The sequence below is a fragment of the Apodemus sylvaticus genome, chromosome 15 (assembly GCF_947179515.1).
Source record: "Apodemus sylvaticus chromosome 15, mApoSyl1.1, whole genome shotgun sequence".
In the NCBI taxonomy this organism is placed as follows: Eukaryota; Metazoa; Chordata; class Mammalia; order Rodentia; family Muridae; genus Apodemus; species Apodemus sylvaticus.
The window spans coordinates 80,339,908-80,470,694 of record NC_067486.1 but is presented as its reverse complement, the minus strand read 5'-3'; the positions used below and the strand labels follow the sequence as shown (position 1 = coordinate 80,470,694).

The 130,787-nt window shown below is 44.7% G+C and overlaps 1 protein-coding gene across 8 annotated transcripts; it reads right to left on the bottom strand.

The window, feature by feature from the left end:
* Positions 1–12,695: 12,695 nt before the first annotated feature.
* On the bottom strand, positions 12,696–114,176 carry Abcc5 (ATP binding cassette subfamily C member 5). 8 transcript variants are annotated; one of them, XM_052159263.1, is made up of 30 exons: positions 114,028–114,176; positions 110,654–110,840; positions 88,064–88,221; positions 87,722–87,877; positions 86,694–86,841; positions 81,966–82,199; positions 81,630–81,803; positions 80,937–81,084; positions 79,244–79,392; positions 78,301–78,408; positions 74,638–74,994; positions 71,878–71,949; positions 61,023–61,147; positions 60,797–60,869; positions 59,042–59,245; positions 57,266–57,409; positions 54,868–54,967; positions 51,593–51,777; positions 50,978–51,124; positions 50,612–50,741; positions 46,037–46,190; positions 45,829–45,957; positions 44,237–44,423; positions 42,571–42,660; positions 38,548–38,737; positions 27,674–27,833; positions 23,807–23,885; positions 18,403–18,516; positions 17,193–17,357; positions 12,696–13,163 (listed from the first exon to the last, which is right to left on the bottom strand). In XM_052159263.1, the coding sequence occupies exons 2-30, from the start codon at positions 110,780–110,782 to the stop codon at positions 13,062–13,064; spliced, it is 4,311 nt and encodes a 1,436-aa protein (XP_052015223.1). In that variant the 5' UTR covers positions 110,783–110,840; positions 114,028–114,176; the 3' UTR covers positions 12,696–13,061. The 8 variants fall into 8 exon arrangements, with proteins under 8 accessions (XP_052015223.1, XP_052015224.1, XP_052015230.1 ...); XM_052159264.1 differs by lacking the exon at positions 114,028–114,176 and adding an exon at positions 113,627–113,765; XM_052159270.1 differs by lacking the exons at positions 12,696–13,163; positions 17,193–17,357; positions 18,403–18,516; ... (19 more) ...; positions 80,937–81,084; positions 81,630–81,803 and adding an exon at positions 84,405–84,479 and having other exon boundaries at positions 82,106–82,199; positions 114,028–114,173.
* Between the last annotated feature and the right edge of the window lie 16,611 nt (positions 114,177–130,787).

The window sequence follows — 130,787 nt, the reverse complement described above, 5'->3', positions numbered from 1 at the left end:
TGCCCAACCCTCCCAAGTGTGCAGGCCTTTGACACGATTCCTCCCTCCCTTGCCCAAGGGTTACAGCTTCTGACTGCTGGGAAACAGTCTGCCCAACCCTCCCAAGTGTGCCGGCCTTTGACACGATTCCTCCCTCCCTGGCCCAAGGGTTACAGCATCTGACTGCTTAGAGCAGGACTCAGTTTCTAAAATAGAGACACACCCAGCATACCGGGCCATCATATTTCAAAGATGGCAGGTGACAGGAACATGGAAGCCTCCAGAAACAAAAGCCTCTATTTCTCAGCCTCAGTGGCTGAGCAGTGGTCACCGAGTTCTTTTTAGGGGACTTCCGGTGCAGCATATGGTTGGCCTTGGCAGAGCTCCCAACAACTCGTTCTGGGCCCTTGGTGGACTCCTTAGAGTCAGCCACACTGCAACCTAGGCCATGTGGATATTTTCTTTTTGGAATTCTGAAGCAAGAATGGACAAAACACAGACTGACTCTTACGCCATCATTACTCTAAAAACTGTGGTAAACCAATATGCCCTTTCTGAGGCACACACACATATTTCTCAGATTTCTTTTTCTTTTTCTTTTTTTTTGTTTTTTGTTTTTTGTTTTTTGTTTTTTGTTTTGGCTTTTTTCAAGACAGGGTTTCTCTGTGTAGCCCTGGCTGTCCTGGAACTCACTCTGTAGACCAGGCTGGCCTTGAACTCAGAAATCTGCCTGCCTCTGCCTCCCAAGTGCTGGGATTACAGGTGTGGGCCACCACGCCCGGCTATGTTTCACTTCTATTTACACTTGGTGAGGTGAAGTCACTTGCAATAGATGGGAAGGCTGTAATTTAGTGTCTGTATCCAATTCAGTGTTCTTTTCATGGTTGCCTCCAGATGGGGCAGGGGATGCTCTGAACCAACACTGGCAAAGGAAGCACCTAAAGGTGAAGCAGAGACATAGAGGACCCCAGAGCTTGCCATGCTTGTGGGGTTCTAGTGCAGGCACAGAAGAGCAGACAGCTGCCTGTCTCCTCTGAGTAGCTACATCCATAACTCTCCTAGTGCCAGGAAGGCAAAGGGTCCCTGGGATGGCCACTCCCTCCCCTCCACCTACAGAGTCAACCAAGAGCCCTTCCCAGGCCTCTAGATAACAGTAGATATGGAGGATTACACAACAGCCAAGGGGAAAGGGAGAGAGAGAGAGAGGGCGCACGTGCTCCTGAGCTCTAGAATTATTCATAAAACCAGAATATCTGTACTGTAGGCAGGTTTTCAAATATTAAATATACTCAAGATAACCAAAAGGAAAGATTCAAAATCTTGCCAAGGATAAGGAAAACAAGCTGAGATAAACACACGACAAGTAGCAGGTGACGTGTTGCAGAGTTCCTGAACGCAGCTTGAGAAGCCAAGACTTTACCTGGAATCAGGCTCTGAAAATGGACTGGACCACCACATCATCAACAGAGCCTATAACAGGTGCAGGGGCAAAGCACTGATGACTTCCTGTAAAGGCAACTTGGTTCCGGAGGGGTGTTCTCAGGGACGCGTGTGATCTTGTAGGAATGGGGTGTGGCATACACCGTCCCAAGGTGTCTTTTAGCAAACATTGCTTTGCCTCGATAAGTATGAAGGGTGTACCAGCAGACATGGCTGCCCCAGCCCTGAACTTGCCACGTGTTTACAGAGGGATGGGCACAGAGGTATTTTTATCTGGCACTTATTATGTATTATTATATTATATTATATTATATTATATTATATTATATTATATTATATTATATTATATTGTTATATTTCGGGAGTGGAGAGGAGAACATACTAAAGTCCAGGTACCAAGAAGCTGTGAGAGAAGAGCGTAGTGGTAAGGGAAGTCAGGCAGCTGAGGGTCCCCGAAGGCTGAGGAAACAGTGACATTGCATCAGGATAGGCCCAGAGCACATTGCTTCTCAGCGCCATCAGGATGGCTCCAGGGTGTGCCTGCTAGAACCTGTCAAGGCCATAAAAATGGCCAGAGCTATGTCCCCAAACCTTGAAACCAATTGTTCTAGACAAAATCAGTATATTCACCCCACATAGTACATGTCCATAGGTCTACATAGATGATACTAGGCCAGTCTCTATGAGTTCAAGGTCAAGACCAGGTCTGCTAGTCTACCTAGCAGACTCCTGGCCAGCTAAGGCTACACAGAGGGACCCTGCCTCAAAACAAGAAATTAAGAAAATAAATAAATCAAATGTAAAAACAAGAAGAAGGAGGAGGAGTAGGTGAAGAAGAAGAAGAAGAAGAAGAAGAAGAAGAAGAAGAAGAAGAAGAAGAAGAAGAAGAAGAAGAAGAAGGAGGAGGAGGAGGAGGAGGAGGAGGAGGAGGAGGAGGAGGAGGAGAAGAGAAGAGGAAGAAGAAGAAGAAGAAGAAAAGAAGAAGATGTAGAAGAAAAAGAAGAAAAGAAAAAGAAGAAAGAAAGAGAAAGAAAGAAGGAAGGAAGGAAAGAAAGAAAGAAAAGAAAGAAAGAGAAAGAAGGAAAGAAGGAAGGAAAGAAAGGAAGGAAAGAAGGAAGGAAGGAAGGAAGGAAGGAAGAAGGAAAGAAAGAAAGAAAGAAAGAAAGAAAGAAAGAAAGAAAGAAAGAAAGAAAGAGCTGAAATCACTTCATTAACTAACAAAACTCGACTGGGCATACAAAGACTGGCCAGTATCTATTTTCTCACTTTTTCCCCCCAGTTTATCTAATGGACACTGAGACTGTAACTGTAATGAAAAAGGAAAGGAGGAGCCTTCCTTTTCCGGGCGGGGCAAGGCGAGGGAAGGAGTGGAAGGGACTGAATCTGGAGAAGGGTGCTGTGGGTTAGCTCAGTGATGCAACTGGAACACGAGTTGGTCACACACACACACACACACACACACACACCCCACACCCTGCCTTCTGAACAAGGGACTGGAGAGTTGGAGGTGAGCTAGGGCAGCCAGCCGTGGAGGTGAGGGCAGTGGCACTATAACACAAAGAGAACTGCTGAGGTGCCTGGTGTGGGGGACATGCCTGAGGGTCCCCTGAGTGGCTCGTGAGGAGCAGTGCTAAGAGAGGCCACACAGACATCTAAGGGCACTTGTCCAGCTCCCGGAGAGGAAAGGAAACAAATACAGAAGCCAGGAGAATACTTCCTCTTGTGGCACAAACCGAGACAGGCAACATAAGAGCGGAGCTAAGGGACGAGAGAACAAATCAGAAGAGAGTTGGTGTGAGCTGTAGCAGCAAGGGGAGCAGGGAGAACGGTGATGCGTCCCTCATAGGAAGATGGACACAGTGCATACCGACGGTGGTTCTGGTCTGCCAGTGCTGCCCAGCAGCCCTTCTGTAATAATAGAAACGTGCCACACCTGTGCTGTGTAACACATAGCGAAACCCATCTCAACAGAACAAAAAACCAAAACCTGAGGGGGGAGGGGGAGGGGAGGGGAGGGGAGGAGGAGAGGGAGGGGAAGGGGAGGGGGGAGGGGGAGGGGAGGGGGAGGGGGAGGGGAGGGGGAGGGGAAGAGGGAGAGGGAGAGGAGAGGACGGTTTTGGTCTTCACCCCTTGAAATAGGCTCTGTGTGGCCCAATCTGCATGGAGCTTGAGATGCTCTTGCCCCAGCCTCCCAAGTGCTGGTTCTAGAGGGCGGTACCTGCTGTTAGGATTCTGTCTAAGCTCCACCCCACAATTACCTGGCAACAGCTAGGTATGCCCCGCCCCATAGACCTGGCCCACTATAAAAGGGGCTGCTTGCCCCTCCTCTCTCATTGCTCTTGCCTCTTGGCACTCTCACCTCTCTCTGCCCCTCTTGGGCTCTCCTCCCCTCCCCCCTCTCTCCACGTGGTCATGGCCGACCTCCAGTCCTCCACTTCTCTCTCTCTCTCTCTCTCTCTCTCTCTCTCTCTCTCTCTGCCTCCACTACACCATTAACTCCCACCCTCTGCCCTGAATAAACTCTATTCTATACCATGTCTGTGTATGTGTGGTCCCTCAGGGGGAAAAGATGCCTGGGCATGGGCCCGCGTAGGCAACCCCTTCCCCCACACCGCCGTATACCATTCTCTAAACCCTTTTCTCTCTTTTTATGAACCCATCACCTGCGACTTACTGAAGCACTGAATTTTTAAATTTAAACCATAGAGGCAAGCCCTCAAATTTTCAAGACAGTAGTAAAGATATAGATATAGATATAGATATAGATATAGATATAGATATAGATATAGATATATACACATATGAACTTTTATACTTTTAATTTTTATTTAAAAACATGTTTTCTCATAGTGTATTCTGATCATGGAGTCCTCTCCCTCAGCCCCTCCAAGATCCTACCCATCTCTGCAGCCACCCAACTCCACATCCTTTCTTCCTCATTTGAAAACAAAGAGGCAACAACAAATAAAAACCACAAACCTAGAACAGGACAAAATAGACAAATGGGGGGAAATAGCCAAAGAAAATTAGCAAGAAACACATATAGAGATACACACACCCATACACACAAAAATCCCATAAAAACACAAAATCAGAAAATATATAAGCAAAAGCTCTCTAAGGCTAAAAAAGGGAGGAGGGAAGAGGAAGGAAGGAAGGTAGGCAGGTCCAGATAAAGTGTGGCTTACCCTTGTTCTCTGGTACTATCCAGACAAAAACTCTCCAAAAATACCACTGACTTTGCTTTGTTTTGGTCGTCATCGGCTGGGCCTGGTGCTGGCCTTTAGGTGTGGTTTGTATACCCAGTGATACACTGTTGGAGAAGACTAATTATGCCTTTGTGAACAGGTGACAATTGGCAACAGCCTCTGGGTTAGTGATGGGGTTTGTTCCTCTGCTGACCGCAGGCCTCGAGGACCATGCTCGTGGGCCGCGTAGCCAGGGGTCCTTGTGGCTCGCTCTCTGGAGTCAGAGGCAATCAGACCCAGGCTGCACTGAAGGCTGAACAGATGAGAAGGCAAAGCAGAGCGCAGAGGTTCTCAGTGCACACGGAGTTCTTCTCTGAGCAGCAGCAGAGCCAACAGATAGGAGGCAAAGCCCAGAGAGTGGACAGGGATACAAGTAAACCTCAAACGCTGAGCGACCCTCCTGGGACGTGTTAGGAAAGAGTCGAAGGAAAGTCACCCCTGCACCCACCATAACCACCAAACCTGTTAGAACTGGACCAATCAAACCTCAGGCCCTCAAAACCAAAGAAACAGAATCATAAAGGCTGTGATTTATTGGGGTGGGTGGGTATGGAAAGTGAAGTCAAATAATGCCAGCAGCCACAGGGGTAAAGTGATCTGTGACATTATCCTGTGAGACACACAAGGGGCATAGAGCATTTTACACTGACAGAGCTGCTATGCCAATCACAATGAGGCTCCACAGGCTCGCACCTCCTGTGTGTGTAACATTTGCATCTTTGGTTGGTTTATATACACGTGTGTAAACAGTCTGTAAGTGTATACAGTAAGGAGCAAGAAACACCACAAGTAGGAGGAGAGTGAGACCACAGAGCAGCTCAGTTGGACACTAGGTGGTTCCATTTATCCATCCGCTGTGGTTCTTTTGCTCCCTCCTGTTCTTTGGATGGTCTATGACATTTCTAGGCTTGAAAGTCAAATGATGCTAACTGTGGCTGCACAGAGGAGCCTTACTTTTTATTGGGGCAGCTTGCTATTTTTGTAACATGGTGGTTTGGTTGAACCCAATAAAGTACAGTAGTAACTGATCTCCCCTTACTGGATGAGTAAGCAGATGATTAAATATTGGTGTCTGCATCCTTAAGAATATTCAGATGAGCAACATGTAGCTTCTCTTTAAAATGATGCTGTGTTTGATTGTGGTCCGAAGCTTTGAAGCACTATTTGGCATCTCCTTCCTTGGATGTCTCACCATTTAAACAACAGATTTGATTACGTGTTGGTAAGATGAGGTCTGGCTTGTCTCCTCCACTAGGTCATCTTCATATGAACCAGTGGTTATATGGTTTTGTTTTAGGGATATTTCATTTTTTTATAATGGTTTTTAGCTGACATTCATGGAGAGAATGAATCCTTAGAACTGCTGCTAGTAAAAGGAAATCCAATCTAAGAGTGTGTTTCTTTACAGAGCAGTGTAAGAGCAGTGTACAGAGCAGGGGTTACGCACTGTATTGAATATGTAAGGTCTTATCTACGTGGGTTATTACAAAATCTAATAAAGTATTCCTAAATAAAAAAATGATGGGGGTTTGTGCCCACGTCCCCTCTCAGGACTGGGACTCCATCTGAGTTTCAGGGTAGGCCTTTGCATGCTGCTAGTCTCTGTAAGTCCGTCTGTCCTGTTATATCCAGAAGACACTGCTTCTTCGGGGTCTTTTATCCCCACTGGCTCTTACAATCTTTCTGCCTCCTCTTCCATAGTGTTCCCTGAGCCCTGAAATGAAAATTGTCCTTTCAATTTCTGTAAAGAATTGTGTTGGAATGTTGATGAGAATTGCACTGAATTGCTTTTGGTAGGATGCCATTTTTCCCCATCTGATCCATGAGCATGGGAGATCTTTCCATCTTCTGGTATCTTCTTCAATGTCTTAAAGATTTTATAATGCAAGTCATTCATTTGTGTTGGGGTGACCTTCCCTAACATTGTTCTTGTTTGGCTAGAGTTATCTCGACAGACAGACACACACCAGACAGACAGACAGACAGACACACACACACTTTGAAGTTATTGTGAATGGTGGTATTTACCTGATTTGTCATTTATATATAGAAAAACTACTGATTTGTGTGTTAATTTTGTATCCTGCTACTTTGCTGAAAGTGTTTATGAGCAGTAGAAGTTTATTGGTAGAGATTTTAGTGTCCTTTATGTATAATATCATATCATCTACAAAGATACATTGATTTCTTCCTTTCCTGTGTGCATCCCTTTGATCTCCTTCAGTTGTCTTACTACTCTAGCTAAGACTTTAAGTATTATATTGACCAGGGATGGAGAGAGTGGTCATCCTTGTGTTGTTCCTGGTTTTAGTGTACTTGCTTTGAGTTTCTCTTTGCTGGGGTTAATGTTGCCTGTGGGCTTGCTGTAAATTCCTTTATCGTACTGAGGTGTGTCCCTTGTCCCAGTGTGTCTCTAGGCCTTCTTATCTAATGAGATGCTCATGAGGTTCATGTGGTTTTTGTCTTTCACCTATTTATGTGGTGGATTACATTTTTCAATTTATGTATGTAGAACCATTCTCTAGAATAAAGCCTATTTGATCATGGTGGATGATTTTTTTCATGTGTTCTTGTATTCAGTTTTCAAGTATTTTATTGAGAAAGTTTGCATCTATGTTCACAAAGGAATTTGGTCTGTATTTTTTTCTTTGTTATGTCTTTGTGCAGTATCAGGATAACCATGGCCTCATAAAATAAATTAGTCAATGCTCCTTCTGCTTCTATTTTGTAGAATATTTTGAAGAATGTTGGTATTAATTATTCTTTAAATGTCTGGTAGAATTCTGTGTTGGGTCTATCTGCACCTGGGTAGTTTTTGGTTGGGAGACTTTTAATTACTGCTTCTATTTCACTAGGAATTACTGGTTTGTTCAAATTGCTTATGTGATAGTCATCTAACATTGGAATAACATTGGTAGGTGGTTATGTGATAGTGATCTAACATTGGTATAATTTTGGTAGGTAGTATGCATCAAACAATTTATCCATTTTTTCAAGTTTTCCAATTTGATAGGATACATTTTTTTCTTTTTTGTTTTTTTTGTTTTTTGTTTTTTGTTTTTGTTTTTGTTTTTTTTGAGACAGGGTTTCTCTATCTAGCCCAGGCTGTCCTGGAACTCACTCTGTAGACAAGGCTGGCCTTGAACTCAGAATTCACCTTGCCTCTGCCTCCCAAGTGCTGGGATTAAAGGCGTGTGCCACCACTGCCTGGTGGAATACATATTTTTAAAGTACATCTTTATGATTATCTGGATTCCCTCATTGTCTGTTGTTATGCCCGTTTTTATCTCTAATTTTATTAATTTGGATCTTCTCTCTCCATCTTTTAGTAAATTTGGATAAAGGTTTATCAATCTTATTTTCTCAAGGGACCAATTCTTCCTTTCTTTGAATTATTTTTGTTTCTACTTTATAAATTTCAGCCAGGCTTGATTATTTCCTTTGGGGTGTTATTTTTGTTCTAAAACGTTCAGCTGTGCTATAAGAGCTCTCTCTCCCTCCCTCTCTCTCTATCTGTCTGTGTGTGTGTGTGTGTGGGAACTTAGAGCTTTCATTGTGTCCTATAGGTTTGGGTATGCTGTGTTTTCATTTTCATTCAATTCTAAAACGTTTTAATTTCTTAATTTCTGTGTAGACCAACTTTTTACTCAGTAGAGCACTGATCAGTCCCATGCATGTGTGCTTTCTGATGCTGCCACTCAGCTCTAACTGTGCTGTTCATTAAATAATTAAATGATTAAATGCATGATATCATCTGATTTCCTTGTATCCACTGAGACTTGCTTTGAGTCCGAGTATGTGGTCAGTTTTGGAGGTTCCATGAGCTGCTGAGACGGCATGCTCTTTTGTTTGGGTGAAATGTTCTGTAAATATTTGCTAGGTCCATTTGATTATGTCAGCATTTCACTACAGCATTTCTCTGTTGTTTTTCTCTGGATAACCTGCCTATTGTAGAGTGGGGTTTTGAAATTGCCCACTGTCCCTATGTAATGGTCAATATCTACTTTAGCTGTAGTTATAGTGTTTCTTTACTTGAGTGCTCTTGTGTTTCTTGAATAGATGTTAAAAATTGTAATATCCTAGTGGTCATTTTTTTTCCTTTGATGAGCTAAGTTAGTAATGTCCTTCCCTATCTTTTATTTTTGGCTTGAAGCCTATTTGGTCAGATACTAAGGTAGCTACACTCGCTGCTTCTTAGGTGCATTTACTTGGAATATCTTTTTTCATTGTTTTTCCCTGAGGTGATGTCTATCTTTAGTGGGAAGAAATGTTTCTCGTATGCAGTAGAAGAACAAATCCTGTTTTCTTTTTCTTTTTGTCAGCTGACAGCAAGAGAATTTATTGTACATGAGTTACACTTGACCAAAAGAGAGAACAGAACTAGTACAGAATGCCAAAGGTCCAGGGTGGAGGGCCAGCAGGACTGTTGTGGTTGTAAGATAGGCAGTCTTTTCCCCAGGTGATCTTGGTGAGGTGACGTTCCAGGCCTGCTGAGACTTATTCCCGACAGCAGCAGACAGTCAAACAACTTATTCTGGTGTCCCGGCCTTCAGAATCCCTTACTTCGATCTCATGGCTCAGGAGTTTCAGGGAAGTTGGCACTAAGACCAAGAGCTGGATCCTGTTTTCTAATCCAAACAGTTAGTCTGTGTCTTTTTATTGGGGAATTGATACCAGTGAGGTTGAGCAGTCTATTGATTCTTGCTATTTTGTTGTGGTAGTGTGCCCCACCCCTTTTATTTGCTGGTCTGGAATTATTTACTGCTTATGTTTTCTTGGATGTAGTAAACCTCTTCAGGTTTATTTTTTCTTTCCAAAAGGTTGAATTTTTCCTTCTACCACCTTATGTAGAGCTGAATTGGTATATATATATATATATATATATATATATATATAGAGAGAGAGAGAGAGAGAGAGAGAGAGAGAGAGAGAGAGATACTGCTTAAATTTGGAACTATCATATCTTTTTTTAATCCATCTATTATGATTGAAAGCTTTGCTGGGTAGAGTAATCTGGGCTGGCATCTACAGTCTCTTATTAGAGTTTGTAGAACATCTGTCCGGGTCCTTCTGGCTTTTAGTCGCTGTTATTCTAAAGGGTCTGGTTTCTTGTGTTATCTGTCCATCCCCCGTCCTGGTAGCTTGTAATAGTCATTCTTTGTTCTGTATGTTTAGCGTTTGTATTATCCTGTGTTGTGGGAAACTTGTCTGGTTCTGTCTGCCTCTTCTGTCTGTTTTTTGTTCTTTTATAGCTACCTCCTTCTTTAGGTTAGGGAAATTTTCATCTGTGTTTTGTTGGAAATATTTTCTGTGCCTCTGAATTTTCTTCTATTACTATTATTCCTAAATTTGGCAATTCAGTGTCCCTGATTTCCTGGATATTTTAGGTTCAATGTTTTCTTTGACATATTAATTTCTTCTACCATGTCCCTCATACCCGAGATTCTGCTCGAGTTGCTATTGTCTTGGGTGTTAACAATCACGTTTTTCGGCTGGTGTCTAGGCATCTGGGTGTGAGACGACTGTGATTCCAAGCATTAATATCTGGTCTTTGCTGTGTGGGTGTTCCGTTCCTTAATTTTTGTTGCCCTCTCTGGATCTTGGGAAAGTATGGTGGCTATGGGTTGCTTCTGAGTCCCTGCCAGTTATGGCCACCTGGGGTCCAGGTTAGATTTTGCTTCTAGGTACTGGGGATTGACACAAAAGAGGGGATGGAGTAAATGTGGGGACTGAGAGGATCCCCAGGAAGAGCTGGGTTCACCACAAGGTTTGGTGGAGTCCTCAGGGAGTGAAGGCAGAGATGGAGGATAGGAAAGAGAGTTAAAGATCACCTACCCTTGCCGGGCGGTGGTGGCGCACACCTGTAATCCCAGCACTCTGGGAGGCAGAGGCAGATGAATTTCTGAGTTCGAGGCCAGCCTGGTCTACAGAATGAGTTCCAGGACAGCCAGGGCTATACAGAGAAACCCTGTCTTGAAAAAAACTAAATACAAAATACAAAATACAAAAAAAAAAAAAAAAAAAAAAAAAAAAAAAAAGATCACCTACCCAGTCCCAGCGTCTAGCCTGATGTGGCCACTGGGTTCCCAGGTGTTCTAACTTTGACAGCTGCCTCAAAGGAGCCAGACTGGGTGAGAAGGGGATGGTGATAGGGCCCACAGGAAGAAGGAAAGCTGGGTTCACTGTGAGATGCAGCAGAGTTCCCAGGGAAGGAAGACAGGGAGGGGTAAGTCCCAGCAAGTGGTCTGCTAAAGGCCTGGCATTGAGATGGGAATTTGCAATGGAGGACAGAAAGGTCTACTTGATCCCCAGGCTGGAGGTCAGTGGGGCTCCCAGGTGAAGCACACCTCCAGGCAGTGGCACCCTGGCACCAGGGAATGGATATGTGCTATGTGGGGCGTGGTAATGAGGGGGCCATGGCAAGGAGCAGAGTTGTCTGTCGGGCTGGGAGGTGCAACAGAGCCCCCAGGGAATGTCTTAGGTTTTAAAGATGAGTATCTTTACATATGAGCCTTGACTGGCCTTGACTCACTTTGTACATGAGGCTGGCCTCAAACTCACAGAGCTCTATCTGCCTCTGCCTCCCAAGTGCTGGGATCAACGGTGTATGCCACTACCCCCTGACAATGGTAATTTATTTTAAAAAGCAATACAGCTAGGTCTAAAAGATAATTTCTATTGGTGGCATAATCATTATTAAACTAACAATTCAAACACATTTTTGACTGAATTCAATACAATACAAGCGCTTTAGGATGGGTCGGTGCCTCCTGAGAACGCACTAACACTCACTGGGCTAACCTGGAGGAAGCAGATGAAAGCAGTGACGCCCTCTCGGACAGGAGTGTGGTTTAAGCAGACCCAGCACTTTCCACCTTGGCTCGCTGCCCCCCCCCCCCCATTCTCTGACCTCTTACAGCAGCGTGGGCCCCTCATCTGGTGACTCCGTGGAGGAGTGCAGGCTGCAGAGACGAAGGCCCATCACAGAACGAGGCATCTGGGCCCCTCAGCCCTGCAGACAACCCTTTTGCAGATGAGAATTCATCATCAGATATTAGGGTACAAGGCTCCAGTACTACAAGGACATTCAAAAGCACCTCACACCCTCCCCAGACAACTATTTTATACAACAAGAGTTTTACAAATCCAAAATAATTTTATTCACTTTTTTATATTTTTGCTTTCATAAGGTGTTTAGCAAACATGCTAAGGCGACAGAATGTCTAGTTGGTCACGACATGCGACGCTGACCACTCGACTGGTGACAGTGGCAACCACACCCACCCAAGCTACGAGCCCCAGAGCACAAGGGGGTCTGCTGGAGCGCACCAAACCACACAGCAATCAGCAACCTGAGGTAGGTCTCTTTACAGTACAAAAACTTCTACACCAGTGTGAGACACTGCTCAGCAGGAACTGCTGAGGGTGCAGACTTTGCAGAGGAGACTGGAGTGGGGAGGAACTGACCACAATCCTGAGCCCTGTTGCTGAACTCTGGAGCTGTGGGGTCCGGCCAATGAGAATGCCACCTACAACAGCAGCAGTGGACCTCAGGGCTGGGAACCAACTGGCCAGGGAGCTCAGGAGCTCCGTGGCAACCAGCCTTAGGAACCTGAAGCATGGAACACTGGGAGAGAGCAGACTGGATCTTGCTTGGAAATGACAGCAGAAGAAGGAAGGCAGAAAGAAGCTCTCCCCTCTGAGGAATACTGGGGTTCTCATTCCTGAGAGGGAAGGGGGTGGGGCTTTGCCCACTGCTCTAACATAAACAGCAACTGACACCAAGACAGGAAAGCAGGAGCCCTGAGAATTCACAGTGCTCTGCAAGGCCTCCTGCAGCCCACTGTACTGGGGAGCCCAAGGAGCAGGCCATGGAGGGCCCACTGCTGCCGCGCAAGCGTGTCTCCCCCTGGACACCTAGAGAGCCCAGCACCGTGAAACAACCAGCTAGAGAAGGAGACTGCCATTCCTACAGCTAAGAGCAAAATGAGATCTGTAGTGCAGTCAGCTGTACAAAAACGATAGAAATGAACTGCACTGCTGTTAGCACAGTGCTCACTTTAATAGAAAATAAACTGCTTACATTTTACTGTAAATATAGTCTATGTACACAATTATATATAGACATAGCTACACATATAAAGCTTCGTTATAGGCCACTGATACATTTATAGTAATGGTTCCCTGAACCTCTTAAGAGTGCAATTAAGAACAAAAACTAAATTTCATTTAAGTGAATAGGGAATAAATACAATAATCAAAATATGACTTTCCTTAAAAGTGAAACACACAGCTAATCCTGAATTGTGTGTGAGATAAAACTGGGAAAGGCGAAGTTTCAGCAGGACAGGAAGAGAACGGCAATGCTCGAGAAAGAGACTTCGACGGGAGGGGTCAGCCCTTGACAGCCACCTTGTTCTCTGCAGCCGCAAACATGGCGTAGAATCTTGAACTGTCATTAGACAGAAGGACCGATGGGGTGTCAAACTCCACCACCTGCAAAGGAGGAGAGGCGACAGGGTGTGACTTGAGGATGGTCTCACGGACTCGGTCCACTGCTGAGCAACAGAGGCCTGGAGACAGAGCAAGGACTGAGCTGACCCACAGGATCCAGGGAACGAATGGCTGGAGAGAACAGATGTATGCTTCCTTCACAAACATTCTAGTTCTCCCATCTTTGGAATAAAGAACTCCATCAGTATGGCTCTATAGTCTAAACTACAGAAGAAACTGCCGCTCAGGGTGAGGACAGGTGGACCTGACTCCAGTCAGAAGAGGAAGAAAGCAGAACGCCTAATTGGCAGAGGGAAAAAGGAAGTGCCGGATCACCATAGCAAGCATCCGGTGTGATGCTGGACTTCAAGACGCAGAATTCTGCTGCATGTGAAGGAAAGTGTCAGCAGCAGAGCTGCCTCCTGTTACAGCAGCTGCAAACCTGCCTTCTCCTGTATTCTTTGCCTGTGTCAATGGTTCTCAGCCGTCCTAATGCTGTGGCCCTTTACTACAGTTCCTCATGTTGTAGTGACCCTAACCATAAAACTATTTTGTTGCTACTTCATAACTAATTTTGTTACTGTTATGAACTGAAATATAGATATGTGATATGCAGGATATCTGATATGTGACCCTCAAAGGGGTCACAATACACAGGTGGAGAATTGCTGGCCTAGAGTGAAGGCATAGCCAGAGAGATGGTAGGGGATCCCCCTCAGTGCACCTAGCAAAGGGCAGCCTGCTAGGAGAGGAGCATGTGGAGAAACAGTCTGTCCTTTAGCATGGTGCTCAGGTGTGACGGTGGGTGCCAGAGATGGTATCCGATATCTAGAGAGGAAGGGCAAGCACTGACTGCTAGCAATTCAGAGCCAGGGCTGGCAAGCTGCAGGCAGACCATGCGCTCCCTGCCCTTGAGGCTGACGGTCCTCCTTTCCTGGGTTTGTCTATGTCTAGGGCAACAGCATCTCACCTGTGGGAGTGTGTGCATACGATGTGAGAACTGCTGGGGTGATTGTGTTACAGGCGGGCCTCATGTCAGGGTGCTGCTGGTCCTGGTGGGGATGGTATGTGAATGACCTGTAATTTTAGTTTTGCCTTTATACTTGTGTAGCCCTGGCTGTCCTGGAACTCACTCTGTAGACCAGGCTGGCCTTGAACTCAGAAATCTGCCTCCCTCTGCCTCTAGAGTGCTGAGATTAAAGGCATGCGCTACCACTGCCTGGCTTGTATACTCCTAAAATTAGTAATTTGGCAGAAGTAAGAAGCTACATATATTAATAACAACAGCTCACAGCACCTACTTTTTATTATGCTAACAATGGCACACAGTACCCACTTTTGCTGACTGTCTGTGCTGGGTGCTGTGTTTGGTGATCCACAGTGCACCACTGAGCTAGGGTTCAATCCTTGAGAGTAAGAGGGACGAAGACTGCTGACTGCTTTCAAGCAAGGCGATCGAGGCTCAGGAACTGACCTCCACACAGCCACAGGAAGTGGGTTTTTAATTAAGAAGGAAGAAACAATCAAGGGAAGGGAAGAAGAGAGTTTCTTTTAATTTTTTGAGACAGAGTCTCATGTAGTCCAGGCTGGACAGACAGTATGACGCAATGTACAGATAGATGGGTCTAGACTGCACCTCTAAAGCAGCGGGGTTACAGTCTGCCAGCTGCCCACTCTGTGCAACAAGCCAGGGGCTTGTGCAAGCTAAGTCGGCAAGTACCCTACAAATCACCCTGCCTCCCCGGCCTAGAATTCCTCTTCAAGAACCTTCTTCACTCTAGGGCTGGAGAGATGGCTCAATGGTTAAGAGCACTGACTGCTCTTCCAGAGGTCCTGAGTTCAAGTCCCAGCAACCACATGGTGGCTTACAACTATCTGTAATGGGATTTGATGCCCTCTTCTGGTGTGTCTGGAGAAAGCAATGATGTACTCATATACATGAAATAAATAGACAGATAAATAAATAAATAAATAAATAAATAAATAAATAAATAAATAAATAAAGTTTATCTTAAAAAAAAAAAAAAAAGAAGAACCTTCACTCTAGGTCCTGGCATGGTGCGCCACTCACCTTAATCCCAGCACTCTTGAGGCAGAGGCAGGAGAATCTCTATGAGTTTAAAACTAGCCTGGCCTATATGGTGTGTTCTAGGCTAGCTGAGGCCACATAGTAAAATCCTACCTTTAAAAGAAAAACAAAAAAAGAAGCAGACAATGAAAAGAACAACTCAGCTTCTCCTGGTCTGGATCTAAGTCTAAAAAAACATTTCCTGGGTTTTCTTGGTTCCTTCAACCTTTTAAAAAAGCTGCATTCTGTTTAATATCTACATATACAGTAATAGTTCTGCATTTCAAATGTATGACAGAATCTCAGTTCTGTAATTTTGCAAAGACAGTGTCCTGGCTAGTGTTGTGTCAGCTTGACACAAGCTGAAGTCATCTGAGAGGAGAGAGCATCGACTGAGAACTGCCTTCATGAGACGGTTCTGAAGACAAGCTGTGAGAGAAACATTCCTCATGCTTCTCTTGTGTCCCACAAACCAAGAGTCTTAGTCCTGTGCCAACTCTACTGTCTGTGGCACTGAGGAAGGTCCGAGTCCTGAGCCTTGGACTCCTCCCCTATAACACACAGTCGGAATACTCTCTGCTCCTTCTCAGTTGTAAGGAATTACTGACTACTGAAGATGAGATATAGCTCACTGAACACACCACAGACTAAACATGCGATAGAACCAGATACCATGGTGCCATTAGTAATGTATTTTATAACATGTCTATATAATAATATAGGATAATATTATGATTATAAGAACCCAAGCAGGCTGGAGAGATGGCTTAGCAGTTAAGAGCACTGACTGCTCTTCCCAAGGTCCTGAGTTCAAATCCCAGCAACCACATGGTGGCTCACAACCATCTGTAATGAGATCTGATGCCCTCTTCTGGTGTGTCTGAAGACAGCTACAGTGTAGTTACATTTAATAAATAAATAAATCTTTGGACCAGGGCTGAAGCAAGAAAAAAAAAAAAGTGTCTGAAGACAGCTACAGTATACTTACATATGATAAATAAATCTTTAAAAAAAAAAAAAAAAGAACCCGAGCTACCTACCACGAGGTTTACTTCACTCGTAACTGTACTTAACTAGCTATTATGCACAGAGCTGTATAGTGAGCACTGGTGGGGACCTCAGGCTGAGTGACACTGAGTCCCTTTCTAGGGAGTTTATGCAGGGCTCTCCAGGGAAGAGGAGCACCATACAGATTCTCCTTTTACAGAGGCAAAAGGTCAAAAAAACAAAAACAAAACAAAACAAAATGCCAGGCGGTGGTGGCGCACGCCTGTAATCCCAGCACTCTGGGAGTTCGAGGCCAGCCTGGTCTACAGAGTGAGTTCCAGGACAGCCAGGGCTACACAGAGAAACCCTGTCTTGAAAAAACCAAATCCAAAAAAAAACCAAAAACAAAACAAAAAAACCAAAAACAAAACAAAAAGGTCTACAATGGATGGATGGCTAAGGCCCCAGGCAGTTTTGTGGAAGCTTTGGTGTTGAAGTCATGTTCTTCAGGGACAGGCAGTTTTCAGCTGGCCGATGGAATGCTCTGTGTAAAGATGAGGTGAGAAAGCACGGAGGCTGTCTATGGGCAGTGGTGGCTCAGCGTGATGTACAGACGGTGAGTTAGGACCAGACCACGCCAAAGGTGGAGAGCCTGGATGCGCTGTGGCACCCCTCCACGGAGGCAGGGAGTAAACCCAGGGCGGCTGCTGCTTGGGCTGTGTGTGAGCAAGTCACTGAAGTACGTGCACTTGCTTCTGTGCCTCAGCAGAGTAAGAGCTTACCTGGGCCATCGGGACCTGTCTGGTCAACGCAAACCAGAACTAAGTTGCTATGGCTGCTTGGGGAACATGAAGATGACAGGCAGGAACATGAAGATGACAGGCAGGAACATGAAGATGACAGGCAGCCCCTCCCCAGCCTCTCTTCTTCCCACACAGAGCCCCAAGCCAAGCGAGAGCTCCTGAGGAGCTTAATACCTGTCCCTGGGCCAGCACCATGATCCTATCGGAGCCCAGAACTGTGTGCAAGCGATGGGCAATGGTCAGCATGGTGCAGTCCGCAAACGCTTCCCGGATGGTCTCTTGGATCAGTAAGTCTGTCTCCGTGTCCATAGCGGCTGTAGCTTCATCTAAAATCAGAATCTGCCAGGGAGCAGAGGGCAGACAGATCCGGTCACTTCCCCAAGCAGTCTTGTCCACCTCGGTTTACTATGAAGCACTTCAGTATTTAAATCCTGTACTATGTACTGTTTCTTCTTAGTAGGTTCACACATGGATGTGAAAATGCCCTTGGCTTAGAATTCATAGAACCTGTATAGCAGTGATCTGCTCAAACACGCCCACTTTCTCCATGACCTTCATGTATAGATTAGCTTTTCTGGACTTCTTTCCTATTTGCAAGAGGGTTCCATCTGAAGACGTCTCCAGCAGTCCTTAATCTGCTGAGTCTGGAGTTTTATCTTTAGCCAGAAACAAACCTGTCCTTGAATTCCAAAGGCTTGGGGGAAGTTAAGAAACAAAACAAACCCCAGTCATGGAGGCACACACTTCTAGCCCCAGCGCTTGGGAGGCAGAGGCAGGCAGATGTCTGTGAGTTCCAGGCCAGCCTGGTATCCAGAGTGAGTTCCAGGGCAGCCAGGGCTACACAGAGAAACTCTGTTTCTAAAAACCAAAAAACCAAAAACCAAAAACCAAACCAAACGAAACCAAACCAAAACAAAACAAAAAAAACCACAACTAAACAAAAAATTACAGGGGGCATGATGAGAAATGTGTTCAAAATATAATTCATACATATGTAAAGGCTACAAGAAGAAAAAGTTGAAGCAAAGATCCCTCAAAACAAGTGGTGCTAAGACTGACTGAGGAACTGCTAGTTAGAAAGTGTCCCTGAGGGCTGGAGAGATGGCTCAGTGGTTAAGAGCACCGACTGCTCTTCCAGAGGTCCTGAGTTCAATTCCCAGCAACCACAAGGTGGCTCACAATCATCTGTAATGGGATCTGATGCCCTCTTCTGGTGTGTCTGAAGACAGCTACAGTGTACTCCTATAAATAAAATTAATAATGTAAAAAAAAGAAAAAAAGAAAAGAAAGTGTCACTGGGCTCAGAGTCCGGTGCCTGTGGCAGAGCTGCAGCCCAGGGCTCCAGCTCCTCACCACTGACGTCATCACCCACGATGCAGCTCACCTTACAGTGACGCAGCAGGGCCCTTGCTATGCACAACAGCTGCCGTTCCCCAACAGAGAAGTTGTCCCCGTTCTCCATTACTTCAGACTCAAGTTTCAGAGGTAGCTGGGCAATCTAGAAAGAAACCAGAGGTTAGAAGTGTAAAGATACAAACCAAACCTTTCAGAATCCACAGTAAAAAGAAATCATTCTAGCTAGGTGTAGGGACCCACACAATAATCTAATACTTAGGAGGCTAAGGCAGGAACTGGAAGTTCAAGTCAGTGTAGGCTATACAATGAGACACTATCTTAAAACACACACACACACACACACCTCCACCTCCCAGTCACCCACCCCTGACCCATGTACAAAAAGAAATAAATTATTCTGAAACAGATGAAAAATTACTCTGGATCACATGTATACACATGTATATACATGTATAAGGACCTAGGGCAGTGTACTGGCTGGTTTTGTGTGTCAACTTGACACAGGTTGGAGTTATCACAGAGAAAGGAGTTTCAGTTGGGGAAGTGCCCCCATGTGATCCATCTATGGGGCATTTTCTCAATTAGTGATCAAGGAGGGAGGACCCCTTGTGGGTGGTACCATCTCTGGGCTGTATTCTTGGGTTCTATAAGAGAGCCAGCTGAGCAAGCCAGGGAAAGCAAGCCAGTAAGGAACATCTTTCCATGGCCTCTGCATCAGCTCCTGCTTGAGTTCCAGTCCTGACTTCCTTTTGTGATGAACAGCAATGCAGAAGTGTAAGTTGAATAAACCCTTTCCTCCCCAACTTGCTTCTTGGTCATGATGTTTGTGCAGGAAATAGAAACCCCGACTAAGACAAATTGGTACCAGTGTAGTGGGGTATTCCTGTGACAACCTGACCATGTTTTGGGGAGGACTGTAAAAGGACTTTGGAACTTTGAGCTAGAAGAGCCATTAGGATGTTAAGAGCTCTGTGGAAAGTTCTGTAGGAGCTTGGAAGATAATGTTGAGAACAGTGCAGAATATGGAGGCCTGACTTGTGAAATTTCAGAGGGAAGATTAAAGACTCTTATCAGGGCCATGTTTTGATTGTGAAGATTCTGTGGTTTTGTTTAGCTGGGGCTGAAGAATCAGCTGTGAGTAACAAGATACCAGAACCACTAAATCGAACCTTTGTGTTACTGGGACTATTGATGCTGGTTAGCTGGAGCTAAGAAATTAGCGGTGATTAAGAAGAAACCAGCATCACTGAGGTGAAATCTTCTTGGAAGTGTTTTCTGAGAGCACAGAGGCTATGTTTCAGAGATAGCCACAGTTGTATTTTGTGCTGTGGCTGTACTTGGTACTGTGTAAGAGTCACTCAGATGGTTCTGGTTTTGAAGGCATGAAGGGGTTATGAAGAGCAGCTGAGGCTCTTGGCACAGTGAGAGGCCTCGGAAGGCCATTGGTGAAGGTGCAGCCTCAGTTGCAATTGATGGCCCAGGACTTGAAGGAGTCATGCATAGGAGCAGAGGCTTGTCACCATGAAGAGAGCCTATGAGAGGCTATTGGTGAAGCCTAATTACAGTGGAAGATAGCAGTGTTTTGGAGATGCCAGTACCATGTGATGACCACCAAGAACAGCAGCAGCAGTGGAGTCCAGGCAGCTGGAGCCTAGAAGACAAGCTCTGTGCTACAAAGGGCAGAGCTGGAGAAGTGACCCAAGCCCTTGGAGGAGCCCGGAAGATCGTGAGTTGGATCCCAGACATTGAACCATTGGAATTTGAGTTTTGCTTTTGATTGTGATTGTGCCTTGATATTTTTCCCTCTTGATGGAAGAAAGTATTTTACTGGAGCCCACAATTGAGAGAACTTTGGATTTTTAAAAGACTTTGAATTTTAAAAGATATTGGACGTTTTAAAGGGATTGAACTTTTAATATTTAAAGACTGTGGGACTTTTAAAGTAATTTAGATCTTGGGGATGAATAAGAAAGTAAGGGTTGAGGCTTAATAGTGACGTGTTTATGTGTTAAGTTGACAAGGGGTCAATTGTACTGGCTGGTTTTGTGTGTCAACTTGACACAGGTTGGAGTTATCACAGAGAAAGGAGTTTCAGTTGGGGAAGTGCCCGCATGTAATCCATCTGTGGGGCATTTTCTCAATTAGTGATCAAGGGGGGAGGACCCCTTGTGGGTGGTACCATCTCTGGGCTATATTCTTGGGTTCTATAAGAGAGCCAGCTGAGCAAGCCAGGGGAAGCAAGCCAGTAAGGAACATCTCTCCATGGCCTCTGCATCAGCTCCTGCTTGAGTTCCAGTCCTGACTTCCTTTTGTGATGAACAGCAATGCAGAAGTGTAAGCTGAATAAACCCTTTCCTCCCCAACTTGCTTCTTGGTCAAGATGTTTGTGCAGGAATAGAAACCCCTACCAAGACAGGCAGTTCATGTTTGCAATATGCAATTCTGTTAGTTTCCATCCCATGAAAATATCTCAGAAAGGTAAGATCCTATTGGATGGCGGGTCCTTAGGTTTGGTTCTAAAAATATAATTTTACAAGAGATGGAGGTTGTATTGGCTGGTTTTGTGTGTCAACCTGACACAAGCTGGAGTTATCACAGAGAAAGAAGTCTCCCTTGAGGAAATGCCTCCATGAGATTCAGCTGTAAGGCATTTTCTCAATTAGTGATCTCAAGGTGGGAGGGCCAAGCCCACTGGTGGTGCCGTCCCTGAGCTGGTAGTCTTGGGTTCTATAAGCAAGCAAACTGAGCAAGCCAGTAAGCAGCATCCCTCCATGGCATCTATATCCACTCCTGCCTCTGTGTGAATTCTTGTCCTGACTTCCTTTGATGATGAACAGCAATGTGGAAGTGTAAGCTGAATAAACCCTTTCCTCCCCAATTTGCTTCTTGGTCATGATGTTTTCTGCAGGAATAGAAACCCTGACCAAGACAAATTGGTACCAGCATAGTGGAGTATTCCTGTGACAACCTGACCATGTTTTGGGGAGGATTGTGGAAGGACTTTGGAACTTTGGGCTAGAAGAGCCACTGAGTGTTAAGAGCTCTGTGGAATGTTCTGTAGGAGCTTGGAAGATAATGTTGAGAACAGTGCAAATGATGGAGGCCTGGCTTGAGAAATTTCAGAGGGAAGATTAAAGACTCTTATCAGGGCCATTGCTGTATTGATTGTGAAGATTCTGTGGTTTTGATTAGTTGGGGCTGAAAAATCAGCTGTGATTTACAAGATACCAGTACTACTAAAGCGAAACCTTCACAGTTGGGACTATTGATGCAGGCTAGCTGGAGCTAAGAAACTGCAATGATTAAGAAGAGACCAGCATCATTGAGGTGAAATCTTCTAGGAAGTGTTTTCTGAGAACACAAAGAAGTGTTCCAGAGATAGCCAAGGTTGTACCTCATGCTGTAGCTGGACTTGGTAATGTGTAAGTCACCCAGATGGTAACTGGTTTTGAAGGCATGAAGGGGTCATGAAGAGCAGCTGAGGCTTGGCACTGTTAGAGGCCTCAGAAGGCCATTGGTGAAGGTGCAGCCTCAGTTACAGTTGATGGCCCAGGACTAAGGGGGTCATGCAAAGGAGCTGAAACTTGGCACTACGAAGAAAGCCTATTAGAGGCTATAGTTGAAGCCTAGTTGCAGCGAAAGATAGTGTTTTGGAGATGTCAGTACCATGAGATGACCACCAAGAACAGCAGCAGCAGTGGAGTGTATGCAGCTGGAACCTAGAAAACAAGGTGTGTGCTACAAAGGGCAGGGCTGGAGAAGGACCAGCTGGAGAACCAGCATTAACAGTCCCAGTACTGCAAAAGTTTCACTTTAGTAGTTCTGGTATCTTGTTAATCACAGCTAATTCTTCAGCCCCAGCTAACCAAAAACCACAGAATCTACACAAAACAGCAATGGCCGTAATAAGAGTCTTTAATCTTCCCTCTGAAATCTCATAAGCCAGGCCTCCCTCCAGGCCCTTGGAGGAGCCCAGAAGATCGTGAGTGCATCTCAGACATTCGACAGTTTGATTTTGATTTTGGTTGTGACTGTGACCTGATAATTTTCCCTCTTGAAGGAAGAAAGTATTTTAGTGGAGCCCACAGTTTAGAGACTTTGAACTATAAAAAAAGACTTTGAATTTCAAGAGACTGGATATTTTAAAGGGATTGAAAATTTAATATGTAAGAATTTGTAAAGACTGTGGGATTTTAAAAGTTATTTAGATATTTTTTAAAGGTTTATTTATTATATGTAAGTACACTGTAGCTGTCTTCAGACACACCAGAAGAGGGCGTCAGATTTTGTTATAGATGGTTGTAAGCCATCATGTGGCTGCTAGGCTTTGAACTCAGGACCTTCAGAAGAGCAGTCAGTGCTCTTAACCACTGAGCTATTTCTCCAGCCCCAAGTTATTTAGATCTTAGGGATGAATAAGAAAGTAAGGGTTGAGGCTTAATAGTGATGTGTTTTGTGTGTCACGTTGACAAGGGGTCAATTGTATTGGCTGTCAACTTGACATAAGCTGGAGTTATCACAGAGAAAGGAGCCTCCCTTGAGGAAATGCCGCTCTGAGATCCAGCTGAAAGGCATTTTCTCAATTAGTGATCAAGGAGGGACGGCCTAGCTCATTGCAGGCCTAGCTCATCCCTAGGCTGGTAGTCTTGGGTTCTATAAGAAAGCAAGCTGAGCAAATCAGGGGAAGCAAGCCAGTCAGCAGCATCAGCTCTTGCCTCCAAGTTCCTGCCCTGTGTGAGTTCCAGTCCTGCCTCCCTTTGCTGTAATAAATAGCAATGTGGAGGTATAAGCTGAATAAACCCTTTTCCTCCCCAACTTGCTTCTTGATCGTGATGTTTTGTGCAGGAATAGAAACCCTGACTAAGACAGAGCCCCACTCCCCAAATCCAAAGCCTGGCCCACACTGTAGATCTTTAATGTACATAAGATTTATTAAGTTCTGACTGGCTATTATTAATATATTCTCAGTCAATGGAAAGTATGGGGCCAATATGGCCATGAGCGGGAGGGCTGAGAAACCAACTTTAAATTTTTGTTTATTACATTTATTTGTGTGTATGTATGTTTGTGTGTATGCCTGTACGTGTGTTATGTGTATAATTATGTATACTTGTGTGTATGCATGTGTGTACAGTGTATGTGTGTGTGAGTGTGTATATGTGTGTGATATGTAAGTATAGCAGTCAGAGACAACTGTGGGAGTTTGTTTTCTCCCTTGTCCATGTGATAGTGGAACTTGAACTCAGGTGGTTAGAGACTTGGGGGCAAGCCCCTTTACCTGTATGAGACACTGACTTTGGGATGCAGGTGAACTCCTGCTTAGACATATTCTTCCACAGACATCTGGAGTGGGAGGGAGCCAGGACAGAATGCAGCAGGCCCACATTCCCAGCCTTGTGATGCCAGCACAGCCCTCCCTCAGTTCCACTTACACATTCCTTCATATGCGTTCTCTCTAGGGCATCCCAGATCTGGTCTTCCGTGTACTGGTTGAAAGGGTCCAGGTTCGATCTAGGGAGAAGTATATAGAAACTGCTCAGAGGCCAATGTTTAACAAACTACTTTTTTTTTCTTTTCTTGATACAGGGTTTCTCTATGTATTCCTGCTGTCGTGGAACTCACTCTGCTGGCCTGACCAGGTTGACCTCAAACTCAGAGATCCACCTGCCTGTGCCTGCCAAGCTCTGAGATTAAACGTTTGTACCACAGCCTCCTGGCAACAAACCACATTTCAATGGCTGTCTGTGGTTCAACAGCACACACAGAAAACTGGATATCAACTCTGAAGGTCACAGACCCCCACAGAGTCACAGGACAACACCTGAGAGTGGGCCTCCCTATTTTCTAAAACATAATTTAAAGTTTATTATTATTATTATGATTATTATTATTATTTGGTTTTTTAAGACAGGGTTTCTCTGTGTAGCCCTGGCTGTCCTGGAACTCACTCTGTAGACTAGACTGGCCTCGAACTCAGAAACCCACCTGCCTCTGCCTCCCGAGTGCTGGGATTACAGGCGTGCGCCACCACTGCCTGGCAAGTTTATTATTTTTATTACTCAACATAAGTTAGCGTTAAAAAAGTACAAATATGAATGTGAAAACACAAAGGAAACACCAGAGTGTGTCAATCACCTCTGACACCTGGAGACATGAGTTCCTTCAGCTACAGCCCTCCTATGAACAGCATGGAAAATGCCTGCTTGGTTCCTGGCTTGAGGACTGCATGTAAGTATTGTAATCATATTCATGCTGCTTACCCTAGCTCCTCCAAGATTCAAGCCCCTTCATGACCCAGTCAACTCTGTATTTAAAAAAACACACACATCAAGTACAATTTGTGTTGCTCATATATCCTCAGATGCACAGCTTCCCCTGGAGAATGGTCTCCCAGCAGTGCCCACCTCCCCTTTCCACACTGGAACTTTGTCTGGCTTGAGCTTAGCCAGGTCTTGGGCATGCTGTTTCACCTGCTGTGAATTAATGTGTGACGACCCTGCTATGCCCAGAAACCACTGTTTCCCGCAGTCATCCTGTGGCTCTCAGTCTTTCTTCCCCTTCTGAGTCTGCAATGACCCTGAGCTGTGGGAAGAGGGGCTGTGCTGGAGAGGCTTCCCGCTCAGGGCTGGGCACTCCATAGTCTTTTAGTCTCTGCACTTTGACCATTTGTGAGTCTCTGCATTGATCACCATCTTATCTGATGAGGGATAAGATATGGATTAATCTCCAGGTCTAATGATGACTCATTAGAAGTTTGTTTAATATTATGTTCATTTAGGACAGTAATAGTAGTAGATGCTCTTCTACAACCTGTGACATGTCTGGCCACAGGTTCTTGGAACCAATAAAGATGTCATGTATAGATCTCATCTCGCGGAGCAGCCCTTAAACAATCAGAAACTGGCTGGTTACTCCAGGCTATGAGGGTCGCTACTGCACCACGGGCATGTCTTACCAGACAAGTATGTATTCTCTTGTAAGTGGACGGTAGCTAATTAACCTTCAATAGGAATACTATTATCTGTAGAACCACAGAGGTTAGGTAGAAAGTAAGGGACAAGCAGGTAGGCATGGCTCTCTGAAGGAAGGGAAACAGAATATATAGTTAGAAAGCATGGAGACTGGCAGCTGAGTATTAAACACAGATGAGGAGGGAAGAGTGTGGTAAGGGAAGGGACACAGGGATGGAGAGCTAACACTAAGGACCATCTGAGGGCACATACAGAAACCTACCATAGGAGAAGTGTCTTCAAATATATAATGTATATTATAAAATTTAAATTTCAGAAAAAACATAATTTGAGACTAAATATCAAAAATGGAAAAAACCTGAAACCTATCAAACTATGTGTTTGCCAAAGGAAGAATCAGAAACAGCAGCACTGCTTGCTGTGGAGTGGCAGCCTTGCAGAACCCTGTTTGAAGGAGACCGAGGTAGACAAGGCCGACTCTCCCATAGGGTTCACTGGGCTACTCACTTGGACTGCATCGTGCCCATTGCCAGGCATGACTGCTGACTGACCTGGACAAACAGCAGAAACAAAGGGGCCACTGCCGGGCACAGCCACGTCCACCAGAAAGCCAAGTCACGAAGCCAGCGCCGCTGTGACCGACCTGGCACATGCACTGAATGCTGCCACCTCGTGGTCCCTCTCTCACTTTGGGGTTTTGGTCCCCGAGTGTTGCATTCTCGGGGACTTTCTGCATTATGAATCACTTTATGTCTCTTCCCAAGAAAGTCATTTTAGGAAAGTCCTAAACTTAACATTATCTGGTCACACTGGAAATCTTATGCTCTGGAGATTGTTAAGCACAGATAAGCACATAGCTAGAAATTCTTTTTGGGGCATCTGCCCCTAAGCAAACTCAAACAGTATAATTGGTAACAGAGACAACTGACAAACTCTGGTAAACAGAGGCTTGAGGTTACAGGTTCAAGCCTCTCTTTATTATATGCTTACAGCACTCAGAAAATGTAGTTTAAAGACGGGATCATATAGGGTATAGCCCAGGGGGACTAGGACTCAGTAAATAAGATGGATCGACTAAAATAAATTCTACTTTATAGCGTAAATGATGAAACAGTACAGTAAAGGAGTTAGGTGTTAGTGTTTGTTATTCATAAAAAGACAGTTCAGATATTTTCTGTTTGTCTGGAGTGCTTTCAAACTGCAAACATTGGCAGCCTAAAAACAGGCTGTCATATAATGTGTTTGCTTTGAAGGACACATTCTTTATAGTCTTTAAATTAGAGTTTTAGGGCTGATAATAAAAATAAGATCTGTCCTATTTGTACTTTCTGTGACTGACCTTGTAACACTAGACATGTAATATAAAAAAAATCAAACACATAATCTGTACTTCTTGGATAGTCATTATGCTTTGTTCTGTAAAATCTGTATAAACAAAGCCATCTGATTGCTACTCAGCCAGATCTACAAGCTTCCTCACCACCTTGCCTGACCCCTCCCTCCCCTCACCAACTCCTCATCTCCTCTGTAGGCCAAAGGCTGGGGAAGGCCCCTGGCCCCTGCCCTTAGCAACCTGACCACAAAAGCTTTTATCTGTCACCTGTACACCTTTGAAAACCAAAAGGCCCCAGGCTAACTGCCAGTCCTCCTTCGAGCCTGCTAGGCTGCTGGCCCACCTCGAGGTTACAGACTCAGGGCCAAAGTCCTTTAGGAGCTGACCTGGCTCTGGTCTACCAGTCATCTCCTCTCTCACTCTCAATGGTGTCAGAGTGCTCATTCTAGAGATTCCCAAAACAGCTTCAGTTCCCCAGCACCAGAGAAAAGGAGGAGAGCGGAGGAACAGAGCTAGAGGAACTTGAGGACGTAGGTCTGGGTGACGGTGGAAGCAATGGGGAAGGCACCCAGAGAACGGTAACTCCAGCCGCTGGCACAGCAGAGTGACGGAGTGCAGAGGGTGGTGGGAGCAGCCACCGTTTGTGCTCCTATTGTTGGCCAGGCTTGGAACTCACATAAACAGTATGCTTATGAATTTATTCAATTTATATCACAACAGCACTTATAAGTATCTGCACTTTAGGAGTGAGAAAACAGGCTCAAGAGTTAAGCCTGCTAAGAGGTCACAGGGCAGAATCTGAGCCACAATCTCTGATCTCTGGACTCCTGTGTCAGAGCCTTGCTGAGACACTTGGATAATTAAGCAGCACATACAGCAGAAGCTGCCTCATCACCGCAGTCGGAATCACAGACTGATGGGAACACTAGGCCGTGGGATTCCCACCCGACACGTGGCAGGCAGCTCTGCCGTCATGCAGCCCTGGCCAGGCTCACCTGACAGTGCCACTGAACAGCACTGGCTCCTGAGGAATGATGGCCAGCTTGCTCCGGAGGTCAGCCAGGCCGATGTCACTGATTCTTATTCCATCAATCTTGATGCAGCCTCCAGACAACTCCACCAGACGGAAGAGGGCCATTCCCAGAGAGGACTTCCCTGGGGAGTAAGAAGAGGCAGAAGAGTAGCTCTGTGAGTAACTTCTGGAGAGAGAAAAATGGCTTATTGTGATGGCTAACACCAAAGTGACTACATATGAATCAACTAAGCAGTTAAGCACCTAGGTGAGAGGTTTTCCTGATTGGATCCTTTGGGGTGCAAAGACCCACCTAAATCTGGGCCACACCTCTTGGTGGCAGCTCATATACAAGGACATGGAAGAAGGAAGCTTTTGCTTTTTGCCTGCTTGCCTTCTTTCTCCCTGGCAAGTTCACCTATCCTGCTATTAAGGTATTCCTTTCCTGTGTTAGAACCTACTTCCTAGAGAAGTCCATGTAGACTGACGGCCATTTGAGACATACAGCCTTATTTCTGGCCTTTCTGTCATTTCGGCCATTGATGGATTAGCTCGACCACAGCTTATGCCACTTTTCTTCTCTACACAGAGATATCCACTCAATACTCACTGTTCCATTAGAGAACCTTGGCTAATGCAGATCTGGTACCAGGAATGGTTCTAGACAAATAGAATTACAAGGATAAACATTTTAAAGTGTCTGCCAGAACAGGCTTCACAATCTGCCAACACTTAAAGTCACTGACCTCTCAGAGACACGCAGCATGCTAGAGATCCATGGTGGGAACTACTTAAATAATCTATTGACTTTGTGCCACCTCCACCTCCCCACTCCATACCCAGATGTCCTATAGCCTTTTCCAGGGTCTCGCCCAGTGAGATCCCCTTACCATTTCAGTGATGTCTTCTCTGTAACCCAGCAGATCTAGCCTGGGTCCCACAACCAGGGCAGTGGCCTAGTCTGGGGTCAGGATGCTACTTACCTGTTCCCCAAATCACAGGGTTCTCCCACACCATATTCAGCTTTTCTTCACAGACCTATTCACCCCACACTCCTGGCTGGGAAGAGGAAACTCAACCTTTGAACCAGGCCAGTCTCCTCTGCCCACCCCATTTCATTCTATCCAAGCAATTTCCAACCTCTAGACAGAACCCACCCCAGTATCTTATCTTCTCCCGGAGCCTGCCCATCCATAACAAATTCAGTACAAAATAACAAAGGAAGTCTACATGGCCAGATCTCATCTCAACACGAGTACTAACAATAGGAACAATCGAGGCAGTATCTTCCCCACAAAACCTACCAGCCCTGTAGCAATGCTTGCCAGTGAGAATTACCCAGATGAATGGCAGGACACAAACTTAAAAAGAGCAATCAAAAATCTTGTCAATGAATGAAATCGAGGAGAGCAAACGCCTGAGTGAAGCCAGAAAACACCACAGCCAGAAGGCTGATGGAGGTGAGGAAGACAATCCAGACCTTGATAATGGAATCCAATCTGGAGACAGAAATGGTGAAGAGGACGCAGGATGAAATAAAGATGGAACTGAAAAACCCAAAGCCCAACTAGGAACAGAAAGCCTTACAAGTAGAAGAGAGAGAATCAGTTCTTGAGATAAAGCTACATCTAGATCAATGGATCTGTTCTCCCACAGAAGCAAAATCAATCTATATGCAGCCTACAAGAAACACAACTTAGCTTTAAACATCACTGCCTCAGGGTAAAAAGATAACAGAAGAACAAGCAAACAGGACCAAGGAGCAACAAGACATCACAATCTTAAATCTGACAAAATAGACTTCAAACTAAAACTAACCAGAAGAGGAGGGGAAAGAACACTTTGTCCTAATCAAGGGAACAGTTAACCAAGATGATATCACTATCCTAAACACATACACCAAACACCTGAACACCTGATTTCATTAAAAAAAAATCTACTACTGGAGCTAAAGACATAGATAAACATTAATTCCTTATTAGTAGGTGATTTCAGTACTTAAAAAGAAGTCGTGGGGGGGGGGGGGACGGGGGGAAATAAACTTCCTGAAATTAAATGAAAATTAAAATACAACATAACAAAACCTCTACATAGTTTTAAATGAATAGTCCTACAAGGGCAATTTTTACTTTAAAATGCCTACATTTAAAACATTAGAAAGTCCCTGCTGCAAGATATTTCCTATCCATTCACACTGAGGCAGTGAGAGGCCAGTGACTGGAGGGGAGAGAGGAGGTGGAGCTAAGAGAAGGAGGAGAGACAGACAGGCTAGGTGGACCAGACAAGCAGAGCAGAGAAGGAGATGTGGATATCTACATGGCTTCAGACATATTTTTGGTATGCTGAGAGGTTAGAAATATTGGGATAATACTTTATCATTGTAAATTGGTATTATGTAATTGGGAATTTTATATACATAAATATATTTGGCTAACTATTCAAGTTTAAGAGTTGTGCTTTACTGGATATTTGGAAGGAGTATCATTCAGAGGCCTGGTGGAGAGGTACTCTTCATTAATAACTGCTACAGGTCCCAAATGGTTTAATGATACAACTCAAAAATTTGGAAAAACAAGAACAAACAAAACCCAAATTTAGGTTCCTCACTAATTTAGGCCTAACACACTCCAAGGATGAATACTGTTAGCACGTGGCCAGTTCAGTAAGCTTTCTCAAGGTTCCTTGGATCAGTCCTCCATTGAGGCACACTAACTGAGGCTCTTCTACACTGACCCTTCTGCCGACCACGGATAGTTAAGAACCCTTAACAGCAGTTTGGTGGCTTCTGAAAGGGGGCTGATGGACCATCCAACTCATCCTTCTTCTTGTTACTCTGGACATTTTTCTGGGACTGTGATGGGTAATCTTGGTTGTCAAGTTGATTACAACTGGAGCTAAAACCACAAAATGGAGGGCTCACCTATGAGGGATTTTTGCTTAAAAGAGGAAGATCCACTTCTAATCCAAATCTTTGAGGTAGATCTTTAATTCAGATCTTAAAGTGGGAAAACACACCTTCAAAACAGATCTAATCTAGGCCATCCCTTGTGCCATCCCATGTTCTGGAAGAACATGGAGGACGGAAGTGCTCTCTTGCCTACTTGTCACTGCCGTGTTCGCAAGTCCACTCCATCACTAGCATTAGACCTGCCTTCTTCAGGATTCAAGCGTACACTGAAGACCAGCTGAGACATCCAGCCTCATGGACAGAACAACTGCTGAATTTTGGATGGGATCCATGCCCTCATCCAGAGAAAATGATGCTTCACAGAACATTCTACCCTGTCTTTTAAACTTTTTAGATAAGTTCCTTCTGGATCAAATGACTAGCGTTATCAGTTAGGACAATGGCTACTCTGGCTAGGTCCCCTGCAGGGCACCCCAAGGTTGGGACTTATCTTACTCTTTTAGCCCTTTGTCTAATTGACTGTTTTCAAACGTTTCTCCAGGAAGACATAAGGACAACCACATAATCCACCACAGCCAACAAGCTGAAACTCTCTTCCTGCTACATGATGTCAGCACAACCTTCCCCCACCCCCTTATCCTGAACATAGACTCCAACAGCACTTCTTTGTCTCTGCCCAGCAGGAAACAGCCAAATGAACATGGTATTCCTCTTCCTTTTGATGCCCCACAGGCCTGGCTAATAACCCAGAAACCTCAGAGCAGAGATACCATCTACAGGCAGTTCAGGATACAGGATTTAAAACACTGAGCCTGCAGGGAAACAAATATGCAGATGGTATCTCCCACCCCTAAACTCCCCTTTATGGCCTGGAACGCCAAGTCCTCGGCATCTATGCATATGATCTCCACTCCAGCCAAGACCCAAGAGGCCACCACCCTTCATTGTTCTGACCAAACAGCAAATGCTTCTGTAAAGGTCAGTCTTTCTCTTTTATTGCCCGGTCTCCTCAATCAATCCTACTCTAAGCACCTGCATATCTGAAGGCCTTCCTCATTCTCCTTTCCTAGGTGCAGACCTTAGGGTTGGAATGGGGCTGCTGAACTGGGTGAATTAAGTTGCATGGGTTAATTGAGCCCCTGAGTAGCAGCGGCCAGACTGTAAGAGACAAGGTAAGAGTGTAGTTATCACAAAAGGCAGCATGAGCAAAGCCATGTCCACAATGGCCTGACCAGTGAGCCAGCCGGTCAGGCCAAGTGATTGTCATTGTGGCATGAGCTCTATGAGTCTTTGGTACTAGCTAATTATCATGGTATTCCTATGATATATAAGAAACCTGCTGCATTTTCTCCTTTGGTCTGTATAAGCAGAAAATTTCTTAAACAAATGGAAGAAAGACTAACCTGGATCATAGGAATAAGGAGCCATGGCCTGTGAACCACTATCTAGATTTGAGCCACTTTGCAGACCCAGAACCCCTTGGACGAGAGCTGGACAGGTCCCCCGAGGAAAGACCTTGAAGTTTACTATCATCTTTCCCCATCCTTTCCCAGAGGGACCTATGGCCTTTTACAAGGATAATGCACACTGTGGGAAAATAAACTATCAAACTTTCTAGAGTGTATTGGATACTGGTTCAAAATTCTAGACGACACCAAGAAACATTTTGTCCCTCTAGTTAAAGTAGGAGTTTATGGTGGTGTACTGGCTGGCTTTATGTGTCAACGTGACATAAGCTGGAGTTATCATAGAGAAAGGAACCTCCCTTGAGGAACTGCCTTCACGAGATCCAGCTGTAAGGCATTTTCTCAATTATGGATAAAAGGTGGGAGGGCCCCTTGTGGGTGGTGCCATCCCTGGGCTAGTAGTCTTGGGTTCTATAAGAAAGCAAGCTGAGCAAGCCAGGGGAAGCAAGCCAGTAAGAAACATCCCTCCATGGCCTCTGCATCAGCTCCTGCTTTCTGACCTGCTTGATTTCCAGTCTTGGCTTCCTTTGATAATGAACAGCAGCATGGAAGTGTAAGCTGAATAAAACCTTTCCTCCCCAGCTTGCTTCTTGGTCATGATGTTTGTGCAGGAATAGAAACCCTGACTAAGACAGGCAGTGAAGTGATTAGCAGAATTTTGGCTCAGGACTGACTTGTAGTACTAGGTCCAGCAAGTCTATAAATTTATTTCCCAGTCTCAGAAAGTCTAAGTAAAATAAATATACTTAGAAGTTTGGAGAAGTTCAGAGAAGCCCCACATTGATTCCACGGCCTATTAATTGAGGACTATTATGCTTAGATAGGCCAAATGGAAGCCACTGGAGTTACCTTTATTAGGGAAACAGTACACCAAAGCCAATATCCACTCGCTGGAAGAATGAGAACAAATAGTTTGATGGGTCCAGCAGTGGTGGCCACCAGATATCTCCTTCTAGTGATCCGATCCAGCTTGTGCAGAAGACAGATAGATCCCCGAGGAAGAACACTGACAATTTTAATCAAGCAGTGATCACAACTGCAGATGCTGTACCAGATGCTGTGTCCCAACTTGACTACACTATCATCTCCTGCTACTTGGTATGCAACTATTGATCTAGCAAATGCCCTTTTCTCTGTACCTGTCCATAAGGACTACCAGAATCAATTGATTTTAGTTGGCAAAGCCAACAATATACCTTCACAGTTTTACCTTAAGGATATATTAAACTTAGAATATATTCAAAACTTAGTTTGAAGGGATATTGATTATCTGATTATATGTCTTCTACAAATATCATATGGTCCACTATATACTGATGACATTATGATGATCGTACCAAGTGAGCAGGAGGGAGCAAACACACTGAATTTGTTGGTAACACAAATGCAGAGATATTCTTTCCTAGATGAAGGGTAAGTTATTGCACCTGGCTCCTCCTACCACCAACAAAGAAGCACAATCCTTAGTGGGTGTGGTGTTCTGAATGAGAATGCCTCCCACCCCAGGTTCACATGTTTGAACACTTGGGCCCCAGTCAGTGGAACTATCTGGGAAGAATTAGAAAGTGTGACTTGTTGGAGATGCTTGTCACTGGAGGCAGGCTTTGGGCTTTCAAAATCCCACAACATCCCCAGTTAGCTCTTTGTTGAGGTTTGTTCTGTTGCTACCTATTGTAATGCTAAATTCTAGATCTGAAGGTCTAAGCTTATGAGTGACTTCTCAGGTTGGCAAGCTGTTGTTATGCAAACCTTGTTCCTTGATTTAAAACTATTGGTTAAATAAAATTGGCTACAGCCAACTACTGGAGGGATTAGAGGTAGCAGCTGGGCTTGGAGTGACATGGTTAGGGGAGAGAGATGAGAGGAAAAGAAGGAGGAGGAGAGAGAGGAAGCCTCCAAGAGGGGAGATGGACAAGGAGCACATGGCTAGAAGAAAGAGCACATATCTGGGGTACACTGCTTGCTGGGGAGGTAGCCAGGCCAGCAGTTAGAAGTTAGAAGGGTGACCCCCAGTAATTGTCAAAGCCAAATAAAATAACCGTAGTCTGAGTCTCATTTATTTGTAAGCTAGCTGGGGACAAGCTTACTCCAGCTCTCTGCCTTGTGTCTGTGAATCAGGACATAGAGCTCTCAGCTACTACCAGGCCTGCCCACCTGAGAGGAGCTCCTGCCATGGTAGTCATGGCAGTCATGACAGCCTCTGAAACTGTAGGCCAGGAAACGGTTTCCTCCATAAGCTCCCTTGGTCATGGTGTCTCTTCACAGCAATGGGAAAGCAACCAGGACAGTGGGCCTATTTGGATTCTGGACATGGCACATTCCTCACTTGGGTGTGTTACTTAGATCCATATGCCAAGTGACTCAGGAAGGGGCTAGCTGAGTGGGGCCCTCTTCAACAGGCTGCCATGCAGGCTGCTCTACCACTGGGACCATATGATCCAGCAGACCTGATAGTACTTGAGGTGTCAGTGGCAGACAGAGATGCTCTGCCCTTGTACATGACTCACAAAAGAGCCTCTTGGTATTTTGGAGCAAGGCTCTACCATCATCTATAGGCAACTGTTCTCTCTTGGAAACAATCGTTGGCCTGCTCTGGGGCCTTAGTAGAAAATTAACTGTGGAGAACCATCTAAGATAGACCAAGGCTGGAAGCAGCCTTCCTAAAAGGTGGCCCATTGTTTTTTGCATGTCTGTGATAGGTCAGCTTGATGGCAAGGTCCCAATGGGACTTCAGCTCAGGATGGCTGTTCACAGCTGATATGCCTTTCCTGTCATTATTAATCTAATAATCCCTGGGCATTAGCCCACCCTATTGATCAGATTTTCTACAAACCAACTTAAAGATACACTTTCACGAATTAATGCTATTTAGATGAATTAATGACTCTTTAGAATTCCTGATTTGATTCAAATAATTTTAGGAAGAAAGTTTTAAGAGATGGCCTTAGTTGCTTTGCTAGAAAGATGTAATAAAGTTAGAATCAAGAATAGAATGTGCCCACTCTTCACATAGTAAATAAAGGCTGCATAGGACGGGATACAATGAGCTTTCACAATTACACTAAAAAGAGAAATAGACTGAGGACAAATTTCGGTTCAAGGAAAAACATTCAGGTCCAAGGATAAAGCCACAGGTGCACTATGATAAGGCAAGGCCATGTAAAAACTGTTACTCTGAACTTATAAGAACTATATAATTCTTATATTAGAATGAAACTCTGTTTGAACTTAATATTAACATCCTTCTATAACTCCCATTTTATGTAACACTTTATCTCTGAGGTAATTTTCTAAGAATCTTTTTGTCTAAGAAGGTATAAAAAAAACAGAGAAAAGAAATAAAGTTTTTGGTTAGATGGTTTGGCTTGGGGGCACTGTCCCATCCATCCATCCATCCATCCATCCAAATGTATGTCTGTTTGTCTTCATACACCTGTGTAGGTTTAAGTGTGCATATGTAAGCATGCATGAATATTTGAGTTGACTGAGACTAACAGTGGGGCTGGGTCAGAGTGTGGGTGTATGAATGCATATGTGTCTGCACATATTTGCCTGTATAGAGCATCTTAATTATTTTCCTTTCCTTCCTCTCTGGTTCACAAAGAGTTAACCAGGTTAGCCAGAGAGGCTTCTGGCTTCCCAGATGGACAGGGAAGGGAGCGATAGCAATAAATTTTTTACTTAATTCCTTGTTGCTGTACAACAAGTGTTAATTGCACGAGTCAGTGGTTTTTAATCATAGAGTAAACAAGAAAGTTTTTAGGATTTTTTATAAACAATCAGCTTCAGCATATAGCATACACGGAGAGTTTAAAGGGCAGAGATTATCAGTCTTCTGTCTACATACAACTCTGTGTCCTACTTCAGCCCATTCTAGGCTGGGCAGGCTCCCAGCAATGAACATTTGACAATGGGCCACCACATCACCATTCAACTGAGCTGCCGATCCTGAGCTGGGTATTATCTGACGCAATAAGTTATGAGGTAGGACATGCACGGCAGCAATCTTTTATCAAATGGAAATGTTATATATGTGGTTGAACCTGAGCAGGTCACCTTTAATCCCAGAACTTGAGAAGTAGAGGCAGGTAGATCTCTGGGAGTTTGAGGCCATCCTGGTCTACAAAACAAGTCCCAGGACAGCCAGGGCTGTTACACAGAGACACCCAGTCTCAAAAAGAGTTGCCACAAAGCCCGTGGCTTCCATTCCCATTACAATGACTTCTGATCTTAATCAGACACTATAACCTCATAGAGTGTACCATGATGGCCTGGTTTACTGATGGTTCTGCACATCATGCCAGAAGTAATTGGCCACAACATTATAACCATTTCTAGGACAATGCTGAGACAATATGGTGATTTGAATTAGACTGGCCCTCAGCTATTGCTCCAGATTCTTGTCTGCCTGATTCCCACCCTGGTCCCTGCCATGATGATCATGTACTAATCCTCTGAAACTGTCAGCAACCTCCCAGTTAAATGTTTTGTGAGTTGCTTTGGTCATGTATCTTATCATGGCAATATAAGGGTCACTAAGATTGACACCAATGAAGGGAAATTTTTACAGTGAGCAGAACTTTGGTTAGTATACATGGTCATGGATTTTTCTTGGAAGGAGAAATGAAGGGAGTGTGGTTATTTACTGATTCATAGGCTGAGGCCAATGGATTGGCTGAATGATCAGGGACCTGCAAAGAACATGATTGGAAAAATTGATGAGAAAGACATCTGGAGATCTCTCCAAATGGGCAAAAGATATGAAGATACTTATGCCCCATGTAGATGCTCATCAAAAGGTGACATCAGCAGAGGCGTTCAATAATCAAGCAAATAGGATGACCACTCTGTAGACAGTGGGCTTCTCTCTCTGGCCATCCTTGTCTTTTCCCAATGGGCCCATGAATAAGGCGGCCATGGTGGCAGAGATGGAGATTATGCATGGGTTGGACACATGGACTTTCGCCTGCTAAGGCTGACCTGGCTGCAGCTGTTGCTGAGTGACAGATTGGCCAGCAGTGAGACCAACACTGAGCCACTACACAACACCATTCCCCAGGGGATTTATGAGTCAGTCACTTAGTGGCAAGTTGACCACTTGACTACACTGGACCACTTTCTTCTGGAAAGGGCAATTATCTAGTCTTACTAAAACAGATACTGTTTCTGCTCATTGGTTTTCTTTCCCTGCACATAATGGTTTGCCAAAACCACCATCCATGAACTACAGAATGCCTCATCCACTGGTACAATATTTCACATAGCATTGCTTCTGACCAAGGAACTCACTTTACAACCAGAGAAGTGTTACACTGTGCCCACCATGATCATGAAATCCATCTTACCATGTTCCCTTCCACTAATAAAAAGCTAGCTTGAAAGAACAGTAGAATGACCTTTCTAAAAAAAAATAATAATTTTATGTATTTATGTTTATGAATGTTTTACCAGAATACATATGTACCACGTCTGTGCCTGGTGCCCACTGAGGTCAGAAAAAGGCACCAGATCCCCCGGAACTGGAATTATAGACAGTTGTGAGCTGTGAGTGATGAGAATTGAACCCTGGTATTCTGAAAATGCAACTAGTATTCTTAACTGCTGACCCATCTGTCCAGACCTGGGAATGGCCTTTTGTAGATACAGTATCATCAGGTAGCAGTTTCCTGGAGGAGAGGGGACAGAGTTCTCTAGAAGGCGATATATGCTTTGATTCAGCATCATAAACATATATATATATATATATACAGACATGTATATACACACACACACACATATATATCTGTAGTCATAAAAACCAGCTAAGGACACATGACCAGATGCTAAAACAGACTGTACCTGACATGAGTGTTTCTAATCTATTTTGTTAAGGCTGTTTGTGCATATACACACATACTTTATGCAGATCTTTGTATTTACATACAATGTAACATAATAGACTGAGATAATATTAGTGGCTTTTGTTATATTTAAGTTAAAAAACATTGAAAGATAAAGCATTAGAGAGAAATTGCCACCTATTCTAAACTATATAACTAGTTTGCAGTTGTATGTAGGATAGTTAAGTTATGCAATATTATGATATGGTGACTGTTTTCTTTAGAAATGAGACATGATACAGGAGAAGTGATTGTCTCGAGTGGACGGGGTGACCATGATGAGTAATCCTGGTTAACTTGACCATATCTGGAATCAACTAACAGTGCAGCACTAGGCAGGCCTGTGGGAGATTCTGTATATCTGTGGTACTGTGTCCTGGGTGCTTCCCTCTCCTGTACTTTGCCACATGCTCCAAGAATTCTATTCTAAGACTGTGACTGAAAGCATTGTCTGTCCCAAGAGCAAGGCTAAAGGCAAGCTTAGAGAGCTGGCTTCCAAGGGGCCTAAGACAATGATGACTTGTGTATTAGAGATGAAATTGCTGACCAAAGATTAAATCTGAATCACTTTCAACATTTCTCCAGAGTCCAGAGCAGTCCTTACCTGACCCTGTTCGTCCCACAATGCCTATCTTTTCCTTGGGCTTGATGGTGAAGGACACTTTCTTAAGGACCAGAGGGAGATTTTCCCGGTATCTCATTTCTGCATTCTCAAAGGTTATTTCTCCCTCCTGGGGCCAGTCATGGGGAGGAGCCTTGTTCTTGATTCTGGCAGGTGCTTCCAAAGAGAGAGTCTGAGGAGAGAGTGAGTGCTTCAGATTCTTGTGGTGGAGCCAAGCTTACCAGAGAGGGCAAGCACGGCAGCCAAGGCAGTTGCCACCACTGAACCCTGCTAGAAAAGAATATTTTAACAGTAATTGTTCACACCCAACCAACTCAGACGGAGACACAGCACATGGGTACTACCACAGTTTGCAATTGTCTGCCTGCACTACACTGCCAGAAGACCTTCAGGTGGGACGTGAGGCCTTCCCATCCCTCAACAGGTTTCATTGGAATTCTTTGAAAATATTCTACTTGAAACAGAATTACACCACTGGCCTGAATTAAAACTGGAATAATTTATTTAACATTTACTGAACATCTAAATATGTTGGCCAATCCAAGAACTATAGACTGCAATTCCAGCTTTGCCACCATGGTAGTGTGAGACCCACACAAGTCACCCACAGCATCGTGACCTGCACTTGCTAACCAGGACAGTGTGACCTACACAAGCCATTTCGCCTCTCTGCTCTTTAGTTCCTCATTTTCAAACTGTGCAGACTTGATCTGGCCCTGGAAACACATGCCTACCTTAAAAGGCTGCTAGAACGTCTTGTGTAATTTTGTCATGGCGGTCATCCCTCAGTGTTTTAAAACTTCGCTGGCATGTAGTCACTGACTTCATACCATTAAGATGAAGCACACAGGGCGTAAGCATGTGAGTGTGTATGTTTGTATGTGAATGGGTACATGTATGTGTGAGTGTATATGTTTGAGTGTGTGTTTTGTGTGTCAATGGGTATGTAAGTGTATGTGTGTGTCCTAAGTGTATATGTTTGAGTGTGTATGTGTGTGTGGTGAGTGTGTGTGTATAGAGGAATGAAGTCTGACATTCCAAGATGGGATAAGAATCTGGGTTGCAGACTGGCATCAAGAAAGCAATCTTCAAAAGAATCACTAGTTTGAGCAGCGTCCACTGTCTATTCTGCTCTCTTCCAGCAAATGACTCATCAAGAGCAATTATGGACTCAGTGCTACATTATAAACATGCTCACTACAGACCGCAGACCGCAACACCGCAAAGCAGCACCAGCTAAACATGCAGAACAGCTGTTATCAGGTATACCACAAAGCTACCTCAACTTTTTATGTGAATAGTCATTTGTTAAGTTTAAGAAATATCTGATAAAGCCAGGTGGTGGTGGTGGTGGTGGTGGTGGTGGTGGTGGTGGTGGTGGTAGTAGTAGTAGTAGTAGTAGTGCACACACCTTTAATCCCAGCACTCTGAGGCAGAGGCAGGCAGATCTCTGAGTTCAAGGACAGCCTGGACTAGAGTAAGTTCTAGAGTTTTAGGACAGCCAGGGCCACACAAGGAAAAACCTTATCTCAAAAAACAGAGAAAAAGAGAAAATACCTGACGGGGCTAGCAAGATGATCCAGCAGGTAAAGGTGCTTGCTGCCACGCTCTGCTCTGAATTGGATCCCTGGACCCCATGAGTACAAAGAGGGAACCAGTCCCCACAGGTTATCTTCTGACCTCTACATGTGTACATGTGTACCACACACACATATAAACACTAACTAACCAAATAAACAAACAAATAAACCGTGCATTTAAAAAAGTCATCTACATAAGCCACATATGGTGGTAAAGCTTGTAAAGCCCATACTTGGGAGGCTGAGGGAAGGAGTTCATGACTTCGAGGCTAGCCTGAGCTACACAGAAAGACCAAGTAAATAATATCTTCTATAATCCATGATGTTTATTTTCAAATTAGTGAAGATACATCTGCTAGAACATATAGTTCTCAATGAGAAGAGTTCTTCAAAACTGCTTGACCCTCAGCTTTTAAGAAAGTGAGGCGTTTCCTTGTGAGTAATGGTGCAATGCAGTGATTCTCAGGGCAGTTTACAGAATAGGTGAGCTTGAGAACCATGCAGCCCTGAAAGTCCCCACTAGTCCTGCAATGCTTCTTTCTACATAAAATTGCTTGTGGAGCTGCAGGGAGGACATGAGCAAGACAAACCTCAAGACAACCCTGAGAGGCTGCCGGGGACGGCGGGAACAAGCAGAACCAGCAGTAACAGCGAGCCTGTTTGCCTCTGTGGATCAACCACACAGCTTGAACAGAGCCTGGCTCCTGCCTCAGAGCACAGCAGTCTGCCGAGGACAGACCCACACGAATCTGTTGGTCTTGTGTTCTGTGTACTCAGATGCAGATTTCTGTGTCTAGTTACAGTCTACATGTGGGCACTGTAATGAACATTTGAAGAATCTCCTGTTCAATGTGATAGAAAGAAGACTCCCCAGTTATCTCTGATTGGTTAATAAAAGGCTGAACAGCCAATAACTAGGCAGAGGGGAGAGAAAGGCTGGACTTCTGATCCCAGTCCGGGTCCCAGAGAAGAACTGGAGAGAAGCATGTGAGGATCCAGGAGAAGAAGGGCGGGGCGAGGTGGGGGGAGGAGGGAAGAAGAATGTCACTAGCGGTCAGTTGTGAGGAAGCGTCAACAGGAAATCTGTCGTGAGAACACAAACTGAGCAGGGCAAGCCAGGGCTCTCACACTGATGTAACTGGTATGTGGCTGGGGAAGGAGCTAGACAGCATGGAGGCTAGAAATATCTGCTCAGTCACTGTGTGCAAAGTTGTTGAATAAACATGATAGGTCTCGGTATGGATTATTTAGGAGCTCTCCAGGTTAGGAGAAATTGCCCTGTTTACATTTCATCCTATAGTAACTCTGCCAAAGGTTCAGCAAGGATCCTGGTGGCTATCCTTGGTCACGGACAACTAGTCCACACTAAAAATTAAAATAACATATTTTATTTTATTCTTTAATTTACTTCAGAAACAGGGCCCAGAGCCCCCTAAGTTGAAATTGACCTGAATGCCCCTCCCTGAGCATACAGCCATAAAATACTCTCTTCCAGACCTAGTTGAGAACACAGAGGGGCAGGAAGACAGCAGGAGCCAGAGGACCAGAACCTTTGCTGTGAGCCTGTGTCTCCTAGTCATAGCAGAAGCTACACCATAAGGTCTCACCAACATAGCTCCCCAAATATGAGCTGGACAAAGATGACACCGGTGCACATGCCAAACTCCACAGGAAAAGCACAGGAGCCCTCAGCCCTGCACAAAGAACCCCAGGCAACTGAGAAAGCTGGGAATGGGGGAGGGGCCCTCCTGAGGGAAAAGCACACCAACTGGTGCTCTCCAGTACCGCCAACCAGTCAGTCCTGAAAATATACATAGATAATACTATATGAATTCAACTAGATCAGATTAAGAATTAAAATGCTGTATGGCTTATACTTCAGAAACAGGGCCCAGAGAGACCCCTGAACTGGAACTTACCTGAATGCCTCCTCACTAACGATACAGCTACATACATAACTCAAAGTTGTATTTTGGGGACGGAAAAAAAAATATATATGCATGCAATTACAATTGATGAAGAAAGGGACCATGAATTTGAGAGAGTGGGGAGGGGCATATAGGGAGTAGGGGGTGCATGGAGGAAAGGGAAGACAGAAATATTGTAATTAAAACACAATCTCAAAAATAAACAAGTAAAAAAAAATTAAGTATAGAAAATGGTCTATGGTTCTAATCAGTATAAGGAAAATGTTACAGTAGCTTAATTGAAAAACAAGGTTTCTGAATGTGTCACTGTTAACTCTAGAAAGCAGCCAGTGCCTTCTAGAACTTATCAGTCTGTTCAGGAACTCTTATGGTTGAAATGGCTGCTCCTCAGAAGTGGGGGTGAGACAGATAGAGAAAGTCAGGCTCCCCACCCACATTCAGGACAGAAAGAACAAAAGAACTCCAAAAGGAGCCAGAAAGGCCTGCAGTATCCTGACCTTTATGTAGTGGTTGATCCTCTCCACTGAAGTGAACCGTGCTTCTGTCTCGGATGCCAGTCTAACGGTGAACTGGAAGAGTCCCGTTAGCTGAAAATGAGAAACAAAAGCTGAGAGAGAGCCGGTATCAGTACACGGCAAGCAGTCTCAAGGGAGCTTCCAAAACCCACAGATGCACAACCCAGAACCAGTCAGCGCTCACACACATAGCGATGTTTCCAGGACTTCCTGCACTTAGCACTTAGCGGGATGCCGTCAAGGAGCACAGTGCTGGGTCCCACAGGGCACCGTGCTCTTGGTTCCCAATAACACATGACTCAAGCTGTGTAACTGTCGAACCACCCGCCAGAACAAACGGAGAGTCCAATTTGTAAGCAAGTACTGAAAATACTCCCAGAGAAGTGTCTATGATACGACACAGCCCTGTGCACCTCAGACTGCTGAGTGACAATATGCAGGAGGTCTACAACGACGTCTGGGCATCCACAAAGATACAGCTCTTTGGATTCATTTGCTTTATTTTTATCTTTGCAATATGTTTTTTTTTTTTAAAGCCAAAATCACACAACAGTACAGTAGTATAATAAACTCCTGGGAAGCAGAACGATCCAGTAATACATAATCCATTTATAGTCAATACTGCTTCGTGTACACGTCGACTTTTCCATTCTGTGGAAGCAGAGCCCCAGCACTACCACGATATCGTTAAGTGTTTCAGCTCAGGTCTCTCTAAAAAAATTGGCTCTAAAAAATTACAACTCCAAGCCGGGCGGTGGTAGAGCATGCCTGTAATCCCAGCACTCTAGGAGGCAGAGGCAGGCGGATTTCTGAGTTCGAGGCCAGCCTGGTCTACAGAGTGAGTTCCATGACAGCTAGGACTACACAGAAACCCTGTCTCAAAAAAACAAAAACAAAAACAAAACAACAACAACAACAAAAAAAACCCCCAAATCCAAAAAAACCCCTCCAATAACACTTTTTAAATTTTATAGAAATTACTTGTGTGGACTGATGTCAAACATCTTTAAGTAGTCAGTGGTTGCACTCTCATATCCGTTTGAACTACTTGAGGACCTTTAATCATCCCTAGGCATGGGAAGACGTATGCTTACTTATCACATTGGGAAAAACAGAATTCTAAACTGAAAGATCATGTACGTAGCAAATAGAGGATGGTATAATACTCAGGAAAGTAGACCGGTGCCGGGGACGGGATGGTGGGGAACATACCTCTAACTACAAAGTCACTTTTACATGTTTCCCTAGGGAGATAACCTGTATCTCTTTTCTTTCCTTTTTTTGACACAGGGTCCTACTTGGCTGTCCTGGAACTTGCTATGAGCACAAGTCTGGCCTCAAATCATAGGGATCTGATGATAGGCACTGTCTCTGCCTCCTGAATACTGGGTATTGAAGGCATATATTTCTGTGTTAGACATGGTGGCATACAGCTTTAATTCCAACATTCTGAAGGCTAAGGCAGGCAGATTTCTGAGTTCAAGGCTAGCCTGGTCTACATAGCGAGTTCCAGGACAGCTAAGGCTAAAAACCGAGACTCTATTTTAAAACAAAAGCATGTATTTAATACACACAGCAGATTATTTAACTCTGCATTCTACTCCCCAACTCTCTTCCCTAGCCAAACGCCCACAACCCAGATACTGACCTGCACAGCATAAGAGATGGCAAGGCCTGCGTAGGCTGAGGGAATCTGTCCATGCATGAGAACAATCATCAGCCCAGTGGTAGTAATCAAGGCGATGCTGATGAGGTCCAGCCTCACTGCCAGCCACCTCATTGCACAAGTGAACAAGAAAAAGGGAGCTTGGTTGTCATCCAGAAGCTCCTGATACCTGTGAGAAAGAGGGAGTGGCAAAGGATGAATAAAGTACCACACAACCCTACTCACAGGCCGATGTCAAAGCTCCAATGAATCGCAGAGTCCAAGCAAGTACTTTCGGATCTTCAATGACAAGAACGACCTAGGAGCTTCAGAAATACAAGCTACACATCTGAGGACACACACAGGGTGTTCCAATGTCAGTTACCCTTTAAAAAACACCAAAACCCACACTAGAGATGTTAGAGATGTTAGGGAGAGCTAGATGTGGTGGTGCACACCTTTATTTCAGTATTTAGGAAGCAGAGGTAGGTAGGTCTCTGTGAGTTTGAGACCAGCTGGGGCAACATAGGGAGACTATGTCTCCCCGCGCCCCACCCCAGATATAGTTTCACTGTGTAGCCTTGGCTGTTGTTGAATTTGAACCAGGTTGGCCTCAAATTCACAAAGATCCTCCTGCCTCTGCCTCCCAAGCACTGGGTTTAAAGACATGCACCAGGTCCATGTCTTTTAAAAAGCAAAAGGCTGTGGGGCTCGAGAGTTAGCTCAGAGTACTGTCCTTGCAGAGGAACTCCACACAAAGCAGCTCACAACCACATGTAGCTACATACAGTTCCAGAGTACTTAATGCCCTCTCCTGGACCCCCAGGGTTCCTGCACACATGTAGGATACACACATTCATTAAATTTGTTACACACACACACACACACACACAAAGAGAGGGGGTATTAAGTTTTTTTCATGTGTCTGTGTGCAGTGTGCATGTGTGTACACGTGAGCTTGTGAAGACGAGGGATCTTTATCATTCTCCCACCTTATTTACTGAGGCAAGGTCTCTCAACCAAACCTAGAGCCGGCTCACATGGCTAGTCGACCTCCCCAGCTCAACTCTGGGGCTCTTGTACCTTAGCCCTTTAAGGCTGAAATTACAGGACAGCTGCCGTGCCATGCCCATCTGGCAATCACATGGGTTCTAGGGACCCCAGTCCTCATGCTTGTAGAGCAAGTGCTATACACACTACATGGCCCTTAAAGTTTTAAAAGCTTCATTACAAAAAGTCAGTCTTTTTCTTACCAATTTCTGGGTACCCAGTTCCTCTTTCCATAGACAGTTGCTATGGAAAGAGCATCTTACATATCCTTTTGGAGATGTCTAAACATACACATAACATTCTCAAAGGCAGCATGCCATATATCCACGTTTGTCTCCTGGTCTGTGTTTCTGTCCTCTCGTTTTCTCAGAAAAGGCCTTGGCAAGTGGCTGAGTTTTAACCAGAGACAGTTTCACTGCATCAATAATAATTTTGGGGATGAGCTTTTCCATGCCCAGCTCTGGCCTTCACTGGCCCCTTGAGGTAATTCTAACTGTTAAAATGCCAGCTCCCCTCTGAAACCTTTGGCCCCCAGCAGCACTGACCTGTGTAGAAACTCCTGCCTTTTGTTATAGGCATGGATGGTGGCGAGGCCCTGAATGCTGGACGTGATATGGGAGAGGAAAGGAGATTGCGTGATATTGTCCAAGCGCTTCAGCTCACGAATCAGGACCCTGTGAGAGAATGGGTTCTGAGTCACAGCAGGAAACTCGCAGCCACGGCCTCATCTCTCCCTACATATGCCCTGCTTACCTGGAGACAATGTGGAGAAGTGAGAAAAGGATGAGGAGAGGCCCTACTGCCACAAGGAACCACGGGAAGACTCCAGCGATCATTCCAACACAGAAGAACACCAGGATCACATTTTGGATAAACATCTCAGCCTGGAATGGCAGACGCACATCCACTGCAGAGGCCACAAGAGAACACGTTTCAGATTTGGAACCCACAAACAAGGGAAATGGAGATTAATAGGTGTTTTGTTTTGTTTGTGAGAGCTTTATGAAATTCCTGAGGTCTGTATATTAACTTCAATATTTTATGAAGGAAGAACAAACCCAGCACTCAATTTCCTGTGAGTGGTCTTCTGCCGGGAGCCAAATTGACCTTATTTTATGTTTAGAGTTCATTTTAAAGATAGGCTTAAGTTTTGACTTCTCCTCAGCTACAGACCTTGGAGAGATCAGGTAGTCAATGGTCACTGTGCCTTCCCAGAAGAAGAAAACATCTTGCAGCTGCCAGAGATTCACCTTGGCATAATGCCCAGGCTACGTGAAAAATCCCACTTGCCTTACTTCTTCCCTGCCTGTATAAGTTCCCTGAGAAATACAGTTTGGGGGCCTTGAACAAAGTTGGTCTTGGCCTTCTTCTTCGTGTCTCCTGTCTCTATTTCTCTGCCCTTCTCTTCGAGGGTCCCCTGTCGAAAACTCCCACAGGCCAGGGCAACTGGTGCCCAACGTGGGGCCCCTTCCTGAGTAAGGATCACAGAATACCGTCTAAAGGAGCGGCTGTTCATCATTTGGAACCACCGACTCATCAGGTCTTGGATGGTCACCATGTAAGTGCTCATTTGTGGGAGATCTAGGATATTTGGTCACCACAGAAGAAAACGCTTGTCTGTGGGAGATCTAGGATGATTGGTCACCACAGAAACACTTGTCTGTGGGAGTTCTAGGATATTTGGCCACCATAGAAACACTTGTCTGTGGGAGATCTGGGGTAACTGGTCACCACTGAGCTGCTTGTTTGTGGGAGATCTGGGATAGTTGGTCACCACGGAAACACCCGTCTGTGGGAGATCTGGGGTAATCCAGGCAACGTATTATGGGACAGGTATTAGATAAGCATGAGGCTTTTCTTAATGGTCTCAAGGAGGCCCTCAAGATGCGAAGAATAAGGGTTAAAAAATAAGATCTTCACAAATGTTTTATTTTTATATAAAACAAAATAAAAAGACTAAAAAACAAAAAACCCACAAAAAAAAAAAAAACAGATGCTAGAAAGATTCTTAGCTCAAGTATATTTGTGCTTTGCATGGCTTTTAGAAGTGAAAGTAATGGGTATGTAAATAGAAGGTCTGTGCATGTTGAAAAGAGATGAGAAAGTTAGAAAAGCAGGGTGCTGGGGAGTAACTATCAGTAGCTGCCACTGTGCCTCCTCTCCCTTCTCTGGCAGAACTCCCAGAAGAAGGAGGAGATAAAGAGTTAGGTCTTGAACAAGGGAGAGAGAGAGAGACAGACAGAGAAAGTAGGTTTCAGAAAAGCAGTTGTTCCATGTCTGGGACATTGTATCAAAAGGAGAAAAATGGTTATAAGCTATTTCAGGTGTTCCCTGAGGACAAGAGGAAAGCGGGAGACATCCTGCTTCCTCCCTGGATCCTGCTGGAGATATCCTTAGTTCTGGTTAGGATATCTGGATCTCTTTGGGACATTAAGTTCTCTTCCCTCTCTGTCCATTGTCTGTCCTTGGTACACCATATGTCTGTCAATTTGTGTTTGTTTTTGTTGTTTGAATGATTGATTGTTGTGTGTTTCATGTTGAAAAAAATATGGTTAAAGGCTTTATCTGCTGGCTGTCCACGATTTAGTTTAACTTGTTTAAAAGGCAGTCTCAATTTGCACTAGAGAAACTGATAAGTTACCCTGCACTGTGGCTGGGAGTCAAGTGCAGCTGGAGAAGCCCTGCTAGGGGCTGGTTATCTACACAAGCTGCTCTTAAAGGGGCCAACAGCGTTCCAACATCTTTAGTAAGAGATCTGAGGGCTGTTTTTTCCTAAAAAAAAAAAAAAAAAAAAATTCTGTGATTGTGTTTATTGGGTTCAACAAGTGACAAGGTGCTTTTCTCTTAAAATTACAGTTAAAAAAATGTAAGAAGCTTTTGTCTGTTTTAAATAAGTATATGTTTATAGCAACTTCACTTTTGTTCCTGACTGGTTTTTAAGATATAAATATGTTCTGCATGTCTCGGTTATAGAGTATTGACTTATAAGTTATTGGGTATGTTTAAAAATTTGTAACATTGGTAACAGAAAGTTAGTTTAAAATTGGTAACTCGGGGTTGGAGTCAGTCTAAAACACAGGTGACATGAGCCAACCCAGAAAAACAGGTCTCTAAAGATACTTCTAAATTGAGATAATATTTATGTAATTCTTATCCTAGAAACTAGACTTATAAAATGTAAAACAATGTCTATTTACTGATGCATTAAAAGCTACACTGTCATGCATTTATAAGTAAGAACTGGCAGTCAAACTTTGTATGCGAAAGTAATGCTCTTAACATTAATTTTAAAGAAAATAGATTATTTAAAACTGAGTTTTGTTCTTCAAAATTATGGGCATGCTCTAATATTACAAAAGAAATTTTAAAATATAGTTAAACTGCCAATGTTCCATTAGTTTCAGGTTTTTTGTTTTTGTTTTTGTTTTTGTTTTTGTTTTTGTTTTTCCAAGACAGGGTTTCTCTGTGTAGCTCTGGCTGCCCTGGAACTCACTCTGTAGACCAGGCTGGCCTTGAAAACCTCCGCAGGCCGGGGCAGTTTTCCTCCTCCACCCTCTCTTTCTGGGTCAGTTTCTTCTACTCCTCCTAAACAGTTCCTCTCTACAGAGCATTATATGCATAAAATACTTGGGGAAAGCATTCAAAAAGGAAAACAAAAATTATCTATGTTCTTACCAACACAAAAACTGAAACATATGTAATCATCAAAGATGTGTACAGAACCTTCAACAGCAACATCTCTTTCAGCAACTTTTCCTCCACTCCTTTCTTTGGGCGGAGGTATGAAAACCATAGCAATGTCATAAGCAGTGCTATTTTTCTTTCATTTTTGGGATAGGGTCTTAGTATAAAGCTCAAGATTGCCTCAAACTCACAATCCTTTCACCTCAGACTCCAGTGCAAGGACTGAACCAACAGGTCTAGCTCTTTTGTCTTTCTGCTTGTGTGTGTGTGTGTGTGTGTGTGTGTGTGTGTGTGTGTGCGCGCGCACCCGCTCAAGCGCGTCTGTGCATGCTTGCATATGTGCATGTATGCATGTTTAAGTGTATGTGTTTGTGTCTCTGTATGTGCATGCATGTACATGTGTGCATATTTGCATGTGTGTATATGCATGTCTGCATGTGTGCAGAAGTTGAAACATGTTATGCACCAGTTCTGGTACTGAGCCTGGTCAGTTCTGGTTCCTTCTACCTCCAGCCATAGCCTTCCACTGGCCTACTGACCCCTCAAACAACTTCCTCCTGAGGTTGACCACTGTGAAGTAAATAAATAAAAACTAACTTTGAGGTAAAAAGATCTGAGCCAAATTCGCAACTTGGTCACCCACCAGCTATATGATCTTGAGCAAACTACCTAACCTTTCAGGATATAACCTTCTTGTATGCTACATGGGTGAAACAACAGATGCCTCACAGAGCTGTTGTGTGAATTAGGACAGGTATGTAAAGCACCCAGTGTTGTTCACTGCAGGATGCAATACTAGATTCTGGATGACGGAGACCTATGAGCTCTGGTGCTGGCACAGGCGGTGCTGCACACAGGAAGCCCATCAGAAGCTGCAGGTGTGTTCTGGGACTGCAGGTATCCCTTCCAAAGCCCCTCTGCTAGATCAACTCTCTGTCCTTGTGTTCAAGTTAGATAGGCAGAAAGAGAACTCAGGCAAAATATTGCTGATGTGTTTTGATATATATTGTAATGATAAGTATTAGCCCCCAAGGCCCAGTTGCTCCAAGGAATGAGAGAATCACACATACAATGTGACCTTGCTTCTTGACTTAAAACTATTGGTTAAATAAAGATGCTGACAGACAATAGTTGAACAAAAGAAACATTAGCCAGGTTTGAGGATCCTGGGCTTGGGATCAGATGAGACTTCAAGGAAAGAGAGGAGGTAGAAAGAGAAGACATCATGGGGTAAGAATCTTAAAATCATGACCATAAGGGCTGCCTATTGGAGTTAAGATGGAACCTAGTAAGTAATAGCTCGAGGTTATCAATAGGAAAGATTCTAATAGCATAGTTGGGTAGATGTCTGCCCAGCATTAGTGCTGTTAAAGACTTAAAGAATAACGTTGTATGTCTTTTATCTGGGACCTGGATGATCAAAGGCAGGGTAGAAGCCTCTGATTGAGATTAAATATATCCACATCATGGATGCAAATGCCAGACTCTGTTCTCAGTCTTAGGAGAGACAAAGCTGCATATTCTCTTTGTACTGGGGGATGTAGGGGGGTATAAGAGAGGGGCTGGGGGGTTATCACCCAGGAAGTCTAGAGGCAGCGAGCTTGGGTGTACTCCAGAGTGTCAGAAAGGACCAGTGAGAGATACCTTCGTCCATGTCTTTGGAAAACCTGTTGAGAATCCTTCCTGTTGGGGTAGTATCAAAAAACTTCATGGGACTCCTCAGGATCCTTCGGAATAGCTCATCATGGAGCCGGGAGGAGGCTCTCAGTGTGCCCTGGGGAAGAGACCGAGTGATTAGGCCCAGAGGCCTAGATACTACAGGAAGGCTCACTTCCTACTCCTGTAGGACATCCATTCCCAATGACGGGAAAGTACAAGTAGTCAGAAGTCACAGGTGACTAACAGGGTCCACATTATTTCAGTGGGGCAACCCTACGGCACACGTTCACCATACCAAGCCTCTCACATGACCTGGGGAGGGGGTGCACCACAGCCCACCCACTGTGATACCTTAACAAAGACAACTCCTCGAATGGCTTTCAAGATCAGCATGACTGCCATGGAGAGGGCGTAGATGCTGGCGTAGTACTGCATGAAGGGATTGTCCTTCATGCTGTCACTCACGGAGCTTCTGTTCCCTTGAGACACTGTGCTGTTCTGTTTGGATGTAAGGTACCATGGAGTAAGATTCCTGAGAGTGCTGGGTCACTTTCAGCTCAAGGAGAGAACCCCAGGGAATGACCTGGGACCTGCTCATGGCAAACGCAAGGCAGTCTTGCTACACACTTCTTTTTCTAGTGGGTGAACATAAAGAGCTGGCAACAGTCTGACATCCTGACTAGTTCCACAGCCCCTGGGTTGGCCGCGAACACTTTTTCTGTTTTGTGAGACTATATTACACACCCGTTCCCCAATCTAAGAACATCTCTATCCACTGCTTTCTCTCCTTAACTTATCTTTTAACTGGTACACAGAATAAAGTTACAAACATTACTGGGGTATCCCATGATGTTTCTAAGGCTTCTTTTCAGTGAAAACTACAGGCATTTCCCTAAGAACATTCAGAGACTAGGGAGGCAAGGCCACATGATCAGACACATAACTCTCAGCAATGAGTAATCTCACCCCGCTTCCTTGCTTGATCCAGTAACTTAGCCACCAGGTGCTGAAGGCCGTACTGCCCACATTCAGCATGAAGAGGACCATGATGACCAGGAAAGCCAAGGGGCCCCCTGCAGCCTGGATGTAGACCCAGTAGACTGACCAAGGCACAGAGCCTTGCCCCTTCTCCTCCACCTGCACCAGCTGCCCTGGGAAAGGAAGAGACACATGACCTTAGAAGGGAACATATGCCATAAAACTCTGTGGGAAGCTGTGGGTGTGACTGAGGCACTACACTCTGCCCAAAGACCCACTCATCACCGAGCGCGTACTCCCAGACACCAGCTCTGGAAGGCAGGCGGAGGACACACATAGGCTAACTAACCAGCCAAGCTGTAGCCAGATAGCAAGGCACTGGGGAAGTCACAGCCAGTTACACTGCTCTCTACTCTGGACTTCTGCACATTGTCGGCACGAGTTTCAGAACCTGGGTCTGGTACTGTTCAGCTGGTGAATCTGATTTTCCCAAATGAACTCTATTGCTTTCACCAGTCTAGAGAAGTTCCCCTTTAATAGGGCTGTTCCCTTCATGCTAAGGCAAGTATACAGCAGCAGAATAACAGAACCTTTAGCTTCAAAGGACACTAGATCAGAACTGGCTCTTCTCCATCAAAAACATTCATTCACTGAACATTTTTTAAGCACCACCCACAAGATGAGGTCTCACAGGGACATCACTGAGGACAGTGTCACAGTTTGCAGGACAGGACAGCGAAACACAGGAACATGTTCTAAATGCAATAGCAGAGACTACTTCATTCACGTTCCTTCTGAACAGTAGGCCACTTTCCTAAACCTTCCTGTGATAGTTAAGACTCTATAAAACAAAATTACCTCTTGGAGTGGCTGAGGTGCCTATTGAACACATCAAAGCAGCCCTGGCCTCCAGGTTCTGTGTCTCAGTCCCTGCCTGTTACAGGGTACTGCCGCAGGCACACCCCACTCTCTACCCTGAACCCCAACCCAGGAGCTAGGCTGCTCTCCCCCCAGAGCTTCTTCCCTATCTAATCAAGGCATTTTGGTTATCTTCCCTTTGTACCTTTGGCCTCCTGGCTGCTCCTGGCTCCCATCTCTTCTCCTTCCTGTCCCTCTCTCCGCTCCCTCCCCACTTGGTTCAGAATTATGACTCTGGACTCTCCCGGACATGTCTGCCTCTGGCTATGTTTCCTTTTTTTATCTACAATAAACTTGTTCTGAGCAGTCAGCACCTTTCTTTGCCATTTTATTCTTTTCTCTTTATCATTCATCTCCAACCTAAAAGCCACACTGGACCGAGGGCAAGTGGCTTCCTGTATAATGTTAAGGGCCAATCTCATCTTTTTAACAAAATTGTTGTTATGCACAGTGTTAAGCTCGGCTTCTGCAAAAATATGTGCTTATACTTAAAACAGAATGTAACCGTTCACTTGCAGGATGTATGCCTGCACATAAATGGAATGTAACTTTCTTTGCCTTTAAAACCCCCTTATTTCTTTTTTTTTAAATTATATATTTCTTTGTTTATGTATATGAGCATACTGTAGCTGTCTTCGGACACATCAGAAGAAGGCATCAGATCCCATTATAAATGGTTGTGAGCTACCATGTGGTTGCTGGGAATTGAATTTAGGACTTCTGGAAGAGCAGTCAGTGCCCTTAACCACTGAGCCATCTCTCCTACCCTCTGAGTTCTTATGACTTGATGCTACACCCTGGGAATCACAAGTGCCAGATACTATAGCCCCGGCAGGCCAGTATTTAGATAAGAAGCCTCTTTGATGAAATTCTTCTTGGTAGACTGGTGACTCTCTGAACAATCCCAGGCCCATTCATGAGTCACAACCTCACAGGCAGACAGTTCCCACCCAGGAGGGTGATTATCCACACAGGCAGGGTTGTACCCTGGAACAGAAGTGACCATCTTGTAAAAACCAGACAGATCCCCTCAGAACCAGAATGGGCAAGAAGCACTCTGACTAGAATTGCTCTATTGTGCACACCATGTGCCCCAGGTCTTCTTCCATTTAATCCTAAAGCTCATGTCAGGGCCCTACAAGTGAACTTGGGATCACTGGACCCCATAATCTGCACCCCTTACCAAGGTAGCCACATTGAATAAATGTCCTCTCTTGATTTTTATCATTACTTGGTGAACTCAGGGCTGGTGGCTGAACCATTTATTGGTGCTACCAGAACCCAGGCTTTTATCCTAAAACTCCCAGTTATAAGGTAAGGAGATAACTCAGCAAAGAGATCATCGAACAAATTGCATTTTCTTCTGATTTCAAAGGTGGTGTATGCTTCAGAATCACAGTCATGAAAATGCCTACACCACTGCAAATAGCCTCTCAGACTCTCTGATCTGGTAAGAAGTCTAAGCAAGAAAACTGCCGCCTGTAACTTCTCTGCAGACATTGCCAGGACCAGGCATGAGTCTACTGGTCTAGCACAGACTCTGAACACAAAGTACTTCATTAACTACAGCTTTAACTGTGGCTCTAATTGTAATAAACATAGTAAAGAAAGGCCTTTTAGACATGGAAAAATAGCTACAGACATATAAAAATTCCCCACTACACCGAAGGCTGCATTTGATAACCAGAATTCAGTGACGTCGCTCACTCAAGATAACCAGATACAGTCCTAGAACTCCATGATGCCCAATGCACAGCATATAAACAGAAACCAAGAACAATGTTCTGCACATCTGAAGAAATACCACCTTGACCTGCCCTGTGGCAAGAAAGACTCCCCTAGGATCCTGATTTTCAGAGACTTTTGCTAGAGTCTGGACCTGTCCTTCAGCTAAGACAAGCATTTCTTGCTCAAGACACCAATTCAAATTCAGAGGTGAACAGAAGGAAAGAAGGGAAGGGAAGGGAAGGAAAGGGAAAGGGAAAGGGAAAGGGGAAGGGGAAGGGGAAGGGGAAGGGAAAGGGGAAGTCTGGTAAGAAGTCTAAGCAAGAAGGGAAGGGAAGGGAAGGGAAGGGAAGGGAAGGGAAGGGAAGGGAAGGGAGTACTGGTCAGCAGGTTCACTCAGGATGATTCGGCTGTAACTACCCACAACTGACTCCACTCCCTGCCTGAAGAAAAGGCAAAGGATCAAAGGTCATCTAACATCCCTTGCTTAAGCACACCCAAGTTCCCTCACCTAATTATCTTGGAACTTTGTTATTCTAGAAATGTAACACAGTGGCCAGAAGCATTGTCTCCACATGGCATTATTCCTGAAATGACAAACCTCTCAAAAATGTCCTTACCTTCCTCCGACTTCACTGCCTTCTCCTTCTTCACCGACCCTGGCTTAGGGCCCTTGTCTTGTGATTTTTGTGAACCACTAGCTTCCTTTTTTGAATTAATCTAATAACATAAGAAAAAATGCAGTTATAAGATATTCGTTCAGATGAATGTCTACAGGACCCATCCTGGAGACCCATTCACTGAGTAATACCATAGATATGACACGCCCAAGTTCTTATTTATTTTTTGATACCGAGTGTCTGTGTCAGGCCCACACTGACCCTGATCTATCTCAGCCCCTGAGTGGTGGGATCACACTGCATATCTGCTTTCCTAAGACAGCGTCCTACAATAATCTACACTAATTTCCTGTACTAACAATCTCTTAATTTTTTTTCGATCCACTATCCTGTTAGTCCACTAATATTTATTCTCCACTAAGCTGGTCAAGATCTGACCTCACAAAACAAAGAGCTTATTACATTATCCTCTAATTCATCCGTCCCAGTGATAAAGTCACACTGGAGTCATGCCCATTCCTGCATCTCTGACCTGCCACATTCTACCTCTGCAAGCACAAAACCCCAAACTTGTCTGCTTGCTTCTGCAGGCAGAGCTCTCTGCACTCTGGTCCTAATCATGGGCTGTCCGCTCTTTTCCCATTTCACAGCTTCCTACTGCTCCACTCTGCAGTCACACAACTTCACAGTGTTCCTTAGCCACAGTTCAACTTCCCACTGCTGTGCCCTCGTCTCCCGCCTCCTTCCAATCTTAGTCACAGCTGTCCCTACTCGGATGCCTTCAGTTTGTGTAAGGCGACCTACACTCCTCTGCAGTAAAGCTCACATGTGTGCTCAGTGCTGTGTGAGCACACTGCAGCATCTCACCAGTTACCTGCAAGAGCAGGAAAGCACAAGTCAAACTGAATCTGTGGTCAAGGAAACAAAGACCCCACAAAACCATTAAATGCTCTCCTTGCCAAGGTCCTGTCACATTTCTTCAAAATTTCCTCCATATAAGTCACTAAATTCAATTTTACATGATATAGCATTGTCCCAGCAGGCTTACCAACTAGACCTTCTAGACACACAGTGAAAATTTCAAAATATGAAATCTATATAGAGCTGAATCTGGAACAGAAGATAAAGCTCTAATACATTTAGTATAGTACACTGTCTGAAATGACATCTGTGGACCACTTACTGGGATAAGCATACAACATATTACTAAATGCAACTGTAAGCAACCACTATGATGTGTGTGTCAGGGTACACATGCTATGGTACACATGTGAAGGTCAGAGGACAACTCTGTGGGTTCTGGGAATTGAACTCAGGTAGCCAGGCTTGTAAAGTCAGTGCCATTATCCAGTGAACCATCCTGCTGACCCCATAAGTGATGGTCAGAAAGCATCATCTGCAGCTAAACAGTCCAGCTGTTCAGTATCTATTTTTCGCTCCTAGGACAATTCGGTATTTTAGCTTCTCTCCCTCTGATTTTTTTTCTCCAAGTTTACAAAGAATCTGAACAACAGATTCTGAACATCAACAATCTGAGGAGTGAAAAGCTTCCCAGAAGTCACAGGAGACCATAAAACTTAAATCTGTATCTCAGTGTCTCTTGGGATGTCATTGGTGATCACCTCAAGGCAGAAGTCTATCAAAAGGCCTAACAAACCATTTATCCAACAGTTAGCTGCACTGCATGATACAGTGCAAACATGAACCATGCGGTAAGACAGGAGACATCCTGCATCAATCTCAAAGCCCTGGCAAGCCACGAGGAAGCTCAAAGCCCAGCCTACATCACTCTCAGAACCTAGGAGAGGGGCGTGGCCAGGGAGCAGCACAGCCTCTGGGACTGCTCTAAGCTCAGTTCTGCCGAGCTTGGAGTCTGTGTGACGGCACTGAAAGCTAGAAGCTCTGGGTGCTGCACAGGAGGAGGACACAAACACAAAGACCTGGAGAGCCAGGCTGTCCATGTCAGCTACTTAGGTCACCCGGGCCCCAGGTCTCTCCTAAGACAGGGAAAGGATCATATGTGGTGGTATAACTCTAATAACTCTAATATCTAAAGTATTTAACCTGGTAAGCTAAGTGCCAAATGAGGATCCAAGATACCATGGATTATTTCCAAACAGTATTTCCCACATGGTATTTCACTCCCTTCCCTGATGCCTTGCTCACTTGTAGTGTGTCCAAAAGAGGCTCACACTGCTTGAGTCGGTTTAAGGATCGAGCCTCTGCAGCCCTCACGCACTCCTCACCCTGCTCTCCCACAGGAGAAGGAGCAGGTGAACAGAGCACAGAAGTGTGGTCATGGGAAACCACAGGCAAACAGTTAAACCAAGCTCTCCTGGCTTCTGTGTCATCATGTCTGCCTGTGCAGAAATGGTCGCACAGATCCAGCAAGTCTTACCTCAACCGGGGGTGTCTCTCCCAGCAACAGGTTATTAAAAATCGTAGCATAATCCCCATTTAAGTTCATCAACTCCTCGTGGGTACCTCTCTCTGTAATACAGCCTTCTTTCATGAAGATCACCTCATCACAATCGACCAGGTACTGGAGACAATGGTGAAGAATCACAAAATTGCTGATATTCACGCATATACATTCAAACATCCTATCTTGACTCAGTATGTCTCAACCAGAGATGCTGTGGCTACCCACCTGACAACATGAGGATATTTTAGCTTGTCAAAATAAGATACCACTGGGGGATAGGGGACCAAGACCTGAATGCATACAGACTACCCCCACCAAACAACAAATCAGCAGTCTACAATCTCAAGAGTGAGAGCCCTTTCTTTAGTTTACTGTGCCCTAGGACACAGGTCAGACAGTATTTCTTATGTCTTCTGATGTTGAGGTTTGGTCTTTTTGCACTCTATTGTAATCTCAGTGAAGACGCCAAAGACCTGGCTGTCTCAGAGACAAGAGAGTCCACACATAGACATAATTATTTCTGATTGGTGAATAAAGATGCAGACAGCCAATAGCTGAGCAGATGACACATAGGTGGGGCTTAGGGTTCCTGGGCCTGAGGGTGGGGGAGAACAGCAGGAGGAAGAGAAGAAGGTAGAAGAGGAGAGAGAAGCCAGCATGGAGTAGGTAAGTCATGAAAATGCCATCCTGAGGGCTGGCACTGGAGATGAGAGTGCCCAGATGAAACACAGTAAGTAATAACTCAGGGTTATTAATAGGGATTAGATTCTAGTAGCACAGCGGTAATCTGCCTAGCTCCTGTGCTGATTAAAAGGCTTACTGGCAATAAAAGGGTTGACTGTGTCTTTTATCCAGGAACTAAATGGCCACAGGCAGGGTGGAAACCCCAGGACGGGATTAGATCATCTCTGCAGCATTCTGGTGGTGGAGTTACACTTCTGTTACATTTAAATCCTGGCTGAGAGTAAATCCTGGCGCAGGCCTCTGACCCCACACTCAGGAGGAAGAGGTGAGTGAGCCAGCCTAGTCTATAAACCAAGAGCCACAATCAGGGATAATCAGTGTCTCAAATAAATTAACTAATTACCTCAAATCCTTTCACTGCATGCCGAAATATATAGAACTTACAAGAAAGGGAAACTGGGCCCCAAACTTAGACTGCCAACTTGACAGCAATTATCTCAAGTGGATTTCTTTTTTTTCCCTTTCTTTTCTTTTTTTCCCCCTTCTCTCCCATTTGCTCTAGCCCAAAGGTTTATTTATTATATGAAAGTACACTGTAACTGTCTTCACACACCAGAAGAGAGCATCAGATCTAATTACAGGTGGTTGTGAGCCACCATATGGTTGCTGGGATTTGAACTTAGGACCTTCGGAAGAGTAGTCAGTGCTCTTACCCGCTGAGCCATCTCTCCAGCCCAGCTCAAGTAGATTTCTAAACCTGTCATGGTTGATGGGGAGGAAGTACAAACTATGCGTGTTGTTCGTACCTACAGTTGGCCCCTCAGTGCTTTCTATCACTAACTCACTTCCAAAGTCTACGTCTATCTGCTCTTCTCAGCCCTTTAGTTTGTAGATCCGCTGCAGGCCCAGTGTGTTCCAAGGACTCCTGATTCAGGTGGCCACCTGAAGGACTGCGACATTGGCTATTTGCTGAGGAAATGAAAACAGTTAACTCTAGGAATCTCTGGCTCAAGCCCTCCTCTTTACCAAGCCCACGTGAGCAGCCTAGAAGAGAACATACCATACCTGTAACTGGTGTGTAACAAACAGAACCGTCTTAGACTTGAGGCGCTTCCGGATAGCACTGTTAAAGATGTGGTTGCCCACGTGGGCATCTAAGGCACTGAGGGGGTCATCCAGGATGTAGATGCTTCTATCACTGTACAAGGCTCGAGCAAGGCTGACTCTCTGGCGCTGTCCACCGCTCAGGTTGGCTCCTCGCTCTCCAATCTATGGACCCAAAAGGAAAGCCCGATCTTAAATCTAGCATAGTGCTCACCATGCACCCCAGTCATCCTTTCTCTCCCTTTGCAAAGCCTACACAAACCGCCAGGGCTGAGGGAGCCACCCTACAACTATCAAAGTGTCGATCAGACATCCATGTGGCTCTGACACTGCCCCAGGTCACTCTCTTCCAGAAAGAATGCCCCAGAACAGAAGCACCCTTGCCTAAAACTCTTTAAGAACCCTGAAAGAATCTGCATACCGACCGCCAACCCCAGGTACCCCGAGATTGAAGACACTATGTGATTTATGAGCCCATGGCGCCATGCTTTTTTACACGGTGCCTGCATCATCTCTTTAGGGACAATTCTCCACCCCATTCTAACACTGCCCATAAAAGAGGGCCTTTCTTACTCTGTGCCAGTTTATCTGGGTCTCTTGTTCCCTTAACTAAAAGCTTCCGCATTCAAACTACTGTCCTACTTACTCCTTTATCGTCTAAATATCGAGCAACTAAGGAACGTGTCACTAGCACGCACACCTAACAAATGCCACTATCTGAACAAATGAATCAACTGTTAAATGCTACCTAGTTTTCTACTACTTTTTAAAGTGTTATCTTTAGAATAAAAACAAACAAACAAAAAAAAAAAAAAAACCAAGACACTGTTATTGATCAGGTTCTCAGCTTCTGTGTGTATCTGAATTACCTGCAGAGGTTATTATAATGGATCACTCACAGGTACGCCCTAACAATGCATTTCTAACAAGTTCCCAAGCAGTCCTGATGCCACTGATCTGGACACCACGAGTGAGAACACAGGAACTGGATAAGCCACTACCAAATCTAATTTGAGGGTTCAACTCAAGTCAGCTAAACACAAGTGCCAGACCAGAGACCACAGGACAGGTCTCAGGAGAGAAACATTACCAAGGAAGCACACAGCAGGTCCTGAGACAGTGCTCCAGAGACTGCTCAGGACAGAGGAGAGGAGAGAGCATCCTAAGGCTCTTTCTATCAAGTGGAAGGCAGTAGAACCTGGGAAAGAAGCTTAACATGTACTTGTTTGACTTACAGTTTAAAAAATATCTATGCAATTCTTTCCACCTTTTCACCTCATGGAGGGGGGCAGAGGGGGTCTCACAACATAGCTTTGGAACCTGATATGTAGACCAGGATGCTTCTGCCCACTTCTGCTTCCCAAATTCTGAGATTAAGAGCATGCACCACTTTGCTCTGCTAAAAAAAAAAACATTTAAGCCTAGCAAAAATAAAACAAAACTATTTGGAATCCAAATAGGATATGCTTAAGATTTACGTGACACACGAAATGCATTAGTATTTAGGTACATAAATACCTAAAACAAGCAGAGTTGACATCTTTGCACTGATCAACAAATGTTTTCACTGTAATGACTCAGGGAAAACAGAGTTTCCTGTGTGGTTCTGTCTGAGGGGCTGTGCTAGGAAAGGATTCTGGCGTGTCTTTGTAAAGCCCTCCAAAGCCTTCCCGCTAACTGTGCTACAGTGGCCTGTCAAGGGCAGAAGGCTTGTACCTCAGTCAGGTCGCTGTTGGGCAGAATGGCCAAGTCAGGCCTCAGGCAGCAGCTATTCAGCACTGAGTTGTATCTGAAGGACACAAAGTCACAGAAAATTAGGAACTTGGTTACAAAAATAAAGTCTACTGACAAGGCTGCATTCCTCACACACTGCCAAAGGGACGGTGACAAGAGACCCAGTGACAAGAGACCCGGTGACAAGAGATGTGGCAGAGCATCTTACCTCTCTTCATCAAATTCCTTCCCAAAGAGAATGTTGTCTCTCAGAGTGGCATTGAGAATCCAGGCCTGTTGGGCCACATAAGCAAAGGTCCCACTGACAGCAATACTGCCCTCCAAAAGTGTCATCTAAGGAGATAGACATCATCCAGTGGTGTAAATCAAAACATCACCCTAAACCAACACAGAGCACCCACACTGTCAATGGAGACTAATGTGGTCTAATGTTTTTTATTTTTTACTTTTTTGGGGGGGGGGGGGCTTAACTCCAGATCACACATTGTTCTAAAGACAGCTACAACAAGAAGGAACATCGATGTTATACTTATGTAGTGACTGTACACACACCCTGCACTCAGCAACCCACAAATGGTTCATACTCTCTAACTGTAAGTTAATGTCACTATAAAAGCGTAACTCTGATGGCTGATCTTGACTATATATCTGAAGTAACTAAAACCCAAGCACCTGAGCACATCTGTTCGGGATTGTCTTGATCAGATCATTTGCTATGGAAGGACGCACCTCGAGGTGGGCCACCCTCCGGTGGCAGCCCACATGCAAGGAATGGAAGAAAGAAGCTTTTCGTTCTCACCCTCACTCTTGTCGCAATGTCAGTCATCCTGCTGCTGGGGCTCTCTGTCAGTGATTAGAATCTATTTCTCTGGGACTTTAAAACAGACAGAAAGGAGCTGAGACATTCAGCTTCCAGGACTGAACAACTACCAGGTTCATGGCCTTTCTGTTGAGGGAACAATCTAGTGAGATCACAAAGACTGTAAGCTTCTCTAGTAAATCTTGTGAGTGTGTGAGTGTGTCACTGGCACACATATCTGATAAATGTCACTATGTGAACAAATGAATACCTCAATAATCAGATGATACCTGATTTTCTGTTTATATATATATATATATATATATATATATATATAATACTTATTTATTCTAACAGTTCTGTTTGTCTAGGGAACCAAAACTAAAACAGAATGTGGTGCCATGAGTGATTCTAGAGTATCAGACTTATAAGGATGAATTTTTAAGTCCCTGGAATTCCAATTTCCAATTTGCCAACATCTATAGTCACTGAAGCCTCTCCAAGAAGCATAGAAAGCACTACACATCTACGGTGTGAACTCTTAGAAGAATCTATCAAGATAGATACACTTGATTATCCTGATTCACCTATTGTAAGAAGCAAGGAATTTAGTGACTCAATATATAAAACTTCTGATAAATTGTGGAAAAATTAGGAAAATAATGATGCTGGTTGGTTGTTTCTAGCATATCCAGGTAAATTGACAAAAAAAGAAAGAAAACAATGAGCTCAGTGTAAAAAATTAACCAAGTTGTAGCATCTTGGGATCCAGGGCAAAGAAAAAGAATGAACTCAGTGAAACAATGGGCCAGCTGGAGATCAAATAAACAGTCTAAAGCAGCAGTTTTCAACCTGTAAGTCAGGACCCCATTGGAGGCTGAGTATCGGATATTTACATTACAGTTCATAACAGTAGAAAAACCACAGTTGTAACGTAGCAACCAAATGATTTTACAGTTGGGGTAACATGAGGAACTGTATTATAGAGTCACAGCATTAGGAAGGTTGAGAACCACTGGCCTACAGGTTTCTAAGTGTGCCCCAGAAGGAAAATCTGTTCTCAAGTAGCCACAGGATTATAGAAAATTAAATCACAACCCTTTTATAATTTTGCTGAATTGTAACAAAACTCCAAGCCTCAGTCTTGGAGGCTGGCTCTCCATGGTTAAAGGTAAGGAGTAAGATCCTGCAATTTTGGATGGAAGTGTGTGGAGGGGACCCTCCTGAGGCTGAGGGCTTTGAGTCCTCCGATTCGGAAGGATTTATCTCACCAGCCTTAGCAGAGGAGGCACCCCCATCTCTACTGCCAGCAATGTTGTCCTTTCACCTTTGTGGGAGGTGAAGGAATTAATCCTACACTGTCTACAGAATGGCATCCCCTGAAGGAGATGCCATGGTGGTGCAGAGAAGAGAGAAAGTGCAGACCATGAGGAGGTGCCCTACACTACTAAAGAGCTGAATGAATTAACAAATTCATCTAAGCACAAGGCTGGGGAAAGTGTGTAGAAATAGAGTTTTAAAGAAATGGGACAATGGTGAAAAGAATAGGAAACTGGATCAGGCTGTTTTTCGGTGTGGGCTGACTGAAACTCTAGGTTTAATATGGAAGTTTTTAAAGGGTGTCATGTTAAGACCTAGGTAGTCACTGCCTTTCCCACATTACTGCAGCCATTTTGTTTTATGCTTGTAGTCAGCCATCTTAGATTGTTACAGAGGACCTTTCTCATGCCCAGTTAAACATTAACCGCATATCCTGATAAGTTATTTGTTTTGGTGTTCTTGGAAATTCACCAGACCCTCACTTTCCTTTAGAGTCAGCCACAATAAAGGTCACTTAGAACTGCTTTGTAGACTTAGCTACAATAAGGCTTGGACCCAAACCAACTTCTGCAACTGTTCAGCAGCACTTCCAGAATCTGTGTACGACTTTTTATGGTTGTTTATAAGTTGCCCCTGGGAAACAAGTCTCTCAGATCCCAAATCTGACCTATATCCTTGATCAATGAGTGTGTGGGGGGGGGGGGGGAGGGTTAATAAATTATCCCTTGCCGTGGTGGCCCAGTGAAGTCTGTAAACATTATATTTTACAGACAGAGGCAAAAGAAAAACTGTCTCCTGGGAATAACAGACCTCCCTGTATATTAAGAAGCTGATGCTCTTACTTGGCAATTTCCTAAACTCTCCTATTTCCTTATAGCCGGGATATGGTATAACAAAGCAAAAATAGAGATGTAAGAATCCATCTTACAGCAAAAATTCTGCTTTGCTTTGCTCCAACCACTGGGCTGAGGCTAGGAACTACAAGGAACTGATCACCAGGGGCCTTGGAGGGCCTACGATGGCCCTAGGCATGGCACAGAGAAGAATACAACCAACAGACTAGGCAGAAGTACTCTTGAAAGAGCGCGAGCCAGACAGCTTCCCAAGCTCTACAATGCTGCCATTTTCACCAGGAGGCTAGGCACGGAAACCATCCTTCTTCAGCTCCTGAGCCAGCATGACATCGAGACCAAGATGAAGAAGCAGTTCAGCCACATGCGCCCTGGACTTTGGATAAACACCCTGTATTGCCTGAGAAAGCCTAGCTAGCCTTTTACAGGTGTACATGATGCTTCATTCGAGATGTTAACTTGACTGGACTTTGGGAGAAACCCGAAAATACATTCAGATTTCAAACCACCTCTGTAGTCATGTCAGTTTGTAATTCCCGCCGGACCTGTGTCTTCCTGGACCAAAGAATCCTGGTTATCCCACAGCAGACCCACAGTCTGTAACAATCCCTGTTTGAGATCAGTGCCTGAGTGGTTTGTGGGGGATTCCTGGACCCAAACAGCCAAAAATTCCTCCAATTGGTTAGATGAAGGATTTGTCACAGGATGACCTGCTGGAGATACTTAGACCCAACCACTGGACTGAAGTCAGAAAGAAGAATTAGGGGAAGAATTGAAGAAGCTGAAGGGGAGGGCAACCCCATAGGAAGACCAGCTGTCTCCAGTAACCTGGATCCCTGGGAGCTCCAACCAAGCAGCATACACCAGGCTGGTCCGAGCCTGCCCCTTCCCACCTCCCTCCCCACCCCTCCCTACTTATATAACAGAGGACTGCCTTCTAGAGACTTGAGGCCCAGGGAAGGGGAGGGGGAGCACCCTCTCGGAGACACAGGGGAGAATAGGACGAGAAACTGTGGGGGGAAGGACTGGGAGGGAGCAATTGATGGAATGTAAATAAAATAATTAATTAAAAAAAGAAAGAGAAGCCTGCTGAAGAAGAGCTAGAAATGTCTGGCATCCCTTCATTTAGTGTTGATAACGGGGTCTGAAGGCTCAGGGGCCTGTAACACTGAACTGGGTAGGCTGTGCATCCCCTATAACCTTCAGAGAGCCCCACAAAAGGATCCCCACAAAAGGATTTTAGGGGCACAATTTGAGGGGCTGGTGACAATTGCCAAAACAGGACTTTGGCCAGGTGAAATGGCTGTTATTGGATAAACAGAGCAACTTCTCTTCAACTCTGAGGAAACTTCTTTAATATGTCCTCAAAGGTCAACTACCTCAAAGAAGGGCATCTGGTTACCAGTCAGGTCATTCTGAATACCTTATATCAGCTCAAAGCCTCCCACTCTGCTGTCATATAAAATCTGCTTTTCTGACATTTCTGCTCTACTTTATGCCCTCTCATCCTCACTGGAGATAGCCTGGGCAGTCTGAGCTCCCCAAAGCCTTTCTTCCTGCCCATGGAGGCATCCACTTCAGTGGGTTCTCTACAACCCAGCTTGAGGGGAGGGGAGACACCTGCACCTCTGAAGATGTGCAACACTGTCTTCTTTATGGCAGACTACAGTTCAATTGGATGAGGGGAATACAATGGGCTTACTGTGACCAGGAGTCACAGGGGCCGCCTGGCAACACAGAATCAGCAGAGGGAAAATGATGTGCATCATATCTGTCCTGCGACGGGAAGCACAAGGGAAGGGACTTTTAGGGTGGGCTAATTCACAGGAACCTTAAGGTACCATGTTTCCAAGAAATAGATAATTGCTGGAGTAAGCTTTTGTACAGTGTGTGAAGATTGTCTTTGTGTGATTCCATTGTCGACTGCTGTACCAGAGAGCACTGTGACCAGCCAGACACTGATACTGCCTCAGAAATTTGTAAACACAAAACTACCTCACTGATGACTAGCTTAATAAAGAGCTAAGGGCCACAATGGCCAATAGCTAGGCAGGAAAGTAGGACTTCCAAGCCGAGAGAGGATCTTTGGGAAAATAAGCAGAGGCAAGAAGGCCTTGCCAGTGAGACAGAGCTGGTCTGACTCACCAGGACAGAGAGGTGAAGAACCGTATGGTGGGAAGTGAGCTAGGATGACAAGATTAAGACAGAGGAGCGAGCTGGGGGGGAGCCTAAGCTAAGACCCCAGCAATAATAAGAATTAATGAGTCTGTGTCATCATTTACACTGCTGGAAGGTCAGAGAGCCCACTATAAATAATAAATCTATGTTTTTGTTTCAACTGTTTAAGCAGAAAAATTCTCAAACAAAGCCTACATTTGATGGTAGAACATGAAATCTCAGTCCATGAACTAATTTTCAGACTTGAGCCAGTCTGCAGACCCAGAACCCTGTGAATGAAGAACTACCAGGTCCCCTTGAGGAAGGACCTGGATAAAATATCTAAAAGTTATACTGTTACCCTTTCTCCCACCTTCCTCATAAGATCTTATGGCTCTTTACAAAGCAAACTGTACCCAAGGGGAAGGAAACAATCACACTGCCCCAGGTGTTTTCGATCCCTGTGCTGACTGACACTGATTCTGAATGACCTCAAGAAGCATTGTGAACATCTACCTAACGTGGAGGTCAGGGACTGACAGAGTCAAAGTAGAACTTATGGGTCCCCAAATTCATCCTGTAGTCATTTCTCAGTGTCAGAGTGGGATATCTATTGGGATGGATACAATTACAGTTGGCAGAATCCCCACATTTTTCCATGACCCGTAGATTGACAGCTATTTTGGTTGAAAAGGCCAAATGGAATGTACTAGAGTCACCTCTGCCAGGGATAATAGTGAACTAAAGCAAATACTGTACCCTTGAAGAAATGACAGAAATGAGTACCACTGAACAATCCAGGTGCCCAGTCTCCTTTTAACACTCTGATCTGGCCTATGCAGAAGACAGCTACATTATGGAGAATGACCGTGACTCTGCTGCTGCTATACCATATATGTCTTTACTTGACCAGACTAACACATCTCTTGCTAGCTGGTATGTAACTACTGATCTAGCAAATGCCCTTTTCTCTGTACCTGTCCATAAGGACTACCAGAATCAATTTGGTTTTAGTGGGCAAGGCCAACAATATACCTTCACAGTTTTACCTTAAGGATATATTAAACTTAGAATATATTCAAAACTTAGTTTGAAGGGATATTGATTATCTGATTATGTGTCTTCTACAAATATCATATGGTCCACTATATACTGATGACATTATGATGATCGTACCAAGTGAGCAGGAGGGAGCAAACACTCTGAATTTGTTGGTAACACAAATGCAGAGATATTCTTTCCTAGATGAAGGGTAAGTTATTGCACCTGGCTCCTCCTACCACCAACAAAGAAGCACAATCCTTAGTGGGTGTGGTGTTCTGAATGAGAATGCCTCCCACCCCAGGTTCACATGTTTGAACACTTGGTCCCCAGTCAGTGGAACTATCTGGGAAGAATTAGAAAGTGTGACCTGTTGGAGATGCTTGTCACTGGAGGCAGGCTTTGGGCTTTCAAAATCCCACAACATCCCCAGTTAGCTCTTTGTTGAGGTTTGTTCTGTTGCTACCTATTGTAATGCTAAATTCTAGATCTGAAGGTCTAAGCTTATGAGTGACTTCTCAGGTTGGCAAGCTGTTGTTATGCAAACCTTGTTCCTTGATTTAAAACTATTGGTTAAATAAAATTGGCTACAGCCAACTACTGGAGGGATTAGAGGTAGCAGCTGGGCTTGGAGTGACCTGGCTGGGGGAGAGAGATGAGAGGAAAAGGAGGAGGAGAGAGAGGAAGCCTCCAAGAGGGGAGATGGACAAGGAGCACATGGCTAGAAGAAAGAGCACATATCTGGGGTACACTGCTTGCTGGGGAGGTAGCCAGGCCAGCAGTTAGAAGTTAGAAGGGTGACCCCCAGTAATTGTCAAAGCCAAATAAAATAACCGTAGTCTGAGTCTCATTTATTTGTAAGCTAGCTGGGGACAAGCTTACTCCAGCTCTCTGCCTTGTGTCTGTGAATCAGGACATAGAGCTCTCAGCTACTACCAGGCCTGCCCACCTGAGAGGAGCTCCTGCCATGGTAGTCATGGCAGTCATGACAGCCTCTGAAACTGTAGGCCAGGAAACGGTTTCCTCCATAAGCTCCCTTGGTCATGGTGTCTCTTCACAGCAATGGGAAAGCAACCAGGACAGTGGGCCTATTTGGATTCTGGACATGGCACATTCCTCACTTGGGTGTGTTACTTAGGCCCATATGCCAAGTGACTCAGGAAGGGGCTAGCTGAGTGGGGGCCTCTTCAACAGGTCCAGGCTGCCATGCAGGCTGCTCTACCACTGGGACCATATGATCCAGCAGACCTGATAGTACTTGGGGTGTCAGTGGCAGACAGAGATGCTGTCTGGAGCCTTTGCCAGGCCCTTGTAGGTAAATCACAGAGAGGTCCCTGGGTGTTTTGGAACAAAGCTCTACCATCATTTGTAGACAACTATTCTTCCTTGGAGAGACAGCTCTTGGCCTGCTATGAGGCCTTAGTAGAAAATGAACATTTGACAATGGGCCATGACATGATGCAACTGAGCTGTCGATCATGAACTGGGTATTATCTGACCCAACAAGTCATGAGCAGGCTGTGCACATGTGCACAGCAGCCATCCATTCTCAAATGGAAGTGATATAGATGTGATTGGGCCTGAGCAGGTCCTAAGGGCACAACCAAGTTACACAAAGAAGTTGCCCAAATACCAAAGGCTTCTACTCCCATTACAATGCCTTCTGCTCACAAGCATGCATCTGTAGCCTCATGGGGCATGCCCTATGATTGACCGACTAAGAAACAGAAACTTGGGGCCTGTTTTGATGGTTCAGCATGTTTTGCAGGCAGCACTCAGCAGTTGACAACTGTAGCATTACAACCCCTTTCTGCAACAACCCTGAAAGAAACTGAAGGAAAATATTCACAGTGGGCAGAACCTCAGGCAATATATACAGTTGTACATTTTGCCTGGAAGGAGAAATGGCCAGCAGTGTAATTTATTATTCATGAGCTATATCCAATAGATTAGCTGAATGGTCAGGGACTTGAAAGAACAAGCTTTAAAATGTTAAGAAAAACATTTGGAGACAAAGTATGTGGACCAATGAGCAAAGGATGTGAGGATACCTGTGTCTCATGAAATGCTAACCAAAACTTGACTTCAAAAGAGGAGTTCATTAATCAAGTGACAGTACGATCTACCTGTCAACAGTCAGCCTTTCCTAGCCAACCCTGGGTCTATGAACAGAGCAGCATAGTAGCAATGATGGAGGCTATGTGTGCGGGTTTGAATGACAGCAGTCCCCGCAAGCTAATATTGGAATACTTGGTTCCCGGCCAAAGGAATTATTGAGGAAGGATTAGGAGGTAAGTCACTGGCTTTGAGGTTTCAAATGCCCCTGATAGGCCCAGTGTCTCTGCCTCACTACCTGCCTGCTCTCAGTCCCATCTCCGCCTGTCTGCTGCTGTGCTTGCTGCCATGATGATCATGGACTGATTCCTAAAACTGGAAGCCAACCTCCAATTAAATGCTTTCTTTTGTCAGAATTGCCTCTGTCACGGTATCTCTTCACAACACCTCTGTAGAGAACAGTAACTTAGAAGTTGGTAGGTACTGGGGTATAGGCCTAGCCAGGCTGCTTGAGAAATATGGTGGATTTTGGCTTAGGAAAGCAGACGATTGTTGTAAGCAGGGCTTAATGGGCCAAATGAGCATGGAAGACAGAGGTGCTGAACGCAATGTAGCCGCCCAGCTCAAAAGGTTGTAGTTAGGGGACTATGAGAGACCATTCTTTTGATATGTGGCAAAGAAAGTAGTTGGGTTTGTTTTGTTTGTTTTTTGCCATTGCTGTAAAACTCTGCCAGAGGACAACAGAAGCATTTTAGACTAACATCACTGGCAGAACAAATTCAAGACAGCTTAGTACTGACTGTGTCATGCAGTTATTAGTGACCACTTATGCAGATCTATAGTAAAAAAAAAAAAAAAAGAAGAGCAAGCAGAGTAAGTAGAAATACAAAATGTACAGAGGGCAGAAGAGGAGCACCAGGAAGTGTAATTCTGGAGCTAAGTCCCCAGCTAAAGGAAAGGAGAAGTTTAAAGGAAAGCCATGTGCTCAACGGAGAAAGGAATAAAGACCACACAAGACCACCCAGCTACGCCGGCAGTTTACGAGAAGGAAAGCTGAGGCGGCAGAGGGACCGGTGAGGATGGAAAGGGGCCGGGGACCACCGTGAACGAGCACAGACGCAGCAGGCCTGGTCTGAGAGTCAAGGAAGATACAGCTGGAGAGGCTCTGCAGTCTTCCCCAGTCAAGGAAGCCACTGAGGCCAGCTATGTGTCAGAGAAGTCTCTGCATGGAGACCATGGAGAGGGGCCATTGTGCCAAGCTATGGCAGTGAACCATGAATTCTGTTGGAGACCCAAAGATGTTAAAGATGCCAGCAACATGGAGTATCTGCCAAGGAGAGCTGCCAGCAGGTATGGAAACAGCCCAGGAGAGAGAAAGGCGTCGCAGTCAGCAATGCTGGAAAGGAAGAGCCATGTACTACACGCTGTAACATCAGTGACAGGAGAGTTATGTCAACTTGATGAAGATAAAGTCATCTGAGAGGACACAACCTTAAGACTGGGCTGTAGGCAAGCCTGTTGGGCATTTTCTTAATTACTAATTGATGGGTTGGGCCCCGGCCTATTGCGCGTGGTATCATTCCTGGGCCCACTGAGCTGCCCTGGGAAGCACCACCCTTCTATGGCAAAGCGGAGGCAGCCCCACCCTCCCACTGCCTCTGCATAAGCTCCTCCCTCCAGGCTGCTTGACTTCCTGTCCTGACTTCCTCTGATGATGAACAGTGCTGTGGAAGTATAAGCTGAAGAAACCCTTTCCTTAGTCATGAATAAACCCAATTTTCTTTAGTCATGGTGTTTCATCACAGCAATAGAAACCCTAAGATAAAACAGAGTTGTGCTTTTTGGCGTTTGGAGTTTCCATGCTAATGAGGAACCTAGAGGCCTGGAGGGCTGGCCTGATAAGCTTCCCTTCCCAGACGTTCCTCCCAGCAAAAGGTATTTAATCTCAGGTCCACCCTGAGGAGTGGGTATGGTATGGTATGGTATGGTATGGTATGGTATGCTATGCTATGCTATGGTATGCTATGGTATGCTATGGTATGCTATGGTATGCTATGGTATGGTATGGTATGGTATGCTATGGTATGGTATGGTATGGTATGGTATGGTATGCTATGGTATGCTATGGTATGCTATGGTATGGTATGGTATGGTATGGTATGGTATGTATCCATTTTCTGCCACGAACAAGCAATAAACTGTTTAGGTCCGCGGACTGTCTCTCTCATCAAGAGGCCCTGTGGGGAGCCATGGGGAAGGCATTGCCTACAACGCCTTCTACAGAAATATTAAGCTGCCGCCTCTCTGCACTCCCAGCCACAACTGCTAGCAAGCCTGCCTTCAGGAAGCCAGCCTCCAGCAAGCCTGCCTCCATTAAGGACCATCACCTCTGGGACAAGCCAGAGCTCCCCTTTCCCCCAGCCCCAGGCTAGAGGTCCCCAACTCTGACCTCCTCCCCTGCCCCACCCCGGCCACTCCATTCTAGGCACCTCCATGACTCCCAGTGGTGCCTGGATGTCCAAGAGTCTGAGAATCCCATGGTCCCGGCCTCAACTCTCATAGGAGGGGGTGGGGTGGGGTGGAGGGGGGCGGGGCATTGGACCAGCTCTTCCCCCCCCCCCCCCCAGCAGTGTCCTAGAGCTTCCCTGCAGCCCTACACCCGCCTGGTGGTGGCCCAAGAGACTGCCCAGCGGCCGGCGGCGGGGCCAGGGCGGACGAGGAGCGGACGAGGACTAACCACTTCTACCGACTCTTCAGCAACTGAGCTTGTTCCTGAAATGTTTGCTAAGGCAAGCCCAAGAAAGAACCAGAAAATACCAAGGGTATAACAACCATCTTACCTGGCCTAAAATGGCTGAAATGAGGGAGGTTTTCCCACTTCCAACACTGCCGCAGATTCCAACCAGCTTGCCCTAGACAAAGCACACAGAGAGAAAAAGACATCAGAGAGACTGCCAGCCACTCATCCTAGGAACCTGCAATTGGTCCATCAGTACAGGGACACGGAAGCCCTCTGGGAAGACTGTCACACACATGGTACACCACAATCACTTTTAAGTCTTAACCTCTTACCAACTTTGCAAGTAGTATAAGATTTTATTTTTTTAATTGTTTTTTGGCAAGTCAGAACTCTTTAAATTACTTAATTGTAATTTTTATTCATTTTGTTTTAGTAAGAACTACGTGTAGTACTATACCCATTAAAATATAATTTTTATTTATTATTGTTTGTTTGGTTTTTCAAGACAGGGTTTCTCTGTGTAGCTCTGCCTGTCCTAGAACTCACAGCCTGGCCTCGAACTCAGAAATCCACCTGCCTAATATAAGTATGGGTGTTTTGCCTTCAGGCACTGTGTGCCTGGTGCCTGCCAAGGCTGGCACTGGGGTCAGAAGGCCTGGAACTGGAGCTGCTTGTGAGCCACCTGTAGGTGCTGTACTTTGAATCCAGGTCCTCTAGAAGAGCAGTCAGTGCTCTTTACTACTGAGCCATCGCCGCAGCCAACGGCTGCCTTCAAGGAGAGCCACTTGTTTGGCTCCTGTGTGATGGCAATCAAGTCCCCCAGAGAAGAAGAAAGGCCAGAGCATGGTGGAAAGGATCCCAGACTGCATGCAGACAGTACCAACAGAGTTCTAGCTCCTGCATCTGCTAATTGTGTGTCCCGGTATTCCAGATCGACCCGGGTCTGTTTCCTTCACTGGGCTCTCAGCTCGGGAGGAAGGATGAGTTCCTCACATTACCAAATGGAAGAGTAAATTTCAGTTGAGTATGAGAAGCCATTCTCTAAAAGAGCTGACTAGTGATACGGTGGGACTGCCTCAGCAATCGGTACTCGTCATCAAGTAAGCTTGCTGCTAAGAGTGAAATAAAAGCCGGCGATGGCCTGTGAGTGATAAACTACACTGACAGCTTCGGGTGACCACCACGGGCTGCTCTGCTTATGGCTGCTATGAGCAGGAGGCCCTCTGCCGTCTCCTTAGTCAACCTCTGGATTGCCGGCTCATTGGTGCCCCCGTTCAGCTCTGCAGACGAGCATTTCTCCGCAGCCGCCTCCATCACGCTCCACCTCCCTCCTGCAGCCCCTTCCTTTCCCTCCCTGTCTCACTGCACGCTCTTCTGAGCCTAGCAAGTCATTGCATGCTCACGGGCACTTCCTGAGGGGTGGAAGGCTCTACCCCACTGCACTGCTTCTTCACACACTCCCTTCACACGCTTCACACTTCACACACCCATCCTGGTCCCGTAACCAGCGCTCTCCAGAGGGAGAGCCGTCTGCTCTCTGCTTCTGCACAGCTTCTGTTAGCTGTGACTCCCCAGACAGTCTCGTGAGTGACTCAAGCTGCTCTCAGATCTCCGCCCAAACAATACCCTCTCTTCCGCCTTTCCCCACCCTCTCTCCCAGGTACTACCATTTACTGCCACGCCCATTCCCACCTCTTTGGTTAGGATATCACTATGTATCCAGGCTGGCCTCAAATTCACAGCTATCTACCTCTGCATGCCCCAAACTAAGACCACGGACATGCACTACCAAACCTGACTAAAACACCCTTTGAATGGGGTCTTTTCCTTAAATAATGTGTTAAAAATGCAAACACAGCAGCCCTGCCACAGCTCCATTACTACCCTCTGCACGGTCCTTCTGACAACCTGACACGTGTGCTGCCCTTGCGTGCCTCTGCGGCTGTCCACTAGAGGGATGTAAATGCCAGAGAGGGGCTTGGACTGTGGACGTTCTGCTGCTGTGTTTGTTTTCAATCCTTCAACAGGACTTGGTATAAAGCTGGAACTTAAAAGAAAAAAAAAAAAAAAAAAAAGAGGCTACTGAATGAATGTGTGACTGTCTCTCTGGGGCCCAGATAATACACCCTCTAAAATGGGACTACTTCCCAGTCATAGTTTGAATCTTAAATCTTGGACCTGAAATCTGTGTTCTAAGAGACTTCTGAAAGTCCACGTCTATACTAGCTGAGATATGGTATTATATACCTAAATCACCTTTCACTGATGTTTTTAAAAATTATTACAGTATAATTGTTAAGAGCAACCCTGAGGAGGCTGGAGAGATGGCTTAGCAGCTTAGGAGCACTGCTGCTTTTTCAAAGGACCCTACATGAGGCCGCTCACAGCCGCCTGTACCTCCAGCCCCTGAGAGTCTGACACTGTCTTCTGCCCTCCACTGGCTCCTGTACACATGTGCACACACCTACAAACAGATATGTAAAATAAATTTAAAAAATAAGAAAAGGCAGCCCTGAGAAAAACCTTTTCTATGTCAAATTCTCTATGACACACACCGTGATATTAACAAGGAACCCACGGTTAGAGCAGTGGATTTAAGGAGAACAGCCGTACAGCCAGAAGCCAGCACGGAGCAGGATCCTGGAAGGTCCACCTGAGGGCTTCACCTCCTTACTAGTAAAGCAAGCAGCTCTTAAGTTATTAGTTCTGTTGCTCACTCTGGAATCAGAGCCCAGTCTATTCTTCATTCAAACTGCTCACAGCCAGAATACTCTGCTTAAAGGGAGGGTCCTGCCAGGGTCAATCCGGGTGGCACAGGAGTCCGTGCTGAAGTGCAGAGAGGGTACAGGGAGGGGCTCACCTCTTCAATCTCTAAGTCAATGTTGTACAGTGTCCTCTGCAGGCGCAGGCTCCCGGTGTGGATCTGCTTGCCTTCTTCCTCTTCCGGACTGGGCCGCTCGTCACTGTCCAGGAGGAGGTGTCCTTTCTGTTCTGCCAGCACCGCCTGGTGCTCAGTGCGTTGCAGCTGCCTCGACTTCTCTTTCTTGCCCCTGGTAGCCCTCTTGTCTTTTTTCATTTTGGGGGTCAGCTTGGGCGAGCACTGTATACTGGAGTGGGAGGAGTCCCATGCCAAGGTGGCATTTTTCATCTCTATCTTGATGTGAGGACTGGCCGGTTTGTTCTTTATCATGTGAACCTCTTCCATTAGAAACAAACTCTGATAGGAGTTGTGAGAGAGGTGCAAAGATGAGACACTGGATCAAGACCAGGGAGACAAGCTTATGGCGCACACTGACGTAGCAAAACACATCAGGCTATACAGTGGAAGGAAGCTGAAGAGCAAAAGGTAGCTCATTAGTGTAGCCTCCCCTCAGGACGGACAAGGGGTCTCAGGGCCTCATCCACTGACCCAACCCTCTATGCTAGGTTACACACTAAGGTACCCTGCTTTTCCTGTCAGTCTAACATGGACAACTTAATAACTGATAGGGACATGGTGCCCCATGTACAGTAATGCGTAGGTTCCAGAGTAACAGTTAGAAATCCCGAGGGAGATACTGACCCTCTACATAGACATTACGATGCCAGGAACCTTCCAGACCACTTCTGTAGAGCTAATGTCTGCACGCTGCCCTCACCCATGGCCTGGCACCTCCTGAGAGATGGAGACTGGCACAGCTTAAGTGCTGGGTTTGGAAAACATCTAAGCTAAGGGCTTGTGGACAAGAGGTGCCACCCACCCTAAGAGTCACTCCAAGGGAGGAGAATTAGTCTTCTCTCCACTCATTTCCAGAGTCCTACTGAACTGTTTCAAAGGGCAAGAAAATGTAATATCAAATGGGGGAGAGTCTCCAAAGTTATACCTAAAATTCTGGTTTTCTAGTTATACCTGAACTCCCTCTTAAGCCTAGAAATCTTTACAGAGCACTATTGTGGGGAGATTTTCAGAATGCTTTTTAAAAATTAATTTAAGACATTAGAAAATCTTTAGAGAAAGGATGGCTTGCAGGATGAGGACTCTACTCAATTACTAAATATCCCAACTGGCTCAAAGTTCCCAAGTACTACTGAACTATGTAACTTCTCCTTTCTCCTGGATCCCAGCGTCTGCTTTTAAGGAGAATTAAAAAAGGGTCTTACTGAACTGAACAGGACAGCAACAGACATGCTAAGATGGATCATGGTGGGGGAGCCTACAAGGCCCTCAGCCCTTCTGGCAACTAAGGATGCTAAGAGAAACAGTCTTCCCAGGGAAGAGCCCTCCCCCTTCCATTGGTTATCTAATATCAAATGATCAGCTCTAAAAACATACACATAAGTAACACTGTACAGACTGAGCAGGTTGTAGTTATGTACTTAGGAACATATAGATATGCATACACATACATACAGATATACATATATGTATAAAACAACAATTACTGAGAAAAAGAGGCCGTTAGTTAGAAAAAGAGGAAGGAAGGGTATATGTGAGAGTTTGGAGAAAGGGAAGGGATGGAGGAAATTATGTAAATTATAACCTCAAAAATAAAAGAAAAATTAAAATAAATAAATCCTAAAAAATAAAAAGAAAGGATTCCATGTAGCCCTAGGCACCCAAGAATGACCCTGTGCCCTGACCCTCCTGTTGCCACCTCCAAGAGGTGGGGTCACAGTCACTATTCCTGAAAACCCCACGTGTCATAAGGCTCAGGTGAAGCTCCTGTCTGTGAGCAGCTGTGGAATTTGTAGATCCAGAGCCTTCTGAGAGACCGGGCTGGAATAGCGTCAACTACCCTGACCCCTTCACAGAGCAAGCCCACACGAGGATAGAACATCCTCCCTACCTTCCCTGAAGATCTGTTAAAAGGATGGAGACTGCCTAGGCCCCTACAAATTATTCAGAGAAACAGTGGTGCCTACAGGAGAGCATCACCTCCCTGCTCTGACTTCCTGCTTCCCGCAGCCCTGACAGACAATGGCCTCACAGCACCTGAACTCATCAACTGAGATAAGATGTGTGCCTGCCAGGTGTGGTGTCTCAACAGCACAGGACGCACACACCTCACCTTCCACTGGGATGTGGCCCTCGGACGGTGCTTCCTAGCCCCACCGTGAGGTGAATACCAGTAACCTCCCACCAAGGAGGCCAAGGCTGGAAAACTGTATGTCAGCAGTCAGCCTGTCTCAAAAACAAACACCTCTAACAAACCAAGGAGGAAAACCAGCTCACTTTCACTCATTAGAAGAGGCAGTACTCAGAGAGCTGCCACATAAAACACAACTGTTACACTAGGATTCCAATGAAAAACTTTTAAAATCATTTCCCCAGCATAAATATGTCTATGCTACCAGCTAACACTGTGCTCACTTAAAAGGAGACAATCCAAAACCAAGGTCACAGAACTACCTTTTCTTCCTTAGTTCTTTATCCAAAACTCAACAAAATCCATCCACCACCACGGATACAGAACAAACAGGGAGCGCTTTGGTCAGAACTTTCACTTTCTTCCATGACTGGGTTCTGCGGCTTCTGAGAGACAAAGTTCTGACTGTCATTACATCAGTCTTATGTGACCCTGGCTCTGGTCCTTTGGGCATCCAGGAGAAGGAGGAATGCAAGAGAAAGGGGAACATTCTGGAAGAATGGTTCTCTTGACCCAATGCAAGTCACCTGACCGACTTTAGAAGACAACAGCTGAGATAAATCCCAGCAAACTACTCTGTCCTTTGCAGGGCAGCCCACTGCGGTGCCTGGGCCTCGAAGGTAGTCAGAGTCGTCCTTCCAGCCCTAGGGCTTCAACTCTCCATGCCACCTCAGCTGTGCCCGTGGTCACCTCACTTGCCAGGGAAGACCATCAGGAGTGAGGTCTTGTCCATGAATTCTAGCACACACAGTGCCTCTCCTTTTTAGGAATTGAGCATTAACCACTTTCAAATAAGTATCTACTTCCCTCCACCCACCCACGTCATTCCCTCTTGTGTCACATGGTTGTGTTATTCTGAAGGTACAAAGAACACAAAAAAGGTCTGATCAACTAACCACGCAAGGAAAGGGACTGATACTTACTTAACTGTACTTCTCAACATGATCTAGTTTTATGACTATTTCCATGTCACTGCATTCCCTGCCTCATGTAGTGGCAATCACTGGGTAGGAAAAAGAAATATCAAAAGGACTCAGCATAGCAACCAATCAAAGTGGCAGCAGGCATGAGGGGGTGGGGAGAGACCTGACAGACCTGGTTGTGCTGGTCTCCCTTAAGCCATTTACAAGGTCAGTAAATGACAATGTATACCATGCTGGGCCTGGCAAAGTGCTCGCGACAGAAAGGGAGCAACCCAGAACCAATCAGGAGAGAGAAAAATGCACATTAATTTTAAAAGGCATTACTCTCATCCCGTAATTCAGGTGTCTCTTCCATCTCCTAAAGGCACACCAAAGTCAAGCAGAGCTGGCCTATGTGGACTCTCGGAATACAGGCAGCAAGCAAGCTGTACTAGGGATAGCTCCGGACACAGAGAGGGGCAAGGACCCACTTACCTTAAATCTGTCAACAGCAACTGAGGCTTCAGAGAGCGACTTCACTGAGAATGGTGTTACTTTTAAAGCAAAAGTCATGGAATTGAAGACAGTCACCACTGTGAAGGCCTTAAAATACAAAAAAGAGGTGAGAGCAGGCCTCGCGAGGTCGCACAGCACACAAGGTGGCACCACTCTCCTTTTGGGTGGAGGGAAGGCTGTAACTATCAAACATTAGTGCGAGCAGTCACACTAATTTGTTTTGTGTGCAGGTACATTGGTGTGTGTCACAGAGCATGTGTGGAGGTCTGAGAACAACTTCAAAGAGCTGACTCTCTCCCTTCCCACGTGTGTTCCAATGACTGGACTCAAGTCATCAGGCGACGTGGAAAGTGCCTTATGTCCACCTCATCAGCCTCAATCACAGTTTAAAGTTTCATTTTTAAATTGTGTGTGTGTGTGTGTGTGTGTGTGTGTGTGAGAGAGAGAGAGAGAGAGAGAGAGAGAGAGAGAGAGAGAGAGAGTACATATATATAAATGTGGTGTCCTCAGAGCCCAGAGGTGTCAGATCTGGAACTGGAGTTACGGCTGGTTCCGAGTAGCCCGCTATGGGTGCTGGAAACTGAACTGTAGTCCTTCCTCTGCAAGAGCAATAACCTCAACCTCTGGGCCATTTCTTCAGCCCACATTTTTATTTTAAAAGTAGGGTTTTTGTTTTGTTTTGAATGAGACTTTTACCTAAAACTCTTCATAAACATGAAACACGGGTTCATGTTTTTACATTTACAAAATTAAACCAAATGAAATAAGCCACATTACTCCTGTATAAGGGACAGTGCCGTTTTCCTCCACTTCTCGACTCAGTGATACGAATGAAGGAAATACTTAATTCCTGGTAGCAGTCCCAAGTGAAGTAACAAGAGGAGACACGAGCTCTGCATAGAACGTCTCTGACTGTTCTTACCTGTGCTGCCGTCAGATCGTAGCCCAGGGTCATGTGAACGGAGAACGTCACCACACTGGCGATCACCACGACGATCGGAGCCACGCCAACAGTGACGCTCTGAAAGTACCCTGCCTTCTCCAGTATCCGACGCTCCTCCTCTCGGATTTCTATTGAAAAGCAACCCATCCTCAAAGCAAGTCAAACACACGTTGGGATTCTGCTACTCCACCACCAAACAAGAAGCAGGTCTCAACTACAAATAACTCTTTTGTATTTTGGTTTTTTGTGTTTGTTTAAAACAGGCTCTTGCTATGTAGTCTGGGTTTATCCTAAAACGTAGATTTTCCTTCTTCAGCCTCCTAAGTGTTATGATGCTAGGATGCCGTTTAATGTACTATCAACTCTGTTCTTGTCAGTTCTGTAGGCTGGACCTAGGGCCTCACACGTGCTGGGTAAGCACTGCGCACACCCCCCAGCCTAGGTCTATTGATCCCCCATCATTACAATGGACCGAGTTACAAGAAGAAATCTGAAAGAAAGCAACTATAACACTAGTACTCTAGTCGCCTGCCTTTGACATGCTTAAGTCTACTGGGTTTCATAAAAAGAACGCGTTATTTGCACCTAGGCCTAGTGGCTTCCTCTGCCCCTAGCGGCTTTCTCTGCATATCTGGTTCCTGCTTGTTCTGTACTCTAGGGATGCCTGCCCACCTTATAGGGTGCAGAGTCCAGACAAGCCCCTAAAGGGTTAACCAGAGAAAACAAACCAGCTGCCTTGATACTAACAAGACACTTTTTATTCTGTTTAAAAACTGTATTAATGTTTACAACATTTATTGTCAGTTACTATGTCACTAAGTCCATTAGCAGCCCATATACACTTTTTACTTAAATTGAGGTTACATATTCTTTTTTTTTTTTAACTTCTCCATCTTAAATGCCACTGTTTTTAAGGCCCAGCCTCCCTATTCCTGTTCTGAAGGGTTTAAACGCCAGTGTCCCGTCGGGGACCCTGAAGGGCTTGTGCTGGTGTTTAAACGCCAGTGTCCCGTCAGGGACCCTGAAGGGCTTGTGCTGGTGTTAAGGCCAGTGTCCCATTAGGGACCCTGACAGGCTTGTGCTGCGAGTATACATCCCATGCTTATGCCTGCACTGAACTTAAAATGACTGGAGCCAGCGCTGAGAACACTGCAATTAAGGCCATCATTTCAAAAGACGACAAAAGGAGTCCCAAGTCACAGAGGCAGGTGCTCAGTCCAGGCATCTCGAAGCCCAGCTCATACCTCGGGGTCACACAATGACCTCCGGCACCCATACAAATACAACCACAGAATAGACAGGCTCTCAGCAATCATCTGTCAGTGCCTTCTAAGCTAGGTCAAAAACCATGTACTGGGTAAGTGGAGAATTTGCATATATTATGATTGCTAGATTTGTCCATACTATTCTAGCTAGTGATAGCATCTCAGGCAAAACCAGTTTCCCAAGTTCAAATCCCTGAGATCTTGTCTAAATATAAAAGATTCTATATGAAGATATTAGACATCAGAAGTCTAGTTTCCAATGTGCTTAGGAAGCAAAGTACATGAATGAACAGACCCAAAGAGTCCAAAACCCCTCCACCACACACAAGACTCCAAAATCCCTCTGCCACAAACACAAGAGTCCAAAACCCCTCCTCCACACACACAAGGAAAATCTTTAAACTCACTTTGAACACACTGAGAAAACGCTTTGACCCAGGCATACATTTTAATAAATTTAATGTAGGTGAGAACTTCATTCATCTTCTGGACACGGTTATCTGTGGCAGCTACGCACTTTCTCCTGAAATATGCAGTTAGCCGTGACACGAACATCTGGAAGGAAAAGCAGCGCCCTGTCAGACTGAAGCACCTCTGGACCTGCCTTGCAATAGTCTCAGCCATACGGGCATATAGCCCGTTCCTGGGGCAAACCTGGTTTCACATGGTTGTGCTATTGTTCAACTAAAGGGATCTTTAGAGTTAGACAATATTTAATTCTCATCTCCTTGTAGAGTGACGATGGCAACGGATGGCAACTACTGACCAGATCTCACAGACACTGGTGCCACCATGGTAGAATCAGGCCAGTCATGTCAGCACCAGTAACTCCTGTGTTAGTACCTTGAGGTGTATTTACCCAGAGCCTTCTGATCCACCCACTCACTCTGCCTTTCCATGGTGCCTGTCTTTTATGCAAATGACTCCTTACGGCCTCCCAAGCCAAAGTTCTGTCCAGGTGAACTGAGCACCATCAAGCGTCAGACTTTTCCAACTACCTTCTTTGAGAAGACGTCTATCTTCTTTCTTTAACCCAGTACAAGTACTTTATCTATCCCACACGAAGAAGCTACCACAATACAGCCAAAAGGTTCATTTACCATTGCTGGATAGAAGAGGGTAAAAACCGCCGATCCCAGGAAGCCTGTCGGTCCTAGAATGATTACATTATAAATCATGCCCAAGATGGCAACAACAGGTCCTCCGGCCAGCAAGCTGCCCACAGCGGCTGCCTCAAACATCCTTTGCCCATCATTGGAGCAGATATTGATGAGCTGTAAGATATAACAAATAGTGAGGAAACCTGTAGGACAGGACACAGGTCACTATATTCAGGAGAAAGGTCAAGAACAGAGCAGGGCCCAAGGAAAAGTGGAACTCAGGCTGAGAGCTTGTTCTGGGTTGCTCCGGGTACAAAGCAGGGGCTCTGAACTCACCTCCCCCAGGGACTTTTCTTTAATGTTCTTTAACTTCAGGATCTTCTTGAACGCCATAGTCAGGATAGCCCCCCGCAACCGGACACCAGTTCGATAATTCAATGCCCAGGTCAGTGCAAGTGACCAGGAGCGTACAACTTCTGTCAGGAGGAGGCCTAATACTAGCAGCAAGCTGTACTGCAGGTTAGACTCTGCTGCCTGGGTGTACTCCAAGAGGTGCTTCACCACAAAGGCCTATAGGGAAAAACATACACCAAAGTCAACACCGCCCACAGTGACCTCACACAATACCACAGTGTTATGTTAGGTTAGAAAGAGCATTGTTCCACAGTACAACGTTCAGTGTATACGCAAACAAAAATTGTGTTGTTGGACCAAATATTACCAGCAATCTGCCCACAAGTGAAGGGCAGAGGGATCATTTGCTTTTCTCCTGAAGGGCGCCATCATGACCATTACTCTTTCTAATATAACATAAACCTGTCCATGAGCTGCAATTCATTCTAAACACATGGTCATCCAAAGGTATATATTGACCTTATTCCAGTATCTTCACACATGGCTACATCTCTTTACATAAAACCAAGACCTTTCTCTGTACCCTTCCACACGTGCTTACTTGATTAAAAAGGAACAGTGTACCTACAGTTGTACGGAAGAGTGGGAAGTGCAAAACACCCCTGAAAACAAACACGGGCAGTTTAATAGGACAGAAGAGAGCAAACAATGCAAGCTATCAAGCTCCAGCGTCCCTCCCTCTGGCCCTCCCCACGCCCACTCCCTCTCAAAAACAAAAACATGTTACCTCAGGTAGCATATGTCTAACACCACCTGCAGGGAGGGAAGACAGCCAGCCCCCAGAAACCACGAGTGTCACCTCCAGCCCAGCTCTGAGGTCCTGCAACGCCGGAGCACACACTCACACAGGCACATTCAGCAATAGCAGTAAATACCAGGAAGTGGGAAGCAGTGTACTTTTATTGAAAATGAAATATATATTTAAAGATACCATCTTCAAAGAGCATCTCACAAACACAGTACATTAGCAGGGGCGTCGGGAACATTCGGTGGGGACATACAGAGTGGTACAGGGATAGCCATCACACAGATGGGCTGGGCTGCCTCCCACTTGCCACTATACACAGCAGAGGAAATGCATGGCAGCACCACATCTGCTTCCAGAGTCTGCAGTATAAGACATCAGGATGGCAGCTCTCACCGACTGGGAATCCCGAAGCTGCAATGAAGTAGATTCTCTAGCAATAAAGACCTTGCTGCTAAAGAAAGAAGATTAAGAAAAAAACAAAAAAAAAACAAAAATGGAAAATTCCCTAAAGAGGCAGTACCCTGCTTAAACTGCATGCTGCTGGCACACTAAGCTGTGAGGAAACACTCCGCCCCGACAGGCTGCGAGATTCTCCGCCTGCTGGGCAGGATGCTGGCCCCTTCGGAGTCTTTGAGTCCTGGTAGCTAGAATTGATGTTGGCAAAACCCAAACCAAACCATAACACAAGAAAGCCAAGCCAGGGCCCACCTTAAAGGGGAAAAAAAAAAAAAGAAATTAAACCCATATACCCGTCTACCCTGGTTGGTACAGCAAGGAGTCCTGTCTGCAGCTCTAAGACACTAAATGGCAACAACAAAGGCAGATGTAGCAACCTGTAGAGCCTCCGCTGAATTCCAGAAGCCAGATTTCTGGGGTAATTAGTCTCTTTCAGTTTTTCTGAAAGTAACTTAATATCAAATTGCCTGCTAGGTCCTAGGAGATCTCCTAGGGTCATGTCAAGTCACAGTAAATAATCTGATCAAATAGGGGATTTCAGATATTGAGAACTACTGTAATCCACCTTTACCCTCTGGCAGAAATTTTAGAACCCACGTTTGGTCCTCACTGCATAGATCAACTAGCAAGAAGATTGGCTTCTTTTCCAGTATGCATCCAAAATGTGGAACCCGGTCTCGAGGCCAAAGCCTCTCCTCCTGTGGTGGAGCAACTCAGTAAGACGGCCTGCGGTGAGTCATGCCCACACGGCAGCAGTGGGGAGCAGTCTCCGAGCAGCCAGCGGCGTTTGTGTGGACTCCTTCCTTCCTATACCTTAGGATGCCCCCTCTGCAGCACTGGATAAGCAATCGGCCCCTCCCAGAGAGAAGGGAGGGTGAAAGACATACGGATGTTTACACTATGCAAAACTTTCCAAGGGGAAAAGATGAAAGAGGTAACAAGTGTCCAACACAAGGCTTTAAAAAGCAACGACATTTCAAATGAGTTTGTATGGGAGAAAGAAAAGCAGTTTTTCATGAAAAATTCAAACAAATTCAGGTTTATTTTAAAGTCCTAAGTTTATCATTTATGCCTAAGCTAATTGGGAGGAAACTGAAGGTTGTCAGCGTAGCTATCTTGCTGGGGAAGGCATTCCCAGTGAATAAACATTACCTTACCTGAGCTCTTGGCGAGAGATTCTGCCCAGCTTGACTCTCTCATTCTGACCGAAGAACACAGCCATCCTGAAAATTCTAAAGAACAGCTTCTGTCACTGGTCCCACTACAGAGACACTCCCCCCAAGTCCAGATCCTGACAGCACTGAGCAAGCTGTGGCTGGAGAGAGGCTGGAGGGTGGGAACTTACCTCTCTCAAGGCTTCCCAATGCCCTTTCCCCACAAGGCCTGGAGCAGAGTTAGCATTCACCAAGAGATGGCACTGCAGAAGTCAGCCTTCTCTAGCAAGTCTAGGGTGGGTGCTAACTCCTCAGTCACAAGTCCTAGGTCAGGCCTGGACTTCTAAAACTAACTTAGCCTAAGAAGGCCCCCAAAGCATTTCATAAATGTAGTGATTTGGCTCTGCATTTTGAGGATGGCCTATACCCTTATAAATACTGGCACTGTGCTAGAACTTTCTTGGTCCTGAGGCACCTAACATAGAACAGGAGTGCTGGTTGCCAGACTGTTCTGAGGTCAGCATCAACTGACCAAATTTTTAAAAAACAATGCACATAATAAATACAACCTGACTGTGTTTCATTTGTTCTGTGTATGACCACCAAGGCTCAACGAGACCTAACATAATGCCCCATGTATGGAGTGTATAATTTAGGGTAAGATTTTGGTAAGAACGGAACAAGCCAATCTGAAAATCATGCCCAATTTAGAAAATGTGCAAAATCTAACAATGGATTTCCTCAGAAGGACTCACAGGTTTGTTCACTGCTAATATTAATTTCATTTATTTTTTCAAAACCAGCCTGATTCTCCAATTTCCAGTCAAAAAAGAATTTATTGGGATTGGGGTTCCAAAATAGACATCTACATTGTTTACACTTGCACATCTGTTTCACAAAGAGAGACAACAGACAAGCCCACAGCTCTCTCAGGCCTATTGACTTCCCAGGGTTCTTCCCACAACGGCAGCAGAGGGAGATGTGCCACGTGTTTCTTTTATGGAAAGGCACCCAGCTCTCCATGGGCCTAGAAGCATTCTCTAGAAGTTAGCATCCCGGTTGCTGCATCAGAATTGAAAGATTAGTAACTTAACAGATGCGCAAAGGCATAACCTTCAAGACACCAAAGTGAGCATGCATTCTGCAATTACTTTTTGTGGAGTAAAAACTTTATCCCTTCAATCCAGGACTTTTTTGTTTTTTGTTTTTTGTTTTTTGTTTTTTAAGAAAGGGGGAAATAAAGAATTAAGAAAGCCCATTATGATATTATTGAGAAATTCTATACTACCCAGATGAAAGAACTGTGTGAAGAGTCAGAGCGGCCACCAGCTCTGTAGTGATACAATGACAGAAGCTCTTCTCGGGGGATGCTGGCTCTATGGAACACACACCATTTTGGCTAATAACATTTCAGTTATATGGTCCCTTTTACTTAAAACTTATATAAAAGTGTTAGTTGGTCAATTAAGAAACCTAATACCAAAACTTTTTTTAAAAGATCATATATTAAAAGAGGAAAAACAAAATAAAAAACAAAAAAACCTCCAAAGTGTACATTAGTTTCGCCTAGTGACCATGCATCTTAAACACATACTTACCCACACATGGGAAACGCACAGTCTAAACAGTACTACTGCTCCGATGCCTCAAGGCAAATATGTAGAGAATAAATTCAATCACAATCTCAAGTGTCAGGCAGCACAGAAATGCAAGAAAGGATGCCCCGGAAATCCTGCCCAAAGCTCCCCTAGTTACTGCTTCATCCACACAGGCTCGGTAGAAACCACAGCGGCCGCCCCGAATCTGCCAGTTAGCGCTATATATAAAACTTGAAACAGACTCTCAAAAACCCTGGTAGGTTTCTAGCTTCTTTAGGGAGCACTTGTGATAGAGTCAGGCACCTGGTATGGCACCAACATAAGCTGCTAGCCCATGCCACTCAAGGCTCCGTTTACCCACTCACAGCACTGCCAAGACATGGCTGTCCTGAGACTGTGGCTTCATGGCAGCACTTAATCAACAAGCAGGTATTGTGTGGAACCAGGATCCGCTCAGACTCTGCAGCCCCAGGACAACAAGTCAGCAGTGTCCTCTGCTGCTCTCTGTTCTTCACGGTCTAGCTGACAAGCCGCCACTCACTCCAAACCCACTGGTCCTATTCAGTAGCCCTAGAAGCATCTCTAAGGCTGCTAACTAGCTCAAAAATAATCATTACCTCTGCAACAGAAAAATAGGGTTATAGCTGGCCGAGGCCCAGCCTGGAGAGGCTCAGAAAGGATAGTCAGAACTTACTGGTCCACTGAAGCCAGCCAACTGCGTGATCATCAGGCACACGATGGACAGGATGAGCCGGGTGCGGCAAAAGATCCACACAACCCTCCGCAGGGAGGCGGCGTCTGGCCCGACTTCTTTCAGCTCTTCTTGCCACAGTCTCTCTAGTCTTAACAAGGGCACGTATCCTAGGTTACACATCTCCCCAGGGAAATGACACACCACAGCCCCCTTCCTGACAGCGCAGGCTCTGTTGTTGCATACACAACTCTCTCCTTTAAAATTAAGCACATAGCCTACATCCTGTACAGAAAAATTCCCTTCCTGGCCTATGTGGATTGACTCCCAAAAGGGAGTATCTGAAATACAAAACACAAGAAGAGCAGGAGCCTTTACTTCCGCTCCTCAAAGGTCTCTCCCTGAATAAAGTTTGTGGATAAAAACTTCCTTTTGCAAGGGCACCAACCCTTTCTGAAGGATCCTGTGATAAAATGCAAAGCTACAAACTAGACTTTAATCAGACAATCAGCTACCACCAAAAATATACTGAGTCACAAGGCAGCAACAAAATCTCCCTGGAGGCTCAGAAAGTTCTAGAAGTGGGGCTAAGAGAGAGAAGGCCCTTGGTTAAAACACAATTAGAGGGGAACAGAGAGAAGGCAAAGAGGAGAGAGGCCACAGGTTGCCCACCCCAGCTGAAGGTCTTAGTGGGTGCGGGGCTTTAGACTCCACACTGCTGGCCCACCCACTAGCCCAAGCCTAGCACCCACTGCTGGCCCACCCACTAGCCCAGGCCTAGAACCCATTGCTGGCCCACCCAGTAGCCCAGGCCTAGCACCCACTGCTGGCCCACCCACTAGCCCAAGCCTAGCACCCACTGCTGGCCCACCCACTAGCCCAGGCCTAGCACCCACTGCTGGCCCACCCACTAGCCCAGGCCTAGCACCCACTGCTAGCCCACCCACTAGCCCAGGCCTAGTACCCACTGCTGGTCCACCCACTAGCCCAGGCCTAGCACCCACTATACAGGCTGGACCAGAGATGCCTACCTTCTGCAGTTCACATCAGAAGACTCATACTTGGACAAAGGCCACACGTCCTCCATTAACAGCTCCCCCTTCTTGTGAACCACTTGGGCCAAAGGAGAGAGCCATGAGAAGGTCATGTAGGAGAAAAGTCCAGCATTGTCCACTGGGTGCTGGTGTCTAGAGGAGAAATCCAACCACAAAGTGTCAACACACAACACACAGAGGCTGAGCATAAGTGAAAAACACCCTTAGTAAACAATTCTTGAAAAATGTTAGTCCTCCCCAGCTGTCCTAATTTTAGCCTGAGATTTCAAAACTGCTTTTAGTGCTTTGCAGATGAAACATTAGCCAACAAAGCCTTACTTGGTAGTGGTCCGGAAGGGCTTCAGGGCACTTAAACCATGGTGGTATTTTCCCTTAGTATGCTCTTCATCCAGAATTTGGAGGTGAGAATGCACAGAGATATCCAAGGAAAGACCCTCAACTCGGGCTGCTGTTTCTAGGGCATCTTGGCATTCCAACTGTGATGGGGAGAACAGTTAAGGAGAATTAATATATAGAGAAGAGAGGCTAATCCAGCTGTCTACAACTCAAAATATACCAATAGCAAACTACCTCGTCAGCATTAGAAAACCCTAGGACACAGGGTTAGACACTAAATTTGCATGTTAAGAACCAATTAAAGAACATTCAACCGAACACACACACACACACACAAAGTTTTTTGAGGTTTGTAGAATGGAGTGGAAAGTATAGTTCTCGTATCTGTCAAATGGCCCCCATCTCCTTCTCCTATGTTAGATCTCCTATTGGATAGTACAAGTGTTATATCAACAGGCCAGTGCTGATGCAGTAACTGAAATCCACGTTACACTAGGCTCATTCTTTATGTCACACATTCAAAACATAAATTTTTTATAACTCAAATCTTTTATCATGGGCTAGGGATATAACCCAATGGTAGAGTACTTCCCTAGAATACATGAGACCCTAGGGTTGAACCCTGGCATGGGAACAGGAGGGAGGCAAGAGCACAGAAAGCCCTGAATAATTCCCTGCTACCACACACAAAGACAAATTATTTTAAAAATCAAATATTTGATCTTCTGTCTCCTGAGAGTCCTATACTGAAAGCCAATCCTTTCTCCAATAACTGAAAATTATATTGCTAGTTTTCTAGTACAAAATTTCAAAGTCAGTCCCAACTAACCATAAGAGCTGGGATGTCCTGTCTCCCTCTCTCAGCAACAGCAGAGGACAGTGTGGGTGTTCAGCAGGTAGCCCACCCAGGGAACCCAACATTCTCAGTCCTCAATATCCAGTCCCAGTGATGGTTCAACTTGGTTGTTGACTTGACTCTATTTGGAATCTACCCAAGCTCCTGGGCAAGTCAGTCTCGATTGAATCATTTGAAGTGGGGGACCCACCTTAAAGCCAGGTCATTTGAGATAAGGAGACCTACCCTAAATTAGGGCCATACTTTCCGGTGGACGCCCACATAAAATCACAGGGAAGAAGGAAGCTTTTGCTTTCTGCCTGCCTGCTCTCACTCTCAGAGTGAGTTCATCATCCTGTTGCTGAAGCATCCCTTCTCTGATATCAGAACACACTTCTAACGTAGACTGAAGATCAGTTAAGACTTCCAGTCTGAAGGTCTGAACTCCTGGATTCTTGGCCTTTCCATTGACAGATACTGTTGGACAGAAACACATACACATGCACATATGCTCACACACCCTATCAGTTCTGTTCCTTTACAGATACAGACTGATATAGCCACACATACCAACTATACAGCGTGTATGTGCTAGCTTTTTCCGAGGTGGGGCTTATGACAGAAAGGGTGGACCGAGAGGCTGGACACATCCGTTCTCACTTACTCCGCTGGGCAGAGTTTATGCTTTCCTTAGTTTCCTTCTTTCCTTTCTCTCTCATACTGTCACAAATATTTCCAGTAATTATGAGATAGTGACAAATAACAGATCCCCAAATCAAGACAAAGTGGTGCACAAGGTGGCACCCCATCTCCCCACAAGTCTCTAGCTGAATATGCCACCTCTTTTCCAAAAATAGAGAGGCAACTCAAATATCAGAATGGAAAATGTTCTGTGCGTAGGAGTGAGTTGGAAGCTTTGGTCAATCAAATCGAATAGCTTTAATTCATAGAACAATTATCTACCTTCAAATAGCAAAATATTCAGTATCAGGAAATTATACAGTTCTGGGAAACACATTCACTTCTTGTCGGTGGAGAGGTAGACTGGATTTCAAGAAAATAATAGCACAAAATGGCAAATGAGTTGATGGTGGTGGGGTCTTCCATGAAGTCTTCATAAACAATTGAGTGGGCAGAGTCTAAAAAACCATGAATCAATGGGAAGAGGCGTACTAGACACAGGTGTGTGGTTCAGTACATCTAACCACGGCAGAGAAAAAAGAAAACCCACAAAAAGCTATGGGACTGGGAAAAGAGAAAGAGACTCTAAGGCTTTATGTGCACCTGGGACTGTGTGCAGGTGTCATACACCAGTCTTACTTGCACAGATATAGCTGAAGGGACAAAGGATATTAGAATAGCACTTCACAGGCACATAGAATACTACCACATGGACTGTAGGTTGCCATAGAGCAAACCTAAACATTATTAAAGATGGACATCATACAGTGTGTGTAGTCTTTATCACAATGCAATTTAGAGTTCTGAACAAAGACTCCAAGGAAATCCCCATATGCTCAGGAGTCACACATTGCCAAATAATGAAGTAAGACATTACCAAATAGAAAATAGGAAATATTTTTACCTAAATGATAAGAATTTGCAATACATCCAAATACAAGGACGACTGCTAAAGCAGTTAAGTCTGAAACTGTGGCTGATCTATAATATATATACACACACACACACACACACACATACACACAAAACCTATTGTAAGGCAGGGGCTGATATTCTTCAAAGGACCAAAACCAAATATTTTAGACTTTGTGGACCAAGAAACAGCTATTGTAAAAGAAAGCAAATTTCTAAAAATATTTCCTAGAAAATTTACTAGCAACATTCAGGTTGTGATAATAGTTTTCTTTCCTTCTGTTGTTTTCTCACATTATTTTTTCTTTTTATTTTTCTTGCATTTTTTTTTCCAAAACAGGGTCTTGTATATCCCAAGTTGGCCCTGAAACCTCTGTGTAACTGAGAACGACTTGAATGTTTGATCCTCCAGCCTCTATCTCCTAAGTGCTGGGATTACAAGAGTGCATCGCTGTGCCTGAGCTCTAAGGTGCTGTGGACTGGCCCCAAAGTACACATATAAACGTGTACAAACAGATTGGGTAGTAGAACATCTCTACCCTTTTCAGAATTGTTCAAGCTGTTCTGTTATTGATGTCGTTTCTGAGACAGGGTTTCTCTGTGTAGCTCTGCCTGTCCTGGAACTCACTCTGTAGAACAGGCTGGCCTCGAACTCAGAAATCCGCCTGCCTCTGCCTTGAAGTGCTAAGATTGAAAGTATGAATTTGTGGTAACAAGCCTGGCTTGTTTGAATTTAGAAATTCAAACATTCCAAAAGTTCAGTCTCTTTAAAATATCCAAAGTCTAAAATTGTAAAGTTTCTCTAAAATATCCAAGGTCTTATAACTGTGAACTCCTATAAAATAAAAACAAGTGCCATACTTTTTAAGAGAGAAGAGCTCCGACACAGTCACAACCAATTCAGAACAGACCCAAAGTCCACAGGGTCAGCTCTGTGTGAGACATCTGGAACTCACGATCTTCTGGGCTTCAAAGGGCTTGCCACGGCACATGTGTTCATCTCACGGGTTTGGGCTGGTTCCACTCCACAGCTGCTGTTGTTCCTGGTGATCATCCCAGGGTACGAGCATCTCCCAAATGCTATCTGTGGTCTAGTGATGTAAATGGGCCGCTCCTTTACCTACTGGCACTCTGGGCTGTCTTCTGGGACTGACTCAGACACATGATACCAAATCTCAACTTTTCTCCATTATTCCTTTCAACCCTATACCTTGGACTCAACCAAGGCTACACTTTAACCAATTGCTTCTCCCCAACTCTCTTCAGGACCACAAAGTACCAAGCACTGCCTATTCTCTATAACCCTTTCATGCCTTCAAATCTAGTACAGCATGGGTGACATATTAGCAAGTTCAGCTTCCAGCCTAAGATGCAGAGTTGGGCCTTTGAACTGTGTGCTGACCTTGAGGAAACACAGATTTTACCTCAATGATGCTAGGTCTTTTTTTTTTAATGTTCCAAATAGAATTTTTTTTCTTTATTTACATTTCAAACGTTTTCCAGCAGGTCTCCCTTTCAGAAACCCTGTATCCCATCTCCCCTCCCCTGCCTCTATAAAGGTAACCCCCACATCTACCCACTTTCATCTTCCCGCCCTAGCATTCCCCTACATTGGGGCATAGAACACCCTCAGGCCCAAGGGCTTCTCCTCCCACTGATGTCCAACAGCGTCATCCTCTGCCACATATGTGGCCAGTGCCATGGGTCCCTTCATTCTTTGGGAATCTGGCCTGTTGACACCGTTGCTCCCTCCATGGGGCTGCAAACCCCCTCAGCTCCTTCAGTCCCTTCTCCAACTTCTCCATCGGGGACCCCTGAGTTCAGTCCAATGGTTGCCTGCGAGCATCCTCCTGTGGCAGAGCCTCTCAGGAGACAGCCACAGCAGGCTTCCAGCAGCAAGCACTTCCTGGCATCTACAACAGCGTCTGGGTTTGGTGGTTGTATATGGGATGGATCCCCAGGTGGGGCAGTCTCTGGATGGCCTTTCCTTCAGTCTCTGCTCCATACTTTGTCTCAGTATTTCCTCCTGTGAGTAATTTGTTCACCTTTCTAAGAAGCCGGCTCTTCTTAATGACCACTAATTTCTCAGAACTGACTGTCTCAGCAATGCAGAACTTTTATTTTAGTGATTCTGGTCTTGCTAATCATAGCAGATTCTTTAGCCCCAGATGTCCAGAACCATAGACTCTTAAAACTCAAGGTATCCTATGGCTTCGACAGAGAATCTAAGAGACTAACACCCTTTTGCGGCTCCACAAGGCAGGTCTCCACCCTCTGCGCTGCTCTCAACGTTATCTTCCACAGAACAACATGGAGCTCTGGGCCCTAGGCTTTCCCAACCCAAAGTTCTTCCACATCCTCCCCAGAACATGGCAGTGTGTAACGTGACACCCTATTTCTGGCACCACTTAGTTAGGGTTTCTAATGTGGTGATATAACATGACCGAAAGAAGGTTGAGAAGAAATGTGTTTATTTCAGTTTACAGCTTATCTTGGTTACTGTTCTATTGCTGAGAAGAGACATCATGACCAAGGCAACTTATAAAGAAGCATTTAATCAGGAGTTTGCCTAGAGTTCCAGAGGGTGAATCCATGAGCACCATGGCAGGAAGCCATGGTGCTGGGGAACGACTGATAGCAGCTCCTGGTCACAGACAGAGCTAGTGTGAAGCTGGGCTGGTGCGGCGTTCTGCCTCAAAGCCCACTTCTCGTTAGCTGGCGCACCTGTGTTAGTGTTTCTACTGTGGAGAAGACACACTGTTACCATGGCTACTCCTATAAAGGAAGACATTTTCATTAGGACTGGCTTACTGTTTTAGATGTTTATTCATTATTGTCAGGGCAGGAATCATGGCAGCTTGCAAGCTGACAGAAAGAGCTTGAGGGTCCTACATCTCAATCTGCAGGAGGCAGGGAGAAAGCCCCCTCTGCCTGGTTTGAGCCTTTGAAACCTCAAAGCTCACACACAGTAACACAATATCTCCATCACACCACACTTACTCCAACACCTCATAATAATGTAACTCCCTATGAGCCTACTGGGACCACTTATATTCAAGCAATCACACATCTCTTCTACTAAGAGCATACCTTCTAATCCTTCCTAAAGACTCCACCAACTAGGAGCCAAACATTCAAATACATGAGCCTATGGGGCCACCCTCATTCAAACCACCACAAAGTTTGTAATCTGTCATCCAGGGAAGTCAGGACAGGAACTAAAGGCAGGAACCTGGAGGTAAAACACTGATGCAGAGGCCATGGAGGAGTGCTGCTTACCGGCTTGATCTGGAATCTGAATTTGTAAACTTGCCCATGACGTGCTCAGCCTACTTTCTTATAGCAACCAGAACCACCAGACCAGACATGAAACTGCCCACAGTGCACTGGGTCTTTTCACATCCATCATTAATCGGGAAAATGTCCCACAGGCTCACCCATAATATTGAAGGGCATTTTCTCAGCTGAGCCTCCTGTTACCGAATGACTCTAACTTATTGAAATAAAACTAGCAGTGCAGTGTGCCATAAGGCATTAGCACTGAGAATGCTAGAACTGTCACACCTTTACCTGTCTTGTAGCAGTAAGTTCCTGAGTACTTGTGATGCCTGAGACAGTTCTGGACGATGGGGAGAAAACATGGGAGTGCTGATGTGCATAACCCTTCATTTCATTTGCTTCATCAGAAAAAAAAAATCACATCCCAACCTTTTGGCTACTGATAGGACCCAACAATTTAATAAACAAACAAACAAACAAACCTGATGGCATGGGTTTTGTTTCTGTGATCACATTTAATAATATGTTCCATATCTTCCAGTGTTCCTGTTTTCTGTACAGGCAGATATCAAACTCAAAAGAACCTTGCGTGAGAGTTGGCAAGGGTTGTCTGATGCCACAGTGGCGTCAGCTGCATGACAAGAAGACTGGGGCTTTGGAATCTGGACTCCCCAATCGTGTCCTGTCAAAGGCCAGTCATCACAAGCTGACTTACCCCGTGTGACAGTAGCACATAATACCCTATGTAATAAGAGTCCTAAAGTTAAGGAATAAAAAGGTTTCTTATCTAACAATTAACATTTGCTGCTGTTGCTCCATGTCTGATTCTCCCTCACAAACAGTTTCCAGAGGGCAGCCCTGGTGAGTTACTATGCACTGCCCACGTCACAGCAGAGTGAGGGAACACACAGCAGCTGGACACAGGAGCTTCAGACAGACCTCGTGCGAACAAGGAGCAACAGAGGCTTAGATTCTAGCAAGAGCTTTAGAATGCGAGAGAGAGAGAGAGAGAGAGAGAGAGAGAGAGAGAGAGAGAGAGAGCAAAACGCTCAGAGAAAAGGGTTTATTTACCATAATAAAACCATTTTCTCTCGTGGACTTAAGGATCAATCTAAAACTGGAGGCCACAGTACTGTGCAGAGATTTTGAACATGCGTTTTAGAAGACAGGTGTGGGTTGAATGCTGACCCCACCACCTGCCTTCAGCCTGTTACTGGCCACACTGAGCTTCAGAACTCACACTTACTTGTATGTGAACCGATTACACCATGCTGAAAGCAATTAAGATTTCATAAGTGTGCAGCAAACATTTAATACACGGGACCTACATTACCTTTCCATCAAGGGCAATACTTCACTATTTCCTCCGTCCTTAGGTTCTCTGCCCCTCAGCCATGCACTAAGTACCCCTTGTATCTACACCACTGCATGTGTGACACAAGGTGCCTGGAGGGCATTTGCATACAGAGCCTGGCACCTGGCATTGGAAAGTCAAAGGTTGCCTTGCAGGCAGCACAGCCAAGCATCTAATGCTTTGTGACAAATCACTAAAGAGAGTTTTACCCATTCCACTTGTACTTAGAGTCTCTTAATACTTTGCTTATGATTAACAGTAGTGCTGGCTAGCTTTTATATCAACTTGACACAGGATATAGTCATTCTAGCAGGGGAACCTCAATTGAGAAAGTGCTTCTTTCTTGTGGATATGAGATGTCTTGTGGATAGACAAGGATTTTCTTAACTGATCACATATATGGAGGGCTTAGCCCACAGCAGGAGATGCCACCCCTGGGCGGGCATAAGGAAGCAGACTGAGCACCAGGCACTGCCTCAGCATCAGTTCTGCCTCTAGGTTCCTGCCTGGAGGGCCTGCCTGACTCCTTGGATGACAAACTACAAGTGGCTCTCCCTTTTTCTCCCCAAGTTGATTCTTGTTATGGTAGGCTTTTGTTTTGTTTTTTGTTTGTTGTTTATTTTATTTTGCTTTTGTTTTATCATAGCAATAGAAGCCCTAACTAAGAAAATAGCATAATAAACAATTATTCGCTTTGCTCTTTCTTGACTATATAGAACACACTCCATTAGTAGGACCACAAGACTAAAGGATGAAGATCCTAACAATTGCACAGCTACTCAGTTTGCCACAGTTAACTTCACTACTATTTAGAACATGTACCTACTGTTACTGCAGAAGAAGACTCTACTAGCTGTAAATTCTCTATAGTCTAAGGTTGAATGGATTGAAACAGAAATGAAGCAGGAGGAAACTTTACTATATTCGAGCAGTATGTGCTTATATATATGTACAAACATACACAACATAGCAGGGTAGTGCTGAGTCAGTAAGCACTGCAGGGACAGTCAACACCCAGCAGAGATACAGTAAGAGGCTTAGGCTTCACAGCACAATAACACAGCTGGAATTAAAGGGTTACATTAAAATAACGAAGTAGGGCTGGAGAGATGGCTCAGCGGTTAAGAGCACTGACTGCTCTTCCAAAGGTCCTGAGTTCAATTCCCAGCAACCACATGGTGGTTCACAACCATCTATAAAGATATCCGATGCCCTCTTCTGGTGTGTCTGGAAACAGCTACAATGTACTCATATAAATAAAATAATATAAAAAAAAATGACGAAGTAAATGGAAGAAAATTAAATAGTAGCTTAAGCTGAATGAAAGATAGCTTTCTCTTACCCCCAAAAGTCAAAAATGTATCAGAGGTAAGATGGATGGGTTTAGATATAAAAATAAAAACTTATTAAATTAAAATTAGCACTAAAGGAGAGGATAAAGTTAAATGGAAACATAGGTAGTTAATGTATTTATATTGGTAGACTTTTTCTAAAAATATGTATTTTAGTCTATTCATTGAGTAGGTCCTTAATGGCCTACATCTATAAATAGTATTCTAGGGGATAAGGAAATAAGAAGTTAGAAACAGATACATTGTCACCATCAAAAAATATATACTGAAATTCAAGATACAACTACCTACTTTAATAAAAGACAGAGAGAACCCCAGTACCAAAAGGGGAGCTTAAATAAGAGCTTGCCGTGAGACACGCGGTCACTGTGAGAGTCTCAGTCTAACTGAGTCGCGGTCACCGTGAGACACCTAGCTGAGTCGCGGTCACCGTGAGACACCTAACTGAGTCCCAGTCACTGTGAGAGTCTCAGTCTAACTGAGTCCCGGTCACTGTGAGACACCTAACTGAGTCTCGGTCACCGTGAGACACCTAACTGAGTCACGGTCACCGTGAGACACCTAACTGAGTCACGGTCACCGTGAGACACCTAACTGAGTCACGGTCACCGTGAGACACCTAACTGAGTCACGGTCACCGTGAGACACCTAACTGAGTCACCTTCACTGTGGGACACCTAACTGAGTCACAGTCACCGTGGGACACCTAACTGAGTCACAGTCACCGTGAGACACCTAACTGAGTCACGGTCACCGTGAGACACCTAACTGAGTCTCGGTCACCGTGAGACACCTAACTGAGTCACCTTCACCGTGAGACACCTAACTGAGTCACCGTCACCGTGAGACACCTAACTGAGTCACGGTCACCGTGGGACACCTAACTGAGTCACGGTCACCGTGGGACACCTAACTGAGTCACGGTCACCGTGGGACACCTAACTGAGTCACGGTCACCGTGGGACACCTAACTGAGTCACCTTCACCGTGAGACACCTAACTGAGTCACCTTCACCGTGAGACACCTAACTGAGTCACGGTCACCGTGAGACACCTAACTGAGTCACGGTCACCGTGAGACACCTAACTGAGTCACGGTCACCGTGAGACACCTAACTGAGTCACGGTCACCGTGAGACACCTAACTGAGTCACGGTCACCGTGGGACACCTAACTGAGTCACGGTCACCGTGGGACACCTAACTGAGTCACAGTCACCGTGGGACACCTAACTGAGTCACCTTCACCGTGAGACACCTAACTGAGTCACCTTCACCGTGAGACACCTAACTGAGTCACCTTCACCGTGAGACACCTAACTGAGTCACGGTCACCGTGAGACACCTAACTGAGTCACCTTCACCGTGAGACACCTAACTGAGTCACCTTCACCGTGAGACACCTAACTGAGTCACCTTCACCGTGAGACACCTAACTGAGTCACGGTCACCGTGAGACACCTAACTGAGTCACGGTCACCGTGAGACACCTAACTGAGTCACGGTCACCGTGAGACACCTAACTGAGTCACGGTCACCGTGGGACACCTAACTGAGTCACGGTCACCGTGGGACACCTAACTGAGTCACAGTCACCGTGGGACACCTAACTGAGTCACCTTCACCGTGAGACACCTAACTGAGTCACCTTCACCGTGAGACACCTAACTGAGTCACCTTCACCGTGAGACACCTAACTGAGTCACGGTCACCGTGAGACACCTAACTGAGTCACCTTCACCGTGAGACACCTAACTGAGTCACGGTCACCGTGAGACACCTAACTGAGTCACCTTCACCGTGAGACACCTAACTGAGTCACAGTCACCGTGAGACACCTAACTGAGTCACGGTCACCGTGGGACACCTAACTGAGTCACGGTCACTGTGAGAGTCTCAGTCTAACTGAGTCTCGGTCACCGTGAGACACCTAACTGAGTCCCGGTCACTGTGAGAGTCTCAGTCTAACTGAGTCTCGGTCACCGTGAGACACCTAACTGAGTCTCGGTCACCGTGAGACACCTAACTGAGTCGCGGTCACCGTGAGACACCTAACTGAGTCACGGTCACCGTGGGACACCTAACTGAGTCCCGGTCACCGTGAGACACCTAACTGAGTCCCGGTCACCGTGAGACACCTAACTGAGTCACGGTCACCGTGGGACACCTAACTGAGTCCCGGTCACCGTGGGACACCTAACTGAGTCCCGGTCACTGTGAGAGTCTCAGTCTAACTGAGTCTCGGTCACCGTGAGACACCTAACTGAGTCCCGGTCACCGTGAGACACCTAACTGAGTCGCGGTCACCGTGAGACACCTAACTGAGTCACGGTCACCGTGGGACACCTAACTGAGTCCCGGTCACTGTGAAACACCTGAGTCACAGTCACTGTGAGACACCTAACTGAGTTGAGGTCACTGGAAGAATACTGAAAACAGTTAATGCCTTCTGGATGAAACATCTCCACAATTTCATTGCATAGAGGAACATTTTCCAAAGAAGGGGTAATAATTTAAACCCAACAGTTTCTAGAACCCAAATGTAAGAATAATGATTAAATTACTGTACACGTCACTGCAGCTCAGTGCTGTCAGACAGACACAGAGCAAGCCTCAGCCCACACCACAATTTCATGCAGTCTGAAATTCTCACCATCCTTATAAAGATAATATTTTAATATCTTTTACTTAACACATCATAAAAAGTATCACCTTTTTAACATATTATCACTATAACATTATCGGAATTTTCTTAATGAGGAATTGTTTTCTGTGGTAAAATTTAGTATTTTGTTCTTGGGGCAAGCTCAGTTTCCACTGGAAATGTTTCAGATGTTCCAGAGCCATGTGTGGCTAGCAGCAACTATAACTGGGCAATGCACAGTTCTCAAATGAGGGTGGTTTTGTTGTTTTCCCAGAGGATATTTGGAGACAAGTGTCACTTTCACCAATAGGGAGTGCTGCCAGCTGTTCTAGGCAGAGGCAGGGAAGTTGATGGACGGTCTACACTGCACAGGGTCACCCACAAGGAAAACTCTTTATGCTACAATGTCAGTAACACTGAGGTAAGCAAAGATTGCTAAACAGATAAGGCAGTACATAGTACACACTAATCTAAAAGAAGGGATTTTATGAGGCCTTTTAAAAAATGTTATAATGCTTTAAATCCTTTTCAGAAGTAATTGTTTAAAAGGGGATCTCAAGTAGCCAAGGCTGGTCATGACTGTAATATGCAGCCAGGTGTGCCCTTAAACTTTCGATCCTCCTGGGACCCCTCCAGTGCTCACAGTGGTCACAGGCATGACCACCACACTAGGCTTACGTGGTGCTGAGAAGGGAGCCCAGGGATCACACACACACACACACACACAGCCTAGTAAATGAGCACATCTTCAAGCTCCCAGAAGTAGCTCTGCAAAGCTTTTCCTGAGACGAGCGAGCCAAGGAGTGCAGTCAAAGGTTCTCAGTGGCCAGACGCCCAGTCACACACACAGGCACTGTAGCAGAGACCTTCCCAAAGGGACAGGGAGGTGGCAAGGACCCAACGAGAAGACACTGCTGCTGCTTGTGTCTGCTCTACAGCTACGTGACTTGCACATACTGAACACCTTACTACTGAGGCGATGAGGAGGAGGGGATAGAGACTCTGCAAAGCCAAACAGGGACAAAAGTTAAAGTCTAGATTCTGCTAAAACACAGCTAGAGGTCAAAGACCTGCATTCGCGTGCCTAGCTGGAAAGGTCCAGAAACAGCCAGCCGGCCCACAGCACACAGAGCTGCCAGCCAGGGTCCTCTCCCCCTTGTGGGTATTACATTTACCATCTTACGTTTGCCATCTTGCACTTGTCATAATTCATGCACCTATCAAATGCACAGCCGCTGCATGCCTGGGCTGCCTGTCTCATTCCAGGCTGCCAATCTGCTGACAGGGCACAATGTGCTTGCCCTGCAATCATCGGGGACCAGGAATCATTCATTCCCCCTTAGAGCAATCCAAAGCCTTCCTGACAAGCCTGGCACCCTGGGAAAACAGACCCATGTCAGCTCATATTCCCATGCCACCTGTTAGTACAAGTCATAAATAAGGGCAAATACATAAAGCCAAAGGACACGATATGGTGTCAGCATGGTAAAAGAGGTATTTTCTACAGGCTGTAATCCAGTATTACCTCACAATGAGGAAGAACTTAAGTTGTTGCATAAGCTTGATCTGAAGCAATTAATTCAACGTTCGTATCACAATGGGTGGACAGAGGTCTGAGATTAAATTTGTTAATACCATGATTAAGTTTCAAATGATTAAACTGAAAATGAATCACAGGATGAGGAACTACTTGGAGCTTAAGGCTGAAGGCAGTGGTTCTCAACCTTCCTAAGGCTGCCACCCTCTAATACCGTTCCTCGTGCTGTGGGACCCCAACCACAACATTATTTTTGTTGCAAGTTCATAACTGTAATGTTGTTACTGGTATGAATTATAGTGTAAATATCTTAATTCAGGATGCAGTCCCTGTGAAAGGGTCATTTAACCTCCAAAGGGCTGTGACCCACAGGTTGAGAACCACTGGCTTAAGGTGTAAGACCTGCCTTTATTCCATGAGATCTCAGTATTCCCAGGGTAGCCACATCAGGAAGCTTTAAAACTCCACCAATAACTTGATTCCACTGCAGAGACTTCTGTACCCTATTACTTTTTAATACTCTACAAATGACTTTAATACACAGTCTGACTTGAAAACTACTGATTTAGATACTAAGATTTGTAAATGTTGATGAAAATACCTTCAAGATTTTCAGTTTTTAGTTTTGGAAAACAAGAACATAAAAACAGAACTTCCTTCATGCCAAAGGTCAGTCCGGGTATCACTTCCTTGGGACCCATCGATTTTATTTTTTGAGCTAGGGTCTCTCACTGGGTCTGGGCTATGACAATCAGCCCCAGGAATTCTCCCACCGTCTCCCTCACTGCTGCTGTACCTGCTTTTTGCATGGGTGCTGGGACTCATACTCAGGGCCTCACACATGCAAATCAAGCAAGCACTTCACTAACGGAGCTGCCTCCCCAGGCCCTGCTTCATGGACTTCTTAAGTCACACAACTTCAGCTTTTATAGGTACTTATAATATGTACCTACCTCTTGAAAGTATTTTTTTCATTAGATATTTGCTTTATTTACATTTCAAATGTTATCCCCTTTCCTTATTTCCCCTCCAAATACTCCCTATCCCACCCCCACCCCCACCCCCACACATACACTATCCTGTCCTGGCATTCCCCTACACTGGGGCATCGAGCTTTTATTAGTACTTCTATGACACAGCATAGTACACAAATCCTTTTCGCAATGTTTGCTCCAGAAACAAAGACATTTTAAAGTTAGGTACCATGCATGGTCAATACTGTTGTTGACTTTGGCTGGCTGTTCTACTGTCCTTCTGATGGTCCCACACTCAGGGCCAAAACAATAGGCAGGTGAAATTAATGTTTCAGAGAAGCCAACAACTCTGCTCTGAGTCACTTAGCTCCAGAAATAACCACCCTGAGACAATCAGCCAATCACAGTACCCTACTTGGGCCTGCTGATAAATTCTGTTGAGCCACACCCACCGCTGCCAGGGACAGCCTGGTCTACACTTAATTCCTTGTGAAGGACACTCATTTGTAAATCAGTCTTGCTTCAGGCCTTCATGTGTTTTTCCATAATTTCTGCTAAAATCAAACTGATCTCTTTGAACGACAAATGCAGAAAATAATGTTTGTTGTTTGGGAAAATGTTTTTACTACACAGTTCAGGCTGGCCTTAAGTTTGGGATTATCCTTCTACTTCAACCTCCCAAGAATGAGGATCAGAGAGGCCCAAGCTTGGCCAGAACCAGAGTGGTTTTTTTTTTCTTTTTTTCTTTTTTTTTTATTCGATATATTTTTTATTTACATTTCAAATGATTTCCCCTTTTCTGGCCCCCCACTCCCCAAAAGTCCCATAAGCCCCCTTCCCTCCCCCTATTCTCCCACCCACCCCTTCCCACTTCCCCGTTCTGGTTTTACCGAATACTGCTACACTGAGTCTTTCCAGAACCAGGGGCCACACCTCCGTTCTTCTTGTACCTCATTTGATGTGCGGATTATGTTTTGGGTATTCCAGTTTTCTAGGTTAATATCCACTTATTAGTGAGTGCATACCATGATTCATCTTTTAAGACTGGGTTACCTCACTTAGTATGATGTTCTCCAGCTCCATCCATCTGCCTAAGAATTTCATGAATTCATTGTTTCTAATGGCTGAATAGTACTCCATTGTGTGTGTGTGTGTGTGTGTGTGTGTATATATATATATATATATATATATATATATATATCACATTTTTTGCATCCATTCTTCTGTTGAGGGATACCTGGGTTCTTTCCAGGTTCTGGCTGTTATAAATAGGGCTGCTATGAACATAGTGGAGCATGTGTCCTTATTACATGCTGGGGAATCCTCTGGGTATATATGCCCAGGAGTGAGAACCAGAGTCTTGAAGAATGAAAGCATACATAACATCTAAATAGCTAACTCCTTCCTTTACGGGTAAGGAAGAAAGAACCAGACAGGTTTAATTCTACTATCAGATGTCGGTGTACCAGAAGAACCTCGGGCCACTGTATTTGACACATAGGTTCAGCCATTGCAAGGAACTTCACAGAGAACGTCTGTCTTAGCACTGCCCTTCTAACCTGTGATCAGACACAAGGTATGAAGGACAGCAGGCACAGAAGCTACCCACCACAAAGCCAAGCTTTACAAAGAGTTTCACTGGCCACTTGTCATCTCCAAATTTCTTTAACAGACACTGGTGCTTAACACTACTTTAAAAACAGTAAGCTATGCTAATGTCTTGGCACTAACACCTTTCATTCCCAGCACTCCAGAGGCAAAGGCAGACACAGCTGAGTTTGAAGCCAGCATGGTCTACACAGTAAGTTCCACGCCGTCTAGGGCTACATAATGAGTCTGTCACACACACACACAAAAAAAAAAACTAACAAAAACTACAGCAAACTCTGTCTAACAATTTTCTTTTCAGGTGGGAATCAATGAGCTGAAGACACAGAAGTTCTCACTAGGAACAGCACGGTGGCCATCAGTCCTGAGGCTGTGGCCGGCTGGCACTGAGACTGGCATCTGATTGGAGGACCCCAGCTACCTAGTCGTACCACCAAGCCTAAGAAACTCAAGAGCCTCACAGAGGTGACAGATGCTTACATGGAGGAAGGAAGCTGGGACCAGGGACATCCAGAAGATGCCCTGAGTTATGCAGACAGGAAACACTAGTTCTGTCCTGCCCTCCTCCCTGAACCAGGCTGATTCACCGGGCAGTGTTCTCCACTCTGAGAACAAAAGAGCTGAAACACAATCACAAGTCCTTTAGTTATAAAAGTTTTCAGGGTCAAATTCTCTAAAACTGTAATGTCATATAAAGTATTTCATGAAAACGACTGTAGAAGTGATTCATTTTTCTGATATAATCGTATGTACTTCACACATTTCTACAATAGGCTCCTATTCCTTTCCTAATAATGTCTTAGAATCATTTCTGTAAGACATTAGATTTACATCCTTAATCCCTAAATTCAACTTGAACTCACCAAGATATCTTGAATAGCTAACTAGGGAAACCATAACCAATGCTAGGAGTCTGTCTAAGTGCTAAATGCAGAGTCCTGGATTTTCAGAATGCTGATTCCATTACTTTCCTAGATGTAGAATATTCTAACTTGAAGGAAAATTCCACCAATGAGAAAAAATAATGCAATCATAATGGCACATGAACTCTAGCTGACTTCTGGTTATTTTCCATTCTTCCCTTTGTCCTCAATTCAACAAGTCACCCCACACTTTATCCTGAATCACCAAGAGCGACCACACAAGTCAAGTTTCACAAAGCACCCAACAGCTGATCTCACTTAGGCCAAACAAGCAGTAAATCCAGGGCCGAGGCGTGGCTTTTCCTTTCTCCATACGCTGTTTCTCTCTGCTCTCAGGCGAAATGCTACCCTTTCCTAAGGTCTTCCCTAAGGGAAGGACTTTTTCCTTGTTAACTTCCAACTGTATATGTATCTGAGTTACAATTCTATAGGAAGGCAAGCTCTGTATCAATTCAACTGTATCGCACCAGATAGGTGGTGTGCAGCATTGGACATGCACACATGCTAAAGAATGCTCACACACTTGCTGACTTAGTCACCATTCTTTTGCTATGAGGACATGCCATAACCATGTCAACATATCAACTGGTAAAAGAAAGCATTTAATTGGAGGCTTGTTCACCATTTCAGAGGGTGAGCCCTTGACCATCATGGCAGGGAGCATGGTGGCAGGCAGCTATGGTACTGGGGCAGGAGAGTAGCTGAGAACAACAACCACAGACAGAGAGAGAACTAACTGGGAGTGGCGTGCGCTTCTTAAACCTCAAAGCCCACCCCCAGTGACACACCTCCTCCAACAAGGCCACCTAATCCTTCCCAAGCAGTTCTAGCAACTGGGGACCAAGTATTCAAACACATGAGGAGAGGAGAGCCATTTCATTCAAACCACCATGTTTGCTACACAAATAAAAACATCACACAATTAAAAAAAAAAAATAAGACTAGGGAGGAGTAGCATGCGTGTCTAGTGTGTGCAATCCACTGGCTCAATAACACCACTAAAACCAACACTCATCTGAGCTCCTGGACTTGTGCACTCACTCTTCATGCATACATACAAACACATGCACAAAGCAGGCTGTGCTAGAAGAACCATGCTTCAGGGTAACAGCAGCGCTCAGCGGTGATCCAAAGAGACGTCTACACATAGCTCAAATAATGCCAACCAATATGTATCCTTAGATCAAGGAACAGACACAGAAGATGCAACCAGCACTTGAGAGTAGAGCATGTGTGCTAAGCCTCGGATGACATGTGGCGATCCACACCAACTGTACAGTTCTAAAGGGTTCAAAGGTTATTTTTTACCCTAATTAACTCCAAGCATTTATAATAAACTATAAATACTTAATGTGACTGATTAGCACAATTTTCCCAGAACATTTTTTTTAAATCACATACAATACCAAGAACTATGCAAAGCATAGTTTCAGGTCCTTTCTAACACACTGACTTCTTGGCCCTTTTTAATTCTGACATGTTTTCAATGTTGTATGCTTATATGTTAACTGGAGATCGAAAGTCACCTAAAAGGCCTTCTTTGCTTGCGCAGATACAGTTTCTTTCTAAAGAGCAGCAAAGAGAGTGTTCCTAGCAGAGCTGCTAAGGGCTGAGCTGAGACTTAGGAAGTGTGGCAAGAAACCTCACTCTTTACCCAATCAGCTGTTCAGGGGTTTTGTTTGTCTTGTTTTGTTTCTTTTTAAAATATATTCTCTTCCTTAAAAACTGAAATAATTGACATGAATATCATTTCAAGCCTGAAAACTTCTGGAATCGGTCTAATTCCTCGACAATCAAGCTTGTACCACCTACAAGCTTGCAATATGTGTGAGAAATCACAGTTTTGACAGGAGATATTAAGGAAGATCTCAGAAGTTATGTGCATTTCTCAAAATACTGAATCGCTATACATTCATTATAATTTATGTACAAAAATACGTTGAATAAACCTATGATTTTACAGCTTAGGTCAAGGCTATGAAGAACTTTTTAAAAATAAGTTTTTCTTAAATATTTTAAGCCAAAAATGTTAAGGAAAACAGGAAAAGAGCAAACATAACACCTTGGAAAACAAGAAAGAATTCCTGGAATTTAACAAACTAGCAACCTTCTTGTTCAAGGTTGACTTAGTAAAGATGGCTTCCTTTGCATTTCCACTATGTCTACAGAGCAAAGGCCTGGCGGAGATACTGCACACCCAAGTCAATAACTTCAATAAACTGGGCAGGACTCAATGTTGGCATCACAGGTTCCAACTTCACTGTAAAAATCACTCATTCTTCACACCTTATGTTAGCCAAGGGGAGGGGAAGTAATCAAAATCACTCACTCTTTCTTCCAGGTTTCTTCAATTTTAAATTCTAGCCAATCTCAGATGTCTTGTCAGCTTCAAGAGATACCCCAGTCTCCTCCTATACCTCCTTCCTCACCTGTGTTTGAAAAGCAGACCCCAGAATTGGCCCACATGGTCTGCACAGTGACCACCTGATACTCCTTGTATTTATTCTGTCTCTCCTCTGTCTATGGTTTTTCTCCATTACTTCAAGACTAATCCAAGATGTAAATACATGTGTGTGTATGTATAATTTGTATATGTAGAAATATATGCATATATACACATACATATATTTTTAAATCTCTTCTCAGCTGGACATGGTGATACTCACCTGCATTCAGGAGGCAGCAGGCAGTGAGTTCAAGTCCAGTCTGATCTACAAAGTGAATTCCAAAACAGCCAGAGCTACATAAAGATCCTGTCTCAAAAAAAAAAGAAAGAAAGAAAGAAAGAAAGAAAGAAAGAAAGAAAGAAAGAAAGAAAGAAAGAAAGAAAGAAAGGGAAAGGAAAGGAAAGGAAAGGAAAGAAAAGGAAAGGAAAGAAAAGAAAAGAAATCTTCTCAGCTGGGTGTGTTGGCCATATGCCTGAAGTCCTAGCAGCAAGAATGTCATTCCAGGAGTTCAAGACCAGCCTCCAGCTATGCAGGGAGTTCAGGGTTGGCCTTGGCTTCAAGGGCGGTGTCTCACACCTGCAATTCCCTTATTTAGGAGGCTACTGCAGGAGGAGCAAAAGCTGGACGTCAGTCAAGACTATAGGATACTTTCCTTCCTACAAGGACAGGTAAGAAATCCGCAAGGCCTGAAGGCACAAGCCAGATACTACTTGGTACAGTTGAAGTCTGCCTGGACTACAGAGCAAGTTCTAGACCAAAGCAACAGCTCATTGGCAGAGTGCTTGTCTAGCATGCAAGCAACTCAAGGATCATTCCTCAATACCAGGGGCAAAACAAAATGAAAATTTAAAATCCTCCTTTATTTCAATACCAGTAGCCATTAGGGAAATGCAAATGAAAACCACAAGGAGGTTTCAGAGGCATCTATCAGACTGCCTACAGTGAAAATGATAACCATCTGCAATATGGGCAAAAAACGGGTAAAAACAAGTGACTGCCTGAAGGGGCATACAATAATACAGCTGCTTGGGAAAGAACTTGTGCGTGCAGGTGAGCTCACCTACGCCTGAGGGGACTCTGGGTACTGTCCTCTATCCTCTACGTATTCACTTACTTACATGTCATTACAGAAAATAACACTGAAAATGTCCTTATGCACTTTTTTAGGTTCCCCCAGTATTAACTAGTATCTTACATAACTATAGTATAACATCGCAAGAAGACCTTGCTTTCTCAACCCGACTCCTGAACTTTTAATAAAATCAGTGTCCTGGATCACTGTCAATCCTGCAGTGATTCTCATTATTATTATTTTTTATAACAGCACATTTATTTATCTCAAAATTACTAATTTTTAAATCTCATTAATTTCCAATAGTTTCCTAATGCCCCACTCCAAAAAGAGTTCTCAGCCTGGACGCAGACACTTCCCTGACACACCCTCTTTTCACATTCCACAGTACAGACAGCTAATCTAAGAGCAAATTATTTACTGAGCACTGGGCATGCCAGCCACCTCTCAGATGTATTATCTCACTTGATCCCTACTGTATGTACATAAGGCACAAAGACACAAGCAGCTTATTCAAGGTCCAATACGCCACGCCCTTTTTCTATACCTCGGTTGCCTAAGAAAATTTCCCATCATCTTTCAAAGCCCTGCTCCGATGTACCCTTAAAACTTTTCCAGATTTAACTACCAGACAATTTTCTGACAAGTACTAGACATACATTCAAGAAGTGTTTGGTTAACACAAGATCTAGATAATAAGGACACATAGCTACAAAGCTGGTACCAAGAAGCACTGGCCACTGAAGGATGAGGCACTCTCTAATCTTTGTCCTACTACAGTGAGGACAAAGATGCCCATTAACAACAACAACAACAACAACAAAACCACTGACTGACAGCAAGCGATGGCTTTCATCCACCCAAGACACAAAGCCACGTCAGGCTGAGACACCAATGTCAGCTCCAAAGGCCAAGGCCTCAAGTGCTCACATGACAAAGCCTCCACAGTGCTAACATGACAAAGACATGATTAGTACTCACATGGCAAAGGCATGATTAGTGCTCAAATGCAAAGACTCCACAGTGCTAACATGACAAAGACATCATTAGTGCTCATATGGCAAAGACTCCACAAGCACTCACATGGCAATGGCATGACAAGTAGTCACAAGGCAAGGAAGAGACAATTGCTCACACAGCAAACACTCGACAAGAATTCACATTGCATAAACCTGAAACTTCCTAATCCTAGGTGCCTTCCTACCTTGTTTCTTTTGTAACTCCAGAAAAGATAACAATGCTTTTTTTTTTAAACCAGAAAAAAAAACATCCACTAACTTAAAAATTAAAATGTATCTTAGTATTCCTATTGGAGGAGATTTAGATTATTACCAGAAATGCTTTATATTCATAAATCACATGCAAAACTTACTGATTATCCTACAACTATCTAGAATAATTATTCTAACCATTCTCTGAAATCTAAGTAAGTCTCTTAAAATGATGCCTTTTCATGTTTTGTTTTGTTTTGTTGACAGGGTATACCAGCTAGTTTTATATCAACTTGACACACACTAAAGGGAAACGCTATAGTGAAAATGCCACTCTTACAGGTAAGCCTGTAAGGTATTTCTTAATTAGTCATTGATGGGGGAGAGCACAGCCCGTGGTGGGTGGTGCCATCCCAGCCTGGCGGTCCTGGGGTCTATAAGAAAGCAGGCTGAGTAAGCTATGAAGAGCAAGGCAGTAAGCTGCACCCTTCCCTGGCTTCTGCATCAGCTCCTGCCTCCGGGATCCTGCCTTGAGTTCCTGTCCTGACTTCCTTTGGTGAATGACATGGAAGTGTGAGCTGAATAAACCCTTTCCTCCCCACCTTGCTTTGGTCATGGTGTCTCATCTCAGCCATAGTAGCCCAATTAAGACACAGGGCCTCTGTGTGCAGCCCTGGCAGTTCTGGAACTTGCTATGTAGAAGAGGCTGGCCTCACACTTCTAAGACCCTCCTGCTTGGGCCTCGGAGTACAAGGTCATGCCTGGCAATGTAATTCCTATTTTAAGCACAGAAAACAAAGACAGGAAAAAAAAAAAACAAAAGCAAAAGCGGAAAACATTTGCCGTATATGAGAGAAGCTGAATGACCCACACTACTACTGTCCCTCCCTCACCCCACCCCACCTGTCTGTCTGAGTCTTTTCTCAGTAATGGGTACAGAACCCAGCCACACATGGCTTTATATACGCCAGGCAAGAGCTCTACCATTTAGCTACATCTTCATTCGTCTTTTTTTAAAGATTGATTGACTTATTATATGTAAGTACACTGTAGCTGTCTTCAGACACTCCAGAAGAGGGAGGCAGATCTTGCTACGGATGCTTGTTACAGATGCTTGTTACGGATGGATACCATGTGGTTGTTGGGATTCGAACTCAGGATTTACGGAAGAGCAGTTGGGGCTCTTAACCGCTGAGCCATCTCTCCAGCCACTCCATTCAGCTTTTTAATCAAGGGATTTTCAGCAGGTTGAAAAAAATAGAGTCAATGAAAAAGAGAGAAGCCAGGCATGGTGCTACAAGCCTCTCAGTGCTTCTGAGACAGAAACAGGCAGGTGTTTTACATAAAGAGTTCCAAGCTAACCAAGGTACACAGTGTGGCCCTGTCTCTCTGTCTGTCTGTCTGTCTGTCTGTCTCTCTCTCTCTCTCTCTCTCTCTTTCTCTCTCTCTCTTTCACACACACACACACACACACACACACACACAGACACACACGATCAGCACAAGACAACGTCTCAATCCATTAACTGAACCAGCTCCTTCCTGTGATGCTGGGTCTGAACCCAGGGTTTCATGAACACCAAGCATGCACTCTACCACTGAGCTGCCCTCCAGGCTACGGAATCATGTACCTCAACACTGACTTAAAGCCAATAAAGAAAAATAAAATGATAAAATCTGTACCATATGAAAAAAAAAAAAGCAATATGGTGTAGGAACCAAATGTGGGGAGGAACTCACTCACCGATCTCGTTCTCCGGAACCTGGGTTCATCACAGTCTCTGTGTGGCCCGGCCACAGTGCTTCTGTCCCTGACACTTCTGTACCCAGGACTGGGGATGATGTACTCTTTCCCCATGTCAATATCCTTCATCTTCACCACACAGAGAACCGGGGCTCAGACTCCTCCTTTCACTTCAGAATTTCTGAAACTAAAAATTTACAAAAGCAGACACTTTCGAATCATGCTTAAAGTACATGCCAAAGTGCTTTAAAACAGGAACCAAGTATTCACGCTTATTTACCAATACAGCTATAAAATTATCTTAAATACCCCTTCAGCATTTTTTTTAAACAGGAAAAAGGTTCTAGCATCAAGAAAAATCACCAACCCAGACATAGTGTTTCACACCTTTAATCCCAGCATTTGGGAGGCAGAGACAGGCAGATCTCCAAGTTCAAGATAAGCCTGGTCTACGGAGCTAGTTCCAGGACAGTGGGGCTAGACAAAGAAACCCTGTCTCAAAACATCAAGGAAAAAAAAGATCTATGTTCTACCTTTTTAAGCATCGCCTGGTCTATTCCTAAAACTCTGTTCTATGTTTCTATACCACTGCCTGCCTGGCTAATTCCAGTCAGCACTCTGTATCAATCTGGTCACGTCTGAAAAAAAAAAAAAAGTTTGCATTTGTTTTATTTAGAGTATGTGTGCGCGAGCGTGCGTGTGTGTGTGTGCGTGTAAAAGACAGACACACACAGAGAGAACAAAGACAAGCATGTACACTGAGATCAAACAACAACTTGCAAGAGTCAGTTCTCCCTTTCCGCCACCCAGGTTCTGGGGATGGAACTCCAGCCCTCAGTTTGGCGGCAGGCCACTTTTGAAAACTAAACACATCCTTGCCCCTCTAGAAGGTTCCCCCGTTGTCAGAAGCTCAAAGTCCCAAACACCAGATAGAAAAACACCGTAGATATGTGATGTGTGGCTATGCTATGCCGTAGTCCAGCCATGATGACAACTATTGAGGACTGTGTCTCTCACAGCACAAAATTTTGACAACTGTAATGCATCTGCTGTTTTTGACACAGGATCTCACTGGCCTCCTACTCTAGATCTTTGAAGGATGACCTTGAACTTCTGATCCTCCTGACCTGCATCACAAAGGCTGGGATTTCAAAACTGCACTACTGTGCCAGGTTTATCCAGTGCTAGGGATCAAACCCAAGGTTTTGTACGTCTCAGGCCACGCACTCTGCCAGCAGAGGTACAGCCCAAGCCCCTATTATTCACTTTTAAATCATCAAAAGAAAAATACTTATTCATCTTTGAAGTAAAAAAAAAAATTTAAGCCCCTTAAATCTCCAATGAGGGCTGGACATTTTGCTTATCAGAATTCTGGTTCAAGCACCAGAAGTTGATACAGATAAGTTGTTTATTAAAAAGCAGAGCACCTAGCCCAATGACTGAGTACACTATAAACAAAACCAGCTTACTAAGCAAAAACAATGTTTGTGGCTCGGAGGCCTTACGAAAGCTAAGCTATAAACAGATCTGGCATCTTCCATTGTCATCTGGAAGAGGAAGATTACTCGCTACTTTAAAAATAGGCAAGAGGGGGTTGGGGGACTTAAAAGGGAGGGGCCCAAGGGAACCCATTCACAATTTCAAACACATCAAGAACAACAGAGAAAGTTATCCAAGAACTATTATGCGGCAATGTTTTTCCTCAGTTGTGTGTTTTCAATCATATATTATATAGCATGCATGCACACAGACTTCGGTAGCAAAGGCGCTGTTTTGACAGAAACGACGTTTTCCGAATGGTGAGATAAGATAGGACTTCAGGGGCCTACTCTAACTTCCCTATCCTTCCAGACAAAGCTAGTTTCTATAGGAAGGGTATGAGGAACCATTGTCCCCCATGATCTTCAACCCTACCATAGCTTTACTTTCAAAGGCCCAGCACTAAGTATGCAAACAGCCGAGAATCCATAAAGTTACTGTTTCCGTCACCCTGAACACAAGGAGGACACCGTCGTCTGTGTGTCTGGGGCACGACAAGCACAACACACAGTCGCCGGCAGAGTAGGGCTAGGGTGGATAGAATGTGGATGTGAAGCAACCAACTAGGGAAGGATGACTACACCAGGCCCCTCTCCAGCCCGACAAGCAACTAGTACTTCCCTATTTGATGGACTTTTCCCTTGCAGTTAATGTAGTCTTTTTAAAAACTAATGCTAACTTAGGCTCAATGGTAAAGCAAGTAAGCCAGAGGTTCTTTTCAGTTCCAGCTCTGCCAAACCCAAAGGAAAAGGGTGTGTGTATCAGGACTAGGAAAACCGGCATGTTTTGGTCTAAGCCAGCACTGTAAAGGGAGAAAGAATAAAAAAGTGGGGCCTCTCGAATTAGTACCCGACAGGGTTGGGGGGGGGGGGCTACCTGGTTTTGCTTTAAAATTCTCTTTCCAGTGATAAAGGGGTGAATGCGACAATTCTGCAGGGGGGAGGGGCGCTGCGTAGGACTAGAGAACCGTAAGTAGCCAGGCTGGTGTTTCCAAGTTGTGTTATCACAACATCTCCCTGGAGGTTTTAGGCGCCTCTGGAAGCTCCTTCAGGCCCTGCAGCTACTGGAGCAAGGAAGCTGAAGGTGGTCCACTTACCACACCCCCAGGGCCCACCTGTGTGTGCCACCAAGCTCCCTCACCTGTCACTTACTCCAGAGACCCCAGTAAAACCTATCCACTTCTCCCTTCCGAACTCAAACTTCCCCGGTCATTCCTGTCCCCATCTGCATCGAGATTCCCACATCTGTACGGCAACACCAGATCCAGGTGTTATAAACATAAAGCCACTAGCTCCTTTGAGTGCCAGCACCGAAAAGGACACCGGCGACAGGAGACCTGGGCTCCCACCTCGGCTCTGCCTTGGCTTCGCTGTGCGTGCTGAGGCCACGTATCTCCACATGCCGGTAGCAAGAAAAACGTAGATAATGACTTACGTAGGAGGTGGCTGACAGTCGGCCGCCAGTCCCGAACTGAGCTTGGGGCTTCTCTCTGGACAGCTCCGCCACCCGGCCCTAGGGCGTTCCCACGCCAGCCCCGGCCTGGCCAGCACGGGCTCCACGACCCTCCCAGAGCGAACGCAGCTCCCCCTGGTGGCCGCGCGGAGAGTGGACCCGGCCGCGACCACCCATCAAACCCCTCCTGCCTCTTAACACCTAGACCCCCGCACAGCCCGCGAGGTCGCCAACAAGCCGGGGACCGCGCGAGATCGGGAAGAGGCAGGCCCCGTTCCTCCCGTCCGAGGCTTCCCACCGCCCACCACGCCTCGGAGAGCCCAAAGGAGTGAGCCCGTGACAGCCTCCGACACTGCATGGAAAAGGCGAGAACCGTCACCTACCTGCACGCCAGCCTCCCCACAGGAGAGCAAACAGCCCGGGCTCGCTCGCGAACATCGGACCCGGAGCAAAACAAGCCTTTATAGCGGCATAGTCCCCCACAATGCGCAAGCGCGATGCACAAAGCTTGCGCAAGACCGAAGGGAATCGTAGTCCCTCATCCGGCAGCCCCCGGCGCCGCACACCGCAAAAGACTACGTTTCCCAGAAGCACCGCTGGTGCCTGGATGGGGTGCAGGCTGCTCACCATACCCGCTCGCATCCCGTGCTGCCCCATCCTTCCACGGTTTCTGATACCGGGTCTGGAATCTTCTCTGCCTGAGTCACGGGCTGGGCAGACGGGTCGGGGTGGCCGGTGGCGCTGTAGTCCCTGGCAGCCCGAGGTTCAAAGTCAGGAACTTCTAAATCTATGCGGTGGTTCCAAGAGCCAGAAGACATCGTGAAGGTCATCGTACCTGCATCGTCCAACCCCAACTCTTAGCTGTGGTGTCACTTAACTGGGGCATGAGTCCTCTACGTTCTGTATGAATAGTACCTTTGGAGCTTTTCTCTTACCCATCTTTCAGAGTTGGTTGGCTTCTAAGTGGTGAAATGCCAGAATCGCAATTTCCAAAGTGACAGGGAATATCAAAATGATGCTAACTAATCAATTTTTATAAATAAAAGTAAAGCCCCCAAGCCATTGGTCGTTTTATTTTTCTATTTTATCTATTTTAGTATCATAATATAAGAACTACTCTGTTGAGTGCCTCCCTACCTTTAAAGTACCCAGGGCTTGGTTATGGTTACCCATTTAAGAGATTTAAAAAGAAAGCGAAATGGATTGTCCACCATACAACTACCTTGTTAGCTACTGTGAACACTAATGTCATAAAGCTGGACTTATTGACAGGGTATATACTTGACAGACAGAGGAGTAATAGACCGGTTCTATAGACGTAATAGCCTAAGAGCTGGGAAAATGGTTCAGTTGGTTAGAGCACATGCAGATCAAGCATGAAGATGTGAGTTCAAATCCTCCAAACCATGGACCCAGATATGCCTGTGCTTTCATTGTAAGCCTAGGGCTTCGTGGAACAGAGACTGGAGGATCGCTTGAACTTGCAGGCTACACAGTGAGAGACCCTAACTTAAGACACTAAGACAATGGGCTGGAGTTAAGAGCACTGACTGTTCTTCCGAAGGTCCTGAGTTCAAATCCCAGCAACCGCATGGTGGCTCACAACCATCCATAATGGGATCTGACGCCCTCTTCTGGTGTGTCTGAAGACAGCTACAGTGTACTTACATATAATAAATAAATAGCCGGGTGGTGGTGGCTCACGCCTGTAATCCCAGCACTGTAGGAGGCAGAGGCAGGCAGATTTCTGAGTTCGAGGACAACCTGGTCTACAGAGTGAGTTCCAGGACAGCCAGGGCTATACAGAGAAACCCTGTCTCGAAAAAACCAAATCCAAAAAATAAATACATAAATAAATAAATAAATCTTAAAAAAAAAAAAAAAAGACACTAAGACAAGAGTAAAACAGGATGCCCAAAGCTGTCTTCTGGGCACTCACACTTGCATATATCCACCACACACATGTATGCACACACACACACACACACATGCACACACACACACATACACACGCACAACTAAAAGGTAGAAAAAGCATGGTATAGTAACAAACTTCCACCATCCTAGCACTTAAGAGGTGAAGGCAGGAGAATTGTGAATTTGAGCCAGCCTGGGCCACACAGAAAGTAAAAGACCCAGTGGAGCATTGTAGGGCATATCTTTAATCCCAGCATTGGGAAGGCAGAGGGGCAAATGGTTTTGTCTTTCAGGGTGGCCAGGGTTACATGGTAAGACACTATCTGGAGAGGGGAGGGAGGGCTCTAGGAAATAGACTTGTGCATAATTGTAAATTTGATGAGTTTTATGTGTAACAGAAAATTTTACAAGTCAGCAAGGAAATGAAGGAAGATAATACTGGGGCAATTGGTTATCCATAAAAAAGAAAAACTGCTCAATACCAAGTTTCAGGCAGATCAAACACCTAAATGTGAAGAAAACTTTAAAACTTTTGGAGAAGACATGAAATACATTTATGAATCTGAGAATAGGGAAAACCTCTGACAAGAGATAGAGATGAGATGAGCATTGTGTGTGGATACTAAGATCCCCCGGAAGGTTCCAGAGGCTAGGCAGTGCTCAGAGCTGGGCTTTCAGGAAGTTGACTCAAGGAGACTCTGACTTAATGAATGGTTTAATAGTGATCGATGCATGATTCCACATCACTATTGGAAGCTAGTGAAATGTTAGGACTTGGAGTCTTGTTAAAGGAAGAAGGTCACTGAAGTATACCTTTGAGAGGTGTATGCTACCCCTGCCCCTTCCTGGCTTGTGCGCTCTCTGCCATGATGTTCAGCCTTGTGCCAAGCACACAGTAACAAAACCAGTTACTGTGGATGACAACCTGAGCCAAAATAAGTATTTTCTCCATTAAGTTGATGTTTTCTCAGGTATTTGTCTTAATAACAGAAAGCTGATCATTTTTCACTATTTTAAAATTAAAAATATTGCTGGGGTCCAGGAGTCACCTGACAAACCTCACAAGCACTGATCTCAGTCAGACAGGGGGGGGTTTATTGAGCATTGGCCCAGGACTGACTGGTCAGGGCCAAAGACGAGACTCAGGAGGTGACTGCAACCTTGAACCGGGATCTACAGAGCTTTTAAGTCTGAAATCCACAAACATCTGTGCCAAGTTATTCCACCAATCAGGATTTAGGGATAGGGGACTTCCTTTGGAACATGTCTATGCTGAACTTATCCTGTTCCCATTGATTAGGATATTCAACAATGGTGGGTCAACTATGGTGGATAGGTTGCATTACCTATCATTTATGTCTTAACTTGCCAACCAGGATATCAGTTACCCATGTACATATCTCTTTCTGTCATGCAGGATGTCAAATCCCTGGGAGTGCTTAGGAATTTAAAACTATTTGACCCCTACTCAAACTGGAAGTCTTATTCCAAATGGCTTCTTATATTGGTGCAGGTGTCTCTCTGATGTTGGGGTGCATCCCAGGAGAAGTTTGTAAAAGCAAACCCATCAAAGTTCATACACCGGTGCATGAAGTACTGGCCATCGGTTCAGGCCCAAGCTTACAAAGCTAACTATACAAAGCAGTTCTAACTAATCGTTATTGTGATCCAAGCATCCAAGCACAGAACATGCAATCAACCCAGGCATGAGAAAGTTTCCTTGAAACAATAAGTAGAACATAAAATTGCTGGACAGACAGCAGTGACCCAGGCCTTGACATATGCAAGATGTCATTAGATGAAAAGATAAGCCACAAATTATAACGGATTTTTCTTCCTTTAGTTGAGGTAGAATCTCTGGGATCTCAGAAGCTGAACTTGCTGTGTAGGCAAAGGTGACCTGCACCTCTCTGCTCCTCCTGTCTCTACCTCCAGAGTGTTGGAATTACAAGCGGTAAACGGTGCTGGTAACTGGGCCCAGCATGATAGGTAAGCTCTGGCAACTGAAGTAACCATAAGTGATGGATTGTTTGTTTGCTTGTAATTATTTATTCAGTTTTCATCCCCCATCACTGCCTCCCTCCCTGTCACCCCCTCCCACAACCCTTCCCCATCCCTCCTCCTCTTCTTCTCTGAGAAGGTGGGACCCCCCGCTAGGGTGTCCCCCTCCCTGGAGCATCAAGTTTCTGAAAGAATAGGCGCTTCCTCTCCCAGTGAGGCCAGACAAGGCAGCCAAGCTAGAAGAACATATCCCACACAGATAGACAACAGCTTTTGGGACAGCCCCTGCTCAATTATCAGGACCCACATGAAGACCAAGCTGCACAGCGCTACATATGTGCAGGGAGGCCTAGGTCCAGCCCGTGTATGCTCTTTGGTTGGTGGTTCAGTCTCTGAGAGCCCCAAAGGTCCAGGTGAGTTGATTCTGATGGTTTTCCTGTGGAGTTCCTATCCCATTAGGGGCTGCAGTCCTCCTATGTTTTCATAAGAGTCCCCAAGCTCCATCTACTGTTTGGCTGTGTTTATGTCTGTCTGAGTCAGCTGCTGTGTGGAGGCTCTCATAGGACAGCCATACTAGACTCCTGTCTGCAAGCATAACAGATTATCATTAACAATGTCAGGGATTGGTGCTTGTCCATGAGATGGTCTCAAGTTGGGCTGGTTATCGGTGGGTTGATCCCTCAGTCTCTTCTCCATCCCCAATCTCTGATTTTCTTGTAGGGTAAGTTCTGGGTTGAAAGTTTTGTGGGTAGGTTGGTGTCCCTATCACTCTGGGGTTCCTGCCTGGCCACAGGAGGCAGCCTCCCCAGGCCCCATACCCCCAATACTGTGTGTCACAGCTAGGGACAATCCCATTGGCTCTTGGGTGCCTCCTCTATCCCAGGTCTCTGTCTCTTCCCGGAGATGCCTGCCCCTGTCAGCTGCAGATTTCCATGGATTCTCATGAATGTCTGATCATCCTCCCTGCCCCGCCACACACCCAATGCCAACCCCCCCACTACCCTCCCAATTCCCTCTCCCACCCAATTCCCTCCCTCCATCTGTCTTCCACAACCATTCCATTTCCCTTTCCAAGTGAGGCTCAAGGATCCTTGTTGTGCCTTCCTTCTTGTCCAGCCTCCTTGGGTCTATGGAGTGTACCATGGGCATCCTGTATTTTATGGCTAATATCTACTTACAAGTGAATATATACCATGTATGTCTCTTGGGACTGGGTTACCACATTTAGGATAATATTCTCAAGTTCTATTCATTTGCCTACAAAATTCATGATGCCTTTGTTTTTCATAGCTGAATACTATTCCATTGTGTAGATGTGTTCCTGCAACAGGTGGTGAAACAACGCGTTGAGCAAGAATCCACTAGAAATTTAAGATTATTAGCCTGAGTGTTGGAGTTTTATTTTACTTTGAGTAGCTGGGTAACACTGACATGAGCCACTGATCTGAGTCAGGAGGAGGATGGAGGTTGCGTACTTCTTAGGGCAGAGATATATTGAATTGTGAATTTATAAAATTGGGATATTTGCTTTTAAGAAAGATTTATATACAGATTTTGTCTGGATCACATGGGAATGTCCACCCCGGGTTTAGAACTAGGATAGGGAAAATTAGTCACTGACTCTAAGTAGAGAGAACAGTGATAATTACCTGCTATAACAGGTATTAATTAATAAACGTCTGTGGCTCCAGGCAGAGGCCCGAACAGATAGATGGTATAAAGATATATTGCTCAATAGGCCTCACAGGATACTCAAATTCTGTCTAACATGGGCTCCATGGGAATCTTTGGTTTTTGTTCTGCTTTGCAAAATAGAAAAGACCTAAGAAAAGGTACATACAGTATTTTAATTTACTTCATTTGTTTTGGATTGTTTTAACTTTCAAAATGGGTGTGATTTTGAGTTTTGCGATTATATTTTTCCTCTGGGAGAGAGGTAAATATTAAGGTTTTTCTGGTTACTGGCTCAAGGATATGCTGATTTGGGAGAAAGGTTTTGTCTTTGTGTTTTTAGAAAAGGTGATTATGTCTATACATCTTCCAGAGTAATGTGGATCCGATTTAATAGAGGGAGGCCTCCAGAGAACTAGATTCCAGAAAATCACACAAAAGAAGATACCTTGGTGATACTAAAATTTTGTTTTGAGATTTGTATATTACAGAATATCCAGCCTTGTTGAGTCTCCTCATCAGACATGCTGAACTGACCTGCTTGAACTCCTGATGTCTTGGACCTTCAGCCAGATCCAGTCAGGACACAGGCATCAGAGACTAAATCAATGTTGGTTTTGCTTTCTTAAGGCCAACCAACTCCCCCACTTTCCCTGCCCTTTCCCCCTTTCAAAAAATCTCAGTTCCCATATTCAGCTTGAAGTAGATATGAAGAGTTATCTTCCCAGTTCCCTGGACTTTGGGGCTGGAAGTGGTTATTCTAAGGTTGCCTTTCTAGGGAATTTAGAAATAGTAATAATTGGAACAGGGAGGAAATAGCTAGAATTGATTGCATAGCCATAATCTCATTTGGTAGAAATCTTTTTAATGGTTACTAAGTTGAAGTCACAACTTATTTTGATACAGAATTTTATTTTGATGCAAAATCAAGGTTTTTATTCATATAAATTTCTTCTATTTATACAAAAATTTTAAAGTACAAGGCTTGGACCCAGCCCTTCTACAATGTCATTATAAACTGATCTGAGATGTCTAAGTGTGTGAGTTTAGGGCCAAATAGCAAATTCATGATTCTGAGTTTATTGTTAGGGTGTTTTCAAAATATTTAATTAGAAATAGCTGAGAGTAGTTAACAGAGAACAGTCCAGATTACATAGATAGCTGGTTTTCAAAAAACATAAGAAATCCACAGAATGTAACGATTGATGTTATTCACTTCTTGTTGAGACAAATCTGCTCCTAACATCTTCCCATCATGGATTCAAAGCAGCAGCTGAGCATCTCTACCCCCAGGTGAGGCTGTACATGGTGGCCAGGTCACCACTGGACAGAAACTGCCAGTCTCTCCTGAAGACCTGGACTGTTCTTGAAAGGACACAATTTACAGGCTAAGACAGCTGAGTTCTGCTGAGACAGAAGAGGCTAGTCCTTAATAATTCCTGTTTTTCAAAGGTCTGTCAGATGATCCTGGGCCAGAAGGCTGAAGACAGATGCTCCAACTTCCTCACTTACTGGGGTTGTATAGGTAAGCAGCTGTTTCTACAGTTTGACTCAGTTCTGGAAGCTGTGTTAGGCTTCCTATATATTTTCAGTTAATGTTGGTCATTCTCGGATTTCTTTTTTTTCTTTTCTCTCTCTCTCTCTCTCTCTCTCTCTCTCTCTCTCTCTCTTTCAGTTTTTTGAGACAGGGTTTCTCTGTATAACCCTGACTGTCCTGGAACTCACTCTGTAGACCAGGCTGACCTCAAACTCAGAAATCTGCCTGCCTCTGCCTCCCAAGTGCTGGGACTAAAGGCGTGCGCCACTACTACCCAAATTCTTGGATTTCTGACAGGTTTGAAAGACTACTTATAGTCTCATAGCCAGCCCAGGCTATTTACATTGAGAGAACAGATTTGAGAGGATGGTTTTCAGATAGCATGCAATCTAAAGCCAGGACATAAGTCAGGTGCAGAACTATAGTCTTTTAAGTTAGGACAGAGAATAGTGTTCTATTTTATTGACAAAAATGATGGACTGGGTGTTAGGTCTATCTTGTACCTTATGAATTATAAAATGGTAATAGTTGTGCTCAATTTATATTTGAGAGAAAAGTTTTTTTTTTCTTTTTTGAACAGAAAGGGTGATATGTGGCAGAATTTTCCCTGTCCAATTAATTAATATTAGTGCAGCATGAGGCCTGTGATTAGACAGGGAAAACAGAGGTGGCATGAGTCGTGCCAGGGACAGGGGAGGAGACAGGTAGAGGAGAAGGAAGCAATATGAAATAGCCACAGGTAGATATAATATATAGGGATAGGATAATTGGGGTAACTTGTCTTATCTAGGTGGGCAGGTGGTATCATTATCAATGGGCTCTGAAATTATTGTGTGGGCATCTTGTGAATGGAGAATTTACTGTTATATAAATCTGACCGGTTAATTATAAGCTTCAAGAGTTTTGATTAATGGGTTACTGGGAATTGTGGCCGCTAACCACGAGGTGGGCAGACTTTGCATGGGCCTAGCTTGGCAGTGACCCGCCAGGGGAACTCCAGGCCAGAGAGTCGGCTGGGATGAGAACACCCTCCTGGAGCCATGTGGCCCGCTGGTGTCCGGTGTAGCACAGGAACTTGCCAATCTTTATTTATCTTCTCCCACAACATAGATGTACCACGTTTTCTTTATCTGTTCTTCAGGTGACGGACGTCTAGGTTGTTTCCAGTTTCTGACGTTTACAAATAAAGCTGCTATGAACATAGCTGAGCAAGTGCCTTTGTGGAATGGTGGAGCATCTTTGGGGTCTATGCCCAGGAGTGGTATAGCTAGGCCTTAAGGTAGATCTAGTCCCAGTTTTCTGAGAAACAGCCAAATTGATTTCCAAAGTGGGTATACAAGTTTCCACTCCCACCAGCAGTGGAGGAGCGTTCCTCTTACTCCACATCCTCATGTGCAGTCACTTGAGGATTTTTATCTTAGCCATTCTTCTGGGTATAAGATGGAATCTCAGAATTGTTTTGATTTGCATTTCCCTGATAACTAAGAACTTTGAACATTTCCTAAGTGCTTCTCAGCCATTTGAGATTCCTCTGCTGAGAATTCTGTTTGGCTCTTTATGTTTTGTTGGTGTCTTGAGTTCTTTGTAAATTTTGAATATTAGCCCTCTCTCAAATGTAGGGTTGGTGAAAATTCTTTCCCAATCAGTAGGTTGGTATTTTGTCCTATTGGCAGTGTTCTTTGTATTATAGAAGCTTTGCAGTTTCATGGGGTGTCATTTATCATTTGATCATAGAGCCTGAGCCATTGAAGTTCTGTTCAGAAAACTGTCCCCTGTGCCAATGCATTCAAGGGTGTTAAACTCTTTCTCTTCTATGAGATTTCGTGTATCCGGTTTTATGCTGAGGTCCTTGATCCATTTAGACTGGCTTTTTTTTTTTTTTACAGGATGATAAATGTGGATATATTTTGTTTCTTCTACATGTAGACATCCAGTTAGTCCAGGATCATTTGTTGAAGATGCTTTCGTTTTTCCATAGTATGATTTTGGCCTCTTTATCAAAAATCAAGTGTCCATAGGTGTATGGGTTTATTTCTGGGTCTTTGACTGAATTCCATTAGTCAATGTGTCTGTTTCTGTACCAATACCATGCAGTTTTTATTCACTATTGCTTTGTAGTACAGGCTGAGGTCAGGGATGGTGATTCCTCCCATAGATTTTATTGTTCAGGATTGTTTTGGCTATCATAGGTTTATTATTTTTCCATATAAAATTGAGAAATGCTCTTTTAAGGACTATAAAGATTGTGTTGGAATTTTAATGGAGATTGCATTGAATCTTTAGATTGCTTTTGATAAGATGGCCATGAGCATGGGAGATCTTTCCATCCTCTGATATCTTATTCAATTTCTGTCTTCAGGGACTTGAAGTTCTTGTCATGGAGAGCTTTCACTTGCTTGATTAGAGTTACACCTAAACATTTTATATATTATTTGTGGCTATAAAGGGTATAAAGGATGTTGTTTCCCTAAGTTCGTTCTTGGCCAGTTTATTGTTTGTATAAAGGAGGACTACTGATTTCTTTGAGTTAATTTTGTATCGAGCCACCTTGCTGAAGCTGCTTATCAGCTGTAGGAGTTTGCTGGTAAAATTTTTGGAGTTGCTTATGTATGCTATTATATCATCCAAAAATAGTGATACTTTGACTATTGTTTTCCCAATTTGTATCCCCTTCGTCTGCATTGGTTGTCTTGCTGCTCTGGCTATAACTTCAAGTACTGTATGTAACAGATAAGGAAAGAGTGGGCAACTTTGCATTGGCCCTGATTTTGGTGGAAATGCTCTAAGTTTTTCTCCATTTAGTTTGATACTGACTGTTGGTTTACTGTATATTGCTTTGGTTATGTTTAGGTATGTGTCCTGTGCCCTGATTTCTCTTAAGATTTTTTAACATGAAGGGGTGTTGGATTTTGTCATAGGCTTTTTCAGCATCAAATAAGATGATTATGTGATTTTTTTTCTTTCAGTTTATATGGTGGATTACATCGATGGATTTTCATATATTGAACCATACCTGCATCCCTGGAATGAAGCCTACTTGAACATGAGTGATGTCCTTGATGTGTTCCTGAATTCAATTTGCAAGATTTTACTGAGTATTTTTGCAATAATATTCATATACAAATTGATCTGAAGTTTTCTTTAATTGTTGAGTTTTGCCAGGCGGTGGTGGTACACGCGTTTAATCCCAGCACTCTGGGAGGCAGAGGCAGGCAGATTTCTGAGTTTAAGGCCAGCCTGGTCTACAGAGTGAGTTCCAGGACAGCTAGGGCTACACAGAGAAACCCTGTCTCAAGAAAGAAAAAAAAAAAAAAAGAAAGAAAAAAATTGAGTCTTTGTGTGGTTTAGGTATTAGGGTGACTGTAGCTTCATAGGATGAGTTTGGCATTGTTCCTTCTCTTTCTATTTTTGTGAAGTAATTTGAGGAGCATTGGTATTAGTTCCTCTTTGAAAGTCTGGTAGAATTCTGCACGAAAATCATCTGGTCCTGGGCTTTTCTGGAGTTGGGAGACATTTAGTGACTACTTCTATTTCTTTGGTGGTTATAGAGTTGTTTAAATAGTTTACCTGATCTTGATCTAACTTTGGTAAGTGGTATCTGTCTAGAAAATTGTCCATTTCATTAAGATTTTCCAATTTTGTGAAGTACAAGCTTTTGAAGTAAGACCTAATGATTTGAATTTCTTCAGGGTTTGTTGTTATGTCTCCCATTTCATTTCTGATTGTGTTTATTGTGGATACTGTCTCTCTGTCTTTTGGTTAATTTGGCTAAGGGTTTGTCTACCTGTTGGCTTTCTCAAAGAACCATCTCTTGGTTTCATTGATTCTTTGTATTGTTTTCTTTATTCGTAACATTGATTTCAGCCCTGATTTTGATTATTTCCTGCCCTCCTGCTCCTCTTTGGTATGCTTACTTCTTTTTGTTCTAGAGCTTTATGGTGTACTTTTAAATTGATGGTATGAGAACTTTCTAATTTGTGAAGGCACATAGTGAGTGCTATGAACTTTCCCGTTAGCAATGTTTTCATTATGCCTCATGAATTTGGGTATGATGCGCATTCATTTTCATTGAATTCTAGGAAGTCTTTAATTTCTTCATTTCTTCCCTAACCCAAAGACCATTGAGTAGAGAGTTGTTCAGTTTCTATGAGTGTGTGGGCTTTCTGGTGTTTCTGATGTTGTTGAAGTCCAGCTTTAATCCATGGTAATCTGATAAAATACAATACATTATTTCCCAATTTTCTTGTATTTGTTGAGGCTTGCTTTATGGCCAACTAAATGGTCAGTTTGAAGAAGGATCCATAAAGTGCTGAGAAAAAGGTATATTATTTTGCATTTGGGTGAAATATTCTAGAGATATCTGTTAGGTCCATTCCATTGATAATGTCTCTTAGTTTTGTTATTTCTGTTTAGTTTTTGTCTCAATGACCAGTTGTAAAAATGCAATGTTGTAACAGCACAGCTCTGCCCTCCGGGTGGTTTGAATAGGTGTGGCCCCCATAGAATCAAGTGTTTGAATGCTTGGCCCATAGGGAGGGGCACTAATGGAATGTGCGGCCTTGTGGGAGTAGGTGTGGCCTTGCTGGAGGAAGTGTGTCACTGTGGGGACAGGATTTGAGATCTCATTTCTCAAGCTATGTCCAGTGCGGCACACAGTATCCTGCTGCCTGAAGATCAAGATGTAGAACTCAGCTCCTCCAATACCACATCTACTTGTTTGCTCCCAGGCTTCCTGCCGTGTGTCTTAACTTAGTCAGGGTTTCTATTCCTGCACAAACATCACGACCAAGAAGCAAGTTGGGGAGGAAAGGGTTTATTCAGCTTACACTTCCACACTGCTGTTCATCACCAAAGGAAGTCAGGACTGGAACTCAAGCATGTCAAAAAGCAGGAGCTGATGCAGAGGCCATGGAGGGATGTTCCTTACTGGCTTGCTTCGTCTTCCTTGCTCAGTTTGCTTTCTTACAGAACCCAAGAGCACCAGCCCAGGGATGGCACCACCCACAATGGGCCCTCCTGCTTTGATCACTAATTGAGACAATGCCTTACAGCTGGATCTCATGGAGGCATTTCCTCAGCTGAAGCTCCTTTCTCTGTGATAATTCCAGCCTGTGTCAATTTGACACACAACCATGGTGAACCAGCCAGTACACCATGATGACAATGGACTAAATCTCTGAAACTATAAGTCAGCACCAATTACTTGTTTTCCTTTATAAGAGTTGCAGTGGTTATCATGCCTCTTCACAGCAATGGAAACCCTGGAAAAGGCAGCCCTCTCCCTAGGACCCTGACAATTGCTTAGGGTTCCTTTAGCCTCTTCTCACTCCCTGACTCTGGATTCCCCTTCCACTGGTTCCTTGCTTTCCAGAACATAATCCACACCGTTTTTCCGACCATAAACCACTGGTAAGGAAAAGGAAAAAGGAATTTCTTTATTGTGTGATGTCAAGATGTACCACACAAGATGCTAAGGGAGAAGAGCCTGTAGGTGGAGCATCCTGCCACAGAAGTGGGAATCTTCCCAGGGAAAAGTCCCAGAAAGTAATTTTCTTTCACATCATAGAAAAACCAATGATGGAGGTTGGAGTGATGGCTCAGCAGTTAAGAGCACTGGCTGCTCTTCCAGAGGTCCTGAGTTCAAATCCCAGTACCCAAATGGTGGCTCACAACCATCTGTAATGAGATCTGATGCCCTCTTCTGGTGTGTCTCAAGGCAGCTACAGTGTACTTATATATAATAAATAAATAAAACTTTAAAAAACAACAATGATGGATACTACAAGCTGCACAAAAGCAGACTCTACCAGAACAAGTACTCCATAGTTACCTGTGTATGCACCAGTTTGGGAAAAGAGCAGCATCTGAGTGGAGAATATAGCAAATACATGTTAAATTTAAAAAATTGAGTTGCTTTCCTAAGGTCCCATATAGCACTACTCTATTTCTTCCCTTATCAATACTTTGTGACTACCTGTACCTTAATACTGCGAAGAGAAGAAATATAGCAGGGTGGTGGTGGTGCATGCCTTAAATCAGCACTTGGGAGGCAGAGGCAGGTGGATTTCTGAGTTTGAGGCCAGCCTAGTCTACAAAGTGAGTTCCAGGACAGCCAGGGCTACACAGAGAAACCCTGTCTCAAAAAAAAAAAAGAAAAGAAAAATAAGAAAGAAAGAAAGAAAAGGAAAGGAAAGGAAAGGAAAGGAAAGGAAAGGAAAGGAAAGGAAAGGAAAGGAAAAGAAAAAGAAATATAATTTGGTTGAAAATTTTGTCACTGACATCACCAAGATTGTTCAAGAACACTCAGTGCAAGTAGAGAGGTTTATTGTAAGGCTGGAAATATTGTGGGAGGGCTGGAGAGATGGCTCAGAGGTTAAGAGCACTGGCTGCTCTTCCATAGGTCCTGAGTTCAATTCCCAGCAACCACATGGTGGCTCACAACCATCCATAATGAGATCTGACACCCTCTTCTGGAGTGTCTGAAGACAACTACAGTGTCCTTATACACATAAAATAAATTAAATCTTTTTTTTTTTTTAAGAAAAAAGAAAATATTGCAGAACACTGGAGCAGAGCAGGTGGGCTGAGTTTACAGACACACTTGGGAAATTTGGGGAAATTTGGCCTGGGAGAGACTAAGAATTGAAGGCAAATCTCTAATTCTGCTCACCCTCAGTCCCGCCCCGTGGCCCTTCCTACCTTCAATGATACCACCCTTCCACCCCCAAAGCCCATGCCTCTCCTTAACCCAGCAATGCAGAGCTGCTGTGCTCTTTCTGCTACCCCCCTCCTTGGCTCTCTCAGGCCAGACAGAGAGTTTCTATACCTCTGAGTAAAGTGTTGTCTCCTGTATGAGAGTATCTCCTTATCCCAGAAGTCCCGTCTCCTGGACTCCCAGGATTCTGTTCCCAAAGTCCTTTCTCAATAGACTCACCTCAGCAATCTCCTTTGCACAAAGTCCTAGATCCTCCCACAGTTAAAAAGTTTGAGGGTGGGCTGGAAAAGTGGCTCAGCAGTTAAGAGCACTGACTGCTCTTCCAAAGGTCCTGAGTTCAAATCCCAGCAACCACATGGTGGCTCACAACCACCTGTAATGTGGTCTGATGCCCTCTTCTGGTGTATCTGAAGAGAGCAACAGTATACTCACATATACATAAAATAAATCTAAAAAAAAAAAAAAAAGTTTGAGGGTCTCTGTTCTCTCCTACTCCAGAGACAGCTGTCTTCTGTAGAACAGGTCGAAGTGAGCAGATTTGGCTGTGTTATCGTTCCCATCAATAACCAACCCCACCCTCAAGAACACCAGAAGAAAACAGAGGCCCTCAGCTGCTGAGGAGTGTCTGTCCCAACTCAGCCCGCAACACTGAGAATCTCCCTCAGTTTCCATCCCAACTCCCAGAAGAAGGAGGTGACCTTAGGATGCCCCACTCTTTTGAATATCATCAATAAAGTTCACTGCACTTGCAAAAAAGAAAGGAAAAAATCTTGGCCTGAGAGTCTCCTTTTTAATCTAATCTATTAGGCATGTGAAAGCAGGGCGGGGGGAGAGGAGGCACCAAAGCCTATTAGAAAGAATTAGGATACCGAGTCATGTCCAAAAATCCAGCTTCCCTAATTTAAGATTCAGAAATTAATAATATTCCAGAACAAAGCCTCTTTGTGACTTTTGTCACAGCTTGGCATATGACTCATCCATCATTAAGCAATTACAGCGTTAGCATAATCCTATTTTATTGTTAACAGTGTCTGTGTTGCAATTTGGGTTGATTTGTGCTTCATATTCATGCTAAGAAAAGAGCACGAAGCTGAAGAAAGAACATTTGAGATGGCATCTGCTTGGCATGGGAGAAACAGAAATGCTCCATATGAAGTGGAATCCCCCTCCTGGCACGGGCCTTACAACTTTGAAAATCTTTTTCTATCGGACCCTGTACCCTGTGAGCTGCCTTAGGCAAGCCAAGGCCCCACTGGTCACAGTGGATTTGTTGACATTTAGAAAAGCAACTCACGTACAACTCAAACATGATCTTGTACTTTTAGCAATGATTTCTTTTCCTTTTCATTTATCCTACTATTTTATGTTTTGTTTTGTCTCTACTGCTCTCAAAACTATATCTTTAATAATCCTCCTACCTCTGTCTCTGGACAGCAGCAGCTTGAAGGTGCCGACCACCTTACCCAGCTTCTGTTACTCCCTTTAAGAAACCAGGTCATTCTGCCACCCCATTGATCAACAGGGTTTGACTGATCGGCTGGCTGGGTGGATGTCCCTTTCCTTCCTCACCACTCCAAGTGCATCCCTCCTGAAGCTGCAAAGGGGAAGATGTCCTCCCCTGAATAGAGGATAATTGGTCTTCCGGTCAAGGGTATATGAGTTACTGTGTTCCCCTGCTAGACTCTCCAAACAAGCTCTCAAGAAACCAGGTTATGATATCAAGAAGAGAACTCAGAATTGTTCCTTAAACAGTATTTCCTGATTTCTCCTCCTCCACTGACCTTCGGCAAACTCCTCTAGCCCTGTCAGGTCATTGTAGATACCCAAGAGGTAGTGAGGTTGCCAGAATCCACCATGTTTGCTGCCCAACAAGTCATAGCCTCTACAGGGCAGGATGCTGAGTCAACAGGACATACTGGGACCTGTTCTTTCCTTGCAGCATCCTGCTGGGACTTAGCAGCCTGTAGGGATTTGGATACTCACAAATCCCTGCCACATTCCAAATCAACCACTTCCCTCCAGCGCAGGTCTTCAAACTACATTTCTGCCCCTTCCTCCTTTTTTGAGATCCTTATTCTCTACTAACTCTCTCCTCTTCCTCCATCTTTATCTTTGGCTCTTCCGTCTCCAGAATTTTACTAAGTAGTTTCTCATCACCCCCAGTTCTCCAGACATGTCCAGAACATGTTGGGAGTTGACTGTACATGCAACATGGGCTCAGACAGGGAACTCCAATATGCAACTAAGTAAATTACTGCATGGGTTATTACATCGGCAGTTCCCAAACTCACAGATTTTTACAAACTGGGCTACCAGAAAGGACAGTGATGTTACTGACTTTAGTTCCCAAACTGGGTCCATTATCCTCTCTTAGAACTGAGGTATTTAATAGGAGGTGGGTAAGCTTGGCAGGCCACGTCAAGATATACTGCTAAGAAAGTAAACCACACAACAGATCTAGTATAAGAGGTTTATTGGGCTAGGAGGAAGAGTGGAAGGCCGACTTGGAGTGGAGATATGAGGAAGAGATGGAGACAGCAGGCAGGCAGACAGAGAGAGAAAGGAGGAGAAAGAAACCTGTGGGTGGCTGGAGCCTTGTATGTGCTGAACCTGACACACCTGGCAGGGGCAGATGATGACATAAGCTGCTGCTAGGTCGCTGAGGACAGGCCTGTGAAAGTGACTGATTGCTAACAGTTTTAGACTGAGCACCAGTTAAAGACTGGAACAGATTATTAGTCAAGAAGAGTAGAATGGGAATACAGAATGGTGGTAGATCATGCTTCTAATCCCAGCACCTGGTACATAGGCATAGGCAGGAGGGTCAGGAGTTCATCCTTGGCCTCATAGTAAGTTCAAGGCTAGCCCATATCACAAGATATTTATTTGTCTGTCTGTTTGTTTGTTTGTTCATGTGTGTGTGTGTGTGTGTGTGTGCATGCATGCATGTGTACATGCATGCAGGTATCTCTGGTAGGGGACTGGATTCCCTGGAACTGAGTTATAGACAGTTGCAAGCTGCCATGTGTGTGCTGGGAATTGAACCCATGTTCTCTGGAGGAACAGCCAATATTCTTAACCATTGGGCCATCTCTCCAGCTCTGAGATTCTGTCTTTAGAAAAACAAACAAATAAACAAACAAAACAAATAAAAAAACAAATAGCTGGGTGTAGTGGCTCACACATTTAGTCTCAGCACCTGGGAGTTAGAGGCAGGTAAATCTCTGTGAGTTCAGGCCAGTCTAGTCTACGTAGTGAGTTCTAGGGCAGCCAGCATTAAATTAATCAACTAAACAAACAAC

Excerpts from the sequence above, each read along its gene's own strand:
- Abcc5 (XM_052159263.1), bottom strand. The coding sequence starts at position 110,782 with ATGAAGGATATTGACATGGGGAAAGAGTACATCATCCCCAGTCCTGGG. Across the intron at positions 71,950-74,637 it reads TTGACTTAGAGATTGAAGAG|GGCAAGCTGGTTGGAATCTG; the intron begins GTGAGCCCCTCC and ends TGCTTTGTCTAG. Across the intron at positions 51,778-54,867 it reads GGCAGTGAAGTCGGAGGAAG|GGCAGCTGGTGCAGGTGGAG; the intron begins GTAAGGACATTT and ends TTCCTTTCCCAG.